A 121,896-nucleotide genomic window follows, 5' to 3' on the forward strand; every position below is an offset into this window, starting at 1 on the left:
GAAATTGCAAATTTCGAACGAATATCGAGTCGTACGTGAATTTGCATTCGTGGGAGTCGTACGTATATGATATTCGCTGGTGACGCATCCAGTAAAAAATTTATTTTCAAAAATCATTTAGCTCGATGACTTCGAACAACACAGCGTTATATGAATTCACACGCCATAAATTATATACATAATGATAATAACGATATACTGATGGGAAAAAAAAGATATATCTTATCGGGGAGGTTGCACATCGAATTAACAAAAACACTAATCCAACGGAGCAGCCTCTCTGTGGAATTTGTCGATAAGGATCTTATCGCGTCTCATTTAGCATTTCCACGCACCATCTCGACGTTTACGTTTATCCTTCTTTCTCCTTCGCTCTCACCTACTGGATACCGCGCGAGCGGATCTCTACCTACTGTAACTACTCGCTACGCTATCTCTCCACTCCTCATACATATCTCCGCCTTCTATCTCCTCGTTCTTTCTCACTCTCATCTTTCAATCTTTTTCTGTTGGTCTCGTCTCTTTTTACGCGCTGAATAACTCGCACGCCTTCACACGCACGTGCATTCGCATACCTACGCATTGTCAAGTTTATGTGTTAACTACTGTGCGTGGTGGGTGCGTGATTTTGACATGTGCAAAAGAAACGACAGTCGTTGCATCGGTAATTAAAGTTCATCACTAAGATGTATGTCAACAATATTAAAATGAAATAAAATTTTTGCAAATAGGAACTACTTGTCACTTTAATCACGTTTGTCACTTTGATAGTAGCTGTATTACATTCAGTATATGTACGTATCTATATATATGTATCAAATAAAACTAACGTTCAGTTACGGTCCCCAACCCCATATTGTTTTTTTCGATTGTTCAAGTTATAACAACTAGTGTTTAAAAGCTCTAAGTAACATACTAAAATTAAACCTAACAACTAGTGCTTTCTATATTTCTGTGTTAGCATTATGCACTGTTTTTTATGCATACGTAAATTAAAGTAGGAAAAAAAGTATAACAGTTTTTATTTGATTAATAGAATGTTGACATCCAACCATATTATCTTGCAAAAATGAGATGAGAAAGACAGATTGACCGAAAAATTGCATTGTTGATACGACACGCGTTCGCATACAATTGTAACCAATTTTTTTTTCTCTTTTAGACCAAGATTAACTTGCGTCCCGATAATCCAAGAAATTTCGACGATGTGAGCATAATTTTTCTCCACGTATGAAACCAGAGCTCGTTGACTCTGTAAGCCATGCTCTACCGTAACTGTACGCGCATGCGGCCACAGTAATTAATGCACGCACAAGTAAGTATTTTCGCTCGATCGCGAGAAGCTCACGCACGCGCAGGCACTTAATTATCAATTATACGTCATCGGAGGCGATTATTTATGAAGACGCTCTGAAAATTTACGAGCTCTCCGGGGATAAATTGTACGAAACGAGGTTCTTATAAGAGCGCGCGGGCGCACAATTAAAATCGCCTCGGCCCTATCGATCGGGCACGAGAGAGGCCAGGAGAAGAGGGGCGAAAAGGAAGTAGGGAAGAAAAAAAAAAACGAGGCAGCAAGTGCATCGGCGCATACTTACGGGGGGGCACGCAAAGATCAGCGAGTGGAACGCAGAGAAAGGAGGAGAGAGAGAGAGAGCCGTAATACCCGACTGCTGGGTTATGCAGCGGAAAACTTCTGAAGGAGGTTACAGGTAAGAGGGCAGGAAGACGTCCTGCTCGTTCGTTCTTTGGCTTCGAGAGTATCTAAGAAAGGAGGAAGACGAGGAGAGAAAGGGGACGAAGAAAAGTGCACGACCGGCCGAGAGGAAGAGAGAAATCGGTCGGAGAGACGGCAGCAGCATCTCGGATGCCCCGGAGGTCCTCCCTCGCTCGCCGGGGCGCTTTAATTGTACGAAATTACAGCCGCGCGCCCTCGCACAAACTGGACAAGTGGAATTCCCTCCCCCCCCCCCAAAAAAAAAATTCCGAGAGGAAAGGATCGTCGGACAAAGCTGCAGCGCGCTCTGCCCGAGCGGCCTGTAATAGTCCTCGCGTATTATATACCCCTGACGCAATTTTACGGCGGAAAACTTGGTCGCGCGCTCATTCTCCCCATCTGCCTTTTGCTCCTTTGATTCTTCTTCTTCTTCTTCGTCTTTGTTTCGTGTATAATGTGTCTTGATTAAGTATTACGCTCCGTCGCTCGGCCCACGTACACAAGTGCGTTTTGTGCGCGCACTCTGATTGGACCCTTGGTGCGTCGTTGCGACATTTTACGGTTTTTTTCGAGAAGGTAAATGCTCCGGGGCCACCCTCTTCTCGTTCTTTTGCGCATTATGATAATTTCTTTATTTTCTCGGCGTACTTGTTTCTTTTTTACCTTCTTTTCAATTCTCATCATCCTCACGAATTAACTCTCGCGGGTTGTTTAATTCAGCTTTCGTTGAGATCTTGGCTTTCATTTTTGTGGGTCTTAAGATTGAGGCGGTGCTTGAGTGAAATTAATTTTTCGAAAAGTTCTTTTGAGAACAACAATCAACACATTTTTCTTTCTTTTCTTTTCTTACACAGTAACTTCTTTCTGCCTGTATCATTCAACCTGTACAATAGGTGTACCTACATAAATTGAAATTCATAGATATGATGTGGCAGCCAAAATTGATTTTCAATAATTTGCTTTATTTTAAGTTCGATGTAGTTCGTGAAACGTTGCCAGAACACGAATCAACTACACCTCGGACTACACGGTTCATCATAATCATCTAAGTAGACACTGGACTGCTGACACGAGAATCCAAAAGCAGCTGACCTCGTCCCATCCTTCGAGTAGCAACATTCCACAGGAGCTCGTATTCCTCGGCAACCCTCTGATCTTTGCGCCACGAAGGCGTGGCAAAAAATCCTTCCTGCGTAACACCGTAACAACGAAAGTCCTTACTCACTTGCAAGCTCGAGCACTAAAAAAAAAAAAAAAAAGCCTTCTCGCTTCTCTATGAATCTCCAAAGGAAGGAAGAAACCATCGCGAGCGGTACGAAGAGAGCGCGGTCAACCGGAGCACAGTAGCAACAATAAGAACAGCCGATGCGAGCGATTTGCATAAAATTTGTAATATTAACGCGCACTCGCCGGCGAAGCTGTAGAATATATATACACCCGAGCCGAGCGATTAGCGGTGCCGCTTCGCTTCCTCGCATGCGTGCGTGCAGTAGCAGTACATTATGCGTATGCGTGCGAGGGCTCCGACACGCACGTCACTTGGGCGTACCGGCTTGTGTGTATAATATAGGTAGATTGCACGCAGACCGGGGGGGGGGAAGGAGGAGTAGCTGTTGATGCTATCACCGGGCCAAGAGAGCCCGCAGCCCATTATCGGCGCAAGTCCGCACGAAACTGCACCAGCGCGAAAAGGTGTTTGTGTGTATATACATGTAGGTATATGTACGTGGGGATGGAGGGAGGAAAAAAATGCACGCATGGCCTCTTGCACGGAATAGAAGGACAGGGGAAATTTGTGTGTGTTTGTTTCGTATAGGAGCTAATAGCCTCTGTTCGATATATGCATGTATTTGCGGAGGAACTCGATTATTTATGAATGATGTGAGTTTTGCGCTTTTGTGCGTTATATCATATACGCTTGCAGGGAATACTTTTCTAGCCGAGAGTGAGTTGTGCGTTTTTTTTTTTTTTTTCAATACGATGCGCCTAAGATTTACATGATGTATGACGCAAAGCACTCGTATGGTGATAATGACAACGATAACGGTGATTTTGATTTATAAAAGGTTTTTTTTTTTTCATAAAAATACCACTATTCCATAAACTTCACGGTCTACTATTCGTGAAGTTTTGCGATGAAATAACGAGAGAAATACTCCATATGTTGTATCAAGCGTAAGAACTGACGTGATAAAAGGCTACGAATTTACGTATGAAATTAAAAGCCGTATGTTTTACTATAACTGTAAGAACCAATGAAAAGAGTATTGGTAAATTTATTTAATCCTAGACGAGGCTGTACCTCCCCTCATTTCTATCATTCAGCATATACGTGTGCTTTATTCATATACTCACTGCACCCCGCATACTGCGGCATACACCATTTTCCGACATCAAGCTAAAACTAAAATTTCGGAAACACCTTGGCCGAGGATCTTCAGAAGCATCAGCTGCAAGAGCTGAAAAAGTGCCTGGGGCGTGACTCTGCGGATTCGAGAGCACTTTGAGACGACGGGAGCATCGACGATGGGACGGGCACGAGGGCGACGACGGTGACGACGAAGTGCAATCCAGCGAGCTTAGAAGAGAGAAAGAGAGAGAGAGATGTATATATAGAAGCCAGAGGGTAGGACGAAGAGGAAGAGAAGGGGACATCGCGGCAGCGAACATTCCGGCTTCTCTCTTCTCCTCGTCGTCCTCGTGCCCACCCCTTCAAGGTTTGCACCTGTGTGTGTACACCCGTACACACGGGCACGGATACACGCTCGGGCAGGAACAGCTAAAAGCAATCGGCTCCGTGGAGTTGGGGAGAGTAATTTCCCAACTGGGGCTAGAGACCGCAGGATCGGCCCTCTCCCGCGCGACCCCCCCAAAACTCGTTGAATTTTACGCTACGCGGATCGCGTGTACCGTGCACTCGAGAGTGGGTGCACTACTTACTATCCTCTGCTTCCACCACCTCGTCCTTTGCCTCGCCCTTTCGGAAATTAAGAGTTTTCGGAAGTATGCGAATTAGTCAGCCACGCGGGTGCTCGGCTCCGCTGAATTCCTATCTCTCTCTCTTTCTCTAAGCGTGTATACTATGACGCTATCCGAATGCAGTGCACGTACATGAATTCGCGCACTCTGCATTTTTCCTCAAGATTTATTGACTACTAGTAACGTTTATCAGCCATGGACAAGCATTTTGGTGGTTGTGTCTTTTTCGTAGGACCAAGCATTTATCGGAATTAAAAATAACAACCAATCATTCTTACTGAATAAGGCACTTGTGTTTGAATCCAATGGATGTATCTGTACAAGGCGAAACATTTTTCTAACAATCGTAAAGAAACACACGGTTTGTGTTGTTCAAAGAAAATATTTATCAACATCACGATTAACCTGTTTGGACACTGCACATCTGAATCAGTGATCAATTTTCAAGGTACCTTATTAAACACTTGGTACGTTTGAAGTTGGAACAAAGGCATGCCTATGCAATAATCATCGTCTCCACCGTGCAAGCTCAAAGCAACGCAAAAATCGGGCAGGTGTAAAAAAATTGCATTGTTACCTACTCCCACAACCAACGCTACTGCGCATGGAAAATAACTTTCCGCAGTAAAAAAAGTAGAGAGAAGCGGACAGCTGCAACTACTACCTAACACGCGGAGCGATAAGTTCGTTCTCGGAAAAAAATCGCTCGATCTTACGTGCGTAAATACACGTACCGTGTATATGCAGACCTCACTTCTCTCTTTCTCTGTCGCTTCCGGCCGGCCCGATAAAAATCACAATTCTTTGGCGGACGCTCACTTGCACGCAGACGCAAGCACCATCGGACAATTAGCAATCATGCATGTACAACAGATGCCTACAGTATACATGTAGCTACTCTGTATATTACATTGCGCAACGAGGCGCCCGTGAAGATCGTCATCGCACATGACGCTTGTCGATGAGTTCCTCTTGTTTTATTTTTCCTTCATGGCTACTCAATTCCATTGTTTCACCTAAGATTTGGGTGTATTACTTAATGTGGCTCGTGGCGTTAATTATACGTGTTTTTCAGCCGTTTGTGCGTAAAATAATGAAAATGTACACTATTGTCTGTTCTTCGTGAATTTAGCTCGTGTACATAATACGCACAGAGTCTTATATAAACCCTGAAATTGCTACGTTGCAGCAGTAGTTCTAAGCAAGAAGATGCGTACAAACAGAAAATGAGCTCGAAAAAATTATATATTTTTCCACGAAATCGCGTATAATTGACTTTTACAGGCACACATGAACTACACCGTTGAGAAATATAGTATCGAGGAAGAGGAGAAAGGGAAGGTCCCGAGTGCGTGCAGCACGTTTCCGCGAAGTCTTGCGATAATTCCTGAAAATTGGCGTGGCACACGGCATTCGTCGATAAAGAAAAATCGATCCCCAAGCCGCGGCCCCTCCTCTCTCGGCTAATGTTACGTGCACTGCGGATAAAAGAGCGTGTGTAGGTGGGGTTATTACGCTTATTGTTGGTCGGCGGTGCACTGCACGCACCGTTTCGTCGTGGTAGCTGCATACTCTTTCTCTCGACTTGTGAGGCTGAGCCTCACTTTGCCCGTATATATATCTCGTGTATGTGTACACAGTCACGAGGGCACACCGCGGGCAAACACAGAATAGGAGGGGAGGGATGGGTCTGGCCCCTCGCCCCCGCACTCGCACGTACTCCTCCGCGATACTATACGGTACATGCGCCATATACGTGGTTACGCCGCTTCTCGTGACCGTTTCCCCGTGCTGGACTGGGATCGACCTTTGATCAAGTCTAAATACACGCTTCGAGGCAGCACCGGGCGCTCGCGAGTTCGCGAGGGGGAGTACGGTTGGAAGAAGATCGGCCGAGGATCGATCCTGATGAGCCATCTTTCCTTTTATTCCTTTTACTCTTTTTTTTTTTTGGCAGTCGTATATATGCGTTCTTTTTTTTTTCCTCCATGCTTTTTGTGTGTGCGTGGAGTTTTTGCGTCTCGTCGCCAATGGTTGTTACTTCGTCCCTCGCCAAGGCTAGTTAGGTATTCCTTTTTTATTTGCGCTTCATCGTTGATCGAGGGAACCTAACGATCGCCCAGGCAAATATCGTGCGTATTATTTTCCCTGTAGGACACCGAGGTGGAGCTTTTTTCTTTTTTTTATATTGCAACTCGGCTCACGATCGAGAAAAAAAAAAAAACATTTTTCATCTGGAAGAAATAATAAGTATAGTTAACGAGCGATCGACAGACGATAAATTACCTTGTGTTACGCACTTTGCATGGGACAAAATTTGAAAAACCACATTGTCAGAAAATACAGGCATCTCGTCGGTGGAAAGAGTTTCCTCGATACAAATCGACAAAGGAAGGAGGAAGAGATAAAAGGAAGAAATGGATCCGCAAATGCGCCTGGAGCAAAGAACGGAAGTGCGCGCGAAAACGCACCAATAAAATTTCAAGCAAAACGACCAAAAAGACAGAAATGATGAAGGAAGAGAGCGGAGGCACAGCTCTCCGGCCCGGCAACAAGAAAATAAGCAATTATGCAAGAGTACACTTTGTGCGAACCAATTACATAGGTATACCCAACGCTTGGCTTTATTAAAGAACGCTTTCAGCGCACGGGGGGAGAGAGACACGGTTGGATCGTCACCTTGGTCCAGTCGCTGTTGTCGGCGTACGGTAGGCGTTGTTCTCGCCAAGACAGCTTTTTGCCCGTCGATTTCGTACTTCCCTCCGACACGCGAGGCGCTTTTTCCGCGCCTGAGGTATCCGCAATTATGGATTGAGTCCTGGAAGCCAAAGGCGGCGGCGTTCGCGCTGCCACGGCTCACTGGCTTTCCGCTCCTATGGTCAATCTCTTTTCAATCCTCTTCTTGCCCCTCGCCCTCGTCTGCTTCCTCTTTACCCGCTTCGCGCTTCCTTCTCCCATTTTTGCGACGTCGGATGCAGAATCACGGCTCGTTGTTTCTTTTTTCGAGGAGTACAGCTTCACGTCTGGCGCAATCTTTCACGCGTTCGTGTGTTTTATTTGCTGGTCGGACGCAGCCGTGGCAGAAAAACGATCTTGCGACTTTGCAGCTTCTCAAAGGATCTGCGGTGATCGAGTGAGTCTCTGCGTTGGGTGGAAGAAATTTTAATTAGTCTCCCGACGTGTTAGAAAAAAACAGGTGTGCACATCTTTATTTAGGGATTATCGACGACGAGGATGTTACTTAAAACGTTTTCTTTCATCACCCGGTGCGGTGTATCTCCACGAGAGTGTCAGTGGAGTTTTTGCGCCAACAACTTACTTTGTTCCCTGGCTCGTTTCTTCGGAAGCCTTGTGCTACACTTCTGCCTACGGAATTTTTTTTTTTTTTACCTGAAAGCCATTTCCTTTGCTTACGGAATCAGCCGCGTCGATGAGAATCGATGGTGGCAAAGAAAATTGCACTCCCTGAAGTATTGTTTCACTGACTCAGTACTGGCCTGCCCACCAGATTGGAGGTCGCGTCCGCTCCGTCTTCAATTGTTGTTTAGTTGAAATCAATAAACAGAAAATTATCCACAAAATTTTGGAAAACAATCCAAATCGTGGAATAATGATAACTATTCACCTTACCTCAAAAACGGAGCCGGTGCATATGGGTAAAAAAGACAATCAAGCGCGTGCTCTCGAAAGATATACATCCCTCCTCGACAAATTTCAACTGTTATCCACGCCATGCGTACATACGTAGGTACATATGCATGTATACGCGAATCATCGCACAAACACCTCATTTGCACACAATACGTCAGCACACCGCTGGAGTTGTTGTGTATACAATAGCAGAGCTCCCCCTCTCTCTCCCTCACGGAGGTGTGCTCAGAAGGCGCTTAGCAGTCATTTCTGCTCCAACAGAGCAAGAGCGGCAGCCAACACTCATAAAGCGCATATCTGGATGTACAAGGGAGAGCGAGAGCAAGTACGTGTATACATATATGCATATATATGTACACCGCGCCACTTGGCCGGCATACACGCGCAATCACGCGGTTTCGCTCGTGCAACTCTTCAAATATATATCTATACTTTCCACTCTTTTGCGCTCTGGTTTTCACCATTTTTTCTTCTATCTTCTCTGTGGAGGAGATCAACCCTCCACGAGCAGAGTACTTCTGCGACACCAATTGTTAGCGAAACAAATGCAATGGCAATTTCATTACCACCTTTGTAGTGGTGGTGGTGGTGGTGGTGGTGTACCAGTTCCGCCGCCACCACTAGCCGATTAAATAAACAGCGCTTTCTTCTTTTCAATTTCTTTTACTTCGCTAAAGGTGAGTTTTGTTTTATCCTCTTTCTCTCGTTTTTGCGTTTTCGCTTTGCATTTACACTCGAGCTTCAGTCGAAGTGACGTGGTGGTCACTGGTAAAAATCACTGGCGAGGCTTATAGTGCTTTTCGACGAATAGAGACGAGACTTTTTTTTCTTCTTTTACATTTTTTGCTTCACAGATGAGTTTCGCGGTATACTGAAGAAGCTAATGTTTCATTTGTGGCAGCAAAAACTAAAGCCAAGATTTCTTATTGTTCAACCAATACATATAAATAAAAGCTATAGAAACACTATCCTACGACACCATCCTGTACTTCAATGTAAACCGTTATACTGAAATCAAGCCTCAAGTCCTAGCTGCTTCATCGTGTTGTATTTTTTTTTCTAAGTTTTAAAATGAAAGGCAAATATGTTCGCTAAATTCTAAAGAGTTAGCACTTCAAACCCCGGAAACTCAACAACATAATATTTTGAATTTCGTATCTTTTTTAGTTGGGTCACCAACTTTATTACGTTGGATCTTAAACACTATAGCCTTTTAGCATAATGTCTGTGGGACAGTAATTTACTGCCAGTAATTTCTTGAATTATGAAGTTTGTCAAGTTTCTCCAATTTTTTTAAAGTTTCAATAAAAATATGATCTAGTGAAGCATTGAACAAAAAAAAAATAATTGTATTAGAATACGAGAAGTCGATCGTACTTCTGTTGGTACGCCATTGATTGCTGCTCGCGGAAATGCATCGGCCATCACGACATTGTGATAGCCGTGTAAAATAAACAAGTATGAGAAAAATGTTAATGTCGCAGAGATAAGGAGCCGTGCAAGCATACCTACGGCAGGAGGAACGCGCCATAACTTTATATTCGATCTACATCTCGATCTCGGGCTCGGAGATACGTGCAGCGCGCACCCCTGCGAAGCGCGCAGTATACGGCTTGAAAGGGGTCGATTTAAGTAACGTGTATACACCGCGGCACAGCGCGCCCTTATCAGTTTTTGATTATCAGTCACGATAAGGCTAATGCACGACCGAATTTTTTGTCTCTTTCTCCTCCTTTAGCTTTGTGCTTTCTTTGTACACATATATGTATGTATGTATATGCTTGTCTCTTCCTTTTTCTCTATGTATTTTATCTTCCCAACAGCCACAAGTGCGTTATTAATATTACTACCTCAGCACTGGGATATTGGTAAGGGTGAGCTTGCGATTCGTTACGATTATATATTCGAATCGAGAAAACTCTCGATTGTGATTAGCACTTTGTACATAATGAAGTAACAATAAAAGTTTCGATTCAGGCCAACGAAAGATTTACTCCATCAACTATCAAAACACCACTTAACGTCCATCAAGATGAGTAATGAGTATTTACTCATTATAAACTAATTTAGTGTCATTATATCAAATTCAAGTGATGATAGTCAACTATTTTTTAAATTATCCAGAAGCTAAAAATTAATTAAAGATACAATATCACACAAGATGTACACAAATTTGGTATCAAAACTGCAATGTGATACAATAATGAAAAAAAATTGTGTAACATGCACATAGAATACCGCACTCAACACATGTGTATTTTTCATATCAAGTTATCGCGAAATCTCATAATAGAATTTTGTCAATTTTGTGATTTCTATAATAATATAGTTAATATTTAAACGTAACTGTAAGTACAATAAATATTGTGTTATCATGTAAACTTCATTAAATACTCGCTAAGCCTCAAACTATTTGAAAAAAAGGTATTCAATAAAATGAAAGTTATTACACGAGCATGCATTTGTAATATTTCTTATACATTCACCTTGTAGCAAGGTAGTCTTCATCTCGTCTCTTGTAAGTGTGGTGGTCACCAATTTTTTAGCACAATCATAGGTGTCTTTTGAAGATTTTTCACGTCGTCCCATAAAAAAAAGTTGACGGCTATATCTTCAATACTCATGTTGTCCATTCGTTCAAAGACATTGATGAATACAACACATGTGTGCGAATCATTGAAAAAAAAAAAAAAAAAAAATCATGCAGCTATACAAGTGTATTAAATGCGAGCTCAAAAGTAGGTCTAATCGACATTACCGTAATGCCATAATACAGTAAATAATGAACAGTGCAGCATGCGTGAGCGTGTGTGTCGGTCCTTCTGCTTCAAAGTGCCGGCGCACGTTCTTGCATATATAGCACATCGCGTGCAGTATATGTGCTCCGAAGAAATACATACTTACTCATAAGATATTAGGTACATGACATATTTCGTGTGTGTGTTTGCCAGACGACGACGGCAAAGGCATATAGGGTACCCAACGTGAGGCGAATCGGACTCCAAGTTTAACGTGTATAAATGTAACATGTAGGCTTACTCTACTACTGCTATTACCTACTATACTACTGCCGTTGTTGCTGCATATGCGTGGCTGAAGGACGTGGCTGGATACTTCCTTTCCCCCCTATTTCTTATTCGCTCGGTTCTTTGGATCCTCATGCACGCGGGCGACTCTATTATTTTTTTTCCTTTTTTTTTCATTTCGGGCTGTTGCTTATATTATTAGCTGGAGTTTGTGAATTCACAATGAGCCAGTGGGTAATCGCTCGAAATTGGAGCTTCTTTGCAAGCTAGTGGTTGGACCTTTCGGCAAGTTTTGGAAAATTATATTGACAGTCGAGATATTCGCCTGGCTGCCATGTCGTACAGTCGAAAATACCTAATTTGAGATTAAAAAAAAAAAAAAAAAAAAAAAAATTAACATCGTAACCCAATCACGGAGGATTAATTATACCGTTTGATCAAAGCAACGACCATTCGCGTGTATGCAAACGTTAAAGAGCTTTGTGATCATTAAAGGGTTCGGAGTAAGCCATTGCCATATTACAATTGAACTCGCGAGACAAAAAGACAAGAAAGTACACATAGCTATACGTGTGCAATATCACTATACTGCATTTTCAACACTGTAGCGCGTTACATGTACGGAGGTACACGTATACGTAACACACATTTTCTCTCTGTCCCTCTTTTGTTCTCTAATTTCCTCGATAGCTCTCCTCCCTCCAGCGCCACCGCCACCTCCTCGCCTATCCGGGTATTAATGCTCGCGAACTGACTCTCTCCCCGCGAAAAGAGAGAGAGGGAGGGAGGGAGGTAGTGAGCGTATATATAGCTGCTCTGTGCACTTCTTTCTCTACGAGATAGGCCTCCGTTCTCTCTCGCTCCAACTACCTCCGGCTGCAACAGTCCCCCCCCTTGCTCGCAAGCGAGATCTTCGTGGGAACCGTTCGTGCGTCTCCCTGCGCTATATAGCAGCAGCGCACGATCGCTTCCTTCGATTCCCCGGTGTGGAGGAGTCGAGCTCGGCTCCGCTCCCCCTCGCGATTGCACGACGCGCGCGCGCGCTTTAGAGGCCCTGAAACGGATAGGCCTGCACACACACACATATATACATATATATACATATATATAGGCAAGGGGGAGGAGGGTGAGGAGAGACACGCGGCCGATTACGGGAAAATGCTCCGATGCTGCTGCTCCGTTTCGCGATTATGCAAGCTCGCGGATTCGATGCGTCTCCGACCCGAAGCTGTGCACCGACCGGTGATCTTTTTTTTTTTTTTTTTTTTTTTTCGATCGCCGTCGTTGCCTACGCGCCACTTTCCGTTCTGGCTTATTCTTTTGTACTGCCTGTTGTTAATTTTACTTGCTTATCGGCGGAGATAATCAACGGTGTGGACGCCAAAGTGGAGAAATTTTACCTCCTCGATGGAAGATTCTAACTTTTTTTTGTTTCCTTTTGGCGTACGCCTGATGAATCGTTTTGTATTAAAAAACACTTAAAAGCAGAGTAATTTCGAGGGCAAGGTACTTGTTACCTTAATTTTATCATACCTTGTTTACTGGAGTCTCCGAGGAAAGCTGGATTGAATGGGCCATGCAATAATTTGTTTCCCGTACACACGACGGACTTGGGATTCTTGAAAGTTAAATAACGCACCCCCTTGCGGGTTCCCATATAACCAAGCCCCCACGGAAAAAATTGACGTGAAAAAAATTATTAACCCTATCGCGTCCCCTAAATAAAAGTGTGCCTGGTGAAAATAACACACATCGCGGAAAAAGCCTCGATTGTAACGGTAGAGCCCAGTACTCGTGCAAAGGCGTGGGGTTGAAATTTTCTCTTCGGAGAAAGAAGCATCGTAGGGTCACGCACGGCTAGAGGCGGGACGCACTTTCTCACACACGTACAAGTACGTACATATATACTCGTATCGAGCAGCAGCAGCCTCGGGGCACGTTGTGAGCACGAGGGCTTGGGGTCCGGCACGCACGTGACATTAGGCATCCAAAGCCGCAATTTCCCCGTGGGCTAAACTAGAGAAAGGACAGACGAAGAGCAGAAGCCATGTGCTGGATTGCGAGCGCCCCGTAAGCTGGCGAGACAACAAATGAGCTCATAGTACAGAAGAAAAGGTGGCAGATGACTCAGATTAGGCTAAATTTGATGGGTGTTGCCCAAAAAACCTTCACGGGCAAAAAGTAGGTAACGCAAGAGAGTAGTCAGCAGGACAAAACACGAGAGTTAGCGAGCGCACGCCTCGATTCGCGAGACTATCTCGAGCTAGGCTTGCAGTTTCCCATGTAAAAAATGATTAAGTGGAAAAAGAGTATACCTGTAGGCGAAATCTACGCGGTAGACGGGAAATAATACGTATACAGAGAGGGCAGCTCAAGCACGTGTAGGGTGGATGATTGTTTCGCGGGATCCGAAGATACACGGGGTTGGGGTAGGGTAACTATTTCCAACCACATATAACACGCATTATGTGTATGAAAGCTCGCGCGGCTAGTGGGTAATTTGTAATAATATGTGTAATGGGTAGTGATGATGGTGTTGATGATCCGAATGAAAAAAAAGTGAGTGTATACCTCTTACGTCGAAAATGCAAAAAAACGTGCAGAGTTGCGGGCGCGTAGCCAGAGCGAGCTACTAGAGGAGCCTCGATGGGAATTTATCTGAGATAACGGTTGTTCCCCTCGTTCGGATTTATGAATTATGAAAAACACTCGCTCACCTGCGGCTTATATATATTATGCACGCGCCACTGTTTTCCATAGACGTAAGTGCGCGTATTTTGTACATATATAAATCCACGATTTGACATTTAATTTCACTGCAAAAGTGTTGCGGTATGAAAGTGAAGGTGATGCTCACAGCTTGCGAGGCGTTGGATGAATGTATGGGATGAATATCTGCTGATAACGACCATGATTGCTCTGGTAGAGCGCGATGGCATGTAAAATCAGGAGCAGAAGCTTTCATTTTTCACGCGAACTCTTTCTCGGCAAAAATTTTAATTGAACTATCAATTAGAACGTGGGTTCGTTCGAGACGAGACGGGAGTGGAAAAAATGTTCGCAGCTGTAATCGCGGTATACATGCCTCTCGCTCGCGAGAACGCGAAACAATTATCACACGCGTCTCTGCACGTGGGAGCTCTGACAAAGGGTCAAGCGAGCTCGCATGCACCTGCGGAGCAATCTCCCGGGCGCTAATCGAGTGACTCTCTTCCTCTCCCTCACCCGTACACATATAACACATATCCCAAAGAGAAAGAAAGCAAGCGAGAGATGGACCTCCGCACAGCGCCAGCAGCAGGAGTCCTTTTCAATTTCTCGAGGCTGCTCATCTCGCTGCAGAAGTACCGGTGGGTATACACGTGAGAGAGGGGGGAAGATCAAGCACACGCGTTATGAGCAGCTCATGCGTGCGCCGAGCAGGCGTCTTTTTTTTTCTTTTTTTTTTCTTTTTTTTTTTCTCTCGCATCCGCGCGAAGAAAGGAACGAAGAGCTTGTCCATCCATACGTGCGCTGGAGGAGATGCCGGGTAGAAAAACTCGAGCTGCCTGATGCACGGCTCGCGAAGAGATGGATGACGATAAGAGAGGTAAGAGCGGCACGGGGGACAAAGAGAGACACGCGCGCTCTATGGGCGCTACACCAGCGTCGGGAATGTACTTTTTTTTTTTTCTTACTAATTAGGTGGAGGATGAAATTGATTTTGCGTCCAGGGAGGGATTTTGGCTGAAAATCGTGTTTGTTGGAAATTACTAAGGAATTCAACAAATCGCTTAGGTCATTTTGTTTTGTATCTAGATGTGTATGCTATGTTATTAGAAATCAGAGGTCCTGGAACGGAATTATGCACCTATGCGATTTGAGAAACGCAGACCCTCGTCGCAGAAAAAGACTATCATTTCTTTATTTCTAAATTCATAAAATAACCAAACAAAAAAAAAAAATTTATTTTCGTTAGATCACAGTTGCCAAATTCGAAGCTCCTATTTGCAGGGACCACCGTAAGGAGACGCAACGATTAAATTTAGAAAAGCCCTGGCGCGAAAGATGCCCTTCTACGAACGCAATTTCTCCTCGCAAGGGGAACTAGAAACCGTTATTAAGTATACACGGGAAGGAGAAAATAAAAATACACGCACCCAACAGACACGGGAGCATCAGCGTAAAAGGACACGGGCACAAAAAAGCGGTAACAACGAAAATTCGCGCTCGTAAAAATAGACGCGCGGGCCATTGAAGTACGGCAGTTGGTGTATATACCCAGGGGGGACCGAGGGGAGGCGATTACGCCAAGTTTTGCCGCTACGGTGCTGTTGGCTGCATACAGCGAAGAAGAGGGAAAGGGGCCCTCTCTAAACGGCAATTTGCAATGTCGGAAGAGGAAGATGGAATGCCCCGCGCGTGCGTGATGCCTAGAAAGCCGCGGCAGTTTTGTGAGCGCGCGACTCTATTATACACGTGCGGATAGGAGCGTGTATTCCACATGGGCTCGAGTGTCTTGATGCGAGCCTGTATAATGTGGTACAGTAGAGGTTTATGTATGTGCAGCAAAGACGACGCTGCGCTAGACGTAATTGTTGCACGAAATAGGCCCCTCTCCTGTTCGCGTGTGCGTGCAGGTCGACTAGTAAGCTGCTGCGTCCCTATTTTTGCGTTTTCAAAAATCGTTGGAACACAGAGACGACCAAATCTGCTTGCCCCGAGGGCTTCCTTGCGCGGCACTTGCCTCTGTCTCCTGTTGACTTTTTTTACCTTTTTTTTGTTCTACTCCTCTTCTAATCTGCTTTGCCTCTCTACAACTGCAGATTACTTTTGCCTATAGAGTCTCTCTCGGGGTGCAGACGTGCGTGCTGCCTCGGCATTATGTTTTGTTTTTTCTCTTTTGTGTCTGCGCACCTGCACGATTCCCTCTAATACATTACACATATGTATACGTATACGGATGCGTGCGTTCTTACCACGAAATTTCGTGTGTTTATGCACAGTGTCTGCATTTTAGCACGGGCGAGGCGTACGTGTGTTTATCTCGATTGACTCGATTGCCATTAAAATTTGCGATTTTTAACTTACAAAAAATTACAACCACGTGGATCTTATTATAGGTGGAATCTTACTACTTTAGAATCTATTTAAAAAAAATAAATAAATAAATAAAATTATTCATAGTGACATGTATTGCAACATCTTGTAATAGTCTTTCTTATCATGGCATAAATATAAAGTACGTATATAAACATATTTTCACCAGTTCTCAAATTCGACTGTCCTTGGAACCAAATCTTATTTTTCCCACAGGAAGTCTTTATTCAATCGACTACACCGTTAGAATCATGCAAGTTTTTTGAGAAAAAAGTCTATAGTTTTATAAGAAATGTTTAGGAACCATAATCATAAATGGATAAGTGCTTACAAATAAGTACGTAAAATCAATCAGCAAAATTCTTAATGAAGATAAAAAAAATAATCGACACGCTCATTATTTTAAGTAATGCGCAGACGAGCATTTGAGGCTGTCCCCCTCAAAATCCAAATTCAGAATAGGTGACAGCATACCGGCCTTACGATCAAAAAATGCAATCTAATAAATCAGTGGAATGGCCCGCAAGAAAACAAGCGTTTCCCCAAGCGCGTAGAGGAGGCCCTAGAACAGCGTGTCTCTTTAATCTCTCCGAAACTTTCCAAGAAGAGATTCAAGAAAGAGGCGTCGAACTTTGGACGGCCTGTAGCGAGAGGACGGCAACTCGGAGGCGGCGAAAAGTTTTTTCTCCTCCCCCGACTCCTACTTTGCGCAACGACTGCTTTATAAATTGGCGCGCAATGGCTCGTTTTCTCCCAGCCCTTTCTTCTTCTCCTCTGCAGCAGCAGCTCGTCGATCCCGAAAACCGCGATTCGCGCGGAAGCAGCGATTCGAATCGGTAGGGACCGGCGGCGAGGCTGGTCGCGCTTGCACGCGTCCGCAGCAAAAATCGGCCCCGAGCTGCCACCATCACCGGTGGATGCACCGTCCGGCGCGAATCGCGAAAAACCTGTTTCGGCCGAATTGACGCGCCTCGGCCTCTCCATCAAATTTTCGACGCTTGATGATGCGGTGCTACTGTTTTCATACTGTAGCTGATGCTACTCTACCGCGAGCCGGAGAATCGCGTTAACGCTTTACGCATTGTGTTGTCCTTTTGTCGAGGGAGCGAAAATTCCTTGAATCTGCTGTGCGCGTGTAATCTTTTTTTTTTTTTTTTTTTTTTTTGTTTAGCTGATGCCTGGAGAAGTGGGGAAAAAAATTTGATCGATTTGCGGTTTTTAACTATCCAGATTTGATTTATGACAAGGAGGTTTTTGTAAAAGTATGCTGTTTTCACTGTTTGGCTCCCCAAAGTCCAAACGTGCCGGTTTCTCGTACCGGGAGCTGTGAGTAGGCTGTAGGGCCGAAATCAAGAAGCACGTCACTGGCAAATTGAATGCACGCTGAAAGCCTGTATCCCTAGGAGAGACATAGGAGCAAGAAATCCCGTCAGTTTTTTCTCCCAAGGAGGCGAGGGTCAGAGATAGAGCTTTGTTAAAAAATAAATCGTGAATGTCTGTTAAAAACATTAAGAAGGTACGTTCCAAAATACAAAAACGTATTAACATACGAGGCAGGATGAGCAGTATAATATAAGCAGTTGATACAAAAAGTGGATTAAAGCTGTTGATGAACCTCATGAAGATATAAAGAAATATGATTAAGAAGAAACACTTTGGAAAGTATTATAAATATTGCAAATAAAATATTGGATAACAGAGGTGTGGAGATTAGTAACTTTTATTTTAGGAGCAGTATTTGAGCTTTGGATACATTTTGAAGTACTAGGATCAAGCAAAGAAAATTAATACATGTGGGAGATGCTCAGAAGACGGGTACTCTCTGAAGGATTGGAAGGTAAAAGCAGAACAAAGTATTAAGAGCAAAAAATTGACGATTACATAAAGGATAAATAGTATCTATGATACGCAAAACCATCAGAAAGGTCACTTACCATGCGGATAAATAGAATTTTAAGTAAAAAAGATGGAAAAAGAGTGAAAAAAGCGTGAGTTACAGAGACAAAAAAAATATTTATGTTGTTAACAGTATCGCTCATGTTTTTCAAGAGTGTGAAAGTATACTAAGTGATAATACACTGTATAAACCATATAACTGTTAACTGACATGGTAATCGACTCTTATGGAAGAACATAAATAAATTTGTTCGGCAATTACAATAAAAAGGGTAATGACTCATTCGTCAATTTTAAATGAAAAATCTTTGAAAGTAAATCATAAATTAAGAGTAATCAATGTTTAATTGACTGAAAAATGAATCTATTTCCAATTTCCGCGCTAAAATTAGACTGCTTTAATTACGTAGCGGCAAGAAAGAAAAAAAAACGAGCTTACACAGACGTGTTGGAGATGGAGTGATAATTTTAAAATTTCGCTCTCCGTGCGTAGGCGTGCGTGTGAAGGAAATGAAGAGCACAGACACGCAACGGGAGCCCTGCGAGTGTTGTATATTAGTGCATATATTATACAGTAGCGATTGAGTGATGCAGATTGAAAAAAAAATGTAGGCCTCTACCTATGCACGTTCAGCTCACGCGGCAAGTTCATGGAACCGCGTGCACGTACACCTCACCATCCAACCGAAGCAAAATGTAAAATTACAAAAATGACCTATTAATCCCTTTGCACGTGAGACTTTTCATATGTATGGTTTTCAGTGCATGCACGTCTAATTTGCTTACTCCTCATCGATCTTACAGAAAAATGGGTTGTTGGGAGCATAAAGTATAGCTAAAATACATTTTAAAACTAGAATTCTGGAAGAAAAAAATTGAGTACTGGATTGCTCTATCGCCAACAAAGACGCAATTCTTTTGCTCTTTGTAACAAAATAAAGTTAATTTAAAAAAACATTTCACTTAGTGTCACATCTTGAGCAAGCCTTTACCCTCTTGATGCGTGAACTATACCCGAAAGAGTCACTGTGGACCACGCATCTCACGCAAAGTCATACCGTATACTCCCGCAGCAGAGCCAGGCAGGCAAAAGTAAAATAAGAAGGAGGTGAAGAAGAAGAAGAAGATAGCGAGTGGCCACGAGGAAGAAAGAGCCAAGGAAGATTATCGCCGAGACTAGCTGCACTGAAAATTATACAGTCCTCGTCTTATGTATACCTACTCTCGACTCGGCTCGAGCTGAAACACTTCCCTCGTGCCGGTGTTCCGTTTCTTAGGTGTATACGTGTAGGTACCTCTACTCCCGCCTTCCGACACCGCTGCTGCCACTATATGCTATAGCTCGATTATACATTGTTGCGCGAGCGCGTTTACGGGAGAGCTCGCGTGGTACCTGTTATATACGTATACGCATGCATGCATGCCGCGATGATGTTGCATCTCCGATTTCAGCCGAACTAGGTATGTGCTGTTGCGCGCTCGCGCGTGCATGCGTGCAGCGCACTACATGGGCCTCGCATCGCTTGTTTTCCTCGTTCTTTCGAGCAAGCTCGAGCACCGTGGCCTCTCTGTAGGTCTCACACCAAACCCATCGCCTTATCCATGACACGTCTTTTTTTTTTTTTTTTTTTTTTTTTTTCAAACGAAACAAAAAAAATTTTGTTTTCCCTTCATTCGATCTTTCGTTTTTGTCACTGTGTGCGTACAATGTTTCCTTGCATACAGAAATTTTTTAATTGAACAAAAAAAAATGATTACATCAATCAAGACCCTATACTCGATATTTTTCAGCAAAGTTATTTGCGTGTGTATGTGTGAAAATTATATTGCACCCACAGATGCATACGCACTTTTCTCCATGCCACGAAGAAATACACGCGAACAAATAATTATGCTCAAAATATCGAGTATACTTAGTATCTTGATTGACGTTATTTCTATGAATGAATGAACAAGTGGTTTTTAGGAGATTAAATTAATTTAAAAAAAAAAAATGATGTTCGAGAATGTAATACATTAAACTTTACATTTTTCATTAACTATTTAATCGTATAAATTATACAGTGGCCGCAGTAACTTCTTGGCAAGTTCACGCTCTTACAGCGGGATAAAGACTTGATTGCGATACCAATGTGTTCTATTTGCCCCACATGAACATATATTTGTCAATACTTTTGTCAAATAAAACGCGTGAAAAGCTTTGAAAGCTCTACGAGTCAATAATTTATTCACGGTTGCTGAGCATGAAAGTACACTTGCTCTTGAAGAATAAATATGCAACTATTAACAACTTAAGTGTCGTAAAATACACGAGCTCGTATTATCCCTCACATAAACAGTAAATGGTTTATTCATGCCTAATTTAATTTGCACGTTTAAGGATGTAATGATAGAAAACAAGCCGTGTTGGCATATTCATCCAAGTAATTAAATGAATAACATATATTACATGCAGCATTCATCCCTTAAAATTCGAAGCACTTTAAACAAGAAAACTTTTTCCAACGTCGGTGCACTCGAATTATTACCCCCGAAGTCAAGATTTGATCGCTAATTAAGTCCAACTGCGTACGTACACATGCACTGAGGGGAATTCGTTTCAACGACCGTATGTTCACTTATATCCTCGTATTTCAAAGGGGGTGGAAGAAAAAAAGAGGAAAAAATGGGAAAAAAACGAAGCAATCTTATATCCGTCATCGCTCGCTTGGACGATGGATAGTATATAATTCACTTAAACGCAACTATAGCATCCCTCTTGCTATGACCGACGCACAAATCAAATCGATGGAAAAAAAAAAAAAAATAGGAATAATAACACTGCGTCTATAAGTGATTTAATGGGCTGCTCGAAGAGAGGGGGGAAAGAAAAAATAGGGAAGACGAGTAAGGCCTAACATATACGTATGCACACATGCACACACGCTTTTCTACCGCTCGTTGGAGGAAGTAAAGTGGAGAAAGACAGAAACGTAGGTATAAGTATGGAAATAAGGCGAATAATAAGAGAAAGAGGACGAGCCAATGTAAAGACAGCGTTGGTGTTCACTTCACCTGTGTTGTGTTTCTATATATATAGCTCTCATGCAAACACAATTATATTCACATGCATACACGTACATCTCATAGCTACAGCCGCATATGCATCCATACGTGTTTGGTACAACCAGCGCAGAAGATGCACCGAAAGCGCCTTTGGCCTCTATTTTTTTTTCTTTTTTTTTTTTCTTTCTCTCGACGGACAAGGACTCCTTTCAAGAGAGCGCCGCAGCGATGAGAGCCGCCAAGAGATCGAAGCGCCGTCCCGAAGGCGGTATGATTAATAAACAATTAATCACAATCATAATTAACAAGGGAGCGAGCGAGATGGCAAACAGGCGGCCCCTTCGAGGCGGCGGCGGCGGCGGTCCCCACGAAAGGATGTGCGCGCGGCCATTTAATATACGGTAATTGGATATCGATCCGAATGCAAATACTATTATAGCCTCGCGGCGGCGGCTATATACGGCGGTTTCATTCTCCCTCGCTTTTGGACGACTACACGACGATCGACGACGATATGGGAGGCTCATCGCCTTTCCGTGCATAGGTACTGCACACAACGTCCACACCACTGTACTTGCATCTTCCTGTGCACGGGGTAGTGTTTTAATTACAGAATAAATTGTCTGATGTGCGAAGTAGCTTTAAGTACGTGTGCATGTATTTTTATTTTATTCTTTACTATAGTTTTCAACCAAAATTGGCTCAGAAAACGGACTCAGTACAGTGATCACAACAACTGGTAGTATTGCGCACAGCATTCCTTATCATATATAACCCACTATTTAATTGTGCATATATTTTATACCTGTAATATAAATACGCAGATGTATATAGAGTATGAGTCTGTCAAGGTACATGTAATTTACATGGTTGGAGGTGCCTAGAGTTGTTCGGAACACCAGCGGTATAGACATCATGAGGATAATTCAAAAGAGAGAAATAGAGAGTGTGAGGAAAAACAGATTTTTTTATTTCACTTCTTTTTTATACTTTTTTTATAAGTTGAGGTGTATAGTTAACTACGTAAGGGCACGATACGAATATTGATTCGACTCATCGTGCGCTGCACTTGATTCGAAATAATGATCCATTAATGATGTTATGTTGCAGTCTTTTGTGAATAATTTTTTTCCAAACTTTTGTCTTTTCGAACACACTACATTGCTGAAAAACGAATGTTAAGGGGATGGTGAGATGATTATGAAAGGTGTCTCACATTTGTGGTAAACAATTTTTTTACAACTGTTTTTGTGTACCGAATCTTTATTTTGAGTATAGCTCATATTTTCACTTTCACTAAAATATTATTAGATTCTTATATATTCTTCATTATTATTTTTATTTATAAGTTGCTTCATTACTGACACCTGATGTTTCTTAGTATTGTATTTAAGATATACTTGCAGTTTTATGTTGATTCATACATTTATCAATTTAATTATGTTACATTGTAATTTTCTTTTGTATTTTTTCCATTATTGTAACTTACTTTGTATTAATTTTTGTGGTCATACGTGGTTACACCACCTGATCAAATAAATAAAGTCTTATTATTATTATTATAGACGCTTTATCGAAGAAAACCTTATTACGTTAGTTTTTTCAATTTTTACTGAAACACACGTAAATATTTTTACTTGTTTTGACGAAATGAAATAGCTTATAAAATATTACATAAAAAGGATACGAAGCCCAATTGGTTTTCTGAGTAATTCGTATTCACTTCATTGAAAGAAAATCAAATTTTTATGCAAGTTTTTCAAGTCACCAAAATTAGAAGTATCAGTTCCAGAATTGACTAGAACAGTAAATAAGCTTTGAGGGCTCCATTATATCATCAGTGTGGGGCAGAACACAGTTACTATATTGAGGAAACCATTTCTACCTCACTTTTCAAGTTTTTAGAACAAACAATTGTTGACAATTTTTATACCATTTTAAAATCAATGATATTGTATGTTGCGTCAAAAAAGCATGGAACTAGGTATATTTCTTTTAAGCCCTAAATTTCTACTTTAAAACGAATAGTGTCAAACTATTCGGCTACACTTTGGTTGTAAAAGTAATAAAAAACAGTGATGGATAAAAAACTCTCGATTGATGATTTGTAAAAAAACTCTGCTTTCAGAGCCCCAGTGATTTCCCAATGCACGTGACGAAGGAACGTAACAAACAGCAACACCCCCTGTAATCCAATTTATTAATAATTATCACGTTCTCGTCGATCATCACTCGTTGATCTCTTTTCAACATCATTCTTATCGATTCGATCGAGTGCGTCAGCACAACTCGACCGCCTGGCTCTCTTGCATGTATATCCCGCTCCATCTTCTCGACCGCATGATGGACGAGCGTAGGTATAGATAGGTGCGTCGCACAGTAGCATCTTCTTTATCCAGCTTGGCGTGGCACTCGGCTTATATAGATCGCACGCTACTCTCGATACACGAGCAAAAAAAGGGGTCCAGCGCTTTTGACGGCTCAGAGTCATCGAGCAGGGGTGACGCGCACGCCGCAGCGTGTGACCGATCGGCACTGTTTTTATTTGCTCATTGTTTGCCGCAGGAGCGAAATCTTTTTTCTTGAAGATATCTTGCGGAGACCAAGGATCTTGGAGATACGTATAAGCCTGTGATCACCGTTTTGTTTATTGCATCAGGAGGAAGCGAGACTTGCTTTTTTTTTACACAGGCGACGATGGACTATACGATCGATCGCTCATGGGTGAGAGCTGTGGTTTTTATACAGATAGTAGAAGATGCTTTATCGCTTTTCGAGCAACTCTGCGATTTTTTATGGTATTGGACGTTTGTTTCAATCACAAATCTGGATAGTCAAACAATTCTTCCTTCGCCAAATGTCAAAAAGATCAAGGGAACTGCCAAATTTTAAGAAATTGGGATTTAGAGCTCTCAGTCGCATATTCATTGGCACAAGTGCGCCTCCAGTCAGTTAAGGCGTCCTGAAATCCTCCTCCTGAATGAACAATAGAAAGAGAGAGAGAGAAAATGGAAGGTTCGTCGAAGTGGCAGGATAGAATTAGTTGGAGCTTGGAAATAAGGCGAGAGGGGGAGCTGAGGCGAGTGCGTGTGCTGATGCTACGTATAGGTTTTATAGGAAAGAAAAGGAAGTGAGGCGGAAGAGAGCTGCTGCTTTTGCCATCGTCGTCGTAGGAAGAGGAGGAGAAGATGAGTCTCGAAGTGGGTAATGCAAAAGTAGACAGAAACCCAGGCTTCAGAGCAGGAGATGCTAGATTAAAGAGAGATGTCGCGTACCTGTGATACTAAAAACACAGGTATCTGTCTAAATTTTTTGAAAACTCTATAGTTAGGCTCTCTTCTCTCGCTAATAAAAATTGGAATTTTTTCTCATTATTTTTTTCCAGCACTAAAAATTACAATGATCATGCGTACTCTTTTTCGATGTACGTGGTAATACTATGTAGATTACGAGAAATGAAAATTATCAATCGTTTATCGGTCGAAAAAAATATTGTTTGCAAATCGTGATTTCTCAAATATTCACATTGAAATAATTCATGTTAAAGCAGTTAGTATACGTATGCACATCATCAGCGAGCACGATGTATGTGATCAACTCGAGCGTGTGTGTTTGTTGGAGAAGATTTTGCGTGAACGCGTCTGATGCTGGTGAAACGTCGCAATTTAAATGGCACGCTAGCTGGCAACTAATTCACGTATAAACTTGAGAATTAAGTAAAGCAATTAAAGGAGCGGAGCAAGCAGGTGAGTGTGTGTGTTTTCTGCTTGTTTACATAACACGGCGTCGCAGCCGTCAAAATTACTAAAACAAATCTGTCGCTGAGACTTGAATTTGATGTGAAGAAAATTTCTCGTTAATTCAAAGTAATTGATTTACAACTCAAAACATATTTATTAGGTTTTTTTTTTCATTGAAGATACGTTACTTACTTGAGAAAAGTAATACCTTGGGCATAACTTTAACATCTGTTGGAATCGTATTTTTAATATTCAAATGATACTCAATATTTGAAATAAATGTAATGTAACTATGTGTCTACTTTGGTACTACTGGTTATTTATTTGAATGTGCAATATTTATGGTTGTAGCATAAAGCAAGATTAAAAGTAATAAATACACAAAATGATATCGTTAATAGAAAAAAAAAAAAAAAAAAAAAATCTTTATATTGATGATTAAGCGAGCACAATAATAAAAGTGGACTTAAGGTGTACGAGGTAACGCAGAGGTCGGAGTGGGGAGTGACGGTAACGAGTACTCCAACACAGAGAAGAGGAAGGTGTGGGAACGAAGGGCGACAAAGCGAAGAGCAGAAGAGAAGAGGACTAGGGGAAGCCAAAGGGCTGGCTTCGTTTATCACCGGCAGGCATACATTTTGCAGCGCCGCGCCTGACGTAGAGGCGACGTCTTGCGTCGCGACGCGTAGCATCGTTAAGGGACGACGGAGTCTGGCAAACTACCCCCGGCACCCATTTCCCACACACTCTCTTGCTATCGGCGTCAATGGTTGCACAGAGCTTATACAGACTCTCCAATACCAACGAGGGTACGCGCCACAGCTACGGCTGGAGCTATGACCCTCTTGGCTACCTATAGGATTTTCTTTCACCAAGAGCCCTTTTATCCGTACAACCGCAGGGGGTTTAATTGTCCACGTAGGCTACTACTGCTGTTACGTAAAGCTGCGTCGTAGTGGTTATTATCATGATGGCTTTGAGAATTTTCATTGAACAATCGTTTGAGGATTCAACCCGGGCCAATTGAATCTCTTTACTAATGAACACTGATAATTGCCGTTTTTCAAAGAGTACGGGGAGGAATCTTACACGCTTATGGGCCCTTGAGATACTTGAAGCAGAAGTAAAACTTCAATTGCTTATCGCTTTAAATTTTATTTTGGGCGACACTTTTCGAGAAACAAGTTACATTTCAAGCGTAAAAAGTATGCTTTCGACAATAAATCATGAAAAAATAGATAAAGCACGTGAAAAGGAAATTTATTACAAATTAATGGCTTTTTTTCACTCAATTTAATGCTAGTTTTAACATTAACCATGATACATTGAACAAAGATATTCATGAGTCATCGTTACAATATTTCTGAAAACTCTGTGCGTTGATCATGAATGAACGAAGTTTGTCTTAACCGTCACACAAACGAATCCTGGCTCTCTCGTCCTTTCTCTGCAGAGACTCAGTAGAGATCTGCATTCCTCCGATCTAATAATACCCTAACAACAGCTGATACCTCTCTTCTTTTCTAGTACTAGTACAAATGCAAATACTTTTTCCACGGCTGTGTCATTTACATTCATTATCCCATCAAATCAAGCTATACGTACACACGACACGAGAAATTTCACTCCAAAAGCCAAAACGGCCAACCTACAATTTACTTATGGGCTAGTTTTGCTGAGAGCATAGGCTTTACCCATCGCACGCCACTTCTGACTCTGCTTTAAATTATTCAACCGTAGTTGGGCCATATTTACAAGTATCACTCTATCGCACGGAAAACAATACAAACGATCGCAATTACGTGAGGTAGCTAAGAAATTCATCAAGTACCAACACCAGTTTATCAGTCACATCGGGTGTGCAGTGCAATAGTTTTTCGATCGCTGAAACATCACCACTTGCAACTGTAGCCTATAGCTTCCACCACCGAGCTCGTAACGCGTCTATTATTATTACAATATAGAACGCACGAAGTGCATCGATCCCCTCACATGCTATATGTACCGAGTAAATAATGACACGTTGAATTGGACGAGTTGGCGTCACGAATCGGCGAGTAGTAGATATGTACACGCGTATGATATAGAGAGACAGTGCGCGTGGCATCTATTTCCAATCTAGAGTAAAGGTACATTTATCTCTACTTGGATCGATAAGACGCTCACCTCGAGCTGCCGCTGCATTAATTCATAAGATTAACGCGCGTATGCAAAGACAGAAATGTATAGCAGAAAAGAACTGATGCCGAATTCGGTGCGGATGGCTCTATACTTCTTTATAAGCTCCTCCCTAAGTTTTTATGTCTCAGGAAACACTTTCAGCGAAGTTTTGCACTCGAGGATTTCGTATTGATGTAAGCTGGTAAGAATCTGAATCCGTTACATGCTCGATGATCGTCCGCAAGAAAAGTACTTGCGTGTGGATAAAGCCAATTCATCGTTGGAAGGGAAAGAGTAAATCTTGATTGTACGATCCAGTGGAAGAGCAAAAAGAATGATACACGTGCTGGCGAGATTTCGCGGAGCGCTGATACAGCTTATATATGATGAATTACCACTCTCCAAATTGCAATATCCTTAAAAGTGTCGCGGCGGTCTGTGTGCGTTCGTGCGTGCATGTAAAAGTAGCAAACACTGGAGTCGTCGAGGGAAAATCTTTTTTTTTTTTTCTCCACCCTCACGCACAAGACGAAGCAAGACGAAGAAAAGTAACAGCGTCTCGAGGCGTGGAATCGGAGGAGAACGAAAAACATGGAGGAGATGCCTGCGAGGGTACGTAGTTCTAGGCAAGCGGACTACGGGGATCGAGACGAGATAACTGAAAAAGATAGACGCTATACCCGTATGCAATCTATATGCAGTGCGTGGAGGAGAAGGACTAAAAAATGGGAGGGAATTTGGGGAGCGAAGCGGAAAAATTATGACTAGATTACAGGAATGCTGCTCCGCGTGTTTATCAGTTAGAACCGGCGTCCTATACGCGGAGTAACTGCAGATGTGTGTATACTCTCTTTAATTCCTGTCATATATCGATCGATGCAAATAAGTTATTATTGTTGCTACAATGTTGCTACAATTTGCTTCAAATGTAAACATGTGAGCATAAAAAACTACAAATTATTTATTTCTCTTAACTCATGAAACACCGCCTTACCATATCGGTACTTATTCTACTGATTGCCAGTGAAAACCGCTAGTTGCATCGTTCGAGACGCATTATTCATGAATAAATTTTTTTTTAAAAGAACCAATAGAGAATCAACAGTGGTAATAATCCACCCTGATAAAAATACAACTTTTTTGATATTCAACCTTTCTCTAACGTGTCGATTAGTGAATTCTAGTAATCAGTCAATATTCAATATCCTGCATCCAACGCCACATGAAATATCGCCAATCACACACGTACTTAAATATTTTCCGATCTCTGGCCCAGTGAAACGTTACGTTTCACGTACATTTATTTTTTATTATTCGTTTTAAGCATCATACGGGAGCATGCAGCCTTCACGTATACATGATGCACACACGTAGAGGCGTCCTTGCACGTACAAAAAGAAAGAGCCAGCCCGATTTTGCTGCTGCTGTTACCTATAGACCGAGATGGTATAGCGAAGAAGAAGAAGAAGAAGAGCGGGTAGATAATTGGAAAGGTCCGGGCGTGAGAGGGGCACGCAAGGGGGAGGGCGCTCCCTCCTTCTCTTACATCGCTACTACGGACTCCGAGCAAGTGTGTGTGTGTGTGCAGTGCGCAACACAACGGGCCGGGTCTTTGGAGTCTGACAAGAATTATCAGTGGGCGAAGGTGGTCGCCTGCAGTAGCTCGACAGAAAAAGAGTGAGAGGGAGAGAGAGCGGGGGGATCAATACCCGGGCCAGACGTCCGTGCGCCACCCGAGAGCGAAGAAGAGATAGTGCAGCGTGCACACTACCCCCAGCCCCCCCTGAGTCTGCAGCAGCCCTACGGCTGGCCGAGAATCTAGGAGAGACTAGAAACAGGGGGTGGCATCAGCAGAGAAGACATCCCCCCCGCTCGAGCTGCGTAAACTTCCGGCGCCCCCATAAACTAAGCCCGTCCCTGACGTAACGCACTCCTTCCCTTTTCCCGAGCTGCTGCAGCGGCCCGATGGGCTTTCTTGCGACCCTCCCACCTCCTCTCTTCTTATTCTCGGCGTGCCCAGCACTCGGATATAGATGTACATGCATGTATACACACGCAACGCGCTGGTGCCGGTGGTCTCTCCTCCTCCTCCTCCTGCTCGACGCTGTCGCCTCTTATCGAAATTTATCGCGGCCGCTAGTTGGGGCTCGCCACCGTCCTCCCCTGAAAATCCGGATGAAGATATTACCCGCGGGGCTTTGAGACGCTACTGCCCCGCTGATAGTGTACCGTGGCTCTTTGCACGAGTATACGACGTGTCCAAGGTACTTTACTCTCGTCTTGCACTACTGTAAATGGGTATGCTGATGGCTTCATTGCACCGTGAAACATATAAACGCACTTGTTCTTTGGGTATTTTCCATGTGAGCCAAAAGTTGGTGCACTGTACGTGAAACCTGACAATAAATACCGCTTCTAAAGAGCAACACCCATGAGTAAATGTATCCAAGATTTATGTGAGATATGTTACTAGTTGGTAGTGCAAGGTCAAGAGTCGAGAATCAATGAAAACCACGTGCGGGAGAAAACTAAATAATATCCATTGTTCTAAGATATACAAACCCTAGCTGATTTTTGTTAAAAGTGTACCTTATAAGAAGTAGCTTCTCAAAATAATGTCCAAGCAATCAAATTTTCGATTTGAAAGGTAAAACTTTCAACGATGAACGCAAGAGCGAGTGATCCACATAATACTGTCTGACGCGAGTTATTAAAATAAGGAATTAATTGAACGATCCTTAGAGCCGTTCAAGTTTTTGGAAAAAAGCATTTTAATTAAAATTTACACCCAAGAGCAACTAGGTGCGAAATTTAACGGCTAAGGGAAGAAGCCCATCTGCCTACCTCGACTGTCCAAAGTTTGACTGGATCTGAACTGAATCATCGTGATACACGTACAGCTTGGGGTGTAAAACTCGAACGTAATTATTAGTGATCGTTCGCTCTGTACCAAAAGTCTAGAAAATAATTTCTATTCACTAATGTTAATGTTAAATATGTACAGCTTCCTTGTTATCTCGAAAATATGTCAAAGAAAATCGAATGAATTGCCTAACGCACGCCCATCCCCCGTACTATTGCAGACACAAGGCTGCAGAGGGAGAGAGAGAGGGGGCGAAAACGAGGAGACTGCACGAGTTGTAGTAGCGGAAGTGCCAGGGGTTGTCGTGACCTAAAAATGACAAAAAGAAACACAATGACCCGAGACAAGAAAGCGAGAAATCACGTACGTAGCGAGAAAGAGAGAGAGAGTTGCTGCTACGCAGAGACGACAACGGCGACAGAGAGAGAAAAGATAACAGACCGTGCGGGGATGGAGAGGGAGCAACGTAAAAAAGACCTCAAAAGAACAAGATAGAGAGAGAGAGAGAGGAAAGAGGGTTGCACAGCAGGGGCGCGCGAAAGAAAGAAAAGTGGGCGAGCGCAATGAAAGAAAAAACACGAACGGGTAAGAGACGAGCGTCGCTGGCCTGCTCTCTCTCTCTCCGTACCGTGGACGTAGTACCCGGGTCGGAAAGGAAAACATACTACCTACGGACTTGTATGTATACGCTTACGACCACGACTGTAGGACGAGTTATACTACCTACTGGTGGGCGAGCGCGTGCGGAAAAAGCGCGAAAGCCTCGGTCGCTCTTGTACAGCGGTGGAAAAGGCACGAATGAAAAAAGGAAAAATAAAAGAAAAGAGAAAAAAGGAAGGGAAGAAAAGACGGGACCGGAGAGGAACAAACGAGCGCAGGAGGTGGTTGTCCGAAGGAACGGAAAAAAAGAACGAGCGCAGAAAGTATAGGAGAGGAGAAAAATTCCAGCGTTGGCGGAGAGTCGACGCCGTCTGGCCGACTGCGCTGTATGGGGAGTCTTGCTGCGTGACGACGCGTACACGCGCACTCTCTCTTTGCTCGACCCTTGCACCACCACCCCCTTTGGAGCCTCCAGAGGATGGAGGTGGCCTTTACGTACGAGCCTACGTAGGAGTGTACACGTATAGAGGGTCGTAAAAGCTCACGTAGAATACGAGCGAGAAATACGCTAGGGGAGGAAGGGTACGCGATTGATCCGCGAGGGCCTATATACGTGCCTCCTCCTACCGTCGCTGCTGCTGGTGTATACTCGAATCTACCATCCCTCTCTACCTCTCGTCGTCCGTTTGTTACCTGTAAGCCGTGAGTGTCTCTTTCGCTGAAAGAGAGCAAGAGAGAAAGACGAGCGAATGAAATTGCTAAATGCAGGGGCCCTGATAACGATTATTTATGGCTACGAGGATCGGACCATTTGTTTGTTTGTTTGTTTGTTACGATCCCACTGATGTCAGGGTAATGCGTAACTTTTTATTTTTATTTGTCATGTACTCCTTTTTTTTATTAATCGCCCTGTACCTTTTCGGTTGAAAATGCAAGGCTTTTCCGATAGCTGAAAAACTGGGATGTTGTGACGGATGAATCGATACTCTTTTTGGGTTTATTTTTAACTTAATGTTGGCTTCAATCAGTCGGAACGGTAACAGTCACTTTGTTGATTTTTCTATTGATGATCTTTGCTACGTGTCAATCCTCATTTGGGATCAACTTTCGTTGATTTTTGTGCACATGCATCATAGCATATATGTACGTGTTTGTAGTCAATTAACGTCACTCGGTGTGAAGTATTGCTACGTAAATTTCACCGAGTTGATAATACTACGTTCTCATGCAACAAAGTACGTTTACGTGAAATAATAAAATTTAAAAAGCAGTTTCATCCAATTAAAATTAATTAATCCGCAGTACCACGTAAATACAGTTTTTTGAAACTAAAATTCACAGATCCACGAAGCCCGTCCAAAACAAATTTCCTGACCCGGCTTGAAAGGATTTGTTACGCAACCAAACGAATTTAGTTAATTCAATGCTCTAAAAAATTCGTTGGAAGACAATAAATTAGCGTCGATCGAAAAGTCAAAAGCACAAATGTCAAATAAGATGCAGACAGCAATCGTCGCCACCGCTCGGCGAATATCGATGAGTCCATGCTGTACGTGCAAAATAAAAAAAAAAAAATCCCGTCGGTGGATAAAGAGCGAGCGCTCGCGATAATTAATTACTTATCGAAGCAGCGCACGCTCTCTCTCTCTCTCTCTCTCTCGCGTTGAACTTGCCGATTTCTCTCTTTCTCTCTTACTCCGGCACACAAACTCGCATGTGTGCGCCTGTGCAAGTGCAAACAACTCTCAGTCGCGAATCGCGCGCACGCACTACACGACTAGGGCTCCAATTAGATGTAGTACAGAGTATAATTTTATAAAAGCGCCTCCCCGACTGTACGTGCATTTATATTGTATGGAGCGGACGAGCTTCAGCCGATATGATTTACGTGCTTAGAGCGCGACTCGCTGGCGGCGACCGGCTCGAAACACAAACACGCGCGTGAAAAGCTTTTTCAGAGAACTCACTCCACCGGCCCCGCACGCTATACCTCGTTTATTTTATACCACGTTGGAGCTTTTTCCTTTTTTTTTTTTTTTTGTTTTTTTTGCGTTTCAACGTGCATCTCACCACTACCGCTGCAACATTGCAGCAGCAGCGTGGCGTTGCAAAAGTGAAAATCGCCGTAAAATTGCTTTTTCATCGCGGACGATCGCGGACCAATCGGCCGGAGAGCCCTGCCGACCCTGATGCGGCGCGTGCACTACACGTACGTATATACACACGGAGGGAATCGCTCGAAAAAGCTTGGAAACACGTGACAGAGAAATCCCGTCGGTCCCGTTCCGTTCGGATGGCGCGAGTGCGCCCAACGATGCATCATGCACGTATCGCGATAAGGGGGGATTCACCTAGTGATATTTTGGTCAACTTTGGTCACCCGAGTGTGTAGATTGCCAGCACGGAGCTTTAGCCGAACGATGTAGCACACAAAGACTCATCCCCGGCATTCAGTTCCTCGACAATTACCATGCACAATTTCCATTTCCATCGTTTTTTTTTTGCGAAAACGTCCTTACAATTAGCTGTGGATGTATAGATACTGGACTTTGGTTTAGTGAATCGTGCGCTGCGCACCACCAATACCTGCAGTATATCCGTGTAAACGGAAGGATATCGATTTATCGTCTCGTTTTTTTCTCTCCTTGCGAAGCCGGCTGTATGCGAAACGAAATCGCGGACGGCAACTTTTCAAGGAGAAGATTTATCGACTGTGAGAAAAAGAGCCGGGCAAGAGCAGAATACTGCAGCTCTGGCGACGCGCACTCAGCCGCGATTGCTACAATTCTAAGCGCATCTGTTATGCTTATCCATAACGGCAGACAAGGGAGTACGTCTATATACGTCAGGGACTTCTTTTTTAGAGCTCAGTCCAACAGACGATCAAGAAGTTGGTGATTTTATTGTTGGCTTTCTGTGTAATAGGTAATTGAGACTCTTGTTTGTCAATTATGGTGATATGGACTTTCTCTACAAAAGGATTTGAAATTTTTGGTGACTCGTTAAAGGCTTGACATGTGTTGAAAAGGCAATTACAGAAGGCTTTTAACCTACAGTGATGGTCTATATTTTATTTTAAATGGAGATGATTTAATAATAAATAATATCAACATTTTAATACGTTATTTTCGTATAAAATAGTTCTAACGCATGGCTTCATTTGAATAGAGATACAGCAGTGCAGGATGTAAAGGATAAAAGGCAGATGAGGCAGATACATTGTTTCCACTGCTATACTTTTTAATAGCGTAGGAAATAATGTTCGTCCTAATGATCAGTTTCACAATGTGAATTAGTAGAGTAGGTCAAGTAGTGTTACGCGAATTTGGTGCTTCTCGATCTCAAAGGTTGTTGATAATTAACGGCACATTTAAAAAAAGGTATATTGATTAATCCATCGATATTTTATGCGGAAGTTAATTGTAGGGTAAATGTGAAGTAATCGATGTATGTATCAATTGAAGAGCCTTTTGAGGATAGTAATATTTAATTGAATATTTGTTGGAAAAAAAGTTTTCTCGTGACTTTTCCGGATCATTTTGCATCCCCGGTTTTAAATTGATTTTTTCAGTAATCACGAGCATTGTTTTTTAATAAACTACTTGGTTTTCCAATTTAAGAACAAAGTATTACGACTTGAAAATAATTCTTTGTTAGTAAAAAAGAAGGAAAAATAATGAACTATTGCCTACCATCCCCCCATCGAAACAGAAAAAATTTTAAGGGTTTCTACCTGCTGTGGCCCAAATTGTCCACTCAAATTTCAAAAGTCGTCAGGAACCCGATCAGGATGATCAGTTATTTTACTTAAACGTTAACTAATATCAGTTACAATCAGCTGCTGTAAGAAGTCTAGAACGAAAAAAAAGATCACCAAGTTACGTAACGCTCGTGATTCACGTGAGTGAGAGTAGGAGCATTGGCTATACGTGTGTGCAGCGATCGATGCACACCTGTACATGTACGTGCACAGGAGCGTGCGTCCTTAAAAAATTCATCGCAGCATAGGGTACATAGTGAGGCGCCGTTATTGGCAGTTCGATTAGGCCAAGCGCATGCTCTCCTACAAACATGTACATAGATATATAAATACTTACCCTTTTCCCTTGACTTGGCTTCGTACACCGCAACGCTACTATCCGTTACTCTTTGCCTTGGAAGGATATGGATATGCCAAAGATGGTTCACCGTATGTAATACCAAGTTGAAGGGAAAAATGCTTTTCCGGGTGCTGCATAAATTACAGGATAGGTATCAAAAATAGATTCAGTGCTTGAAAAAAAAATAAATAAAAAAAAAATAAAAAAACCGGGCTTACCTTTCAAACAGTGAAATTGAAAAAGATGCTAAAGTGACTTGAGAGCCTTTATTTCATGTAAAACAATCAAAAGAAATTTAATGCTAAAATGTTTCAAGATACAGAATCAAATAATTGAGACTTACTTTGTACTCTCCAAAACTAACTCAATATAATAATTCAAAGGTACATGCGCTAAATAAAACAACAATCAATGACTCATACAAATTGAAAAGAAAAAAAATATTATTTTACCATATTCGCTAGTCTTCACTTGGCACTTAATTAAAGAGCTACAATTTATCACGGCTGTGAGCGAAAAATTGAATTAAAACTGAATCAGTCATTTTTTCTTATTTTACTACGAAAAAAAGTATGCAAAATAATAAAATTTCGTTCTACCACATCTACGATTTTTTATCGCACCATCTTCGTATAAAACAACAATTTGTGAAACTTACTAAAATAAATCCTTTTGTCATTAATATTTAAACTATCTAACATTATGATTTACACTTAAAGAGACTGACTCAATAAATCACTGTGAGTTTCTTATGCCTCCAAGTGCTCGGTGAGTTATTGGAATGAGTTTCTAAATAAGTAAAAGTATTATTTACAATCAACGTTTAATTAATTAAATGCTAAAGTGACGAGGGCTGTTTTGTACATTTTTTAAAATTTCTATTCAGAAAATGTTAAAAGTAATTTCGATCAAAACGAACAATGCCTTTTGTTTCATCAATTACTAAAACTTGATCGTTACCAAAAACTTTCTTTTTTATTTTTATCTCCCAATAACAGTAATGCAGAAGCAACGAGAAGACCCAAGGGTGTGAGAAATCACATAAAGAAAGGAGAAGAAAAAATAGTTAGCAAGAGAAAAATAGAGAGAAAGGAAAAGATAAGCAGTAGTTGCATCGTTTAAACGCTCACCGCGTACTTCTCCCCGATTTGCTCAACGTCGTGTTTTACTCGTAAAGATGACAAACAACACACAACACGAGAACAAGGGTGGCTGAGAGAGAAAATACACGAGGACGCATGCTCGTACACTACACAAGTGCGCTTCGAAGGTGTGACTGTAAACTTATAGTTTTGTCTTAAATATTGAAACTTGGCTATTTTATGAGCAGTGATGGCTAATTTTATTCAGAATTACTTGTATGGAGCGTCTAAAACTTAATCAAAGCAAGAACGATTTTGCAGCTACTGCTACCCTTGGCCAATGAAAAAATTTTATTGCTCCCACGAAAATAATAACGACCATTACGATGCCAAAATCATAAATATTTAAAAATACACAATAAGAACAGACGAAGAAAACAAGCACGGGAGAGCAGCGCAACGCAATGCGATCAGAAGGCTTGATCTCGGTTCCGCTCACGTAACGCCGCACGCGGGTATTACAGCGCGCATCTGCAGCCAACAGCGGCGGCGAACGCGTTACCTAAGAACGCACCGCTGCCACCGGCACAGCGACACGAGACACTTACTCTTCAGACAGTCGCCGTAGCGAGGGAGGCGGGGGACAGGGAATACACGTACGTTTTTGCGAGGCGCTGCGTAAATTAGCGCGAGGCACGCGAGCCCCTGTCCGCGAAAACAAGTGTGTGTGTGTGTATACGCGCGTGTGAGGAGCTTTGCGGATGTGACTCTGCGAAGTTCGTGCGTCTGCATACTTACTTGTACTTGCACAGTGTGCCAGGCCTGCGTGCACGAGCGCTAGGAAAAAAAAACACAAAAAATTAAAAACACGAAAAAATAATAATAACTTTTGTCACGAGCAAGAAATTGTGCGAGAGCTTGCCCCTGATGCTTTGTGTTTTAGTTGGAAAATAATGTGTCTCGTTGACATTTTTCATAGTAGAGTTTTTTGCTGCGAAGTGAGAGATGATGTGATATGAGCTTTTTTTTATTTTTCTGTAATATTGACATCCTTAGAAACGTTCAGTAAAGACAAATTTATAAAGCTCATGGAGCCTTGAGGTACTTGTAGTTAAGTAAATTTTCATTTGGTGTTTAATATACGTAAAGTAAGGTATTGTAGTAAAAATAATAATTTAACTTGGAAAAGTATACTCGTATTACATGAAATTTAATTACCTTAAATAATTACGTACTTACAATAATTATTAAACATAAAAAAAAAAATTTTTGTCACTGGAATACACATCTACCTATATGACTAAACAAAGTATATATTATTATATAATATGACACTTTTCTCCGCAAATAGAGTAATTATAGCTCCGTTCTGAGCTTTTATTATTCACCATATGTCATAAATATATTCACGATTTATCAATGAATAATAGACAAATAACTCCATGTTTTCCGCCTTTACTATAATGTCAGCGATAAATAGATGGAAGAAAAAAAAGTTATAGATACTCTCGAGATACGCAGGTACGCTTGTATACATTTACGTCACCGTGATATTTGTATAGCCGTCCTATGCTGCATGCGGAATATTATATGTCCGGCGCGAAAGCGCATCCTTTGTACACATATCTATACTTGCTGTACGTAAGCTTGCGTCTCTGTTGCTATTTATTTGCTTCCAAAAATATCAATTTACATTCGTGCGGCATTATTACATAAAAATTACTGTAACTCTCCCTCTGTTAATCTCTTATCGGACGAGATGTTACGACTACAGCGAACTCCATACCTGTGTATACTGAGATAAAAAAAAAAAATTTTTTAAACTAACTTATCTAGGAAAATCTTTCGTTTTAAACTATCGGAGAATAAAAATTGAAATTTTCCACCAGCTTCGGAGGAAAAAAAAAATCGTAACTTTGCAAGATAAAAGTAATGCACCAACGCAGCAGTAGCTCAGAGATAAGTGCGTGGACACGCGCTCGCCAACGACACGGCATACTTATACACTACGACGAGGCACACGCACGCCCGTGTTATGTTGGTGCACATATGTACGTACAATAGTCAACGCAAATTACGCGAGTGCGTCTATATTTACTTCCAGCATATATCCGAACACAATTACAAGCTGGTTACCTAATAGTCCCCTCTCTCAACCCTCTCTTCGAGCTGTACACGTATTGTATACACGCGCTAGTGCATTTTTTTGCTCGAAAATCCAAAAAAGCTTCTTTTTTTTTTTTTTTTTTGTTTATGGTAGCGTATTATCATAATACATTATTGCGATGTATTATAATATATACTTTTACAAGCGTGTAAGTGCATTTGTACAGCTTCTTGCATGCACAATACAAACGAACGGTACGTAAGAAATCGATTTGACTTCCAAGGTGACTTCGCTCGGATCAAATTTTGACGAGTGATGGCTATACATACACACGCGCCGATCGCATACATACATTTTTTTTTCTGCTTCTCTTTTTCGAGAATACACGTTTATGTAACACACTCGGCACACGGAGTAGTGCTAGCACTTCAAGTCATTTGACACATATATGCATACTATGCATGTGTGCGTCTTTAAAAAAAAAAAAAAAAAAAAAAAAACTTTATACATCGGTATCTACCGGTAGCAACAGCAGCTATTTTTGCGGACGAAGCTACACACTGTGAATATGAGTGAATAGGTATAGATATGCAAGCTGGAGCACACAACGCTATATCGCACGAGTACCAATATAGGTCTGTGTAAAACATCCAATGGGTATATATGTACACGAATGTGCAACAACAGAGACATACTATACTTGTGTGCGGCTGCCGTTGCGTATAAATAATATACGTGTACATATACATGTGCAAGCGCGAGCGCGTACATTTCAAACGGTATGTGTGTAAGACCTTTGAACACTTGCGCGTGCGGATACCAGCTTTTCGCACGTACGTATACCTTATATAAAACTACAAGCACACGGGAGCGCGTGCGTATACAATGTACCATATTGTATATGTATATATATGTAAAGCCTCGCACGATGTGCCTAGGCGTCTACATCGTGGTCTCCACGTATATAATACCAGATATACATTATACCTATAAGGTACATACCTATACGTATGTATACGTACGTGCAATATGCTTTTGTGCGATACTTTGCTCCCCCGGCCGCGTGTAAATATAATACACAGCACGCTATGCATTCGTACATGCTATACAAACGTGTATGGATATGTAAGTGCGCGCAATATACAAACACGCGGGATGAAAAAGAAAGCCGGCCCGGCTGGGAGTCACGCCGCGAACTTATAACGAGAGAGAGAGAGAGAGCGGCTTATCGACCTCTTTGTAAATTGCCGGGAGAGGAATCGCCTTCACCAGCGCGAGCTTTCGTTCTTTGTTTTGTTGTACACGTACTCCCACTACCAGTGTACATGTACACACCGTGATGCATCCACAATAATCGGGACGAGAGGATCTATTGGCGCGTTAAGTGTACTTTTACCACAGCGGGCAATGTCAAAAAAAGGCGCGCGCGCGAGCGAACGAGTCTCTCGATCTTTCTGCAGGAGGAAGGAGCGTAAAAAACAAGGGCGCGTGCACTAGTGCTCTCGCGCGATGATATCGTTTTGAAATCGCTAAAGAGAGAGGGGGACGAATAAAAAAAAATAGAGGGAACACGATTTATGCCGCTTAAGATATCCATTATTGCTTTATCGGCTCTTTTGCTTTTTTTTTTTTTTTTTTTTCTTCCCGCGCTCGTAGTCATGTACATGGGCAGCTCATTGATTAGATTCACTCGCGGGAGAGATGATATTGTTTATATATATCTCTCTCTCTCTCTCTCCTGAGCACGTAATAATGATGATACCCGTAAAAATAGTAATGTTGTTCTCCCCCCAACGCGTGCGAATCATGTATATTTTTTACCCATCCGAGCTTTAATTGTGCGAAAAATTGTCCAACGCAAAGGATAACGATGACAGCCTCACCCGATGAGTCTGGTATCACTGTTGGTCATATTTTTGTAAAAATTAATTGGTGGAAAATAAACCGATGTATAACACGATTGCCATCATGTCAAGCAATGTGTTTTTGAAACAGATCTACGTTACGAGAATTTTTTGTACTTTCTCGGACTGTATTACAATGAAATAAAATTATCCTATGTGCACAGGCAAACAACAAAATCCTAAAAAAAAAAAAAAATAAAAAAAGAAAAGAAAAAACTCGACAAAACCAACATCATTGTCATGCATATTTCGCCAAGTTATCGGAAAAGAATCCAAGTAACGTGATGTAACCAACACAAATCACGGTCTCGGGGAGCGCGAAAATAATTCTCAAATCGCGCGCCGCACTCGCGCGCACAACACACAGATACGTACGTGGACACAAAACCGAGCCCGTCGCACTTTTTTCCGGTCCAGCGGCGCCTTCGGGCCTCTTTCTCTCATTCTCACGCTTGGCACGTTCGTGCGTCCATCTCCCTCTTCTCCCGTTTGCCTCTATAAACTTTTTTCCTCCCCCACCTCGTCGTGCTTGCGATATTTGCAGGTGTAGGTGCATACATACACGCGAGTGTGTACGAGTGGCGATGCACGCGGGAGTAAAAAGGTGGGGAAGAAGAGAGAGGGAGAAGGAACTCTCAATCGTCTCGTCTTGGTCTCGCCTATACTACGAGTTTTCCGCGCAGACTCTGCTCTCGCGACCAACAGCACCACCTCGACCTTACATTCGAGTGCTACCTATACAGCGCACTTTTCCTTTGTTCTTTTTCTCCCTCTCTTGTTTATTGGTACACAAATATGCACATACACGTATACACAGATATACTTACAATGGCACGGATCATGTGTGTCTGACAAAGTTTGGCTGTTACTACTTGCACTTTTTGGCGAGGTATACAATCGTTTCCCTGATATTATCTTAAAGTACAAAAAGCGTCGTTACTCTAATCAAGTAATTGAATGCCACCTAGTTGAAGCAATAGTGGATTTCAATCAATTAAGGCACTATGGCGTATATTATTTATAACTTAACTTCGTGTCCGCCCGATCGACATAGTCGATTGAAAAACAAACAGACTTCTATCCTTCCAGTCCCGCTTTCAAACAGTGAGAATAACTTTTCTGAATGTGTATGGTATTTAATCAAACCCCTATATAATCATCATCGGCTGTTTGAGCATCAACGAGCACCGTTCACACGCACTTTCGTCCCATTTCTCGTAATATTTTCCTCCGTGCGATCTTCACGTGATTTTTCTCCTCTATAAACCTCTCTGATGATGCTTTAGAGCGGTGGTACTGGTGATGGTGGTGGTCTGTACGAGTGCTCGTTTTTCGCGGTAATGTTTCACACCTCGGCGTGGTAGACCTGTCCGGTACAGGTATATAAAAGCGGATATAAATAAGCAAAGGCTCGCCAGATCGACTTAAAGTTAAGGAAGCGTCCATACGTATGTGTGTATATAATGTATCATGTACATAAGGACTGCACAAAAAGGGGGAGCGGGACTTTATTTTTTTCGTGCCGGGTAATGATGGTGAAATTGATAATGGTTGGTCGATTTCAGAGGGGGGGGGAGCACTTTCAGGATATATAATTTTAGTCGCTCGAGCAAAAAGCGCCCTTTTTTCGTGCCATTCTATCCGATAGATGCTGGCTCATTTTTAGGACTAACAACGCGAGCTATACGCAAACGTACACACGTATAATTTGCTTAGGGGGTGTGGGGTGAGATTGATTGCGAATAGGTGCGTGTGCGCCGTCTGACCAACACTTGGACGTATCTATTCGTCACATCTCGCGACGGCATTTCTACTCGTGCGAAAGTTCCTACAAATTTAATGTTCCCAAGTCCCAAGTCATCGCTATTTTTCTTTCTTATCGGAAAGATCGGGGTGAAAACAAAGGAAAAAAAGCTCAATATTTCCGGGTAGGTGTGTCGGTGAAGAACGCATCCATAAATTTGGAATAAAAAACGCACGCACGACGACACACTCACGCAACGGGCTGCAGATGAAGCAAAACGAAGAAGTAGAAGAAGAATAAGCATCTCGGACTTGCGCGCTCGTCGCGCGTGTGTATATATATGTGTATGGGTATACAGGTACATCCGCGTGCAGAAGCTGCACATCGGCTCGGCTCCGCGAGAGTAGGTAGGTTACACGTATAATATACAGCGCGGAGTGCACGCGAGGCGCGCAAGTGTGGGAAATCGCGAGCGAGCGCGGGAGGGCTGCGTTGCGTATACGCTATATATACGCACCGTGTGCACAGATAAAGCCACCACCGGCGCTGCAGCCGCCGCCAACGTCGTCGTGGAGTCGAGCCGCCGAGCGCCGAGCCGATTGATTCGCCCGCTCGGTAAAGTTCGGCCGCGCACGGTGTAGGTTAGTTGACCGCGGGGGCCGAGGAGGCGAGCACTCGACGAGCTCCCCGACAGTAGGCCGGCGACGTCACTGTGGGCCGGTTCGAGGCAAGCCTTCTTTCACCTACCCTATCACTCTCTGTTTTCGCGTACACATCATTCATTGCTATTATTATCGTTATAAAATCATATACTATTATTGTTATGCATACGTAACATTTCACATTTGCATGCGCGAACATCGGAAAACAAATAACGTCAACAATAGACTCCGGTGCGAATCAACATCCATCGGCGGATAGTTTGCTAAAAGTTCAAGAAAATTGAAAAAAAAAATCTTGGGTGCTCGTCTCCGTCGTTCCGGCCTTTTCTTTTCGCTTAAAGCCCCCAAAGAGGTGCGACGTGAGACGCGCTTCTTCGATGTAACGGCGATATCCGGGGCTCACCTTTACAACAAACTAATCATTTTTCATGTAGCAAGGTAATAATAAAAAAAAAAAAAGAAAAATACATCGTATGAACAAAAACATCTCTAGGGTTGTCTTCCTCCTGTTGTGTCCACTTCTCAAACTGTCAGTCACGCTCCGCTCGGCACTCGCGCGAGCTTTTCCATCCCCCTCCCCCCGCCCGCCTTGATTTTCATTTTTATTGCACGTGCACAGAGTGTCCAAGATCAAAGAAAAAAAAAAAAAAAAAAAAAAAAAACCCACGGAGGGAGGAAAGAAAAAGTGCGCGTTGAGCTTTTGGCGCGCTGCACTGTCACGGAAGAAAAGCTGCTAGCCCTGCGTCGTGGTTCTCTATTTTTAAAAGAGAGCACCCTCGGCCGAGAACTACTGCTCCGCTCGTGAAAATTGACAATGTCATTTTCGTCCAAGAGCACGGCCGAGGAGTGTTATGTGTGAGCGCGCATGTGTGCGCTCTCGGCCTTCGCCCGGTGCGTGCGCTGCAGAGTATACATCATTAGAGACCGTCAGCTGAGCCAAGCGAAAAAGAGAGAGAGAGAGAGAGGAAATGTATCGTCGATCGGAGCTTTTGAATGATGCTTGCTACGTTGTCCATATGCAGCTTGCAGTGAGGACTCATGTGATTTTACTCGTACCGTATTTACGATGTGTCTTTGTTTTTTGTTTTTTTTTGTTTTTTTTTTTTTCCTTTTTACATGTAGTATTATCATTGGTGAAACAAAAGGGTAAAGTGCTGTATAGAGGAAAAGAGTTGGGCTAATATAACACAGTGCAACAAGAGAGACTCGAGTGGAGTGATGCGTTTAATTGTTTAGCAAGGTTGTACGTATATGAGTACCTACTCGTGTGCAGTGGTGGTAACAATCGTTTTTTTCCTCCCCCAAAACTGAGATACACCAGAGCACGTGTGAATACAAGTCTTTGCATGGCGTTCCACATGCATACAGTGATTACAAAAAGCGAGGGACAGTTCAAAAGTGTGATGGACAATTATCGACGGGCATCGCAGCATGAGCAGCAGCTCGCGTGCGTCACGCATCGGAACACGTGAAAATCAGTGACATCGACTACAAGAGGTGGGGGGGAGGACGTGTGAATACATTCGCTCTCTCACGCGCGCGACTCAGTGTGCTATCCGCGGGAATCTTTCTCTCTCTCTCTCTGTCTCTCTCTCTCCCTCTCTGCGTGCCTATTGAGACATCTGATCGATGACACTTGCTAAGTAGAATCGTCGTTTTTTTACCACTTCCAAGGGTAGTTTTGATTTTTCAACGTTTTCCGTTTGGCTTAAGATGTTTTTAGAGTTAGTTAACAGGTGATGATTTTTATTTTTTCAATTCTATGCAATTTGTGATCGTGTTGGTGCGATATTTTCATGCAATTTTGTTGAACACCTAAGCGGGTACTTCAATCGTGCTAAGTGCAAAGTTTTGTATTACTGTGATTTTTTCAATATATTATTTCTCGTCAACGCTCACGTGATATTTCGATGGATTTGTTTTTTCGATGAAACGATAAAATTTTACCAGCTGATTTCGTATCATCGATTTGTTTGAAGATAATCGAGTAGTGCATTTCGTTTTTGTTCATAAAATAGTTGAGTATGTAGCTGTTTATAAGGTATAATGATCGATATACTTATAAAACTACATGTAAAACATAAATTCAGTCACCAGAAGTGCGAAGGTGTCGTGGTTAGTGTTAGATACGATGATTACGATGTTTTTTTACTTGAACGGCATCATTAATTTTACTTATCTCGTTTTAATGTCTCTTTCATACGCAGTTTACGCGTCAGACAAGAAAAAAAGACGGTCTTTTACACGCGACAGCTTCAAAATTCATTTCAAAGAGTAAACAAATTATCTCGAAATCTCACTAGCGTCGATAATAAGTTAAAAATATAATATCAAGCAATACATTTCAATCGTACTTGGCATCACTCTTTTATAGAATACCATATGTTTTTAAGACTAAAAAAAAGATATGTTGCAAAACTACGTAGTATTCACCCAACTAGTGTACGGAACAATTAAAACGTACAAGTGCACGTCATTCGCAGCAGAAATGTATAAAAGTAAATTTCAAGCTGTACTACTCTACATAAACAAGCCGATAAAAATAATTGAGCAAACAAATTTCATCACCACAATGGCGATAACGTAACATCCGCGTAAAATAGCCTCTCACAAAACATCGTTACCATATACGCGCTCCCGCACAGCTGAGAACGCGAAATTCCCACGAACAGCTGATCGCGCACCGCTTTTTTCCGCAAATCGAGTGCACGATCAATAACTACAGAGATCTCTGCTGCTGCTGCTGCTGTTACGCACGAGCACGTACACACGTACGGAGACACCCACGGATGGCGCGCGTGGGTGGCCGGGTGGTTCGTAAATATGAAAATTTCCGAAAGCTCGCCGCGACCTTGTCCACGCGCGCGCACACACAATTTGGCAAACGACCCACTGCTGCTGCACGCAATTTCGTTTTTCCCGATGCAGCGTTGCACATGCATATCCCACACGCGAATCCATGAAACCAGCGTACAAATATATTGCAGCCCAAGTGAGCCAATGCGGAGTATAAAAGAGAAACACGCTGTACCATATATGTAACATCTCGGCGCAGCGACGGATGTATTTTCGCGAAAAGCACCGAGCCAAAAATCTCACCCTCTTTTTCTCTTCTCTCGCTCTTTTCTTCGACACTCATCCTTTTTGTGCGTCTGCAGCTACACGCACAACACCCGCGGGCTCTTTCTTTTGGAGCTCGTTTGTTTTTCCCTCTCCCCCCCAACCCCTCATCCTCCTTTTTAGCGCACACTCCATCTTTGTTCTTTTACTTTGTCACGGAGAGCGATCGCTGATGTTATTTCGTTCTTTCCCACACTACCCGGGAGTAAAAAAAAAATCAAGTGCTGATCAAAGACGTTTGCATTGTCATTTTTAAGATCCGAGGATGAGAAGTTTGGACGGCAACGAAGTGATTCTTGGAGCTTTTCTTCGGCTTGCTCTCGTCAAGTGTATGGTTTTCAAAAGATTACAGGTAAGATTTTTTTTTAGCCCTTTTATTATTATTATCATGATTTTCTCTTTTCCGTCGTCTCATGTGATTTGTGTCATCGGCAAAAGAGCCATCGCGGAAAATGTTACTGCGGTATTTATAAAAAATGATTTATGACTGTTCGCGTACGCGTGATCGTTTAAGAAAGCCGAGATGATAAAACAAACTTAAATCAATACAACACTTCGGAGTCATACTTTATTAAAAGCATCGGAAAATTTCTTTTATTACTATATTTTTAATCATTTGGCTTCAATCTTGAATTTATCACTACATAGGCGTCAACATTATGTATAGTACACTCGAGTATCAGCACTAAGATAGGGCACCGGAGTACGAAATTTTTTTTCCCCCTTATTATCGCGGAAATTCTTACGATAGCGCTAAAATTACCGTAACAGTGATTAAAATTTGTAATAGGTTATTTATAAATAAATCATCGACCAATCAGCCGATGTAGCATGGCTTGGAAATGTATTTTTGTAAACGAAAAAATAATATGAATTGGTGCAAAAATTGTAAAACAAAGAGGTGTTACTTAAAGGAATAAAAACTTGAGGACAATCGTTTTTTAAATAATTTTGTAAAAATCAAACGATATTATGCCCAAAAACAAATGATAGATGGACCGTTGTCATTAAAATATAATAACGGTGTGCACAAAAAATTTCAGGGTATTAAATTTAGTTTACTGTGACGTACAATGAGTTAAAATCATTTAAGGGAAGGCGTACCATCATTACTATTAACTTCTGTGCTTAGGGACCGCACAATATTTCAAAGACTTTTTTTAGCTTTTTATAGTCACTAATCATGATTATAGAACAAGTAAATGAAGATTAATTATTATTAAACGAAGATTAACATTCATTGGTAGGTGTACGAATTATTATGTACTACCGTAAAATAACTTACATTTGCAAATATTTCTTGTGACACATTATTAGCTTCTTCAGTTTAAACACACTATGGTGCGATATCAATAACTGTCACATTTATTAAGAGGATAAATCGTTACCACTTGTTCACATCAAAATTAAATTTTAACTTTTAACGTGATGGATGGATATTTGACTTATAAGTGTTAAATGAAAATTAATGAGACGAAAATGTTTTTGAAAATTATGTGTCAATTCAACAAACTTTTACATCCAAATTAGATATTTGTAAAATCGGCGATCCAGAAGAATAACTTTCCTACTTAAAATAATTATATTTCCCACCCTTTCCCTGATTCGCAGAAATAAAATACCAGGCTCTTATATAATATACACACATATACATAGATACACCAATATTTTTACGTATGCAGCTATATAGGCAAGACTCGGTTCACATAAATCACTTCTTATTATTATTCTTATGCGTCGCATGCGTGCCAGAGAGCTTGCACCTATTGTTACGCAGGCCATTTAATTTATCATACGAGTATTGCAATTTAGTTGGGTGTCATCAAAACAATCGTTTCTGAGAATCGAGTGAAAAATCATACTGATGATCATTTCATCATTCGGTCGCTCTATAGATACTCGCGTTTAAATATCCAACTCATCCGAACCGTAAATTGGCCTTTGACCCCCTGTTTCCACAAGGAACTGCGAAATTAAAAATAACCTGCAAAAAATAAAATTCAACAGGGCAACAAGAAGCCCGAATAGAAGAGCTACGCGGTACCGCATAGTATATAACGCTCGTTTCGCGAAGGTCACACGCGTCCCCCTCCCGTTGCTTCCTCTGGCTCGTGCACAGACTCCCACTCTGTCATCTGCGTCTCTGTGCGACAGTTGCACGTATAACGCGTGTGTGTATATATAATTGTAGTTACGCGTCAAACCCTATAGCTGATGCCGATAGCTGATGCTGATGCCATATATATATATATATATATATATGCGTCGACGCTCTCGGAAAAACAATTTAGAGAGGCGCGAGTCCGTCGCGTTGCGTTAGACGCCGCGTTAACTTTTAGCGCTTCTGCTATACACTGCTTGCAGTGATGTTTTTTTTGTTCTCTGTTTTTCCGTGCGAATACACTGCATACAGCGTTTAGATTGACGTTTGACGTCGGGCCGCGATTGATTGCAGGATGATTTTGGTTTGATCCCCTATGATTGTGGCAAATCGGGAGGAAGGTAAATTAGGTGCTGTCACCGAGAGTTTATTTGCGGTACTGCGGTTAGAAGTTGTCTGTACTGATCGGAAAAATAGTAATGCCCAGCTGTGTATTTACGGTAGTTGTCGAGGGATCGATTGTTTTACCAAAGTTACAAAGTTCCTAGTACGGACTGTTTGGAGTAAATGTACAACGACTGTTATCCTCTTTTTATTCGTACCGCGTGATGCGATGAAAATATTTTTATAGCGACACCGGTAACTTTTTATATACGTGACGTACGCCAGAGAAACTTTTTCCGTAACTTGGCAACTTCCATGGGCACAACTTTATCCTTACACCTAGAATTATGTCATGTATTGAAATAGAAAATAATAATTGTTTTTGTTGTTATTGTTCTCGTTTTATTTTTATTTCCAAAAGCTAATAACTGTACGATTAATCCTTACCACACATACTTTATCATAATCGAGTTGGTATCAGACCCTTTCAATTTATTACAGATCATATTCGTCGAATTTTTTTTTTTGCGAAAACAAAAAACAACAAACATTTCACTTATACGTTTGATCAAAACCGTCGATCAAGGGCTTAATGGAGCATGAGATACGGGTAGTAAAAGGGAGAGAGAGAGTGAGTATAGTTTACTGTCGTTGTGTCGGTCAATTGGCTCTGTCTTTGCGGTGGCCTTCGTCAAGCTGCCGTGGTTTTTCAATTAAAAACTTCACGGGTTAAAAAAAGAAAGAAAATAACAGCAAATGCAAAATGACGATGTTTGACACACGTTTCTCTTTTTTCCGTTTTCATAATGTTCTGGTCGTCTTTCTTCCATTTTTCTTATAGCTTCCAACTGTACAGGAGCAAAGATCGTTTTTATCGCTCGTGGGCGATTAGTCGTATCCCACCCCTATGTATTCTACTAATACACGTAGGTCGCAGATTTTCGTTCCCTCCGCTTATTTCTCATTTTTTGCACTTCAAATCAACCGTAGAAGGCCGAAGTTTTTATTGCCGGCTGGCGTGACCAACTTCTTGGCACTGTGGGGGTGGTCATGCAGAAACGGAGGCTCGCCGCACTGCTGCGCGGGGTGAAAGTTAGAAACGCATTAGTCCGCTAAACTGACACTCCGCTGGGGCTCGGACGGGCTTCGATCGGGCATTATAAGTTTGCCTACTGGTTGTGAGGCTGTGGCTGACCCCGTGGCACCTTCGTCGGCAGGAAGCAACTTGCTCTTTGTGAAAGTGAATTAAATTTGCCGTGCGAGGATTTTTTAGCGGATTTTTCGGGTCTTGTCTTCCGAAAGTTCTAAAAGGGTAGAGGAGATCGCTTGGGGGTGGATGACCACTAACCATACTCATACAGCGATATTCTTACAGAAAGATCCACGTGCTATGATTATAACTCGCAATCTTTAGTCAATAGCATTGTAATTAAAATTGATGCATGTAAATTTTTCAATGATGTGTTACAATTTATACAGTAGGAGGTATGTTTTTATGCTACATAACGATGTCCATGCTCCGATTGACAAAAAGAGAAAGCGAGATGAGAAAAAAAAAAGAAAACTCTCGGACGGATGTAGTTCGTCATCAGTACTCACTGCCTCAGGAGCGAGAGTTGAGGCGTCGACGGCTAGACGTCCGATTAGCGTCGCATCATAACTCAGTCCGTTGTTGACTAGGTCCGCGCCTCCACCTTTCCTTCTTTGTTTTTCTGCTGTTGTGTGTCAGAGTTGTGACCCGTGGGTGGAAAAGTGTCGCGAACAGCCAGTCGCATCGTTAAGAGCCTCAACTAACGACCAGTGGTGCGCAGGTACATAAGATATTGCATGTCGTCGTTTACTCGCGCGTAAAAGTAACACCCCCAACGTACGTGTTTCAAAGGAAAAAAAGAAACGTAGAGGTGAACCTTAATGAGTGCGTGCAGTGTGAACTAGTCTTAGGATGGCACAAGCGTAGCGGGAACATGGATGGCGAGTTCGGGGGAAGAATACTACATTGTAGGGAAAGGGAAAAAGGATGATTTAATGGTCATATTGTTTCAATTGTGTGCTTTGACTTTACATTATTGGCATGCAGTGAAAATTCAATCCTCGGACCCTTATCGAAATTATTGGTAAAATGAGCTTTGTCGAGCTATGATTTAATGATACTCCAGGTACAAAGATTACTGTCGTCATTATTATGGATAATAAACTTTTTCACGAACACTGTCATACGACAGTAAATATTATTACTCCAAGCAAAAATTACTATATCAAAAGTTTAAACTCGTCTGTGAGTTAAAAAGGAATTTCTCCGTCCATCCGCTTTGTAATTTAATTGTCATTTTATGATATTCGAATAGATTCGAATAGAAATTAAAGTATCATTAAGACGCCTTGGCGCGTGCGAGTAAAAAGTGTACATGTACATACTAAAACCCACTGACAGGTTGAAAGAGTTTCCTGCCTAAAAAATCGATTTCCCTCGATGACCCACAAAACAAGAAAGCAGCCCTTGCAAAAGTTTCAGGCGACAAAACTTACCCATACACAGCAACGATAAAAGTTGTAAGTCAGGAAACACAGTTACGACGACTGTGCACGGAAACTCCTCTTCTCTGTCGAGCATTTCGTTGAATGACGTGACACTGAAAGGCTGGGAGTGCAGTGTAAGGGCTCGTCGCCCGTAAAACGACCAATTGATGAGGGGCACTAAACATTAAAATCCACTAGGTGAGCGACAAAGGGCCAAGAAAGATTCCGTAAAGGGGGAAAAGTCGCACCGCGGACGAGGGGCGCAAAAAAGTTGGCAAACAAGGAGGAAACAGCGGTGCCGAGGTGGGGAAGGGCAGAGAGACGGCACGACCTACAGCGAGAGCTCTCGTTCGCTTTTTACGAGGTCCTCGTGGTAGTACATAAATGCGCGTAGTGAGAGTTTTACAAACCCATAACTTTGACGATACACAAGCTCGTACACGTGCTTGGAGCGCGTGTGAGGTGGGTCGACGCACTTACTGCATAACTGTCGGAATTCAGCTGAGAAGCCATTTGAATTGTTTCCAAATGGCTCCTTTCTTCGCTGCCACGTGCGCCGGAGCCTCTCATCCTCCTCATCTTGCTGTACCTACTTTCCTCGTTTTGTTCTTCCGTTCGGTGGATTCGTGCCGCTCCTATATTGTGTCGCTTTTGCTTTTACTTGACTTGGGAATTCATACCAACAATTACACGATATACTTATAATTGTTTGAAGGTTGACTTTTTCGTACGTTGCTTCTTGAGAGTAGATTTTTCGTGTTAAATAAATAACAGATTCTTATTGTTACGTGAGATAGCGAAAAAGACTTTACTCGCACAAATGAGAATCAAGTAGTTTTTTAAGTTGTGTGATAACAAATTTTGCTAAACATTTTTAATTGGAAAACTACAGGGAAAATTATGAATGATCGATTCGTACTCAGAATGACAACTATATATACATACATTCCGATGATTTGACTGATTAATACTAATGAATTCGCACATTCTCCTCTCGACATTATACTAATCATGGCGCATGTCAAAGTGCCGGTTTTGTTTTTTTCAATTAGGTCATAGTTTGTACATTTTTTTCAATCAATAACTACATGTATTAGAATTATTTTGTATACTTCAACTTATTCTGTTGGGCCGAAAAAAAAATGTAGTCAAAGATTGGAATTTCAGTACGACCCAGCTTATCTTCACGAGAAATCATACACACGTCGTTGAAGGTGTAGAATAATAAATGCAATTAACCATAATCACTTTATAATACGCATACCATTGATTCACATAAATATTCGTACTTAGGCAACTTTGTTTTTCATTTATTTATACAAGCATTTCACATACTAACCCCCAATCAATTTTTATCATTTAATGAATGTTATTCAAATCGAGTTAATTACCATTTTCTTGAGATGATTATTTCAATCCAGGGGACATTTCATTCATCCATGGAAATATAGGTATTTAAACTTGTCTCATATTCACAATCGGAATGGGTTACTTACATGTAGGAACAGAAGTGACAAGAATATACTTATCATTTACTGAAATTTTCATACCATAGTTATTTCAAAGAGCGGTACACGCATGTGCACATTTGATTCATATGAAACTTTACATTTTTTTTATTTTTTTTTTATAAAAAACCAATTTACTAATAAAAAAAAACAAGATCAATCACGTTATGAGAGCCACGTCGTAAAAAAAGTAAGCTTTTCGAGCCATTGGATACTTAAATGTATTGAAAAATTGTAAAAAATCACACAAATCGCGATCATGTAACACAAAGTTGCCTTCTCTGCCCAAAAAAAGTAAAACAAAAAAATTCCGAACGAATAATCAAGCTGCTCATAACGCCTCTACAGAAAAGCGCATAATTAATCAATGCATACAATCATGCGTGGACTCCCCGGCGTCGCGTCAAGTTGAGGGGAAAAAAAAAGTCAGAACTCCTTCGCTCTTATTTAGGAAAAAAAATCTAAGCGCGTGAGCTTGGCTTCATGCGCAAAACAAATTATATCTAACGACACCAAAAAAACACCTCGACGCAGTTCTCTCATTACATCGAAACAAAGTTTCATGCCGAGCAAAAAAGAGGAAAAGGAAAAAACGTCGGGGAAAATTAGTGAGGAAAAAAAAGCGCGGCAGGCTGCGTGTGTACATAATCGGAAGGCAAATTACGTGCGTCTGAAAAAAAAGAGAGGCATACCGCGGAGAGCAAAAAAAGAAGATGAAGACGTTGTTGCTAGTCGTTGCGTAAAACGTACCTATAATACGCATGCTAATTACGCGTTAGAATGTCCTATGCGCAGCATAAACAGTGCCACACGAGAGCCAAAGTGCATAATATTTTACACACACGCGTCACGCCTCCCGACCGCAAAGTGCACTTTGAAGTTTTAATTTTGATTACCGATAGGAAATCAGGTTTTTTCCCTGGCGTGCAACAAACGCATATATACCCGCAGCTTATTTTCAATGCTCTCTACATTTATGTCGGAGTACATGATGATCCGTATAACCACAACCTCGTTCTGTCAATTAAAACTACACGTTACACGAGTATTAAAGTATCTTTCTCTCTTCAGCAAGTGCAGCTTCCTCAATTGGGTAGCACAGAGTATTAGCAATACACGTGGATGAGAACGGGGGGCGTATAAGCCGCGACGCGTGCCAGCCTGTACAATGCGCGCATCAATTAACGAGGAGTACAAAGTTTCGCGTTGGATCGTTCTCTGCCACACAGGCCGACTCACTTGTACACAGTTTTCCTTGTATTCACACCAAGGCTTTACAAATAACGATAACATTACGGATGAAAGGGAGCTGCAGGCGCATTATATTTTTACGGCATCCCACACACCTGTTGGGATTATCGTGGGGATAACCGGTGCAATTATTTTCGCTGTGAAATTTGTGCACCGGTGATAATAGCGCCGCTTGGGGCGTGAATCGCGGTATCAAAAGCCGTAGGTGAGCTAAGTGTCATCCGTACTTGCGATTACCATTTCGATTTCCCCCCTCGCGCCTCTTTACGTTTTTCCGGCATATACTTATACGTATGTAACACGCTGACATCCTCCTTATATCCTCCTCTTTTAGCGCTCGCGTGCGTGCGTAAGCTCGACGCATGCACGCGCACGTGCGCGCTTTTTCACATGGACACCGATATTACATCTGCATAAGCTTGCACATGTACGTGCGGATACTTGAAGCGGAGTGTGCACGCGCACCTTGAACGATAATATTTATGATGACAAATTTCGCGTTGCAAAAGTCATGTAGAACGAAAATTTGCGACTCTTTGAAACATGGTAGAGCTGCTGCGGGGAGATTAAAATATTAAGAATACACCCACTCGCGGTGTATGTACGGGGCGCGAAAGATGTTTAGGCGAAATTTATGGCGTGCGATTTTTAATTTGGTGCGCCGTGGATCGTAAATTTTGCATTTTCATTGAGCCGTGCTTTTTCGTTTTTGTTTCTGTTATTTGTATCTTATATATGGTATTTGCGTGATGCTACACCATACTTCGATATCTAAACTTGTACGCTGATAATCGGCCATTAGTTTTGAGGTGACTGCCTTTACACAGGTGCCAATTTGGATTTTCAAGAGCTTGAATTGGCTACGAAAAATGATATCCCTTGCTAAAAGTAGCTGATAAAATTAGATGCGTTTTAGGTGTTTGTTAAATTAATGGCTTTTATCGCATGGATTAGATTTAGTTAACATCAGGAACTGGGAACGTAAGGTGTGACTGCAGCGTTTAAACATTTCGATCGTAGTTGCACGAATTTCTTGTACACTTTAAAAATGTTGAAACTGATATTTGATCATTCGTTAATTTTCTTTATTAGTTGAACACATTTTTATCTATTAACATTAACTCACTTCTATCTCTATAATTATACATGAATAATATACAGTTCTTATTTTTCAGTACAATTATGAACTTAAAATGTGTAAAAATATTTAGAAAAAATTTTTGGTGTTATCAAAAAGACCTTTACATACTTTTTCAGAGATCAATTAAAACTAAAAGTTAAAAAATGTACCTAGTATTACAGAAACGTCAGAAAAATAAATTCTAGAATGATAATTATTTCGATACACTAATTGTACTTATTCTATTTTATATTTGAAATAATTGTTTTTTCCAAGAATGATTTATTTTTGTTACTGTAATGATCAGATATTGCTTAATTTTTCAAAAGATTATGGACACTGCACTGTTTTCATTCTTTCCCATATTTCACTACAATTTTATAGCTTAACCCTTCCTCTCTTCTCTACAATCTCTGTTTGCGACTTGATTTTTTAGTTTACATCCTAAATTATAATAGTAGTTAATTCTACTTTACTTATTGTTTTCTCTCTTTTCAAGTTCTATTTCTAATCTCACCATCTACTTGATCAATCTACAACTTTAAAGTTCTCACACCAAGTCCTGTATCATTTTTTGCTATAATTATCAATAACCACTTGTGGTTTTCTTGTTGTTTTAATTTCTCCTAAATATTAAGTATTCTCTAACTTAACTTTAGGCATTTTTCCCATAAAATTTTCCTTTGCATAAGGATTTTCTATTAACTTTTTCAAACAAGTACTCATCGCTCACTTTCTTCACAACTGTCTCTTTTTTGTGTTTCTCCCTGTACCTTGTCAATGTATCTCTACCCTCGTACTTTTCCCCTCTTCAATATAATCAAATGTTTGGTATTTTCCTCGAATCTCTTATGACCAACTCCGAAAAAAGGGCAGACAATCTTTAAATAGCTTTTAAGAAAAAAAAAAATAATAAAATTATTTAATATACACGTACACTCAAATTGTTCAAAAGAAATTAAAGATGAAAAAAGGGGCAATGGACAGAGCCATGGAATTGAGCAGTAGTTGATCAGCTTGGCTTAAATTAGTTTTCTTCGCGCGTACGCGTTGTTGAAGTGCATACAAACTTTACGCGATCGGTGATTGCACAAAGGGCCCTCACCTATACCTGCATACAGATATAAGTACGAGAGAGCAGCTATAGGGCGAAAGAGAGAAGGGAGGAGCGAAAGGCGCGTGCAGCCAATGCAATACCTCTGCTGGAGAGCTTTGTGTTGTACAAGTCGTATGCATGTATGTATGCACTCAGAAATATATATATTATATACACATCCAGTCGTAATTCGTAATCTATATGCACTTGTATGCGTGCGCGCGTGTTAAAAGCTATGCGTGCTAGTCCCAACATCATACGATGTATATGTCTTAAACGGATTGACCCAAAGAAAACCTCTAAAATCGCATAAATAACCCGCTCGCGCTTCTACGCCTTATATAAGGGTGGAGGCGAAGAGGCAGCGGACAGCGTGTATTTTTTGTTTGTGGGTGCGTCGACTTCGTCGTCTTCTTCCATCGGATACAGTATAACGTGCACGTGTGCCTATACACGTGTATGATATACCTGGCGCAGGTGTTGCTGCGGACTCAGCCAGCGCGAAGCCATGTAATTTCTGTGTTTTACACCACCACTACTTCCACTGCCTATTACTACTACTACCCGTACTATGGCGGGCACTCTCGCTCCAGTTTGTAGCGAATAACAAGGGATTTGGCTTTTTTTTCCTGCATTGCTGCTTATTTTTATACCTTTTTCGGCACGGATATTCCACGGGATTCCCTAGTATTTTTACAAAAGCTGCAACACCACATAAATAGGCTATTGTTAGTGTAAAACTAGTTTTGTAATCTTACATGAGGGCAATCGGAGTGATGTTAACGTGACCTATACAGTATGAATAGATTCATACAAACAGACTGCCTTCAAATATGTAAGCCTACTTGGGATTATAATTTGTTCATACAGCTGTTTTTTACACAATAGATGGTTTTAAATTCTTCAAGTTCAGTAAATTTCGTCTAAGGGAACTTTTTTACTAGCTCGAAAACTGGAGGACTTTGAAAAAAAAATAGAAAATGATTCGGTTTATTGCTAACGACTTTTTCAATTAATATTTTAGGCGTACATTGATAATCAAAGCAAACTATAAAAATTCAAAAAACGTTAAATTTTCTTCCATAAATTTTACGACAACAGGAAATCGAAAATAAATTATTAAAAAATTAGCAATTAATTAAAAATAATTAGTATAGTTGTACTTTTTTTCTGGTGTTACAGTTTTAGTCGTGCTTTAAAGAGAAAAAGATAATTTTTTTCAGCTACGTGTTTTTCTCTCTTTCTTTTAACAGCTAATGGTTTACCACCTCATTTGCTGCTCGAATGATTCATTGATTTTGATGCAAAGTATGATTAATGTTCCATGTTTAGTATCTATTTTTCTCTGTGACCCTACAACCAATTAATTGTTTTCTCAAAGCACGATCCAAAACAAAAATATTAACCGATCCATCAAAGGCGTGTCGAATTAATTATTTTATCCACAGCCAAGGTCCGTCGGCATCTTCTGGTGCATATTAGCACCACGTGCCCCACGTCGCGGTAATAAAGCTCGCAGCCTTTTTTCATACACACACTCACACCGCTCCCGCAAAAAGAGAGGCAGCGAGCAACTTCCGTGACTAGTTGGCAGCAGGCGGACGGCAAAGATCGATAGATAAGGCGCGCGTGTCCGCGCTAGTTCGCATACGTATGTTACATATGTGCAGTATAGGCACGTAAATGTCGTCCACGTGCAGTGCGCGTTACGTAGTTTTATGTTGAGCGTGGGTGTGTGTACTGTGCGTGCGTATATGTTGCGCTCATGGTATAGGTCACGATCTGAAAAACTACGCAAACTCAGGCTCCCCTTCAAAGACGTCAAAGGCTCCGTAGCCTTGATTGTTTATGGTTGACTACGGGGCATGCATATATTATATACTCCATCATTTCGTACTGCGCTAAACACGAACGATGGTAAGTTGCAGTTTGCGTTAAAATATAATATCGAGTGAAGCGTATAATATTTGTTGTTTATTATGTTGGGTTGATTTAACGTATGAGTTCAATGGCCAAAATGGTTTTGGAGGTGAGATTTTTTTTTTTTTTTTTTTTTTTTTTTTTTAATGCTAACACTATGTGATGTACGTTACGAATATTTTTATCTACCATTAGTAATCACTGTCTACAGAGCGCACATAACTAATCAACAGAGGCTGAAAGTCTGGCTAAATAACGTATATGTAAAAATAAGCACGAGAGCTCATGTTATATATTTCACGTAACTTTTAAATATAAGTTGACCAAGTTTTGTCGAAATGAATAATTTATCCCGACATAACGGGGCTTCAACTTTAAAATATATTCCCGACGAGAGAAACAACCACTTACTTTTTCATTAATTTTTCATACGCAAATACTCTAGTATCGAAACAACACGCGTGAAATCGATACATCGGCAACACTATCACCGCGAGAGCGTACACGAGTGATTCAGATCAAGGCGCCGTTCGCGGTGTGAAACATTGTTTATAATAATATACTTCTATACGAACTATTCGCGTAGCCACTCACGCCGGATTGGGACACTTTGTACGTGCACGCGTGCCACGCTCTCAACACATGGCAGAGCCGTCGTTTCTTCCATTCGTGAGAAAAAAAAAAAAGGAGCAGATTAGTCTGTGTGCCGCGGTGCGAAGAACACCGTTTCGAAGCTCCGCGCTGTTGCATAATCCTCTCGTTCCCGGTAATCTGACTTTGGTAAACGAAAAAAAATAAAATAAATAAATGTATAGCCGTGCGCACGAAAATGTCGGTGGTGCGTCTTTTTATTGTGCTGACCGAGCGATATTCGTTCATTTGCTTACATGCACGAGACGCGTTTCCTGATTGATAATTATGTATGTGTCTCAATCCTGACGACGCTTTCAGCTTTACTGACGGGTTATTTTAACAGTAGATCCTTCATGAATTTCCTAACGTAACTGGAGATGACAATCCAGGATTACAAGAAAAAGTCGACACTCGAATAGCTCGGAGAGACCATTAACTTTTGTACGTCTGACCATACTTGGCTGTTTCTTTTTCGTTTTAAACGATAGATGCTTTAGGTGCTTCATTTAAACCATGAGGTATAACCATGTCTGGTTCTCAATTTAGTTTACAGCTTTAAATATACCAACGTCGCAGTACAATTGGTAATAACAAACAATAATAACAATAATAACAAATTAATAGCAGTAAAAAATGGAGAAACATGAAACGTAGTTCATAAAATCGATAAAAACGATAAAATATAGCTGCAGTAGGGCACACGTAATTTAAACGTAGCAAAGTTGTATGAAATTTGTAAGAAGATCTAAAAACAGTACCTAATTAACATCAAAAACTACAAATCGACAAAACCGATGTGAAACTTCGAAACGACAACCCATTCGAGATTACAATTATATCCAAACTGTTAGCTTCAAACAAATTGCATTACGAAAAGTGTAGTATTTGTGCATCTGTACATAAGAGACACAAGTAAATAAGCCCGACAAAAAAGCTTGTCACGCTCGGCGGTCCGCTCTTTTGGTCTCGTTCACTCTTTCTTTCACTTATGAGCATCAGCCGAGTGCCAATCTAACATGATTACAAGTAGCATGTGGGGAGTAGGGGGATAAGGGCCGCAAGAATCGAGAGGGAGCAATCGAAGCACACAATTAGTACAGCAAGTGCACGCGCTGTCGCGCGCGGATGCATGTGTCACGCGACTGTGCGTGCTTACGACTTGCGCTCGCCTCCACCTCCCCCATCTAATTCTACTTCCTTCTAACTTGAAACATGTACGATGTACTGGGTTACATGGACCCGGGTATATTGCACGCACGCATGCGCCCTTTACGACGGTCACGCATCCGCGCTGTCGCTGTACTTATAACATTCGCCCGTGTGCATGCGTGGGTGCGTATACATATATGTACTTTAGTTACGAGCACAGTTAACGGAGTTTTCGAGCGACGCGAGTGAAGAAGAGAAGAGGGGAAAAAAGGAGTGCAAGATAACGCTTCGATCTATATCTGTATGCGATGTGTATGCATAAACACGAGTAGCCTATGCATTGTAACAACGCTTGCGGAGCTACCGCTTCGCCAAAGTAAGAATCAATAAGTACACAGAGTCGGCTCGCCCGACCCTCCGTCTCTTTCGTTTTCTCTTCTTCGTTTCTTTTGCCCTGTAATTCGGGGCGACTCTTCTTTCGCCGGCTGATTTTTTTCGGGCGTGAAACCAAGTTTATTAAATTTTGCTCCAACTCCTTACGGCCCTTCATATCATGAGTGGCTGGAGAATTTCATGATGTATTTGTTATGTGTATTGACAACTTTTTCTGCTCCTTGCAAAATGAGCTTTCAGTTTAAAAATTATTGAAACATCAAAATCAACCATCATATTGACCATTTTAATCTTTTTGTTTTACAATTTATTCGACGACTCGGTAAAAAAAAACGGTCAACTCAAATTTGTGATCAAAAAAAGGATTAAATAAAAATAACAATTAAAAAGCAGTTATAACTTGGATTTAAATAACTCTCGAAGAATTTTTTTTTCTAACTTTTCACAGACAGTGATATTTTATTTAGAAACAAATACAAGTATGCTTTCCTAATACTAATTATACTATACAATGTAACTAGTTGGTAAACAAAATAATTAGGTAGAATACAAGCCAATTAATGCTCTTTTTATCTTTGTCAACGTTAAACCACCAATTTCACGGGACACTTTTGAAGAGCAGTTCAACTTAAAAATTTGTGAGAGCAACATGTTTTTGATTACATGTATTCTATTGCATTTCATAGTATTAGATTTTCATTAGAGATTTCCTCAACTACAGTACAACCCAAGGTACAACCATTATTTCTTCTCGTTGCTAGCAATATAATTGTGAGTATCTACTTTCAGATCGTAACATTAGAAGCATCGAATTATTATCATAACTCGTTGATTGATACGTTAAAGTAACTTGATTCAATATTAATTTAAAAAATAATTTGATTGATAACCAACATCACGTTTCATATATTAAGACGCAAATAAAAGAAAGTTACAGAAGTGCTTAAAAAAAATTCACCATTAAATTAAGCAAACGATACGCGCGCCTATATCAAACGAACGATAAATTGGCGAAAACATCGAGAAAACACGACTCCGTACAACAACATGTATGGTATATGTATATAATAAGCGTGCGGGTAAGCATGTATTCAGACGGGCCACCCAGACGAGGCGACGCGACGGCACTTCGCAACCGCGTTATCGTAAAATTTACGATTGATAACTCGTTGTATGCGTGGAGAGGGGAAGACACGCGCTTCTCTCGTCTTGTCTCGCTGCAGCAATAAGTGTACTTGTATGCGTATAACCATGAGAAAAACAGGTGTCCCATCTTGTAGTAAGGATTCGCGCGGACGTGCACGTTAATTATCATGACGCGACTGATTGAAACGAGATTTGGTAAAAGTTACGGATAAGATGCGAAGGGTCACAGTTATCTGGGTGACGCGCACGCGACGTTTCAGCTTTTTTTCGTAACCTTGACACTGACACTGGCGATTAGGCCGTAAATTCACCGCGATGACTGTGCTACGCGAGTGATAATAATCCGCCTATAGTATCCTGTCAGTGGGAGAAATTTCGATTGCATTGCTACGTGTCAAATCAGACATTTTATAAAAAATGGTTGGATGATATCGTTGATATTGGTTTTCCGTAAAACAAGCCACTTTTTTCACAATAAATCAACGCTAATTAAAATCGACCGTGCAAAATAAATCCGCATATGCGAGTGAAAGATTATTTTTGCCCACTTTTTATCTCGTGGCCAATTTTTATTGAGATATACGTGTACCTAAAGGCGCGCATGCATATCTTTGATTTCTTCATAATTACACATCGAGAACCGCGAAAACTTTCCTCTGGTCGACCGATGTATCACGTATTACCCACGCGATTTTATTAACATCAAAACTGTGACGGATTTTTTTTTTTTTTTTTTTTCCACATCTTTTTACAGAGCTAATGAACATCTTTCAAAGCACGTGCGTGCGTAAAATTTAATACCACCTGCGCGCTCTAAAAAGAGAGGACAGCTCGTGCCCCGCACGTACGATGTAATAAACACACAGAGATAAAAAGCCGACACAGATGTTACCTTCGAGAGGTCAGAGGCCTAATCCGCAATCCACGAGATACATCCCCAGTGCGTCAGCCTCATTAAACACCGCATTAACCTAATGATAGGTATACAAAACGTCAGTCTCTCCGTGTCCGTCCTGAGGCGTCCTTCCTTCGCGTTGGGCCAATAACACAAGGAGAGGCTGCAGCACCGGCGCTGCTCTATCATTAACTCTTAACACCAACCCGCCCCGGCGCCTGTCGCGCGCTCTCTCGTCGCGAATCAAAGGAATCCCCTCGCCCCCAAAACAGACGCGCCGAGTACTCCCGCGAGGGCTCACGATATTAATAACAAGCTTCGGCTCTCATCAGCTGCGGAATAATAACGTTGTAAAAAAGAAAATGAAAAAAAAAAAAAAAAAAAAAACATAGCGTGGCAGTGGGTTAAGTCAAGTCGAGGGAAAAGAGTTTAAGAGCGATCACGCGAACAAACATAACAATAACAGAGCAGTACATTGGTTTCTTATGTCGACTTTCGTCGTGTTTGTATTGTGTTTCATGTACCTGCCTACCAACGTTGGAAAAAAAAAAAAAAAAAAAAAAAAACTAGCATCAGCAGCATCATCATCATCATAATCATCATCAGGGTTGTGGGCAGTACAGACATGGGAAGTGAGCATTACTGCCTGAGGTGGAACAATCATCAGAGCAACTTGCTGGGTGTGTTCAGTCAGCTGCTGGAGTCCGAGTCGCTGGTGGACGTGACGCTGGCGTGCACGGAGGGCCCGTCCATACGCGCGCACAAGGTCGTACTCTCGGCGTGCTCGAGTTACTTCCAGGCCCTGTTTCTCGACCATCCGAACCGCCATCCTATCGTCATACTGAAGGACGTGCGCTTCGCCGAGCTGCGCACTCTCGTCGACTTCATGTATAAGGGCGAGGTCAACGTCGAGTACTGCCAGCTGTCAGCTCTCCTCAAAACGGCCGAGAGCCTCAAGGTCAAGGGCCTCGCCGACATGACCAACATCAACACGGCGGCTGTGCACCAGCAGCAACAATCACAGCCAGCACTCGCCTCCAGGGATTCGGAGTCGTCCCTGCTGGCGCCGTCCTCTGCGACGCTGCCTCAGCTCCACCATCACCACCAGCAGCAGCAACAACAACAGCAACAACAACAACAACAACAACAACACAACTCGTCGTCCTCTTCCACGACCTCCTCGTCCTCCTCCTCGTCGACGTCGTCGTCGTCGTCGGCGGTGTCCGCCAACTCGACTACGGTGGCGGCGATGATGATGACCACGACGACGACAACGACTTCGGTACCAGCGGCGACGCCAGCCACGACGCCGACGACGACAACGCAGACGACGACGGTGACCACGCAAAGCGAGCCGATGCAGGTGCAGGACGTGCCAGACGAGAGGTTGCACTGCAACAACAGCAGCTACCGGGGGAGGAATAGCGAGCGCGATCGGGACTGCAGGGACCGGGACAAGGCAGAGCGGGACAAACGGGACACGAGGTCGAGGGAGCGCGAGCTCAACAGCAACTTGAGCCTGTGCGTGGTGAAGAACGAGTGCGGCTCGGACGACGTGGACATAGACGAGGAGGACGAGTGCCCGGCGTCGCCGGTCTCGAGGACGAGGACGAGGATGGGTGCGACGACGCCAGGGGCAGCGACGGCGATGACGACGGCGCCGAGGCCGACAAGCCCCTGCGTCGGGCCTCTCGCGTTGGACCGGCCGCGGTCGAGGCGTGACTCCGACTCCCCGGTTAGCATGGAAGAGACGAGGGGCTCGGTCAGTCCCTCGTCGGCCCACAGTGGTCCTAGCGACATGAGTCTCAGCAATAATAACAACAATAACAACAACAACGGCAGCAGTGGAGGAGGTGGTGCTTGCGGCGTCGCCCCGGTAACGATACCGATCGGCAGCCTCGTCCAGGGTAGACTTCCGTCCCCGCACAGCACGGAGCCTCTAGCGGGGCCCTCCGGCTTGCCTCCGGTTCAGCAGGTGCCGCTGGTAAGTTCAGTCTCTATTTTTTTTTTTTTTTTTTTTTTTTTTCGCTTTATCACCCAACGCCGATCTGAACCGATTTTTCGCAAACGATCCAAAGTTTCCTCATACGGTGTAACAGTAAAATTTCGACGGGTAAGATACAAGCATATACGTTTGAAAAAAAATATAGTATAATAGTTCGTCGAGCTTATTAAACTATACTCGAGCACATCAGTCGGACGATAAGCGGTGCATGGATGATCTTTGATAACAATATATATCGGACTATCTTTGAACGCGAAAGAGAAAAAGGATCCACTGAAACATTGTAAAATCTTGTGCTTATTTTTGCTTTGCAGTCGCTGAAGAAGGAAGTGGACTGGGAGAGGTCGACAGAGGAGCGGAGCGCGAGTAGCGAAATGTCCAGCGACTACAGACTTCCACCGGATCCGGTGAGTCCCGTGCAGCTATCTTGCATTTTTTAACTTGGATATCTTATTGATTATTATTATTATTATTATTATCATTATTATTATTACTATTATTCTTGTTCTTGTATTTCTCTCTGCTCTGCATAAATATGCATATTTAATATTTTATATATATTATACATATTATATATATAACAGTATATACAGTCAATATTGTTATTATTATCATTATCATTATTACTATTATTGTTCTTGTTGTTATTACTACTTACTACTCTTGCTATTGTTTTTTATTGGTATTTTTTATTTTTTTATTTTATTTTTTTTTTTTTGTAATGTACATCGCTCTCGACGGCTCTCGACTCTCACACGGATGCACGTCGTACAAAGTAGCATCTGCAATATAATATATCGTGTGATACGATGACGAGCGTAATATATACTCTCTATAGCACGGCGACAAGGTCGTTAGGTTGCAGATGACAATGCGAGGCGAATTTTCGCAAGCCGCGACAATGTTTACCTTGTGTATTTATTTATAAAAATATTACGGGAGTCTACTTGGTGTCTCTCGCGTATGTTTCACACCATTTTTTAAAAATTTTTGTTTTTGAGTTTTTCTACTCTTTCGATTTTTCTTTTGCGTTTCAATCACGAGATACTAATAATTTTTCAAAATTATTTTTAAACTTGTGTTTACATGTATTTCAAAAAATAATTGTTCTTTATTTGTTTCACATTTTTCTTTTTATTTTTTTTTTACTTTTTTATTTCAACACACGCATTTTTTTCGGTTGTTTATCGTTTTCGACGAGTTAGTGAGCGATAAGTTGAATATCTGAGAGTTTTCTTGATGATAATACATGAATGTCGTTGTGAACATTTTTTTTTGTAAATCGGAGTTACCTTACAGTAATACAAATGTGCATGTGGGTTTGCTGCATGTGCCCAAACAAGCTTTGCTGTTTGCTACACACTATCATGCCAATTTTCCAAATTTTCCTACTTCATGGCCTATTATTCGAGATTAATATGGAATCCCAATGTTACAGGGTTTTGCGTGAATTAAAAAAAAAAAAAATTTCTTTAAATTTGATAAAATTAAAAATATCTTTTTTTATTTCGTAAATTTTTGGACGTTTACAGTGCTCTCAGTGAGAACAACTACTATTCTTCTTGTGAATTATTTTTTTTCATTTTGGAAAATCTTTATTCAAATTTTTTTTTTTTTTTTAATTTTTGAACGATTCAATTTCGTTTAAACGATATTCACGAATGATACTGTTTTAAATCGCTTTTCATCGCCTACTTTGCCGTAGTTCTATGTGTGCATCCCGTTTTCTCTCTTTTACTCTTATATATCTTTCTTATCAAAGCCTCACCGCTTATCTTCGGTCACTTACTTTGCTGTCTAATGTCACCACATCTCCCTCCTCACCCACTCTTTCTACTCCCTCTCAGGCATACTATAAGCGACGACTCTGTGTGTATACGTGCACTTCCCCAACGCGGAATTCATTACGCACATACCGTCAAGCCTCAAATCAACCTGAACTTGAAATTTCATAAACGCAATATTACGTGCTGGTTTAAAAAAAAATTCCTTTCATCTCAAATGAGAAGAAAAAGAAATATAAAATACATGAAAAAGTGTACAAGTCTTGTGTTTAATCAACTTTAATTTCTAACGTGTTAGTTAATAGATACCAAAAATAAATCAAATAATTTACGTGAATTATTAAAGATCAAAAAATAATTTTTGTTTCTTTCACGTCTCAGATGATCAAATCAACCTTTTCATAACGCGAAACTGCCTCTACAAGCAATCAGCTCACCCAAACATGACTGTTTTATAACATATTTTGCAACAAACTTAACATTAAAGAAGTTGACCTTCGTTTTTGGACATTGCTTTATGTTATTAAATTTATTATCATTTATACGAAAAAAATGATATCACTTATTCGCGATCGAACAAATATAGCTCTCAAAGCTAACATAAACATGCATCTTCTAGTACACTAATTAGTTTTTTTTGTCTTATTATGAATTATTGTAGATTTTTTCGAGCCAAACATGTATTTATGAAACGAAAGTCGACAATAAAACGCGTACGCACTTATACACACTCCATAAACATCCAACACCTACACACACACATGTGTCTTTCAAAACGTAATTTTGGAAAAAAGTAATAATATAAGGGTGTCAAAAATAATCATTTCTGCCGACATACATTATTCATGAGTAAGCTCACGAAAAATCGTTCGTTATATGGTATGAAAATTAATTAAAATAGCGTTGAATCTACTCTACTCTAATCTAGATTAGTCCAACTTTATTAAAAAAATTCTAATCAATTGGAAAAATTACATTACCCCTAAAAAGTTGATGTGACATTTTTGTCAACTGTTTTGAAATATTTTAAGTTAATCAAGTAGAGGCTGGGCAAAAATGAAAGTATACAAATGAATTACGTAAAAACAGCTTTCGAATGTTGAGTTACAAAATTACAGACAGTTTAAACTGACTACTGCAGATCATGATTTTATAACTAGGTGAGTTTTGTTTAGAAGCTTAATCGATATACTCCACAAATAATTAAGAATCTGAAGAAACGGTACTTTTCATAAATTGCTCACTTTTTTATTGAAAGCAGAAGAATAATGGCATACCTTTCAGTTATAACTTTCTTTTAGAATTGAGAGGATGTTAAAGATAAAAAAAAAAAAAAAAAAATAAACAATAAAAAACGTCAGCCGAGCTTAAATATAGTACTTTTAAGATAAAAAAATCCAGATGCAGTCAATTTTAATAAAATTTTGTAAATTAAAAGAGTAAACTTGAATAGCTAGTAACTTTATATCTCGATATTTACTTACGTGTTTATTTTGCGTACTTTAGATTTTTTATCAGCTCATTTGGGGAGAAAACTACAAAGAAAAATAATCGAATTTTCACAAGTTGAAATAATTCACCTAAAAAATTTCAAAATAGTCCAAAAAAGCTTATAAAATTGACTTTTTAGTGTTTTCGAACTTTTGCTAAATAATATTTTTGAACAGAAAATGATAAGCAAAAAACCGTAAAAAGAACTAAATTGATATTTTCTCTTACCATATAACGCGTGAATTCGTGAAATCGCTCATGTATATTCAGTACGTACTCAGCATTACATCATTTACTTTCTTACTTTGTTACATTGTCATATATATTACATTCTATGTATATTTATATATATATATTTGTCTTTCGGTTGCTGTTTTGCGTTGAATGCAATTTGCCTTTGCTCCGCTCATACTTTGCGATACGTTACGAAGCGAAAGCTCCGGCAACGTATTGCAATGGTATGCACAAGAAATTAAATTTAAAAAATTACAAACGCCGTTCGAAAGTCCATAAACACGCTACCGAGGGTTAAAAATCTTTTTTTAAAAGGGAGGGTGGCCAGCTTGTAAAACTTCACATTTATATATGTGTATGCACTTTACTTGTTCTAAAATAGAGAAAAACTGTTATATATTTATGTTTACTCTGAGCTCGGCTATCTAAAGAGTTTGGACTTTGGGGTGACACCTGCTGCTAATATGTTTTTGTTCGATTGTTTATTGCTCTATTATACTTGTTTTTTTTCTCCTACTAATTAGTAAAACTAAAAAATAAAATAAATTCTTTGTACTACACTCATTTGTTAATTATTCACAATTTTTATTTGTTCTTCACCATCGAAAAAACCAAACGAATGTAAAAAAAAAAAAAAAACTTTTCTAAATGATGACTAAATGATTGTATTTAAACGCTGGTACTGCCTCGCGAGCTCGCCAAACAAAAATGAGCGTCAACTTCTTGTATTGCTGCCGTGTATCCTTGATATTTATAAATGGAAAAAAAACAATGAAATAAATTTTTTTAGCAAAGTATACACAATTATAAAATAATTAATCAAAGACCGTACGATATATACATTCGCGGCAGTAGAAGACACTTCTCGCCCTACTCTTGTGTACATACACAGATAACAAATATATATCTTATACACGATATGTTAAGCTTGCATTTAGTAACTCGACAAATAAAAAAAATAAATAAATAAAAAAACATATGATTTAGAAAAAAAATATAGTTAGCTTACTGAATGAAAAAAGAACAATGGAGAAACTCACCAAATTTCTTCTTTATTCCTTAGTTTTTGACGTTACATGCACATTCAACGTATACTCATTCTTCTAATACCATCCGTCATTTTTTCTGTAAAAAATACATAAAATTTTTTTTGTATGGAGAAGCCATACAGTAAGTTTTCAATTCATATATTATAGTCCAAATAAAGTACGATATTTCTCGCGTGCAAAAATATGAATTTGACCGTAAGTCACGAGTCAAGAAAATGGGTGATAGCAAGTTCGCGACACGCGTGTGGTATTCAACAACCTTTTTCGAACGATTGTGCAGTATTTTACCAACATCTTTCTGTACTTTTACAATGGCTATGGTAACGTCAAAGTTTGCATCTGTGATTAGACAAAAATTGAAAATAGTAAGTAATTAAGTAGTAAAAAAGAAATTTGGTGAAGCATACAATATAGAACGGAATGCTAGATACACGACAATTGATCGCGAGTGTAGGCTGTTTGAAATCCCTTCGGTCGAATTTTGCTCTTACACCGCAATATACACCGAACGAAGTTTCACTCGAAATCACACTGTGCACTGCGATTTTATAAGCCTAAACCCTCTAGCCTTTTACATACCTCAAATGCACCCTGTATAAGAGCAAACTTCGACAACTGTTTCCTTTTCTACTTTTTCCGTAACTCTTAAAAGAAAAAAAAAACACGTATACCGATTTGTACATTAATTCTTTTGCAAAGATTTTTACAATGATTTTTAAGAGTTCGAAAAAGAGAACGTAGAAAGCATAATATAGATGACACACTGTATCTAGAAAACTGGCACGTTCATCTTACCTATGTAACTCACACCTACAAAAACAACGCTGGAGCAAAGAGAAAGACAATGAACAATGTAAGTCGCGCGATGCGTTGTCGTTTCTTTTTCGCTCTTTTAAAAGAGAAAAATGCAAAAAGTATAAGTTGAGAAAGAGCCAAAGAGAGACGAGCGAGTACTTACGCGCGCGCGTGTGAGAGGGAGAAAAAAAAATGAAAAACAACGACAGCGACGGAGTTAAGTAGATTGTTAGCGAGTAAAAGTTCGGCTCGAGTTAAATAGAGAAAAAGATCGAGAGAGAAAGAGAGAGAGAGAGAGAGAGCACGTGGACAAGCTATACATTTGAAATCGTATTAATTGAAAAAAAAAAAGTAAAATTTGAATTGATTGAGCAAGAGCAAAGAGAAAAGAGAATAAGCAAGCAAGCAAACAAACAAAACAAACAAGATAGAGCGAGAGTGAGAATTTGAAAGTATGAAAGCAAGAAAGCAGCAAGAAGTTGATGTTCCTAATTTTGTTTGGTTGCAGGAGTTGATGGGTATGGATGAGCGGGTGTTTGCGTGCATGTACTGCGGTGCCTCGTTCCTCCACCAGAGCAAGCTGACGCGGCACATCCTCTCGCACAGCCTCGAGTCGCTCAAGTACCGCGAGCAGGCGGCCCACCTGCAGCTCCAGGCCCAGCTCGGCGGTCTGGAGCCATCGGCCGCCGCAGCTGCAGCCGCCGCGGGCTTGCACCTGGCCCCAGAGGCGCACTACCCCCCGGGGACCGCGGCGATCGGGCCCATCATCGAGCCGATGGAGCTCGAGCTCGCGGCCGCGGTCCACGGCTCCTCGGAGCCCGGCTCGGGTGTCGTCCTCTGCAAGTTCTGCGGCAAATCCTTCCCGGACGTTGGGTCGCTCATCAGCCACCTGCCCGCCCACACGGGCGACCGGCCCTTCAAGTGCGAGTTTTGCGGCAAGGCCTTCAAACTCCGACACCACATGAAGGACCACTGTCGCGTGCACACGGGCGAGCGACCCTTTCGCTGTTCCCTCTGCGGCAAGACCTTCTCGCGCTCGACGATACTCAAGGCCCACGAGAAGACCCACTACCCAAAGTACGTGCGCAAGTTCCTTTCCCCGAGTCCCGTCGACCCCTCCACGGAGGAAGAGGCGGCCGCAGCCGCCGCCGCAGCCGCCGCTGCAGCTGCCAACGTAGCACCGCCCAATCCGCCGAACCCGCACTCGCATCACTGAGCAGCAGCGAGGCGCATCCGCCGCATCCGACACAATTACCACCCAACGACGACGACGATGACGACGACCATGACGACAAGGACGACGACACCCTCGCGACGAGTGCACCATCGTCCTCGAGGTCCGCAGCAGCTACCACCACTGTTCCTGGAGCCATTTCCCGCGGTACTCCAACAGCAGCGAGAGCAGCCGGTCACCCCCCTCGCGCTCCTTCTGTTACTGACGCGCTGCTACTATCCCGGGGAGGATCCAGTCTCCTCCCTGGCCCTCCGGCCCGCGACTCGCCGCGAGCGATGACAGTAGTGGTATAGTACTGGCAGTTGGTAGTAGCTCAAAAATGGTCCCACCACCGTTTTAGTATACCCTGCAGTGGCGCTCCATACCCCGGCAGCTTCGGTGACGTCGGCGCACGTAGTTGAGCGAGAGTTTGTGGGTGTGTGTGTGTTAACGGTGTGAGCGAGCCGCCACAAGGTATTTTCTAGTTAGTCCTGTGATGATTTTTTCGTCAGGAGAACACGACACACGCATACACACACCGGCTGACGCGAAATAGAACCGGCACACTTGCGCTGAACATTTTCACGGACATCCGTGTGTCCGACGAAGGGGAGGCACACGAGTTCGTTGAGGGATATAGACATGCAAACAAACAAACATACAAACAAATGAAGAAAATTTATAACTATTATTATTATTATTCTTATTATTACTATCATCATCATTATTATTATTATTATTATTATTATTATTATTATTATTATTATTATTATTACGCGCGGATGCTCCCTCGCTTGATCAGTGCTTTAAGAGAATTCATTGCGGTGTGAATATAATTGGAGGAGCGGGTTCACGAAGATAAAAAAATTAATTACGTAAATTAAGTTTATAAATGATTAATAAGCAAATAAAAATATAATTGATAGACGAACGTCTCGATGCGCGTGTTGTATAAATATTTAAATAAATGAATAAATAAGTTAGTGAAGGGTCAGTTTAGTTCGGCGAGCGTATATTATAATATAAATATAGATGAATGAATAAGTAACATATATTATATATTATATACACATGCATACATAAAAAATAAAAACTATCATCGGTGAGATCTCTTATCGAAACGAGACAAAAAAAAAAACGAGCAAAAGAGGACAAAGCCGATAGAGACGCTGAAAAAAAGAGTTTTGCGAAGTAATGACGAAGATTTTTTGAGCCAAGAAATATTGCGATACATAGACGTCATCGAAAAGTAGAGCGAATCGAGGAAACGCGAAAATAAATGTACGTAGAAAACGATACAAGCAAATGATGGCGATCGGACAACAAGAACAACGTTGGGAATCGTGGCAAGCCGAAAAAAAGTGAGCGCGCGAGTCGGCGCCTCTGCTGTTGGTGCTTTCGAGAGATTTAAAAAGTAAATAAATAAATGCTGTGAATATTATAGAGAAAAAAAATAAAACAATTACGATGACACTGTATATCGCGTAATAGCTATTATAACGATTGTACTAATTTAAATCGTTGACGATATGACTGTTGTTGATACGATTCGAAATATTTTATACAGTTGAGGATGATAATTTAAGAGTAAGAAAAAAAAAATAAAATAAAAATTACAAAAAAAAAAGGAAAAGCGAAAGAAAAGTAAATAAGAGAGGACAAAGAACGGGGTCGACTTTTTCCTTTTGTTGATTCGCGTAAATGGTGGGGGGGAAACAAAAACTTACAAAAAAGGAAGAAACAACGTACCTATACTTGGTCATATCGGCAGCTGAACGGCGCTGCTAGTAATTAATTAAGGGACGAACAGGGACACTTACTTCGAGACGTGCGGTGATTCTGAGCCGATCACACACTAATGACATAGTTGTATAACTCTAGGGAATTACTGTAGATATAAAAAATATTAATAGAAACAATGGAAATTCGTATGAAATATACTGTGGATGCGCTGGCGGTGTGTACGTTCTGTAGATGACTATATATAACATTATTACTCTGCTTGTGAATCGATTATACACGTGTACTCCAGGTGTGTTCCAAGATCAATAAGGATCTGTAGATTTGGTGCTGAATTATCCTCGCTTCGTTTATTACTTGGATGTTTTATGCAATGATAAAAAGGATATTATATTTACCTAAAATCAATGCGTTATCTATCGTTTAAGTCAATCAAACGTCGATCGCGCATTTGTTTATCCTTATTGTAAAATTTATATATGTATATCGGATCAGTTAAATTATTCACTGAAGCATTTACGTATGTTTGATGTATAATCGGTTCAGCGCAAGAAAATTACGATTTAGATTTAAAAAACAGAAATATATGAATGTGCAATATTTGACAAAAGGAGATAGTTGTAAAGTCGAAACGCTTAATAGTAGAGTTACTGGCAATGAGTTACTACACCGAACTTAAAGTATGTTTACAATCATACGTATACATACATACTGATGACACCTGATGATGCGGTAGCCGTTAGAGACAGTGAAATGAAAACAAGAGACATTCTCCTCATTACCACACACTTTTATTGATTGATAATTTTTTAATCATGTTTGTTTTCAATAAACACGATACAAATCCTCGCATTAACGACTGACGTACAGAACATATTGCTCCAATATCAAGTTGAATGATTCAGGAGTAATTTATTTCTTGGGGAACTTCATAAACTAAAATGACACTATCATTGTATTGAATAAATCAATTTTCTTTAAACTCATGTTCAAAGAAGCAATTAGGGATCCATTGACTAAGGATTTTTGAAAAATTATTATTGTTACTTCTGTTAATGACAATCCTGCCTAACGTTGACGCGTAGAAATACGTGCAGACAAATCAGTATTTCTATAACTGTTTTATTTTCAATGAATTGACGTTTTTGAGGTAAAAAAAATAAAATCTAGACTAATTAATTATTGATGATGAAAGTTAAAGAGTGAATTTTATATTATTTTTAAGGTATGTATAAAATTGGCAAATTTTACAAGACGAAACTTTTATGCAAGTATAACTGTAGATAGAAATGAAAAAAATGATTTTGCGGATGTGCTTTGATCCAGCATATCCTTTCATTATTCCGAGGACCAACTGTGGGCATGAAATAGCTTTCGAGATTTTCTCAAATCGCGTCTCGCATTTCTCTGTCACGCATTGACGCTTATAGACTAGCTATCGTAGATATAATAAAAAGTTTTAGAACTATTATGTTCCGAAAAAAAAGAAACAAAAAGAATTACATAAGGCGAGAGTTGAAAGAAATTGGTACATTCCAAAACGAAGCGACAAACTTCAGATAAAATTCAGCAGCGTCGAGTTGCTGTGCGTGTCTATGGTCAATCATCGATACTACTTTCTCGAGGCTGCGCGAATCACTCGATAAAGTTTTTCTCTCTCGCACGAATATTAAAGCACAGCGCATCGGTATATTATTTTCGCGTACACATAGAGACAGAATTTCGTCGCGACAGTACGGAGTATGTATATTTTCCGAACGGGACTTAGCCCGTGGTTGTTGAATGTCGCTTACACCAATATTTTTCACTAACCTAACTAGGCTATTAGTAGGAAAAAATCTCATGATTTAAAAAATTTTATCGAGTGGATCTGATACGCGTAGATACGTTTATAGATTATTAATTACTGAAATTGTGGAAGCTTTAATAAATTTTGAAAACTGTTGTTTTATACGTATACATAGTATATTAGAGCGTTTATAAATAACTACACTTGAATAAAAAATTTGACCGAAAAAAAACTTTTAGGATGAAAAATTTGATAATATTATTAAAAATTAACTCTTGGACGAAAACTCATGAAGGTTTGCTTTGAAAATGTTTTAAAAAAATCAAAAATCGTGTTGTTTGTTAAATATCGTCAAAATTTTACACTTTCATTTACCTAATGTGATTTATTTACAAGACGTAGGATTAGGTAAAATGTTTGTTGAAACGAGAGTGATCTCAGAGCTGTGATGAATATACATATTACTAGATGCATAACTACTTAGTAGAAACGTAACCGTAAGGAATAAAAAAAAAATTCAAGCAACAGATTCAAAGAAGAATTAAATAAAAACGTTGAGTGTGATTTTTAATAATAATAATAAAAAAAAAAAAAAAAATTATCGCTGTAAGATGCACGAACGACGTAATTGTTGTGCGTTTAACTATACATTCCGGCAAAACGAATTTCTACGCGTCGTAACGGTAAAGCTCGATTGTCATTAGAAATCGTTGATACCAATAATAAAAAAAATAAAGTATCAACGAAAATATAATATTTATTTTGAATAGTCAAAATGTCCCGTTCATGAACATGAAGACACACCCTCACACACGCACACAAAACCAATAATCAAGAATGAGCCATTACTTGCAAAACCTGAAAATTCGCGTCTCCCCTTCCCGTCGTAATAACTCAAGATAAAAGAAGAAGGGTGGTAGGGTAGGGGGGGGGAAGAAGGGGGCAAATTAACGACAGGAATCTCGCGTGTTCGTGCCGAAATCTCGACGGAATCACATATTTCAAAGGCAAGCGCGCATAGCCATCGGCGAGGAGTCGAGTCGCACGAACGGTACACATATATACCTATACTACGAACGCACGCACGAGACTAGCACGTATTAGTTATACACGTGCAGTGCCGAGGCGCACGTGCGAGATTAGCAATTGCCGCTTGGAGATAATGGGCCCGAGAGTGGCCCGATCGTCGTCCACCGTACACCATCGTTTGTATACATATATATATATATCCATCTATACCCACCTCTGCGAACACTACCTGACGCGAGAGGGACCAACTATAATCTCGATAGGTATATACACACCATACTCCACGCTGAGTAGAATAGGAAGATGCAATCTAGCATTAGAAACGCAAGACGCCTAATCGGCCCGCGTGCGCTCTCCCTGAGACGTAAGCCCCCGGAATGGACTCCATTGCCAACTTCGACTCTCCTCGTACTTGCAGTATACGTATATATAGGTATGCGCGATCGTGCGTTCAAGTGTGTGGATTGCATGCACTGCCCGGGTGTACTTGTAATACGTACACCCACACGTGCGCAGAAGGACACTTTCTCCCGTCAATAAAACCTTTTGTTCATACATGTGTGCGTGCATACACGTATAAATATCCATAACACATAGGTATCATTGATTCTTGCACGTGAAGTGAGGATCTTGAGAGCCACGAATCATTCGCGATCGGATGAGCACACAAGCACGCGCGTGTCCCTATATAAATTTATGTTGCAACACTTTCTCGCAAATTGTCGATAATTTGATAAACTAACACCTATTACAGTGCATGTGTATACCTTACGATCGGGTCGGAACACACCGGCCACACATCATATTATATAGTTACACTCCACCCGCAGCTGCGTGAAATATATATATATACGTAGGTGGTATTATGTGCAATTGCCTTGAAAATTGCGCACTCGTTTATGCACGCGCACGTGTGATACTCACGAGAATCGCGTATATTTAGTTAATTCTTGGCTTGGAGTCGAAAAATCTGACAGCAAAAAGTATTAGCTATCTCTACTTCTGGGGCCAAAAGAGATATTTAAATCTTGAAGTATGAAATTGCTATTTTTTGCTCAAAGTCCAGGATACCTCTATTCCATCCCCTAAAATGTGGAGAGACGCTTGAGTTATTTCCAATTATTGACCCATAATATATAGATCACGTGGTGACACGTCGCGGACGTAATCGAAAAACAGGCAAATCCTCGCAAATTTATATGATTATGGTACGTGAGTCTGTCTCGAAAAAGGAAACAAGAAATACAGTGACCAATCTCCCTCTCTCTCTGGCCTCCCTGCTCATCCTCTTACTGACGCCTACGATGTATGATCACGAGATATCGTTGCGGGCGTGTGTGGAGCCCAATTTCCTGTATATTATTTTCACGCGATTTTCTTTTTTTACACAAACTAACGGTTTTAACATTAGAGGTTCAGCCGGTCATCACTTATGATGCATTATTTTTACTTACTTTGCGCGCGCCGTGCTTGTAAATACATACTTTACAGTATCCTCTGTCTCTCGCGTTGAACACGTATATACGCATATATAAAGAGGTACTCATGCATATATTGTATATTATAGGTGGTGAGAGATTGTTGTCGAGAAAGTGCGATCCACGATGGGCCCGTGACTCGGAATCGCGGGAGAACGCCTGAGAAGACCAGAGGGGATCGATTTTTCCTCTGTGCATTGCGTTATGTGCAATACTCGGATCCTGAGAGGGGCACTTTTTGAACCTTATAACAGAGATTGGTTTTAATAATATACCTACTCTGTGCACACTCGCGTGTACTAAGCATTAAGCGTCTCGTAAAAAATTATTAATTAGCTTTGCTATAATGGTGTGGATCATTGATTCACGATCGATTTGATTCGCGATGACTGCGATAACCAATTAAATTTTTTTTTTTTTTCACTTTAAATGGATTTTTCTGGATTCTGATTTCTAATAAGAGTCAGACTAGAGTAATAGTACCTATGCGTTTCAAAGTATAGGCGTCTCGCGCGATTCCGGGCGATCCCGCAAGGACATTATTGCCAGAAGTATTAATTAATTTAATTTGTTTCGAGCTCGCACTGGGCCTTGTTGGTTTGTAAATATCACTATTTAATATGTATTCTGTAGTTACAGAAAAAAAAAAAAAAAAATCACGCAATCGAGATAAAAAAAACGCACGCGGTTTCAAACGGGAATGCGTTTTTCGCAAACGGAGGCCGCATCTCTCCCATCTTCTTTTGCTTTTGGTTTCACGTCCGTCGTTTGTATTTTTTTTTCTTTTTTTTTTCTTATTATTGCACGATACACGTATACACCTAAATAATATCAATGATAGGAAGGCTATTTTCTAGTAACTTGGAATATATTTTTAGAGACTGCGAATTCGTGCAATTTTGAATTCTTTTTTTTCTTTTTTCTTGAATCAAGTAAGGGATATAGAGTTTCCGAAACCAAAGAAGCTATCGCGTTATATTATATGAAGGAACATTTTTATCTCGATTGTTTTCCCCGGTAATTTGACTACTGCCGTCTTACCGTACTCGACTCCTTCTACTGATATCCAACAGATAATCAGCCATGTGATTGATTTCAATCACTTATTTTTTTTTATTTTTTATTTTTTTGCCTTTTGTTCTGTACCATTATTATATTCTTGGATATAAAATTTTCTCACGGTTTCGAAAACTCTATCTCCCATGGTTTTTTTGCTTGAGAAAGTTTCCTTGGTTCGCGTTGAAAAAGAGTCACCTTCCACTTGATGTAAACTCGAAGACTTGTAAAAAGATAGAAAACTAACGTCAATAAAAAGGGACACTATTAAAAATGGTTTATTTTTGTGACACTCGACTGCGCACGTATGACAACTTAAATATTTGTGCAATACGCAACTGCAATTGATAAATAGCAAATTGGATACTCGTCGCGGCAGTGTCAGACTCGGATGCTTTTCAGGGGAAATTGGCACGTTTTGTACGTTAATACTTAACAGCTGAAACGGTGTTATTTATTCAACGACAACGTAAACACAGTTTTGTCGACGCGAGTTTGAAATTGTAATTTAATTTATTTATATTTAAGAGCAATGTTGACACTTCATTGTTATTCATTTAATTACTATCAATATTTTACAACAGGCATGGTTTTTATCCTTAATTTTATGGTGAACGATTGAAGTAGTTCTTCAGGCATCTAAAGGATAAAAAAAAATTGTATTTTATATTTACATGAAAAATTATCTACAAAAATCTAGATAAAATCCCTTTTATAATGGCTTGTCAACAACTGACAATAAAATGTAATATTAGCATACACACATACGATTTGACTATGTTTATGATGTTAAGTATAACTATTTTTAACGTATTCTGCTGATTAATTGATTTAGCACGTTTTAAACGTTGATACTAAAACTTTTTACAAGTTATTTATATTAGTTCAAATATTTAAAAGATTTGGAATTTTTTTTAACATAATTTTGTATTGAAACAATTATCATGACTTCATCGTGAGTTTCTTATTAGCAGCACAGCCTTTGTTATAGGCACCAATTTATAGAACTTAAACTTAAAAAATCATTTTTATTTAACTTTGCGTGTCAAGAAGTGATTAAATTTTACAGACATATTTCTAGTATTACGCGCCAAACTTGTCTAAGAGCAAAGAAATTTGTATACGCTAAAGAACCACTTAGACTTATTCCTGAAGAGCTGCTTGACATAAATAATACAAATAAAAACTTTGTGCAAAACAGAAAGTCTCTCCCAGTGTGTAGGTGACCACGTGAATGTACAAGTAAAAATAGATGGTCAAAGAGCAAGAAAAAAAGTTCCACCAGAGCTGAACACAACCATACTACTGACATCTAGATTACAATCAATTAGCAAAGTTGCACAGTCTATAATAAAGCTTATAGATCGTTAATACTCTCTCGTCTAGCCGCCCGCGCCTACCCGACCTCCCCACCAACTTACTTATTTATCTCTGTGCTGAGTGTATACTTTCTGTGTTCGTATTAGTAAGTGGTAGGAGGTAAGAGCATTCGTGTGCGGTTATCATAGAGCGTCGTTTGGCAAACGTGCTTTTTCGTCAAAGGGTTGGGAAACTGAAGTAATTTTTTTTTTATAATGTGAGTGTATTTTTTGAATCACAACATAAAGTTGCAAGAGTACGAATCAAGTGAAGTGAAAAGAGTCTTTCCTTTCTTCTTGTTTGATGACTAAAGCGACAACCTCATTTTTTTATCCAAAAGTATGAAGGAAAAACTCATTGCACGGCGCGTCTGAGCTACCTTTTTTGTTCATTTTTTGTATGTATTACGCGGTTTTACTATCTAAAAAAAAAAAAAAAAAAAAAAAAAATGAAGACCGCTGTAGCTCTTCAATGAAGAAAAAGAATATCCCTGCCCTTTCGCGTTGAATCGAGGGGAAAATGATTCCTCGGGTCCATTGTTTGCGACGATTTTTAATCAACGATAGCTTTGCCGGCACAGCTCCCTCGTTTCTCTTATCACGACACACGGGGGAGTTTTCGACATTATTTTTATCCCCCCGCCCTTCTCCTTTTACCAACCACTATAGCCGACACTCATCAACCCGCCCTTTTTTTTTCGAGCTTTTATCCCTGGTTTTCGTCACACCACTTTGGTGATCTGCCTGAAGTAGACAGGACACGTACGCCCCTGAATACCTACCTTTGTTGTTACAAATATATATATTTATCGATGCATATACGGACACACACATCCCACACTCATTACACGAACATCGCAAACACACGCAATCACACTACGCTCGCCGTTTTTCCTTTTACGATTATTTCTGTCTCGTGGGTGCGCGTACACACGCGTCCGGAGACCCCATCGCATCACGCAAGTGCAAACTAATATACACTCATAATAATATGTAGTTGACTGTGCTTAACTCGTTCTTTTTTTGAATTATGATCTCATTCCACCCGGACGACTCTTCTTCCCGTTGTTTTTTGCTGTTATTGTAATTATTAACACTATTGTCATTATCTAAGATGGGAGTCTCATTTTGAACTATAGTCAATTGATGATAGGGTTTTGCACAAATGGGAGTTTGCTATCACTGGCAACATACAAATTTTTGCTTTAAATTCATTTTTTTACATTTTTTATGGCTGCGCTACCATTTGTTATACTTTCTTTGTTATATTCAATGTACTTAATTTCGACTGTCACTCTTATGATGATGATTTTTTTCACCAGATAAATATTTAAGTTTAAAAAAAAACAATGATCTCAATTTCTAAGAGTTTTTAACCATTCTGAGTGGGTAGGGAAAATTAATTTTTTCCAAAAAATTATGTGCAATAAGACACAAAAAAAAAGCAATAAAAAAAGTGTAGGGCAAGGTGCACTCAAGGAAAAAAAGAAAAGTATAGGCGAAGTAGAGTCGTCCGAGCGCGCTTAGACACGTTATATATACCGTGTAGGGATAATTTTAGGTGCCTGCATAATACCATACTTAAAATGCTAGTAACGACTATTTAAAAATACGTTTCTGGACTAAAGTTCCTTAGGGGGGGTTTCCGTCGGTCCTCAGCGCGCGGACTGCGGAAGTGTGGCCCCGATGTGATGACGGTGCTTTGTTTCTCTTTTTTAATTATTTTTATTACTATTATTATTATTATTATTACTATGATTATTATTAGTTTTATCATTAAACTAGTAGTGTCGATTTGATTGCTATTATTATTTTTACGAAGTACTAAAGCGACATAACTTAATTATAAACATTGTACGACTATATATCATGTATAGATTTCTTTTGATCGCGACGCAATAAATACATAGTTTATAATTACACGGAATACTATTAAGTTAAAGTTTACTTTGTTAACTCCTAACACATAGATTAATTTATTATTATTACATTTATCATTTTTATTATTAGTTATTTAGGATTATTAGCTTCATTATGTACCATTTATGTTTAGTTTAGCGTATACATATAATTATAAAAATATAAACTCCTATTTTGAAAAGCATTTCATTATCATTTTCTTTGTTTGATGTTTACCTTGTTCATCCAAGCCCAATTTTGTTTTTTCCTTTCATTTTTATTCTTTGTTTTTTTTAAATTATTTTACAGGTTAAAGCTTTTTTTTTTAGTTTCAAGCTTTCAATGAAACACTTTGAACAGGTTACCGTATCTTCAGGTGAGCTTAGACCGATTTTTTTCTCGTGATGTAGATTTTATTTTGTTTAATGTATGCTAATAATCTATTATATTTTATAGAATAATTTTCAAAAATAACTCTCGTAATATTTGTATAAAATAAAAGTTTTTCAGTTGTTAAAAATACATCTGTGCAGTGTTAACATAAGAGAATCTTCAGAGTAGGCGTATGACAAATGTGTAGGATCGACCGACGGCGTACTCGACTGTAAAATGTACAGCTAACATCTAGAGTATAATTCACAGGAAATGAAAGAAAGATTTTTTCACAAAATATCATTATTTGAGTAAGCTAATTTTAATGAACATTATTGTTTCGAACATATATTCATTACTCGAATAAAAAATTGTTTTGGAAGTGAACGTCTTTCTACGCATGAGAAATCGTTAAGCAACAATTTTTTCAGTAAATTTATGTAAAATTACTAAAATTTGAAGGAAATTATTAGCTCGAAAAAATGCCAACGTCTCGGAAAAGTGTTTCGTACAATATCACGTGAAATACGTGCTGCAGTGAAGACGTCGATGATTGACTTAAACGAGTGTCGATCAAAGTAATTTGTGTACACATTTCCAACCATAAACATTCATCAACAGCATGAGCGTGTTATGCACTCGCATAATCAGCGAAGAATCACTTATTACCCCAAACGGGCAATTAATCTTCGAAAAGTTCCAAGTGTAAAAAAAGCTCCTCCCCGACTCGTTATCGAGCCTTTGGACGTGTGCATCGTTATTAGCCAGTCCTGCCTCCTCGGCCTCTCACTCTGGCATACCGCTCGAGAGGCAAGTAGGTGTATAAGTGTACGCAACACCGCTAGCAAATATCGCCGGCGAGGATCTTCTCTCCCATGCGGCCTTTTGCTCGAGAGATGTTCGTCGGGGCGCGTATATGGGGGAGAGACGGCCCTCGATACAAACACGCGCGCGAGGCGTTGATGGATAATTATGCAGCAACGGCGTGTTTGCAGGGCAACACACACGCTTGAACGCGTACAAGTACACGGAAAATCGTGCGAACGCGCTGAGATACTCTTACGCGATTATCAATCCTCCCCTTCATTTTTGGGGTCGAGGAGCGAAACGACCCGAGGCTCGTCACTTGGCTTCTATATCTTCTTGTTTTTTTTTTTTTTTTTTTTTTTTTTTTCATTTCGTTACACACCAACTTGGTTCGTACGTCATTTTTTAGCAACTCGCGGATGCGTGTTTCACGGGGATATATATATATATACGTTGCGGCACGCGAACCGACGTACTTACGGAGGTCGCTTTTCGACTGGAATTTTATCGATTCGGGGTCGCGCAGCATGAAACGTGAAGGTGCGCTTATTAAGCATTTAGAATAATACGCTCCGAGTGATCTGATAGGGATTTTCGCGAATCGAGGGCCAAGAGAGCGTTTATCGTTTTTTTTTCCTCTGCTTGTTATCGTCGATCGGGTAACGGGGAAAAAATTGTTCGTACGCTAACTGTTGGAACGATTTTTTTTTTTTTTTCTTCTATACGTACGAACAATTATCGGAAGAGAGATTAGAGCTAAAATTTTTCAATGCACGTCTTTCGCTACCCGAAATAGTGGCGTCCCCCTGATGGGTATTCATTACAGCAAGACACGAAAAGCCTCGTTAGCCGAATACCGAACTATTAATTCATATAAAACCCGAAACTGAGGGAAAAAGGGTTTCCATTTGTTGATTGTGAATGTATAAGTCATCTTCGTCGGCAAATGCATTCTGTACACGTGCCTTAAGAGCTGAACAAACGCTTCACCGACAAAACAAAAAAGTCCAACAAAGTTTGTTCGCAATCTAACGCGGGAGCGACATCGCGAGGCAATCAAATAAAGTAGAAGGATATCGCCAGAGTTTCCGGGAAGAGCCAGAAAAACAGGGAGTTGGAGTCACGTGTACGCGCATTTCCAGCGGACGCGACGGCGCCGCGGCACCGCGAACCAGGTCAGGCGGCAAACGAACAAACGAACGGGCTGGGGGCGAGGGGTGGACGGGGCTGGTTGGCGCTCGGCGCGTAAAATGCAAGTTATCGATTAATTTTGAGGCCGCTCGGGATATTCGAGTGCCGTGCCTGCCAAGGGCCGTACATTTATATATATACACGCGTGTTACGTCCGGCGTTGAAAATGTTTGTGCGACGTGCTGTAATGTAACTGTTGCGGACTTTTCACGCGGTTGATGCGATACTTTCAGAACACCCTCACGAATCGAGATAATGATTGCGAGAATGTACGTGTATATAAATATGCTCGTCAACTGGTATACTATCGACGGATCTTTTACTTGGAATTTTATATGGCTTTGGTTGTGTATCTGATTTGTTGTTGATGAATGACATGGCTACAATGAAACACTTTTTCAGAGTTTTTATTGTTAAATTTACTCTAAATTTGATTAAACGTTACTAATTGGTATTTAATGCCTCGGTTGTTGAAGTTAAAAAATGATCGATGAATTGGTTTTTGAAACAAATTGATTGAACGTGGAAGAAATTTTTACGAAATTGTCAAAGACAATTGGATTCATATCGATAATTTAAGTTGTTGCTAATACATAGTTTTATTTGTGATAAATTTTTAAAAAACGATATAGACTATTTAGGACTTTATTATAATTAAACGTTTGTTGAGCTTCGTTTGTTAAAATGTCAAAAAAAAGATGACAAAAGTATCGATGATCGAGTGTTTACATGAATCCGAATGGTGTATAAACAAGTTTTCTCGTACTTAATCATTCCGAAGAAAAAACCAATGGTCGAACGTGAAATTTTTTTTTTAATCCGGCAATACACCTCGGATCTGATTGATGCAAAAAAATGGAAAAATAAACGAAACTCAGCATCCGCAAAACGAAGAGACATACAATAATCAAACGCTTGAGGGTCAGTGTATAACCCGAGAGTGTGACTCATTATCAGTCGTCGCGAGAGTAAGAAAACGAAGAAACAGAGAGGGTGAGTAGGTAAACAAGCGACAAAAACTACTGCAATGAATCCAATAGCAATAAATAGGAGGGGAAAAGAGTGTACATACAATAAATATATACTGCACATAGAGTAAAGAAGTCTTAAACCGGTGGATAGAGAAGAATGCAAATGCAAAGCGAAAGCTAAAAAAAAAGTAGCATGTACAGGGATAGGAAGGGATGCCACGCGTATATGCATCGATTTGCCGAGAGATATTTATACTTGGTATTTTAATAGTTTATCGCGCGACACGCTGCTGCTGTATTACACTGCTGCTGCTGCAACTGTTTGCAGCGGTGTGAGACGTCTTATTTAAAAAAAGTGCCATGCGTCCAGCTCGAAATCCCTGTGTGAAGTTTCAAAGGAATCTGTAGAAAACTTAAACCAATTTGCGCTTCGCATCCAACGTACTATACTACTTTCATGCGCCAGTCGAGTTTCACAAAGTTGAAAAATATTCATGTTATTGATACGTAACACAACAAAGTATGCTATACAGTCGATTTCGAGTTGGAAAAGTGGTATACGTAGTCGATATAAAACGTTTTGTGTACGTTGCATAAATATTTAAGCAACATGCAGCAAAATGAGGCGAGCGAGCGAGTGAAATAGAGAAGGGTATTTTATTGTGTACGTTCTATTTGTACCCACGATAAGCAATAGAAAGTTTTAAAAGGGCGGTATATTTATGTGTATAAAAAAAATATGTGTGCACACAAACACGCATAAAATATGTATAGAATAATTTAAGAGAGAAAGCATATTAAGTATGACAGTATGGAATCGCTCGGTGAACAGGTAAACGTGAGAGAGACAGAAAAGACAGACATATTATATAGTTTATAAATTTAAGTATATACAATATATATATATATATATATATTAACTAACGAAGCCGTGTAAATATTCGAAACAAATACGTATGTAGAAGATGCACATAGATGATAATATTCGAGAATATATGTATATATATTTACTATAAATAAATATATACATATATGATGTATGTATCAACTGAATATATAGTGATATACACGTAATAAAAAGACAGAGACAGCAAAATGTAGTTTATAAAATAAAAATGACGATTATAATAACACGATAATTTATCAAATTATTACGTACACATGCATATTTATATAGTTATTATGAGCGTCATAACACGTGCGGAAGAGAGAGAGATTATGTGAGTGTAGAAGTTGAATCTCACCGATAAATGAAAATAATAAAGATATAAATAGAATTAATAAAGAAAAGAAAAAAGTTAATTAAAGGTAAAAAAAACTTCACCAAGATATGAAGCGCGACGAAGCATTCTATACATAAATACATGAGACTGCGGCAGTTTATTTATTATAATATACATGATGCGTATAATTAAAAAGACTAAGAATGACATTATGAGGTGCATTAACCTACGACAACAAGGATAAAAGTTATTAATGACGTTATCTGAAGTACGGAGAGTAAGAATATACCTATATATACAGCCGAAGAATCCATAGCACCATTTTTTTTAAAGTCAGATGTTACATTGGTGTGGTGAGTAATTGAGAGGAACAGATTGAGAGACATAACGAGGGAACAAGAGACGTGGTTACAGTTAGTTGGGAGATAAAAGCGAGGAATGAGTGGGATGCATATTTACGTCGAATAGGTCGAGCTTTTATCATTTTGCACACATTTTTTGTTATTCCTGATTATATAATGGGAAGTAAAAAAATTGCACATTATAAGGAAGCAAATGGGCAAATAATTCATGGAAGCGTAGGCAGGGTAGTGACACTAGATTCGAATTTTTCTGTGGTTTTTTGAGTTTCAAGTCAAAATTTAAATTATTTTGTGGCAACATAATTTTTTTATCACACGACCTGACTTAAATATTAATCTACAACCGTGCGTTTCACGATAAGTTTGAAAAATCGATTGGTTTCACAATCTCTTTATTTAAAATTTTATAACGTTTCGGCTATTTAGAACACAACCATGCAAAGCACTACTCAGTTACAGTCTCTACTTCGACTCAATGCAAACAATCGTTTTGCCATCTTACACCTGACAAGATTTTTTTCCTCTACTTTGTATTAGTGAACCAATCGAGTTTTCTTCTCAATAAAAAACTTCAAATATCCGTTTACCAATACCATATTTGTAACTGGGCCATAATTTATCGACGAACCAATCGACAATCATCCCAAAACACAATTTGTCTCGATGAAGATTACAATTCGCAAGAAAAAAAAAAGTTAAAAATTAAATAGACTTCGCACATACAAAACACACGTATACGTAAAACTCAACTGGGGTACTTGTCAAGCGCAAACCGCGGTTTTCATTCGATCGAGGCGCACATCACGGCAAACGCAATATCTCCTGCAAATGGATTTTTAATGTTCGGCAATGCGCGAACCACTATACGCGTGCCCCCGAACGTCGGCGGCTGTGACAGGGAAAAAAAAGACACTCGTGGTGGCCCATCAGAAATAAAAAGCCATAAATCGATTCACCGTCGACTGCCGCTCGCACAAGTATACAATCGCCGGTGGGGAAAAAAAAAAAACAAGAAACAAGAAATCAAAAGAAAAGCCAGGAAGGGAAAATGGAAGGAGGGGGCGGAAAAAAAGAGCCGGGGCTGGGAGAACGTAATCGGGAATCAAAAAGAAAACGCGCATCGAGCGGGAAAAAATGGCAGGACGCATGCACGTACGGATGAAGAAAAGAACAACCGCAAAAAAAACACGCGCGCTTTCCCGAAAGACAACGAGTGAAAAAAGGACATGCGTGTACAGCACGTAGGTGGGGGAAAAAACAAAACAAAAGCGATATACGACGATACGGGGGATGAAGAGTGGAGGGCGAAAAATGTGTGGGCGCAGAGAAAAAGGCTGCAGAAAGACCGAAGAATGGCAGAGAGCGCGTGAAATATATGATGGGGTGTAGTAGACTGCCTTTGCAACGTCGATACACCTGTAGGTATGTCCATCGGTGAGATAAGCGAGCGAAGAGCTTACTCTATGCAGAAGTGTACGGAACTTTCCGAAAGGGCCACAACTCGTGTTTGTTGATTTGTTTCAATCGATCCAAGACAATCGATTCGGTTGCCGTAACGATTTATTTTTTCAAGCCGATTTTGCGGTTTGGATTCGGAATCAACTTTTTTAAATGTGACTTGTTCGAATTGCTACAATATCAAAGTTCAAAATATACAAATGCGTTGGAATTTTTCATCTAAATTTACCTTTGAATTTGAATTTGAATTTGAATTTTAATTTATATCCAATGCTGATTCATCAATCGAAATATAAAAATCCACTGATTTATTTAAAAAATAGTGTAAATCGACTGATCACTAATAAAAAAAATTACAAGTTAAATCTTAGATTACACGCAGTCTAATCAAAGTTGAATCGAAAAAAAGTCGTGTCCTATTCGTGAACAGCAGCTCTGGGCGTGCAGTTGCATAGGCATACAGTAGCAAATAAGAAAATCAATGAGGGTAAAGTTTATCAGTATAGGTAGGGGTAAAATTTTTGAATGGCGCAACCATATACGTACTTACCTAATGCAACATCGGCTTCTAGTTTGTTTCGCGTTTACGTTCCTCCGCCCAATCTTTGGCTGTTATACATATGGACATCCGCAACTATTTTCGCGTGTGAGAAAACGCCGTACACGGCTTGCACGCAGCCGGCACTCACACATACATCGGCGGAAATTGCCAGCCACTCTTATAACGATTTATGCCGTCGGAAGGGAGACGGGAAAAATGAGGAAAGAAGGAGAGAGATAGGAGAGGGTTGAAGCGAAGCGTGGATGTGTTTGTGTGTGTTCACGGGGTAGACCGGGCTGTAGCGTGCGTGCGCGGAGGTGAGAGGGAAAGCTATTTTGTGGCTGATGTGAAAATTCAAAAGCAATTTTTTTCAGCCTTATTTTTTTGGCCATTTTTCACTCGCAGGAGTGTTGTAATGTGGGCAAAGTTATAGACGTGTATGTGTTAAAAATCTTCTTTTTTTTTTCAAGTGCTAGATTATTATTAAATAATCTTAATGATGATTAAACGTAAAATATATTATTGTTTCTTTCACTACTACTCAATAAATTACACGTCCAAATCAGATTAAACTGTCAAAATCTGACACGATAGAGAGCACGAGCGGTTGCTTATATTGAATTACATAACTTTTAACACGGAACCAGCAATATTACAAACATTACAGGTTTTGATTGATACAGCCTGGGTAATGTATCTTCAAATGTACACGAAAATGGCACCAGAAAAAAAAAAACAAGTAAAACAATAGCAATAGAGTAAAGTGCGAGTGGTAGCGAAGGGGCTGGAGGAACGGAGCGAGTAAAAGTAAAATTGTAAAAAAATATCAGATATCGAACGGTAGAAAAAAAAAAGAAAAGTAAGGGGCAAAGGAATAAGATAAAATGTATGACGGAAAAAAGGAGACGTGCAGAGCAAAAATAAAACAAAAAGAGGACGAAAGAGGCGAAGGGGGTGGTACGCGCTCGAACTCTTTTTATCGTGAAATCGGAAACACGAGCCTTCCTCCCTCCCTCGACCCCTTGACGGCCCGCTCGATGCCGAGGGGCGGGTGGCGATGGCACGCTCGCATTTCTCCGGTCCCTACGTCCTTCCCCCCCTCACCTGAATCCCCTCTGTCCTCTTTCATTTCCGTGTCCAATGCGACTTTATTCCCTTGAATCCACGATAACTGCATTTTCCGCGAACTTTACACACGGCAAAATCAAAGGCTCGCGTTGTACCTCGTATCACGTGTGCGTAGCGCTATATTCACTCGCTCTGGATGGAAAAGTTCTTGTTTTTCTTTTCCAACTGTCTTCCCGTTCTTTTGTGACTTTAGACCCCCATTCATTTCGATCTTGGATCAGAATTTTAATTTGCCGATCGATCACCAAATCTGGCGAAGCCATTTGCAAGGGATTCAATCTGAATTGTAACAACGACTCGCACGAAACTCTGTTGGCTGGCGAAACAAAACACCCCCCGCGGTCTGATACGAGGTGGAAACCCGAGCAGACGAGGCCCCCTCCCGCACCACCGAAACTGCAATGAAGAGGTTCGCGTGCAGCCCGTGTGTTATCGGGCCAGCCGGTGCGTGCAGCTCGATTCTTTAATCGGGCGCCCGATCGAACCCTCGCCCCCACGTATTCTTCTTCTTCTTCTTCGCCTCGACCTGTGCACTGCCAGCCTCGGCTTAAAAATCCATCACGTCCCGAAAAGGAGTTTCGTGCTCGGTTTTAACGAGTTTTCCTCCTCTCTGCCTCACTCGCCCACTTTAATGTATATATGTACAGGCTTCGCGTCTTTGATCATACACACACGTGTCCACGGAGAGGCGACCTCTTGTGCCGCATAAATTCTTCTCAAGGTATCTACAAACTCGTATGATTTCAGAAAACAAAGCGTTGCGCGCAGGTTGATTTGAAAATCGTTTGTACCGGTATCGCGCTTCTCCGACGTGAAATCCCGACTTTCAGAGCTGTGTGCCCATACATTGTTGAGTTTGTCATCTTTAAAACTAATTCCGGTTTAATAACAGCGGAAAAATCGAGGGTTATTAAAATTCAAGGGTTCACCGATCGCTATCGAGTTGAGCTAGCGTCTTTTTTTTTTTTTGCACAGCCATTACAACTTCAAAACTGTTTCGTTGGATATTATAGGCACTGCTTCAAGCTGAGAGTCGTGACGTGCAGAACGCGAAATTAATTTAATCGTCTTGAATGTACGGAAAAAGAAGAACAAGTACAACAATACGGGGCAGACCTTCGGATAACATTTAAAAAATGTAGTTATATTTGAGACACGCAAACCATGGGCAATGTTCACAAACGTACATTCGAATACGCCATCAGGGTGGAAGTAGGAACGAGGAGAGCGGTTTCATAAAAAAATTATCAGCTTAATTATTACGGATTGATCGAGACCTGGAAAGCACATGGGATGACATTTCGAATGAGACGTGTTACGTTAAAGTACACGACGGACAATTTTAGCGTGGTTTTTGATCGACAATTTCCCGTACAAATGGATGAAGTCAAGCAAGTATTGATTGCCAGTAAATTTTGACTTGGAAATTATTTTCAAAATCATCCGGTTTCATGTGGAAGCTTCGTTGATGCTTTTCATCATAAATATTATTTATGTGCATCCTACCTCTTATGAAAAAATTATAGTGACTTCTTCCGTGAATTTCAATGAAAATAAAGTTAATAATTTAAAAATATCGTCTTACTGCACATTTTTTCAGAAATATCAAGATATAGGTACGAAAAACCTTTAGATGAGATTGATTGAATCAAAAAACACTACCCGATCCCACATTGAATACCTATTTGCGATCAATCGAATTTTACATCGATTTGGTTAATTTTTACGAATATTTTTAGAACAAGTATAAACTACCAATGATCTTCTATTAAAACAAAATTCTCAAATTCGAAAAATATTGATTGAAAGCTCATTTCACAAATTCAAAATTTAAATAATTCTACAATTTTTGGTAACTTTTCTTTTCAAAGTATCCAAACGACCCGAAAAAATGGCGTGACACGATCTCGTTTAAAAACCATGTAAGTGATGATTTTTTTCGCGCAATTGTTCATGTATATGGGCTCACCGGGCCAGTTGCATAGGGGTGGCAGGTAAAACGCTACATAGTAAAAAATTGGTTTTGCGTCTTCGCGTCGATGTACGTATTATATGCTCGTAGGTATAGTAAATAGCAGCAGCATAAAGAATGATAAGAGAGGGGCCTGAATTCTCTCGGGTGACACGCGTGCGGAGAGAGGCCGAGCAACCAAAGTGACGCGGAGAGGGGGAAGGCAAAGGGGGGCAAACGAGGAGAAGGAGGAGGAAAAGAGAGAGAGAGAGAGAGACGAGGTCGGTCAGTCAGCGTATATTCACCTGGCGCCGCCCCAAGACACGCCTACCTGCGCGATATATTCCCGCTGCAGAGCGGAGCAACGCCTACACACCTACGCACGTCTCTCTATTCCATCCCTGTCTTTTTTACTCGGTTACATGCCCTGCGCCCTGCGATACTAAAACCATCAACACATGGATACGTGATTATTACACCAACACACCACGTGCTGCTACCATCCACTGTACAACAGTGGCCAAAAGAGAAAGAGGGGAGCGCACCCGAGCCTACGCCTACTCAGACTTTCCCCTCCCGGGTACACACAGACGCTTGCACCTTGCGTCTCTGCGGAGTTACAACCCTTATATAATACACCCTCTCCAGCTCGTCTATCGACTTTACTACACTCGAGCGTTTCTACCTTACGCACATGTACACACCCCAACCATCCACTTTCTCCTCTTTCCCTCCTCCTCCTCCTCCTCCTTGCACGGCGCCCATCTTCGGCCTCTATATACCGATGCTTTCCCCGCGTGGGCGCGCCTCCACACGCTTCTTCTCTTCCCCATCGGTGTAGCCTTAGGTGTATATATTGTACATGCGTACTACTACCACTGCGATGCAGCTGCTGCTGACCGGGTCATGCCCGCGCTCCGATGATGTAATGGTATATATACAGCGGTGCTCTCGTGCGACGCAGACGCACTTACACGCGCGCGTTCGTGAAGAGGCTCGGCAGACACAGACAGGGAGAGAAAAGGGTGGCTTTTGAAAATCTAAAAGGCGTAAGGGCGCCGATGCGCGATAGTATATATATATACGTACCCTGTTTCTCTCGCTCCCCCGGTGCGCGTGTAGCAAAGTCTCTTACCTCCCCGGTTCTTTCGCTTTTTTTTTTCTCTCTCTTTTTTTTTTTTTTACTTTTTTTTCTCGCCCCGCTGTTGCACCCAGCTTACGAGATTCCCGATCGATCTTCGAGGTCGAGAGTGTGAAGGGATGGCGGGAAATTTTTTCTTTTTTTGTTTCACCTTACGAGCTGGCACGTGTGTTGGTGGTTTTTTTTTTTTTTTTTTTCTTTCGCCTCATGCTCGTGGTCGAGCGTCACGGGTAATTAGTTTTAAATATTTAGTCGACCGTAGACGTGAGGGGTGGGAGGGCGTGATAATTTCATTTGCGCCAGAATCTTTTTTTTCCTCACGTGTTATGCTTCGCGTGCACAAGTTCGAAACACAAAAATTAATATGCCTCCACTTTGGTCGATGTGATTGTGCAACTGGTTTGAGCGAAGTTGCAAGATGTTGCAATTGAATGCACGAGAAGCGACGAGAAAAAAGGCATTTAATTCCATAAATGGGATTTCTGGAAATTTACCCTCGGCCGAAAGCGCAGTTCAAATAAACGTAATAGGAGTCAACAAGGGTAATCTGGTAGGGAAACAACAAAAGAAAAAAAAAAAAACCTCCGGCGCACAAACGCAACTGCGAAGCGCGTGTAATCCCCGTACTGCCGCGCCGTGTATTGTTTGCGTTTGTTTTCCCAAGCGCGCGCGTTATGGTTCCGATAAAAAGAATGTGGCACAGAAAAATTCGCGATCTCCCGCCCTTTGCCGGGCGCGGGACTACTACCTTGTACTTTTGCTTCTCCGCTCGGCCCATTACAAAGCACGCAAATTCAAAGGACAAACAGGCGCATTCGTTTAATACACACGCGCGCTGGAGTTAAACCCAACCAGCAGAAAAGAAGGGAACAGGGAGAGAGAGAGAGAGAGTAGGAAAAAAAAAATAGCAAGAACGGGAAAGCAAGTGGAAAACAAAAATGAAAGGCAATACCTCTATACGCGTATACATTATACTTGCACGTCAATGTATACGACAGCAAACACGTACACCCACGTATGGAGAAAAAAAGGGGATTAAACGCGCGTCAATGAGCTCCTCGTACATACGTATATAGGCTGGGTATGATATAATAAAGCGAACGAGAGAAAATAAAAAAAATGGGGAATAACATCGATGAAAGAAAGAGAGAGAAAAAAGATGGAAGAATAGGCTCATATGTGGCGAGTAGGCGTACGCATATTGTGTACGAACGAAAGAAATAACAAAAGAGCATTGTAATAAAGAAAACCTACTGTTGGCAAGAATCGTTATGTTTTTCTATGAGTGAGTACATAATTATACATATGTATGATAGAGTAACGTTTGTACGAAGCTCCTAATGCAACAATATTTGTATAATATAAAATAATAATAATAATAATAACAATAATAATAATAATAATAGTAATAGCTTAAGTAAAAAAAAAAAAAAAGTAAAATACTAGTAGTTTGGTAAAAATAATAGTAATAACAACGGATTGAGCTCGCGCGCGCGACCCAACCAAATGCAATAAATTTTATAATAAAAATAAAATAGTGAAAAAAAATAATCAACAAATCAATAAAAAAAATTAAAAGCAATTAAGTAATTACCATTATCAGCATCAAATTACGATAGCGGAGAAATTGCGGGATTGGTTTGTGCACTGAAAAAACGAGAGAGCAAGAGAGATGATCGAAGAAAACCAGCCTACATAAGAATACCATGGAGGCAAAGGAAAACAAAAAATTAAAAAATTAAAATAAAACAATACGACGCGTCCTCGAGAGTTGGAATATTTTTTCATACTGTACGCACGAAGATGAACGAACGATTCCAATGAAACAAAGTAAAAAAAAAAAAAACAAGCTGCCGCCACCGCGTTTGTACACGTAACAGAGACGATGATTTACTCACGGTATATATATAAATATTATAGTAAACACTAAGCAATATACATATATAATATACATAGGTTTATTATGGTACAAGCGAACGAAGCTAATAAAAGTGAATACCGGCCACTCCCCACTAAACCATATTTATATTCAACTAAATTACCTATGGATCCCCTATTCTCCCACAGCCATTTAGATACTCTTACCCGCAATCTCTGATAATACAGGTCACAAGTGGTCACAGCAACCCCAGCTCGATTAGTCTTTTTTTTCTTCGACGTAAGCATTTTTGCCTACTTCATGGCACTGACCACAACGATATACACAAAATTTCCTCGTCAATCAAAAAGAAAATACTATTTTTCATGACTACAGTTTAACGCGATACCTTGTTTTGAATAACACTTGACATTTAACTATAGTGGTATTGAAATTTTGTGCATTGAATGTTTCACAAAACTTCAAATAAAAATTATCATGAAGAGCCGCAAAAATGTTTACGTACGTAATCTGAAGAGAAAGAAGTCCAGGCAAAGTCGAGCTGTTGGTCGCCCACATACACGATCCGACAACAACTGACTTTTCGTTTTACATTGTGCCAACTGCAGCCTTTTCAGGGTACATTATTATATATCTTTCGGTTTCCAGGTTCATTCCATATTATACATACCTAAGCATACGTATATATTGTGATGAATCAAGTGTATACAATATGTTTCACGGAGGATGCAAGAACAGGAAATAACATGAAAAAAAAAAAATTTCACCCTCACACGAAAAAAAAAACAAAGCGAATGGCACGCTATCACGTGCCACACCTTTTTTAAATAGATTTACCTCCCGGGGTCAACTGTACGGTTGATAAAAATGCGTAGCTTGTAGTGGGAGTAAAAAAAGTGCGCACGAAGCGACGAGAAGTAGACGACGGCTTCGATCAACGAAGATTCGTGCAGTTAGTCGACGGAGAGATAAAAGCGTCTATGCCTTATTTATTATTGGACCGACAGCCTCGTCGAACGTCATATTCCAACAAATAGTACGATATATATATATATATATATTGTAGTTGTGACGATTGATAATCAGATTATTGCACGTAGACCGAGGTAGGGTGGACTGCATTTGAAATCCCAATCATTATTTTTTCAAACTGAGAGAGTGCGACGCGGAGATATTTTGTACCTCACCTAGAGAGTAAACAAATATAGTTTTACATGTATAGAAACCATAGGACAGTGGACCGATGAATACACAAATATATATTTTTTTACACGCATCCACCACAGGTTCTTTTTTGCGTGGTCTACCCTACCTCGTGCATGAGCGAGTAAATAAGAAAAAAAAAATAATAATAAATAATAAAAAAATACAAACAAAGCAACAAATAGCAATAAAAGAGACCCAGGGTTATTTTTAGCAACTTTTCAAAACCAAAGTGCTACACATATAAATATAAATACGTAAGTCTCTTCTTCTCGTCACTTCGGACGTTTTTCACGTTTTCACGCCGATCTGATTTGTAAAACATACAGACCTGCAGTGTAACAAAAAGCGAGCTTCGATTAACGAGAAACGTATACCTACACATTTTTATTTTAATCGTTCGCGTCCTTTACATTTCTCTTTTTTTTTTCAATTCAGGACCACTCGTGCGAGTATGAAAAGATAAAAGGGCGCCTGCACAAGGACAGGCGACGAAAAACTTTGTTCAAAGAATAAAAAATTGAAACATACGAATGAACAGAACACACGTAAACTAACAAACAGACAAACAAATGAAAAAAAAACAAGATCTCTCGTTTAGTTGCTCGACTGCTGTAAGTTTAGTTATCCGACTGCTGTACGTTCGAGTATATATATTATAATATAAATATACAGTACATAAAACAAGTTAATGCGAAATAAAAGCGGGATTAGGATATGATGCGTCGATATAATAAAGGTAAGCAGAAAAAACTTAACTCATCGACTCGTAGGGGATTTTTGAATTGTACATTTTTAGCACCAGAAACAACAAATTTTATGAGAAAACAGGGGTGAAAGTAAAAAAAAAAAAAAAAAAAAAAAAAAAAATATTAATAATAAGATAAAAAAACAAGGAAAGCGAATATGCAAGACATGTTTACCTGCAGGTAAAGAATAAGCAAATACAAATTGTCATTTAAACCACGTTGTAAAAAAAAAAAAAAACCACGTTGTCTTGTATATGCGCTCGATGGTAAAATCGTCGCTGACGAGGAAGAAAAAAATGTAGTAAATGCTAACTGCGAAAGAAAAATATACATAGCATGAATCGTAGACAAAAAAAATTGTAATAGGCAGCTGCAAATACGTTTTCGGGGTCACAAGGTCGAGTCGCGCGCCCGACGATCGCGATGGCCTTTTTATTTTTTTAAACCACAAGATAAAGAATAATACAACCGCGCGCCATGCTTTATATATAAAAAAAAATAATAAAATAAAATAATAAATGAAGAATTGTTTTTCTAAGATAACGGACGCGCAGCATTAAAATAACAATGAGATCGCGCATCGTCGGTGCACGACACTCGTGTGCGCTGGATCCCGTAGTATATATATATATTGTGCGCAGCACACACGACTCGTTGGGCACTGTTACCTCATTTTTGTCATCATGCGGGATAAAAATAAATGAATAAATTTAAAAAAAGAGGGACGAGTTTCTTTCGGTTCTTAGATGAATGAATGCATATCATAGTTGTAAATTCAACAATTTGTGAAATAAAAAAAACTGCAAACTGTTTGTGTTAACGTTACGTCTTCATGTGTACTTTGCTTACGCCCTCCCTACCATCTGTTTTATTCCTAAATCCTGACTTTCTTCATACTTTTATCTTCTTGATGTGTAGTAGCTATGTGGATTAACATTTTTGAAATTTTATGCATGCTTTTTTTTTTAACATGGTATCTCCGATTTTATTGTTTTAAAACTTTAAAATGTACTCTATCCGTAAAGAACGTTGCAATGAAGCAGCCATATCCATTAAAGTAAGCTGAAAAAGAATAATTTTTTGATTTATCATTTCCAGCTTATTATTTTGTAAAATTAATTATATTTGAAAATTCCAATTTTTTTTTATTTTCAAGCTTATAACTAAATGGGTCAAAAATAGCTCTGTTTAGCATTTTATCAAGACAATCAATATTCATATAATCAAATGATATACAATAAAAAATTACGGCAAGTATCAAAGTTTAGTAATAACAACATAGATCCTCTTATAAAAATTTCAAAGTTTCTAATTAAATTACGTATGCCTAAATTTTTGGAAAACTAGTTTTTTTGCTGTGCAAACTTGATATTCATTGCCCTGCTAAGCGTGTAAAGCACGAAGCTTATAAAGACTGAGTGACACCACTGCCAGACTTGAAACAACAAAACATAAACGTTTTTTTTTTTTTCTTTTTTAAGTCTGGCACAATTCTTATTAGTCAAATTTGAACCAGACTAGGTCCAAATTAAAACAGAGCCAAACATTTTTCTCGAATTTGTTAATGAAGTGCATGTTAAATTAATCATTTTTGCAAAAAGACATTCACCTTACCGATGAAATACATTTTTCAAGTTAGATTGTTGTTTTTATTGACTCGAAAAACTCGTCACAATTGAAAAAGTATTTCATCGATAAGATAAATTTCCGATTGACAAGTGGAAAAGTGAAATCAAACGTTAAAAAAAAAATCTCAAAAAAAACACGTTTGCAAACCAGTCGAGTTGTTCACGTAAGGTACGTACCAAGATCAACCGATACCAACTCAAGAAAGGTACTCACCCAAACCCAAACGATAACCCTACGCAGAGCATCAACGCACCCCATGTCTGTTCGCAGGTCTCATTGGCTCTGAGCCTCGAATCGGCCAGTTGGGCGGCCGCCGCCAGTGGCGAGGGTGGCTCCGCTGCCTTGCTAACCTCAGCAGGTTTCGCCGCTGGCCTCGCCGGCCTGGCTCGCCGCTGCGGCGTCTGTCTCGCGAGCTTTCCATCCGCCTGGCTACTCGAGCGCCACGCCTTGCTGCAGCACGCCGGCCTGCCCGGGGACGACAAGCCCTTCACCTGCGAGCAGTGCGGCCAGCGCTACCGCTACCGCTCGGCCTACGTCAAGCACCGCGAGCAGAACCACCGCGCGCGGCTGCCCGCGGACAAGCTCTTCACCTGCGAGGTCTGCGGCATGCAGTTCAGGTGAGGCACCACTGGCCGTGTGTGTGTGTGTGTGTTTTTTTACCCCACGTACCAACAGTCTCTTACGCCAATATTATCATCTCGACTGAGCAGGTACCTCAAGTCATTCAAGAAACACCGGCTGAACCATGCGCTCGAGCGCCTGCAGCGACCGCCATCAAGCGAGTCACAGCTCCCGAACGAACGCAGCGACCAGGTGTCGAGCACCGGCGAGCCATCCGTCCAACTGGAGACGAGCAGCGCGGGCGACGCCAGTCCCATCCAGATGGACTCGGAGGGGGACCACCGAGAACCGCGTGCCGATCGAGCCGACACGCCGACGAGGCCCGAAAGCCGCGAGGGAACCACCGCGGGCTCCGAGACCGCGAGCGTCCAGGAGAGCCCCGGCGAGACCGCAACCCCGCCCCACCAGCAGGACTACACAGGTGGTGCTCATACATCGGTAGCTTCGGCGGCGCAAACGGCTCAGGCGCCCATCAGCGGTGGCAGCGACGCCGAAAATGACGAGACGATCGAGGTGGACGCAACGACGACGGCTAACACCGCGAGCGTGGACATCAACACGAGCCTGAACCTGACTGTCGGCCGAGCGCGGACCCCCAGCAACAACAACAGTCACCACAATCACCACGACGCGGACAGACGGGAGCGGCGTTTTGCGTGCCCGTTCTGTGGCAAGTGCGTCCGTTCGAAGGAGAACCTCAAGTTGCACGTGCGCAAGCACACGGGGGAACGGCCGTTCGTTTGCTTGTTCTGTTCACGGGCGTTTGGCGGCAAGAGCGACCTAACTCGGCACCTGAGAATACACACGGGCGAGCGACCCTATCACTGCGAAATGTGCGGCAAATGCTTCGCCCGGGCCGATTACCTTTCCAAGCACCTCACCACCCACATACACCAGCGCTGAAAACAACAGCGCTCCAAGTCGATCGACGACCAATCTCCGTGATGGATTTTGTGGAGCCTCAGCCATGTGATTACCAAACATTATTTTTCTTTTTATTATTCACTTTTCTCCTCGTCTTTGAGCGCTAATGCTTTTTTGTTGGATTCGAGACGAATGGACTCGCGCACCGGGACTTTTCTCGGCCTACGAACAATTTCCTCGAGGTGCGCGTAACGATATTCAAGATCGATAAGAGTATTACCGAACTCATCCACTCGGACGACAATTAATGGTATATTGGAAACGTAGATGGTAAAAATTTTCAAACATCAACCATAAAGAGTGAGATAAATCACTTGAATCCTGCAATAAACATGTTTGTGACGAAAATAGGAGTCCGAGTCGTGGAGTGAAAAAGATTGTGTGAGAATGAATATAGTACCTAACGAAGATAAAACCGAGCCAAAGTCAACAATAATGTTACTCGATGCTAGTGAACATATAACCAAAGAGCGTAGCAATGGCCTAATTGTGAAGCATCAGAGTAAAAATGATTATTCAAAATGTTAAAACACCTACCTACAATTTCCTCTAAACCAAAAAAATGTCCTTTCAACCTGATTGAAACGAAATAAAATATTGTTAGGGTGACGAGCGTTTGAGTTTTAAGTACGATTGGGCAGTGCTTTCTAGCTTTGGTCTAATTGCTGTGATTAGGTACACACGTTTCCGTCACACGATACATTACAATCGTATAATTGTTATCTATAAACTAAAATTTTTCTTTTTTGTTTCATTTTAGTTCATCAGCAAGTGTGACATTGTACATACAACGTATAAGAATTAAAAGATAAGTTGAATGTGATAATACATGTGCCAATGTTTTTCAAGAGTGTATTAACGATTTATTGCAAAGCAAGCTGTTTACATTTCAATGTTGACTTCGTTAACGCACAATATTGATCTAGCCAAAAAAAGAGAACTTCCAAAAATGGCCAAAAACACTTTTGAGTAGCAAAGTAAAGCCCAACACTTTTAATCAGTGCCAACGAAACGACAAATATTAAACAAAAGTGAACGCCCACGTAATCACTTGTGCACACGAGAAAAGAAAAAAAAAAAGTCAAAATTTCAACATACTTGTCCTCCAGCAAACTTTTGATTTCGTTTCTACGTCCAACCATACCAACCATAAGATCCGCTAAACACGCGATTAGTCCTATCGCGCGAGACAACGCACAGCACGTAAGAGAGCCAGGCCTCTTGAAGCATACCAACCAACACCTGTTCTAAAACGCGCGTGCGTTGCAGCAACATTACCTCGTGTTAACGTATAGTACTTACACACTGTTATTCCCCTTGCAACCAAGTTTTGCACGTATAATACAAGTCACTCACTGCTTAATGCGCGAAGGAAGAAGTAGGATAGACGACGACGGGGACACGAAATGCGGTGCAACTTGCCACGTTCTGCTACCCGCGCCAAGAAGAAGCGAAAGTACATATTATGCGCAGGGGAGGAAACTTGGACTCGTAAGCCTTAAACTTTGCCGCGAACTTCCCTACTAATCTCGCAACCCTTTTGTTGTTCTCACTTTATCTTGGCTTGGAGCGAAACGGGCACAAAATTCATGCCCAACATGACCAGCCGATTAATACAATTTTTTTATTCACAACATCATAGTCAGCATCGGATTTACGTCAGTTGCATGCCTGCTATTAATATTTGCAACGTGTAATATAATGAACCTATGTCGAAATATAATTAGGCGCACTTCATCAAAGCAATAAGTATATATACTTACCAGGGGCGCTGCACACGAAGTTGTGGTTTCAATAACGCGCGAGGGCGAACAAAGTGTCAGAGGCGCTTGTAACGCTGGAAAGCCCGCAAGTTGCGCCGCACAAACGCGCTCCCGTCGAAAGCAGGCACGAGGTAGCTTCGTTACGTTGGAAAGTATAGAATATATAGCCGCCCTCAGACCCGATAAGCGAGCGAACCGCGTCTTGTAAGCGCGTACTTTGCGCTAACGATGTAACGTTTGGCTAACGCGTGAATCCCTTCAAGTCCCGTGGGGAACGAGGAAAAACTGGCTGCCACGTAATACGATGAATCGAAATACGGAAAGAAATTGATAGAAATGTATTTTTATTGGGCATTGCACACGGGATGCACTTTTCAGATTTAACGTGACGTGGTTGTACAATAGTATGACGATTGAAAAAAGAATGGAGGAAGATAAAACGAGGAGCCTAGCGTACATGTGCAATGTGAAGTTTATTTGCAATAGTTGATGATAAATATTATTTAGATAACCTCGCCAAAGCGATTGCGCCGGTATTTAATTGAAGGAGAAGGTATTATAAAGATTGAAATTTTTTGGAACTTTGTTGTTTATTTATTTTTTATTTCTTGTTACGAATGTTATGAAACTTAGTGTAGAACAGGAGACACATAGTATGCCAAAGAAGTTTTAGAGATCTGATCTCAAAATGCGGGGAATGTAGGTAGAAATAAAAATAATCGAAAAATCGTCCCTCCACCTTGGAAACCTAACCGGCAAGTAGCTGAACGTGATGGGTCCGATAAACATACTGATAGTGATAACAAGGTCGAAGAACAAAAAATATGCACGAAATTTTAAAACAGTTGCCATGATTTGTGCATATTTTGGTAGTTGAAAAAAAAAAAAATTAGCACCCAGCAATTCTTTTGGGTTTTCGAATCTTGATTTAGGTTTTGATTCTTTATTTTCAATAGGTTGATTGTTTACAACGATAAATTGACATGTGATAACAATATTACATTTACGAAACCGCACATAAAATTTAGCAACGTAATTGTAAAGAAATTTTTTTTTGTTTTAAAAAAAATCGGTTTGCCTAGTGCACTTGAAATTTTAAAGTTCGTGCTCTCACTTCGATTACCACTTGATGTATAAGATTATGATTATTTCCGTGACGACCGGTAGAACAAACAATGTATTATGTAATAAATGACAACCATACATTCATTCGATTTTCTATTAATATTCCGACGAATTTTTTGCTTCTACCCGTGAGATAAGAGCCTGCGTTCAGAAATAGAAAAACATCGAAAAAAAAAGATAATAATTTTAAAACCTAATTTTTGAAATTTGAACCACAAGTGCTACTTTAGTTAAGTATAATATAAAATGATATAAATATTAAAACATGTATAAAAATTCAGTTAAACGTCACGGAACAACAGGGCATTTTGGTCACGTCTAAAACTAATATAAAATACAACACCAAAAACCAGAATATGAAAATAATGAGCATATATTATTATAGAATGATAAAAAATTCTACATGACGATAATATTGTATTATGAATAAAGATATATTTAATGAATGTTCCTATATTTGTACTACAATAAGAATTTATGCATAATAAGTGTACTATATTGGTATTTAGTGGCGATTTGAAATTTTTACGAAAATAATATTAATGTGAATTTAAAAAATTCTCATTGTTTAGATGTAGTAGTTAATGATCAAGTACATTTTAATATAAAAACAAAAAATTCGGGTCAAATTTAAAGTAAATATTTTTACACACAACTAAAAAAATATTGCCATTGTTACAATTTTTTTGTTCATAAGTTATATTACTAACGGTTCAGGTATTTATTTTTGAATTTCTGTTTCTTTAATTGAGAATGTAATTTTTTTCTAAAGTAATTCAATTATCATAACATACAACAATTGCAATATACAGTTACTTTGATTTTTTGGCAGCTAAGAAATAAGAAAAATTTTTAAACTTAAAATTCTAATAGACAGTCATAAATCGCGAAAATATAAAAACTTTTAAACAAGCGGGTGCTAGGTAAAAAACATGCCTAAAAAAGTAAAAATAAAAAAATAAAGGAGATGAAAAGTCGCACGCGTAGGTGAGGCGAAGGTCTTCCTATATTGACTGAACGATCAGATGTGATATAAACCGTTAAGAAAAAAAAAGTATCGATGATTATACTGTAATCGTATATGTTATCTATACACAATTGTAATTTAAAAATTTATGTAGAGTAGGGTATTGGGTGTACCAGTACTAGATACTGATGGGGATGAATTTTAACACAGTCAAGCAAGTACATCAGATCTATAATTACAGTGTGTTCAGTTGAATAGATAACATAGAAAGACGAGTACGTATGTCTGTATTATATACAATGTTTTTAACTGGTTTTATTGATGTTCCGAGGATATGTTATAAAAAAAGCCTTCAAATTATATGGGTGTACATTTTAAGATAATAACCAGATGAATAACGGGTTCATAACTTTTTCAAATCTAGAAAAAAATTAATCTCAACTGGAAAACGCTGTAATAAGGTAAAATTTATTAATGTGAACAAACAGAGACGCGGAATGAGCCGAGTCTTAAGAAATAATGTGTATTATGTCGGTAATGAAATAAAATATTTTTACTACTGTTATTATACTGTCACGATACGAAAAGGAACTCGGTTCTAATTCACTAACTCTTTGATGTCCGTCCAAAAATCGAGAATAGATGGTTTCGATTGATTTGGAGAATAGCTATGAATTTGACAATATTTTTTCATGTTGCTTCATTCAAGATTTTTTTTTCATATTTAAATGAACTAATAAACATTTATACTACGTTTTTTAAAATTTCACTTTCACTCCTTGAAATAGAACATTGTAAAGCAGATTTCTATTTATTAGAAGTATATTATTCCATAAATTATTAAAAATTATGATTATAGTATAAAATTGATTTAAATACAGTCAATATCGTCTATACAATTAATTACTTTATACATGCGCATAGCGGCTCTCAAGGGGTTAATGAAATCATAGTAAATTAATTTTAATCTCTCCATATTATCATATGTGATATTTTGTGACTTTCTAAGGGCTTCGTTTTTAAGCTACTAAGCTGGCACTTCTTGTTCTCGAAGAGTAATTTTACTATTGCAACATTTTAATTCCATCGTCTTAAAATTTTTTATTAAAAAAATAAATACACAAAAAAAAAACAATAATAACTGTAATATCATCGAAATGGAAGCTATAACTAGCTGCTGCGATCGTAATAACTTTTAACGAGAATATTGTGCCAACAAGTACAAATTTTCTGATAATGATATCACATCAATAAGTTTGTGTCTTAGTTTTTAAATTACGCACACTAATTATGCAAAGTTTATCCAGAAACAAAAAAAAAAATGAATACATAAAAGTAAAGAAATTTGTAGTCAGTCAAAAGGAAAAAAAATTAATAGATGAAAAACGTGCAATATAACGAAACAGAGGTCACTCGATTCTTAATGTCCGTCGGCCATTCCGTCCGTATACGGAGCGCGACTACTTGAATAGTAAATTTTAGAACTTAATCAGATTTAGGCATGAAGGAAAATGAAAATAGTAAAAAAGTGGATAAACGTCTTCGAGTTTCTATACATTATACACGTACACTCTTCTACTTTCTCTCCTACATTTATGTCTCTCCTCTAATAACAAAAAATGTCTTGGTGTTTTTTCAATGTCCAATACTATCTTCGAAACTTTAGCATAAAAACGAGATCCCTTACCCTTCTCCAACTTACGCAAAATGTGAAAATTTAATTGTGAAATTTCAGTAGAATTCCTTCCGTGTCTATGTTAAAGTATGAATAAATGTAAAAAAAGAAAGTCGCGCAGCGCGGTTGCAAAATGCGATATGCTGTACCGGTATGTTACTGAATACTTTTAAAAAAAAATTGTAATTTTTTCCGATGATAAAAAATTATAACAACAAAGAGAATTATTGATAATACATACAAACATCATTGATTCTTACTAACTGAAAGTCTTTAAATAAACTAAACCACTTACAGCCAAACATTTGTCAATCCTTCTTTAGATGTCGAATAATTCTATTCGAGCGGAGTGAAGATTTTAAAGTAAAGCAGTTCAATAAGGATAATTATATTTTATAAAACGTTTTACAGTCAATATTACTTCTCTCAATTTTTTGATAAACCAGCAAAAGTTTCAACCACTGAACGCAGTAAATATAAATATAAATCTAGATGTATTTTATATGCTAAATGGAAATATAAAAAAAGACAATGATAAAAATAAAAAAGACAATTAAATACATTCAAAGATTCGTAATATGACCAAAAATAGATAAAAGAGAAAAGAAACCAAAGTGCAAATACTCCATGATAATATTTTTAGTGGCAAATACGACAGCAGTAAATGTCACTTGCCTAATAATGAAAAAAGAGGGTAAAGAACCGACGCGTGTTTTGAGAAAAGTAAATGTAAACTACAAAACTCTTATTCTTCGTCCATTTCCAATGCAACAGATAACTATAATACACAATCGTCCATGTTTCGTTTGGGAAGGGAATATTATCCATAAATAATTAAATTCTAAACATAAGTAAGAAATTCGTATGTACTGGAAAAAAAACAGTAATAAAGACATGGTGAGAGATTTTGCAATCACTCTGCTACGAGAGAAAAATAAATGTGCAAGTATATGAGGGAAGGATATTGCGATCTTCATTAAAAAAGATGAAAAGTAAACACATACACATATAAATAAAATAAAATAATGTTCAGTGGTCGTATTATTGTCGTTTATCTGTGGATTGAATAAAAAAAAAAAATTTTATGTAAATACACAATATATATGTACATATTATATGTATACACAAACTAAATGTTACAAGTCACAGATTGCAGCATGCGAGTGTCGCGGAACAAAGAGGACAACATAGAAAGATAAAACACACGTAAGTACTTACGGAACGGAAAAAATTTAAGAACGAAAAAAGAAAAATAAAAATAGTCCCAGAAAAGCCATTTCCGCCTTAACTTTTTGCTCAACGTAGAATTCTTACGAATCTATCAACTACTTTTTATTTTCGCGTCTGACTACTGTACATAATTATGTACGTGTCTCTTGCGTGCTGCATTCCTAACGACGTGGATGTTAGAAATATTTTTCAAATTGTACTAAATGTGATAATTGATGAATTGACAATGAGCAATCCAACTGTAATATATTATTATATTAAAAATATAATAATAAAAATTAAATAAAATTAATATTTAATATATATACATACACACATACATACATAAATGGATGTTGATGTCTGTCGTACAAATTCGTGAATATAGTTATATAATTTAAGAGCATAAGTTTTAATTTATTTAATAAATGTTCAAGTAGGTAAACCGACATGAAATACTGTCAAAAGAATAAAAATATATTTAAAATATTACATAAATGCAGATATGCAATTTTATACGTACATACCAATCGTATGTATCTACATAAATTGTATATCTGTTGAAAGTGGTGATAATTATTACCATGGCGAAGAAGTATATAATATTGTGTATTATCACGACGGACAGAGGTATATGGTCTCGGTAGATGTTTAAAAAGTGCGGTAAGAAAATCATATGTACCACTTGATTGCATATTGATGTTCATAGTATCAAGAGAAGTGTGGGATATGTCCAACGACGTTGTGAAAAAGCCATTTGACACCGGATACCGAATAAATACTTGACGTCCTCTTTTTAATAATGATGTGTATTTTGAAACCTAAAAATTAATTGTAGAAAATACGGCGTCTCAAAGTTTTTACTCTTTACGTGACAAAGTTCATCAACAAATTTTATCAATTTAGGTCTTTTTAACAATTTTACAACAATAGGTAAGAAAAAATTTTTTTTTACCGTATTATTCGTTTTATTTACACATAGTAAAAATGCCCTCTTGCCATCAAGTGTTACATATTAAATGTTATGAAATCTTCAATGACAAGCGAACTAACTTAATGTACATGTTTAAGCCTATTATGAATAATAAGTGGTGAATGAAGATACGTAAAACGAAACAATAATTTTTAGGTTTTAAGTAAAAACCCCAAAAAAGGCGATCCATCCGATGTGATTTAACGATGCGGGCATCTTTTTTGATATACAATCAGCCTAATTTCTAAGACATCTATATTATATACATAAAAGTAAATTTATATAATGAAGTGATAAGTGTTAAAAATAAGATAAGTGTCCGGTGTCAAACGGCTTAAATAGGCAAAGATTTTAAGTAGTTTTACGTATGATAGACCTAACACGCTATATTATATTGCCGGTACATTAAGTACATAAAACTATAAATAAATGCATATAAATATTGTATAATCAATTGTTGTCTACAATAATGGAGTTATTTTTCTAATTCATGTACGATTGTTATGATATTGTTGAGGACGAGTACATCGAATTTTAGACAAAAATTAATTAAAATTTTAGTACTCTCTCCTCCCTTCATGCCTTTCGCCAAATGGAATAGAAAAACAAAGAAAAAACTTAAAAGTACAGAAAATGGATTTAGGGGATAAAGCGGCGATCGGAATATTAGGACACGCAACAACGTAAATAATTCGCGGAGTAGCGGATACAAAAGCGGCAAGTCGACAAGCCTATAAAAGCTGTACTCGCCATGGAAGAAAGTATTGATGAAAATAATAGAGAGGAAAAAAAATGTCGGTTTTAATCGAACTCGTTCATCGAAGAAATAATAAATAGTAATTTTAAATATATATTATAACAATGATTAGTAATTAACGACTAAAGCGAATTGCGAGGCGTTCGATTAATCGAGGCACGATGTAAAAGTAAAGTAACGTCCGGGAAATTCAAGAATAATGAATTTAGGAGATATAAGTGGTACCAACGATTATTATTAGTGATAATGCGATTAAAAGCTACAGCGAGACTCGTCCAAGTGAACAACTTCTGATGTGGTCAGACAGACACGCTTAGACGAGTCTCGAGCGAAGGCGAATCTTTAGCGCGTATTATAAAAGTGGTGAAAGAGAAAAAAAAAAAAAAACCAGAGAAGTTAGTCAATTCATGCCTCATGCATTCGTCAGTCAATTTGTCGAATTTTTAAAAAGTGTAATGCTAGTGTGAGCAAGCGAACCTTATCGAATGTATAAACAACGAAATAACAAAAGGTTTCTAATGTAAAACAACGAATGATGTAGAAAAAAAACGCTTGCGTACACGGTGAGATTTCTTTTTTTTTAATGTTACAAAGGTTATTGGTTTTACAAAGCGCTATGTAAATGTTTTCAACGCGCTGCGTTGTTCACTCGATGCACTCTCAATTGCGTTTTTTTCCGTTTTCGTAAGGTACGAGTTGAGCGACTTACTATGGTTTGCGTACTTTTTTAAGCGAAAATGGGTTTTCTATAACTCTATTGATGAAATTTTTTGATTACTATTGCGTAAGGTAATTTTTGATAAAATTATTAACGTTACAATTAGATTGTCCAATAATTTTTATACTTGCCTTGATTAGGATAGACGAGAGGATGAAAAAACAAAAAATGTTTAAGTGTAAGAATAAGGCTTTGATATGAAAAACAATGTGATTGTATTGTGATTATGTAGATATCGTTTTTATAAACTAATTTTTAAGAGTCCACTTTATAGAAAACCCATTTAAGTTAGCCACGCAGTCTTTTAGATTTCAGTGACGATTAGTTAATCGAAACAAGAAAAATGTGAAAAAAATTCAATAGTAGCCAAACAATGTAATGTAAGAGATACAGCGATACTTGTTTTAGAAATGGAGATAAAGAAAGAAAGAAAGGAAAAAGTGGGAATGTGACGTTTGAAGTGAGACCGCGGCGAGCGAGTACCGTATTTTTTGTAAGGCGCACGTGCCGTGCGAAGATTGTGATAAACTGCGAGCTCGCGACAGCCTCCCTTCTTACGCATTTTTTTTTTTCTTCTTATTGTATACATTTACCCGGCAGCCAATGAGTTTTACGCGAACGGAAGGATAGAGAAAAATCGAAGCAATGATAGATCAACGTGGCAAAACTGTCGCGAAGGTAGTGATGATCCGTGACTTTTTTTGTTAAAAGTCGTCATCGTTCTTGTTGTTGTATTATTATTTTTACTATTATTATTATTATTATTGTTGTTATTCTTATATGAAATATTAAGTTTTTTAACGTATGAAAAAAAAAACATCATAAAAAGAGTTTTTGAGTTTCTACTAAACATGTAATATACAAAATAATAGCAATAATCGACGTGTGGAGAAAAAATTCGCGATAAAATTTTAACGCGGACCAAAACATAATGGAACGTGTTTACTAGTGTTTTGGGAAGAAAAAAAAATGTATAAAATATATTATAACAAAACGCAAGCTTGGTGCTTTTTTTGCGGGAATGAGTAAATAAGTATTTGAATAACACAGGCTTTTGGTTTTACTTGTGAAACATGCCTTTATAATAAGATTAATTCGTCAAATCGCAAACCGAGCCAATAAAAAGTTACTAATGTAATAATCCTCTGTGCGATCATTCGACAAAAACATGATGCTTTGTTATGTTGCGCAATTTTTTTGTTTGTAAAAAAAAACAAAAAACAAAAAAAAAAGTTTTTAGTGAATATAAGTGAAAAATATGATGTACGTTTAAAATTATTCAAAAATAAAGCCACTGAAAGCTCTTGACTAGGTGTTCTTATCTAATCATCTTATATGCGACCGAATCTGAAGTCAATCATCGGCTCGACGAACAATAAGTGTTTTGGACTAATACTGCGTGTATATTATGACTAATGAAAAATAAAAAATTTTAACACTATTCTTCGATTCCTTAAGTATACACTTCTCTATATACGTATATAAAATCGTGCCGTTAATCCTGTAGTAATCCCCTTAAACTAAAGCTAACTTTTGGAGAAAAAAAAGTACTATTCCCTCGTGGTGCGTAAGTTGAGGATAAAATGTCTTTCCGAATTTGACTTCAGCTTACGTCGATGTTTCAACTCTCAGTCGCGCAGCAAAGCCAATGCTTGATAGTGAATAAATGAAAAAATTAAGAAAGAAATAAAAAAAAAAAAAAGATGAAGAAAAGAACGCAGTTAATAACGACGCTTCAGCGATTGTTGTTAATCGTCTTGTACTGTTTATCGTATATCAGTGTCGTAAATTAAAAAAAAAAAATAAATAAAAAAAATAACAATAAAAACCTAATGATAAAGGCCAAGAAACGAAAAAAATACTAATAAAATAAAAAAAGTTGAGCAGCTGAGCTCCTCGGTGTTGTGAGTATGCATACTCGTTCCTAGCAACTACTCGTACTCCTCATAACATTTCATTGATCTTTACTCTATTTACCCCTTGAAAAATAAATTAATAAATACATTCTGTCCAATCTGTATGTTGTCTCGTTATTTCAACCTTATTCTTAAACTAACCGTTAAATTGTAAGAAATTAAAATTTTTATTGAAAATTGTTGTGATTTTACAGTGTAGCTCAATAAATTTTTTGGGAGGAAAAGTATAGATACGGAAAGATTTAAAAAGAAGGAGGGTGATAAAAATCAAGCTTTGAAAAATTTTATTGTTACTTTATTAATTTTCACAGGTATACATTTTTCTTCATACAACATTAAAATTTACACAATATTTCTCTTTAATTTTTTTCTCGCTAAAAATCGCATTTTTGTTTCAGTTATAAAATCTGAAACTCGCCAACATTATTGGTTTTTGTCATGGTAGGAAATTATCAAAACGTTCACTGCGTAAGTTTTTAAGACTGACAATTATTTACTTTTAATTGTAAATTTTTAATTCAATAATAATGACACTGGTTAGTTTAATTACACAATGGATAAATTTTAAAAAAACGTTGCACATTTCTTAAGACGAGTGATATTTTTTACATTTGTCTGCACCAGCCCTTAGCCTCTGCAACGCAGCTTTTATAGTTGCGCCTGTAGGTATGACTTTTTATTTTGTTGATATCCTCGAAATGATTATTAAAATATATTTTTTATGATGATTTTGATAACAGTTTTCAATAATGATGATAAAACATTGAACTAGTTTGTTAAATGTCAACATTAGAGTGTCTGATAACTAACAATCTCACGATTAAAACTAAATTTTCAATAGTTGTGAGAATTTATTTTATTTAGTAGCACCAATAAAATGGAAGTTAATGTAGGTTTGAAAAACTTGTAAAGTAAAATGTGGAAAATAAGTATCGATTAAAAAATTCGTCTTAAAAATTAAACATCTTGTGAATTTCTAATATTTCAGAAAAAATGGTGGTATATCAATGTGAATCAGATCGAAAATAAGGATTAATAATTTTTGTCAGTCTTAGCTTAAATTATCAAGTCTTACGTGCGCAGAATGCGGCAGTAGTATGTTACCACTAAAAGCATTAAATACAGATTACTATTAAAAATTGACTACAAAAAAATAAAATCTTTACAACTCCATGAAAACTTGTGTATACTTCAAGTTAAGTGGAGTCACGCAGAATGATATAAATACATGATGAGACACTAAATCAGTTTAAGAAAAATAATTGTTAATTATTATACGTCGAACATTTTACGTACAGTTAATTACAAAAAAAAAGATAATTTTCATTAAAAGTTATAATTTCATAAACGGACTTTCAGCTCTTCCATGCGTTGCTTTATTCTGCGACGCATCTCCTTATATCTGCAAGATTATTAAAATCAGCATTTCTCTGTTTTATTGAAAAACATATTTTTCTTTTACCAAAGCGGCTTACTTTTCTTTCAGCATGAGCATTTGACGCTCCTCCTCGTAATGATAACGCTGCAAAATGTTTTGACACTCGGCCAAAGATAAATTGAGAAATTGAGCGACGTCAGAACTGATTTCTGGAGTCGTGAATTTGTCAACCAAGAATAGCCGAGCAATGTTCTCGTGTGGACCGAGAACCACTCGTACTTCCAAGGGATACTCGTCATCCCTTAATTTACGCTGCTCTATTTGTTGCACGAAACGATATTTTAATATAGCAGTACTAAAATATCTTTTCTAATCTTTAATTACTAATAATGCTTAATCTTTAATTACTAATCATGCGTGCGTGAACATATGCAATAATAAATATTTTATTGTAATGGTGACTTATATTTAGTTTACTTCTTTTCGTTTTGGGCAGATTAAGGTTACATGGGAGAATATTGATGGGTGATTTTTCGACCTTTAGTTATGATATATTATATTTGGTACTAAACAAGTGGATGGGCTAAATAAACTTTGGGTACTTAAATTCTAAGGTAAGGTCAAATAAATATTATTTGGAACGTTTTTGGTGGATGAATCCTTGATTATGGAAATAATTGCTTCGTAGTAAAAAAATGGAATAAAAATAAATGGTAATTTAATTGAGTTAAGGAACTCACCTCCATTATCTCGAACAACGAAGAGTGCAAAATTGTCGGACTTGGCATCAACTTTGTACTTGTCAAGCATGAGATTTATCACCTCTTGAGTACTTACGAGACTTGTCACCCAGACTGACATTTGCGAACCATGAGGTGGAGTAAAAAAACTAGTCTCGCGATTGTAAAAATGTCCATTGATCGAGCATCGTCTTCTAAGACGATTGCGGGATTGACGTCTTGCTCCTGGCCGTCGTTTGATTGCTGTTGAGCCTTGCTTTCGACGGAGAACTACACCGTCCAACTGTATAAAAAATGTAAGAAATTTTTTTTTAACGTCGCAAAAGTAAAGATAGATTTAAATGGTAAACAACAAATATTTTATTTATAAATTACTTTGTAAATTTAGATTATTGTGTAACCATGAAAAAAAAGCTAGATTATTATAATTACCTCTAAGCCACTGTCAGTTGACATTGTCATGTCATCATCACGGAAATGCAATGAATTTACAGAATCTGTGTCACTATCAGTTCTATGCCTCTGCAGACAATCAGGCCCGGACATAGAACGATTCAAGCCTTTCTCAACCCAACTATCTTCATCACTAATTGACTGACTACTTGCTGTAGTACTTTTATCTAAACTGTCAAAATACTCTACTCTGCGTAAAGCACCATTTTTGTTTGAATCATCTTTATAAGTCGGCGTGTCGGTAGTCGAAGAGCTGCTTATACTATGAGTTGGTGTACTACTGACGCTGCTATCTTTAATTATACTGTTGCTGGTATCTGTATCAGGGCTGTTTGGTTCAGAAGTGACCGTAGTTGAATGATTAGTTGACGTCGTCGCGGTATCGGTTATGGAATGTAAACTGTCTGATAGAAAATTTTTAGGCAAAGTTTGATACTGTTTCTCGCTGTCCTCAACTTTTCGTCCCATTTCATCCTCTTCATCCCACTCTATATTTTTTACGTCAAGTTTCATTGGCAGTGTAAGGCTTTTTATGTGATCAGGTGACGGTGGGACTGAATTAATTTCATTATCTAATTGACAATCAGGAAGACTTTTACATTCCTCATCCTTTAATTCTTCATATTCTACTTTATCAATATAACTTCTTCTGCAAGAGTTTCTATGTCTAGCTGTGACAACAGTTCTCTGGTCATCATCTTCCTTCAAATGTATAATTCCACGCACGCCCCAATGTATTCTTAAAGCTCCTTCCAAAATTAGTCTGCCATTGACCTAATAAAAAGAAGAGCATACAAAATTTTTTGAATCGCTCGTTGACTGATATCTTTCCAAATTTTAAACAAACCTCTCTACTTCTGATACCACCACTTTTGCCTTCGTAATACTGGTTAAAAACCTTCAGTTTCGATTCTAAGTGGGATCTACAAGAAAAGTTATCATTTAATGTTTTTAAAAGTTTATATACAAAATAAACAAGGTAAAAACATGACAATAACTGACCTTGGCAATGAAGAACGAGATTCCTTTTTACCAAAACTGGTATGAGATTCAACTCTTGTACCATGTCCAAAAAGCTGAGGACCAAAAAGTGCCCCATAACATGGCACATGACAGTATGGAACCCCCTTGTGCTAGATAAGGCATAAAACAACATATTATATGAGAACCAAAATAGTTACTCAAGTATTACAAAATAGCATCACCACTCAAGTTTCTAATACAAAAAGCTAACCTCTGCATGCTGCCCAGGATTCAGACGTTTACCACACTCTTCACATCTCAGACATTCTGGATGCCAGTCATAGCCCAGCGATTGTTTTCGCTCCGCTGATAGAGAAACATCAAAAGTACCAACTAAATTTCATTTCTAATAACACGAATACTTGTTTCAAGCTTTTAGAAAACTTCTTCTCAAATAAGGTATCCCAATAAAAATCAAACATCACCATATCATAATCAAACCATGAATACTACAAGTTCAGGCTAAAAAACCCGTTTGTTATACATACAATATAAATGTGCAATTGGTCAACTCGCTGCATATATTGCATATAATAAATAAAAAAAAAAAATAAATAATGTATACTAATTGAATTGACGTACCAAAATAAACGGGCTTGCCGCATTTGTGACACTTCCACATGACAGGGTCCTTTGAGTTGCTCAACCGAGAAAGCGTCCTTTTCAATGAAATATTTTAAATATTAAGCTCTTTGCAAGCAACTAACACATCGCTATATTGCGGTAAAAAATTCAAGAGCAAAGTAAAAATATACTGGATTACATTGGTAAGCAAAGAGTTCAAGATGCGCCATCACATTAAACGACAACCGACGTATAGAGACTTCTTTCTCTCTACTTATATTTTTCTTCTGCTTCGCATCATTCGCAATTTCGCATGACAATTGCGTGATATATAAGTATAAGTAGCTATTATTATGGCTACAGATAATAGAGCGAAAATTTGAATTAACTTGCTGGTGACGATTGCGGAAAACACCCCAAGCGGCGTTACCACCACGACCTACGTAACTTTACAGCCTCTGATTTTATCATTCTGGTCAAGAGAGCACGGTGTAAAATGTACGTGAAGTTATGTGTAGTAATTAGTGTAATTACTACTAAGTAATGCCATATGGTCGATTTTATTAAACCATATGAATATCTATATTTTTGGAGGTAGACTTTTGGGTAAGAAATAGATTTTAAACTTGCCGCAAACAGCACATACCACGTCAAATTTTTATTATCTATTTACAAGATTAGTTGCGGCTGGTTTGTAACTGATTAAATGGCTCTAGTATAGGAAGTAATAATTATTTAGATCAGCGCCATCTAGCGGTCTTTATTTTTTGGCCAAAAGTGGCTCCTAAAATTCTCAATCAGAGCATTCAGGATTAGAGCCATTTAGTCAATTATAAACCAGCCGCAACTCATGATGAAGCTATAGAATGAAAAAATAACAATACATGTGTTTTAGACGGCAAGTTAAAAATCTATTTTCTACCAAAAAATTGACCTCCTATGTGTTTATACTTTTAAAGATAAATTTTCAAGCATAAGATAAATTGTTAACTTGCCGCCAAAAACACATGTATTGTTATTTTTTCATTTTATAGCTTCGTCATGAGTTGCGGCTGGTTTATAATTGACTAAATGGCTCAAATCCTGAATGCTCTGATTGAGAATTTTAGGAGCCACTTTTGGCCAAAAAATAAAGACCGCTAGATGGCGCTGATCCAAAATAATTATTGCTACTTACAGTAAAGTCACTTTATTAGTTATAAACCAGCCTCGACAAATCTTATAGATAGATAATAAAAAGTTAACATTTTTTGTGCTACTTGCGGCAAGTTTACAATTTATCTTTTGCCTCAAAATCGACCTCCAAAACCATGAATATTCTACTTCTCTTATATGGCTCATAAAATCGACAATATTTACAAAATTTTAATACTCTTGACCTTTTACCATTAACTCATGAAAGAATAGCCCTTCAACTTTAGATTTCCAATGAACAGTTAACTTATATAATATGAACATAGCAAAAGAAATCGTAAATCACGCTCAAATATACACAAATTATTCAGTCGAAAAGAGACAACTGGAGAAAAAAGGTCTTAAAAAGAGGCAGTCACACGAATTAGAGTCTCCTAGGAATGGAGCATCGGATCTCACTAATTGAAAAATACATTTATTACAGAGATGTAAATTTTAAGTGTTATAAGTAAACAAAGAACCCAACCTTCTCTGATCAAGTGAGATCCAATGCTCCATTCTTATGATACTTTTCGTGTGACTGCCTCTTTTTAAGACCTTTTTTCTTCGGTTGTCTCTTTAATGGACTGATTAATTTGTGCTTACATGAGTTAATGGTAAAAGGTCAAGAGTATTAAAATTTTGTAAATATTGTCGATTTTATGAGCCATATAAGAGAAGTAGAATATTCATGGTTTTGGAGGTCGATTTTGAGGCAAAAGATAAATTGTAAACTTGCCGCAAGTAGCACAAAAAATGTTAACTTTTTATTATCTATCTATAAGATTTGTCGAGGCTGGTTTATAACTAATAAAGTGACTTTACTGTAAGTAGCAATAATTATTTTGGATCAGCGCCATCTAGCGGTCTTTATTTTTTGGCCAAAAGTGGCTCCTAAAATTCTCAATCAGAGCATTCAGGATTTGAGCCATTTAGTCAATTATAAACCAGCCGCAACTCATGACGAAGCTATAAAATGAAAAAATAACAATACATGTGTTTTTGGCGGCAAGTTAACAATTTATCTTATGCTTGAAAATTTATCTTTAAAAGTATAAACACATAGGAGGTCAATTTTTTGGTAGAAAATAGATTTTTAACTTGCCGTCTAAAACACATGTATTGTTATTTTTTCATTCTATAGCTTCATCATGAGTTGCGGCTGGTTTATAATTGACTAAATGGCTCTAATCCTGAATGCTCTGATTGAGAATTTTAGGAGCCACTTTTGGCCAAAAAATAAAGACCGCTAGATGGCGCTGATCCAAATAATTATTACTTCCTATACTAGAGCCATTTAATCAGTTACAAACCAGCCGCAACTAATCTTGTAAATAGATAATAAAAATTTGACGTGGTATGTGCTGTTTGCGGCAAGTTTAAAATCTATTTCTTACCCAAAAGTCTACCTCCAAAAATATAGACATTCATATGGTTTAATAAAATCGACCATATGGCATTACTTAGTAGTAATTACACTAATTACTACACATAACTTCACGTACATCTTACACCGTGCTCTCTTGACCAGAATGATAAAATCAGAGGCTGTAAAGTTACGTAGGTCGTGGTGGTAACGCCGCTTGGGGTGTTTTCCGCAATCGTCACCAGCAAGTTAATTCAAATTTTCGCTCTACGTTACCGTCAGGTCAGCAAGTCAACAAATTGATAAAACAGCTGATATCATAAGTTGCTATCATAGTATTCTATCTTACCAACAACCAAACAGTAGTTGTAAAAAGTGGCACTGTGTGGCGCTTGTGTAGATTCGGATCAGTACGTGCATAGATACACATATATTTCGCAAAACGCAGTTTCCGATTTACGCTGCACTCATTTTTTTATTTACAGCAATAATAACACGGCGCAAATACTTATATATATGAACCACTGCTTGTATACATTATACATTAACAGTTACAGTACTCAAGTCGATATTTAGCGTACTCTGCCAGGTACAGATTTTTCCCGCAAAAACCACGCATCTTGGAGCTCCATAATCGCTTCAAGAGAGCAAACCTGCTCCAAAAGTTTAGTATTGGAGCAGCACCCCCCTTGTGTTTACTCGCGTCTATCATACATCTGGGGAAGTTCATTGTCCGTAACGGTGTTGTTCCTTGTGTATTGCTAGAAATATATATACACTGGTGGGTACATCGATGATAAATAATAAGCCAAGTGAAGAATAAAGCCCGTATTAGTTGGGCAAGTGATTTTTTTATTACGTTTATCTGGCCCAGGAGTTCTTGTTTGTTTCTCGAGTCGAAGGCTCTGCATTTATTATGAGCGAAGCGAAAACGAGCGTTGATAATTGCAGTGATACGACTACGACGACGACGACGACGACGACGACGACGACAATGGGTGACTCCGACGTCGCTGACGCATTTGGCTGCAGCAGGTATACTTTACAACTTTTACCCAGCACTTTTGTACCTTAGTGTGAATAAGTATTTTTTGTTCTCTTTTTTTCATTGAAACTCATGAAGTCTTTGTGCAGACTTGTTTTTTTTTTTTTTTTTGTTTTTGCAATGAGACGAAAACGAATTTTTGTTTCTTTTCTGTGCGTATTTTTTTTTATCCGATAGATGCAAAAAAAAGAGTGAATCGAGCATTTCGTACACTATGATGCAACACATTCACCACTATTCGACCAAAAAACAGCTTTTTATCCAACAAGAATCTACCTCTTTTTAAGAAAAATATAATGAATAAATAAAAGAAAAGAAAGAACGCAATCAGCTAGAACTTGTCCCTGGTACTAACAAACACGACATTCATGTCTATTTACAGAAGCAGCGCTGCTCTGGTTAACCAAATCCGATCAGCCCCGACCGAGCGCTACGCCACTCACTACAACATGAATCATGGAAAGCGGGGCCTGGCCATCATATTCAACCACGAGTTTTTCAACGTCAGCCACCTGAAGCCGCGTTGTGGCACAAACATCGACTGCGAGAATCTCACGAATACCCTTAAGTCGCTCGGCTTCGAAGTCAACGATTTTCACAACTACACCCACAAGGACATACATAAATATCTCGAAAAAGGTAGTTTTTTTGTTAGATTGCTAATATATACTTTAATTTAAAAACTATGAAATAAACTCTAATGGAGCATGTTACTTTATTGATCGTTATTATTTTTCAGTATCCGAGATGGATCACTCCCAACATGACTGCCTCATAGTAGCGGTGCTCAGTCATGGTGAGCTGGGCTTGCTGTACGCCCATGACAGCCCCTACAAGGCTGACTCGATCTGGTCATACTTTACGTCCGACAGATGCCCCACGCTCGCCGGCAAGCCTAAACTTTTCTTCATCCAGGCCTGCCAGGGCGACAGGCTTGACGGCGGTATCACGCTCAAAGAGCGCACGGAGACCGACGGCCTGTCGCCCACGGTGACCTTCCGCATTCCTACCCACGCAGATTTTCTAATAGCTTACTCCACGGTGCCGGGCTTTTACTCCTGGAGAAACACGACCCGGGGCTCCTGGTTCATGCAAGCGCTTTGCCTTGAGCTCAAAGAGAACGGTACCCGATACGACATTCTGACTCTTCTCACGTTCGTCTGTCAGCGAGTAGCTATCGATTTTGAGTCCAACACCCCGGACAATGTCACTATGCATCAACAGAAACAGATACCCTGCATCACCTCGATGCTCACTCGTATCTTAAAATTCTCGCCCGTAAAGAACGGCGCCTTCTAAGCCGATCAATTTTTTTTTTTTTTTTTTATTCCAACAGAAATAATCTGAGCGAGGAGATAAACAAGAAAAGTCAATGCAGCCGCTGTCGCTGTCTTGGTGAATATATTGTCGACCACACGGTTTCATGACTTTCGATCTTACTCTCATTCCAATATTGTGACAAGGTTGCATAAATGTTTTATGGATATCTCTGTGATATTTTATAAACTTTTTTTTGAATCCGCACAAAATTATTAATCTTGACACTGTTATCTAGAAACAATGTAAAATATTTAAGCAATCTTGTCAAAATATTTTTAAGATTTATTTGCATAGACAATTTTTTTTAGCAGTAAGAGAAAACAAGCTCATGAAAAGTAATTTAAGAATACTTTTAGTTTTTTGAAGTAGTACACTCAATGATTATGATTCATACAACGTTGAACAAAATTTGAACAAAAAAAGAAACTTTTGACAGAGTCAATTTACCAAGATCGATTCGAATTTTAGAAATTAAAAAATAGTGTCATGTAACCAGTGCTATGTTTCATCAAAAACATACGAAGAAATGCCTTTCTACTTTTCTAATACTTATGATGTTTGTGGGAACAAGCAGAAGTTTAAGCCAGAATGTATCGAAAACCCGCGATATTATTGCGCGATAGATAATCAGTATGCATTTATTTGATAAGCATTTATCTTAAGGGAAAGTGCATTTACGTATATAAATATGTACAATTTCAAAATGAATTTCATATTGTCATTTTGTACTTCGTCCTTTTGACGAAACAATATTTTTGAAACTCTTTTAAAAATGATCTCAATTCACGCAGCGTTCTTTTTTGTCATTTCGTATTTTTTGCATTACCTGTGATGCAATATGTATATACAAATGGGTCATCTATAATTTTCCAAATTGAATTTCCATCTTTTACCTTTAGATTGCGTGTTTGTAGTTTAAAACTAAAATTCTTACCTCAAAATTCGCACCAAGCTACGCCCCCCATGCAAACCCTACCTTAATTTTATACAAATTTTGATTGTGTACTTCCTCCAACACTTTAAAGACTACATTACTTGGCACGACTAGAGAAATATTAGGAATTTTATTAAGCAAAAATAAAAAAATAAATGTTTTTCCTTATTTTGTTTATATTTCTAAGTATAGTTTTTTGTCGCTCGAAAAAGAAAGTTTAACTTGCAACGGAGTAGGTATAATCACATATTTTTTCAACTTCCGGAATTTTTGATGTAAATATCTTAGTTTTAAACTACAAAGAAATAATTTAGGGGAGCTAATGGGTACCTTGATTTATACATATTGCATACTCGTGAGTCTACAAAGTTGCGAACTTTCGTTGCAATTTCGAGTGTTAGAGCCATTTCAAGTGTTCAGAAAAAAAGATTGTGTACGCAAACGCTGTGTATTGATTCATGTGTAAAGTAATGATGGCTAGTCGATTCGTAATTGAGGTAATTTTTCATATAGAATGTATTTCCAATTGTGATACGTGATCTTTTAAAAAAAAAAAAAAAAATTTCCGTCGAAAAGTCGACTTTTGACATATTATATAACATTGCTATTGTGCCTAAAAGTAATTTGTTTAATGGATGTCAAAATAATTGTAGCAGCATATATAACTCAAAAATTGTCTTTCACTTTTGACAAGATGGGTATTCAATGAGCTGTATACATATATTTTTTTGAATACGTATCTATGTACTCGTGTCTTGGAAAAATACTGTTTGTACAATGATTTAGAAAATAAAATAAGGAAGAAAAAAAAATTCGTGCTTTGGTTTGTCGACCGTCTACCTCGTCGCCTACAGCAACTGAGACGTCCTGCATGCGGTTGAAAAATCTTCCAGAGAATCCAAAATTTTCTACTCAGAATAACGGCTGAACAAAACAAAGAAGTTGTGACGATGGTAAAAGTACCTCCAGTATACCAGCACCTGCCCCCCTCACGGATACGCACACATGCAGACAAGCCTTTTCAATGTATAACCATTTTGAATCTTACAAAAGAGAGAAATCCTCCCACCTCATTTTGAGCTTGTCTCGAAAATGCGAGCTACTCTCGTTCAGGCAAAAATGAACGAGGCCCTTTATTTCGTTTCCTCTGGAGTCCTTTCTGTCGGTCATTGGTTCCAATAAGCTTATGGGTATCTACCTAAAACAAGTTTTGATGATTTTTTCAAATTTTTCTCTTTTTTTCACTCAATCACAATAATGCCCAAGAACTATTAATGTTCCATAACTCTATGTTCTTTCATAATTTTATTTAGATACTATATTAATGTTAACGATCAATTTTTCTTTCAGAAGAATTTATTCGAATGATGGAAACCAAAGAAAGATTCTTCACAGACTATGTCAATGCTCTGTAATAAGCTTCTGTTCTCAAAAAACAACCGAAACGCCGAAGCCAAATATTTTATTTCAAAGACACAGTTTTGGGATTGAAAATGGAGCATCCCTTTTTGAGCAAAACTAAATGTATACATCGAGAATTTCTCCCTCATTTATTTTTCTTTCTGTTGAAGCGCTCGAGACTCATTCTTTTGCTTGTTCTTTGAAACTCCATACAAGAATACTTAAACAAAATTCTTCGAAATTCGAAAAAAGAATTCCAAATTCGGGATTCATGGCTTTAAGTAAAAATTTGGTCTATGAAATTAAAAAAAAAGTCCTTGCAAACTGCAGCTGTTACAGAAAAGATGTGGCGAAGAGGATAAATGCCTATGTACATCCATGTCCCAGGAGGGAAGGAATAGAAACAAAACACTACACCCGAGAAGAGAAGCAGCGTGCTTGTCTGAGCTGCTATCGGCGCGTTAGCTCCCTTTCATCGGTTCTTTGCACTCTCTCTTTCTCTAGTTCTCTATATTTTTTTTTTTTTTTTTTTTTTTCATACCAAGAAGGCCGTCATCGCGTATAGACACCCTATGTACAGCTGCTAGTGCCGAGGACGATGGCCCCGCGCAGGCATGCTATGCCAAGTATATAGGTAGACACATAGCAACCCCAGGATTACATCCTCACTCTCCTCCTCGCCCTTAATTTTATCTTTCCTCTCTCGTCTCTCTGCTTTCTCTCTCTGTGTAGCTATGT

The 121,896-nt window shown here is 39.3% G+C and overlaps 3 protein-coding genes across 4 annotated transcripts; 2 read left to right on the top strand and 1 right to left on the bottom strand.

The window, feature by feature from the left end:
- Positions 1 to 42,587: 42,587 nt before the first annotated feature.
- mamo (zinc finger protein 628-like) lies at positions 42,588 to 100,909 on the top strand. Of its 2 annotated transcripts, XM_089596787.1 has the most exons (6): positions 42,588 to 42,793; positions 45,733 to 45,827; positions 62,159 to 63,572; positions 63,908 to 64,000; positions 97,384 to 97,730; positions 97,824 to 100,909. In XM_089596787.1, the coding sequence occupies exons 3-6, from the start codon at positions 62,214 to 62,216 to the stop codon at positions 98,635 to 98,637; spliced, it is 2,613 nt and encodes an 870-aa protein (XP_089452913.1). In that variant the 5' UTR covers positions 42,588 to 42,793; positions 45,733 to 45,827; positions 62,159 to 62,213; the 3' UTR covers positions 98,638 to 100,909. The 2 variants fall into 2 exon arrangements, with proteins under 2 accessions (XP_089452913.1, XP_014208846.2); XM_014353360.3 differs by lacking the exons at positions 97,384 to 97,730; positions 97,824 to 100,909 and adding an exon at positions 69,455 to 71,792.
- Positions 100,910 to 110,057: 9,148 nt separating this feature from the next.
- On the bottom strand, positions 110,058 to 114,157 carry Rassf (Ras association family member). Its single transcript, XM_014353346.2, has 8 exons — positions 113,938 to 114,157; positions 113,567 to 113,661; positions 113,335 to 113,465; positions 113,180 to 113,255; positions 112,312 to 113,106; positions 111,880 to 112,162; positions 111,237 to 111,456; positions 110,058 to 111,163 (listed from the first exon to the last, which is right to left on the bottom strand). The coding sequence occupies exons 1-8, from the start codon at positions 113,975 to 113,977 to the stop codon at positions 111,103 to 111,105; spliced, it is 1,701 nt and encodes a 566-aa protein (XP_014208832.2). The 5' UTR covers positions 113,978 to 114,157; the 3' UTR covers positions 110,058 to 111,102.
- Positions 114,158 to 116,967: 2,810 nt separating this feature from the next.
- LOC106639615 (caspase-1) lies at positions 116,968 to 120,549 on the top strand. The gene is made up of 3 exons (XM_014353312.2): positions 116,968 to 117,493; positions 117,886 to 118,142; positions 118,243 to 120,549. The coding sequence occupies exons 1-3, from the start codon at positions 117,375 to 117,377 to the stop codon at positions 118,800 to 118,802; spliced, it is 936 nt and encodes a 311-aa protein (XP_014208798.2). The 5' UTR covers positions 116,968 to 117,374; the 3' UTR covers positions 118,803 to 120,549.
- Positions 120,550 to 121,896: the final 1,347 nt, after the last annotated feature.

The sequence above is a fragment of the Copidosoma floridanum genome, unplaced genomic scaffold, assembly GCF_036245765.1.
Source record: "Copidosoma floridanum isolate Cflo_tuat_1 unplaced genomic scaffold, Cflo_Japanese_pri ptg000030l, whole genome shotgun sequence".
NCBI lineage: Eukaryota > Metazoa > Arthropoda > Insecta > Hymenoptera > Encyrtidae > Copidosoma > Copidosoma floridanum.

Coding starts and splice junctions, on each gene's coding strand:
- Rassf (XM_014353346.2), bottom strand. CDS start 113,977: ATGTGGAAGTGTCACAAATGCGGCAAGCCCGTTTATTTTG. Junction 113,466..113,566: donor ATCCTGGGCAGCATGCAGAG/GTTAGCTTTTTG, acceptor TGCCTTATCTAG/CACAAGGGGGTTCCATACTG. Junction 111,164..111,236: donor ATGCTCATGCTGAAAGAAAA/GTAAGCCGCTTT, acceptor ATAATCTTGCAG/ATATAAGGAGATGCGTCGCA.
- mamo (XM_089596787.1), top strand. CDS start 62,214: ATGGGAAGTGAGCATTACTGCCTGAGGTGGAACAATCATCAGAGCAAC. Junction 63,573..63,907: donor CGGTTCAGCAGGTGCCGCTG/GTAAGTTCAGTC, acceptor TTTGCTTTGCAG/TCGCTGAAGAAGGAAGTGGA. Junction 64,001..97,383: donor ACAGACTTCCACCGGATCCG/GTGAGTCCCGTG, acceptor GTCTGTTCGCAG/GTCTCATTGGCTCTGAGCCT.
- LOC106639615 (XM_014353312.2), top strand. CDS start 117,375: ATGAGCGAAGCGAAAACGAGCGTTGATAATTGCAGTGATACGACTACG. Junction 117,494..117,885: donor GACGCATTTGGCTGCAGCAG/GTATACTTTACA, acceptor GTCTATTTACAG/AAGCAGCGCTGCTCTGGTTA. Junction 118,143..118,242: donor ACATAAATATCTCGAAAAAG/GTAGTTTTTTTG, acceptor ATTATTTTTCAG/TATCCGAGATGGATCACTCC.